This window comes from Branchiostoma belcheri, unplaced genomic scaffold, assembly GCF_001625305.1.
Source record: "Branchiostoma belcheri isolate BF01 breed outbred unplaced genomic scaffold, Haploidv18h27 scaffold8, whole genome shotgun sequence".
NCBI lineage: Eukaryota > Metazoa > Chordata > Leptocardii > Amphioxiformes > Branchiostomatidae > Branchiostoma > Branchiostoma belcheri.
This window is the reverse complement of record NW_017804464.1, coordinates 1,048,916-1,190,957: the sequence shown is the minus strand read 5'-3', so window position 1 is coordinate 1,190,957 and position 142,042 is coordinate 1,048,916. Positions and strand designations below refer to the sequence as shown.

Sequence of the window (142,042 nt, the reverse complement as noted above, 5' to 3'; positions counted from 1 at the left end):
AAACATCAGGTTGCTTTGGTCTTTTCTGCATAGAAAATCTTAAAAATAATAACATGCAAATTAACTGATTCCTGAGAGTTTGTGCAACTTATGAATTTACATTTAAAAGGATTAGGAACTGAAATGAAAGTACATTTTAGGGGACAAAACAGTTAATTTTGGATGATATTTTGGATTTTCAATGCAAAATTTAATGCACTAGATGTGTACATGGCATTGTGTAATGGAATTAGACAAGCCTATTTGCATGTAAAAGAGGTGCAGAAACAATTCCTGTCTATTCCTCCAGCCCTGTGGCCAGACACCGCACGGGAAGCTTCTCAGACCGCGAGGCGGCCAAACTTCTCCGCCTGTTAGAGAACCAGTTCACGTCCTTGGAGTCAGACGACCTTGACCTCCAGGCTGTGAGGAACACGTTTGAGGAGGTGGACAGACAGAGAGCAGGCATGCTGTCACGGAAACAGGTGTGTTGACAAGGATGTTCTTACATCAAAGAATAAATAAGAACACTGCTTGACATTGTTGAGAACACTATGAAACAGGGAAAGTTAAGTCAGGCATCTTCAAAGTAGTTGGAAAAGTGCACAGTTTGTGCATCTTATACTGTGCTTGAAAAATGCCTCCGTGAATAGTTATTGGGATGGTAAGACACTGAGTAAAGAGACAACCAAGTGTTTTATAAAAGACTTGGTTGTGTAAAAAGAGTCTTGTTGTGTAAAAAGAGCTTGGAAATATACTTCAGGACTGCTCTCCTGTAGAAGTTAGATGTAAGATAAGACAAACTATCTTAATATCTCTAAAACCTAACCTTTTTATCTAATGTACTCGGAATTGGTGTTCTATACTGATTGTGTTCTGTGTTTTGCAGCTTGAAGATGTAGTTGTGAAACACAGACTGCCGATCCAGGGTTCCCTCATGGAGAAACTACTGAAGAGGTGTGAGGTGGAGGCTGGGCTATTCAGGTAAGAACCTTATGTCACAAGTTATTGCTAGACGTAACACCATCTTTACAATACAAACTGTAGTCAGTAAAGGGTGAGGAAAGTCTTTCAGCACCAAGGAAAGGGTTGGTTCAGGATAGTACAAAGCGGGGGAAGGTCCTTCAGCACCAAGGAAAGGGACAGTAAAGGATAGTACAAAGTGGGGGAAGGTCCTTCAGCACTAAGGAAAGGGATGATTTTTTTGCCAATGAATTACATGTACTTCGTGTGAAGCTAATTTTTTTCCTTTGGAAGTTGGTACGGCACCTACCATTGCTTGGTCTGACAAACTAGAATGCAACTGTGAACGTATAAAACAACATTGGGGAAAAATACTCAGAACATGGACCAGTGGTGCTGGTGGTACAATGTTTTGTCAGAAAAGATAGTGTCTGGAATGCAGGCAAAATTCCAATGCAAAATTGACCAAATATCCAACAAAATATGTGAAAAATACATCTTTCATGCAGTTGGTAAGTTAAGACCTGACACTCCCCTTGTTCGCTGTAGCTGGAAGACCCTGGTGGAGTTTCTGGAGAGAGTGAGACCTCTGGAGATCCCCTCCAAGCAGAAGCAGGGTGTGAAGAGACCGGGAACATGGCCTCGGAACAAGAACAACACGGCCCCTCCCTCAGTCTCTCCTGAAGTACCCAAACCTCCGCCATGGGAAACCAGGAAACCTCTGGAGGTCAGTTTACATGTAGATTCATAATTTCAATATTGAACTATATGAAATATATAATAACTTGGTTTGTGGACAAGAAAACCCAATAAGTATAAAAGAATTTATTAACAATAATAGTACAAATACAAGTACATAAAACTGATATGCACATAAGTACAAATTAACAAATAAATCTCCTACTAATACTGACTTAAAATCAAGATTGAAAATTAAGTATTGATCTCTTATCAGTATAACAAAATTATCATCATTGGAATAAAACCATTAACTAGCATGGAATTGATCAATCATTTTCTTGAACCACATAAATTTTGACACAGTCTTAAATTTACTTGGTGATACATTCGATATAAATGTTTCCTATAATAACTATGAACTTGATGCCATCTTGTGTTGAGCAGAGGTTGGAGAAGCGTCCTGTCCTGAGCCCAGAGGAGCCACAGATTGAGAGAATTTCCCACACCGGGAACACCAGCACCCCCTCCAGCTCCGGTGGACTCTCCCAGGGCACCAACGAGGACGAGATCTCGCCGCGGACCTCGCTGGAGGATTCTCAGCGGGATCTGGATCGGCTGATCCTGGCTGCGCGGGAGAAGCAGCGTGCGCGGGGGAAGGCGGCGGTGCACCTGGAGGACCAGGAGGACTGGGACCAGCGCTTCCTGCACCTGGCCAAGGCACTGTTTAACTGTGACGAGCTGGGAACAGGTCAGGGTTACTGTAGTCTGGTCATTAGGACTTCATACCGAGGGAGTCAAGTACAGTCAGACCTGTACATTAGGGTCAAGTGACCACATCTGCATAAGGAAAGGTCTGAAAGGTCATTTAATACATTTTCAGACTGAAGCAATTTTTTCTTCAGTAAATCAGGTGAAATATTTGTCCACAAGCAAACAGGTGGCTGGGTCCTTGAAGCAGTCCCAATTTTAGCCAAAATCTTTTTTAAAAAAAGAAAGAAAACAGTATCATCAGAATCATCATTTGCATACTAAGATCAGACGCTTCTACTCTTCAGGAACTCTTTCTTCCGACACAGTTACAATTTACTATAATTATAATACATCTAGGTTATCTGTATTACTTGTATGTCCTTAGAATTTTGTATTGTTATAACATGTGTTGTATATGTATTTTATGGGTTTTTTTTTTACCTGAAATAAAGAATAAAACAAAGTATCCCTAGCTACTGACCCTGTTTTTTTCAGGACTTAAACTAGAAACACAGCATTAATTTTCTTAGGCATTATCAGAAACCTAAAATAAATCTAATTTTCCCCCCTTCATCTGTTGCTCTAGGATACTTGGAGCTTCCTGAAGCCAAGAGGCTGGTGAGAAACTACAACCTCATCTACAACCTGGGCTTTGAAGACGCTCGCATCGAAAACACCCTGACCCAGTGTTCCGCTGACGGAAAGGTCGCGCTAGAACCACTCATACAGTCACTCCGCGTAAAGCTGTGACCGAGAAAACAAACAAACAAATATTATTGGGACTAACAAATAAGACTTAAATATAGTACATATTTTTCCCTAAGCTGAAAATTCTGCAATTTCATAACTTGAAAAACTGCATTTAGCTTTTTAACATTCGTTTTTTGTTGCAAACATTTTAAACCATATTAGAGTCTCATAAGCCTGTTTCTGTTTGAAGATTTTATGACAGGCCGTGATTTTCACATCAATTATAAAATGCTGCTCTTATAAATAATCATGAGTATATTTCAGATCATTTAAAATAAGGACTTCATGATCATTATTAGCAGTTTGGTCAAGGTAAATCTGCACCAGACTTTCTGGTATAGTCTATTGTCTAATCCAAATATTTGTACAATAATTTCAGTATATAATGGCAAGTAACAATGATGTATTATCTATATTTTGCCATTACATGCTGTGTACTGGAAAAGAGTTTTACTTAATTTGTAATGTACTAAGTGATTGATCTCTAAGTGAATGATCTCTGATCTGTGTCTGATCGCTTTGCTTGTATTAGCACTCTTACCACAGTACCCTGTGAAAAAAGGATTTGTGATGTCATTTCTGCTAAAAGTTGCTATTGCATGAGAACAAAATAAGAAAGCCACAAGATGCCACAGAACAAAGTCTTGAGGAGTATAACTTTCTTACACTACCATGTTGCTCTGCCGGTATGTTGTTTTTGTCCTTGTTGCACAGTTAAAGCCAGTATGTTAGTATTTGTAAACTTCTTGTTCTTGTGTATGATTGTATATAGTGGTACAGGCTTGTACTTGTATAGGATTGATGCGTACTTGCATATCAAACACATTGTGTCTGTTCAACAATTGAAGTGAATTAAGAAGAATCATATTGTGTAAAATTTTGAAACAATAATGTATTCAGAACATATAGAAAGGTAAGTATATTGTGTAATTGTAGACGACTGAGGAAGAAAAAGTTTAAATTAAAAAGTATCTTTGACATCTAATCTTGAATAATGTATTACAAAGTTTAACATAGATTTTAATAAAGACACATGATATGATATTAATTACTAGCTCTACATACACCTTGTACACTTTTGAAGTGTTGATAGTATTTTGTATATTGTATATTGTGTCCTAACTACTGTAACTGCCTGTACTGTATATTCTGTCATTTGTGTACATTTGTACAAAAATGCACTGCTATATTTGTGGAGCTCTAAGTACTGAGATTGATATGTTTATGCTGAACACACAGTCTTTACACAAATTGTACTAATGCTAACATTGTCTGACTGTTTCTTTATGAATGAATAAATGAATGACCTCAACTTATTGAATGATTAAATAAATAAACAAATAGATAATTACTGAATGATTGTATAGATTAACAATGTTCAATGAGGTTCATCTTCATATAGCTTCCAAATGCCTGGAAGTTCTGGGGCAAAATCGCCTAATTTCTATCACAAATAACAAATGTCATGACACAAACTTTTCATAACTGTTTTTGAAGAGGAGGAGGCGTAGTTTTGGGAGTGTTTTCGGCGGGCTTGGTAGCAAAAGTTGCCGGGCGGTTGTAAGGAGGGAGCCGGTGTTGCTCCGCGTAAACTTCGGCGCTCAGCGGTACATTTTAAAGTCATTTTACAATCATAGATTACTACCCCCGTTAAACTACACTACACCTCCGGCCCTGCCGCGACATCTCCGGCCGGGCCGCAACATCGGGCTCCTCCTAGGCTTCAAGGCCGCGACCATCCCACGGTCTCAGATACGCCGCACCGCATGGCCGGTCAGATTGCCGCTAGCTGGCCGAGCACGAATCGGCCTAGCCCCCGGGCCTGGCCCTGGTACTGACTGGCACTTCCAGCCAGGGTTCCCTCCCTCTGTTTTTCTCACGGATAGAGCCACACAAACGTCGTTCGGTAACTTGTGGAATAACACCGAGATGTGCCCCTTTCCTCGGCTTCAAGGCCGCGCGACGACAGTCCAACGGTCTCAGACACGCCGCGCCGTATATTCGCTCAAACCGCCGACTGAAGTGTGCCGACTTTGGAGGAATGTACGCTCAAAACCGGAGGAACGTCCGCTCACCTGGAGGAGTGTACGCTCAAACCGCCGACTGAAGTGTGCCGATTTCGGAGGAATGTACGCTCAAAACCGGAGGAACGTCCGCTCACCTGGAGGAGTGTACGCTCAAACCGCCGACTGAAGTGTGCCGATTTCGGAGGAATGTACGCTCAAAACCGGAGGAACGTCCGCTCACCTGGAGGAGTGTACGCTCAAACCGCCGCCGTGAGAAGTGCGCCGATTTCGGAGGAATGTACGCTCAAAACCGGAGGAACGTCCGCTCACCTGGAGGAGTGTACGCCCAAACCGCCGCCTGAAGTGCGCCGATTTCGGAGGAATGTACGCTCAAAACCGGAGGAACGTCCGCTCACCTGGAGGAGTGTACGCTCAAACCGCCGTCTGAAGTGTGCCGATTTCGGAGGAATGTACGCTCAAAACTGGAGGAACCTATTAGTAAACATCCTTTGCTTAAGAATCTATTGGACATGCCTATTGGTCAATCAGCAGCCAACACGTAAAATGTGAACATTAACCATGATTATATATTTTGCGGTTATACTACAGTAGTATATGAGCGGATCAGCAGATAATTCGAAGCACTAATATCATTAGCTGCTAGGGGTCGCTTTTAAATGAACAATGTAAATTCGTATTGGCAATTTTACCATTAAGAAGTACCATTGTAATCCGCCAGGCGGCATTTTTGACACGTGGCGAAAAATATGCGATACAGTCTGATAATCGACTGCACGGATGGCAGCCATTGAGTTGTTTTCTGGACCGTACTGTGATGTTTGTTGGAGAAAAGGGGAGAAAGTACGCAATACAGGTAACTTTTATGAATTGATTTAAGTTCTGAAGACTCTTGTGTTTCTAACTATCCAAGGTATCTTTGTCTGGCGTCAGTTAAACTGCTAAAAATCCAAGGAGACGAGGCTCGGCTCGGTGTTGAGTTGATCTAGCCTTGGTAACCTTTTTTCACGGGCCGAATTAAATGTGTTTCACCGGCAATTGCTGTAAGAATGTCTTTTCCTGGCAGCCTATCTTCCTAGTCGGCCTTTTTGCTCACTGTCGTGCTAAAATTATCGAAACCGACCCCGTAAAAATGCCCTGACCTGCGTTAATGTGCCCGGCGGGAGGGGAGCAGTCCCAGCGCCGTAGAGATGTCGGGGAGCTCCCGTGGCACGATTACCAGGCTAAAACCAAGGCGCCTCCTTTTAATACTTGATAATACAGACACCAGACAACTGAATTAGTCAAGACAAACATATTCTGTGCAATGGGCCGACTTAAGAGGACGAATTCCATGAAATTCACGGCGAAAAAGTCACCGCGTTGGAGGAGCTATGTCCTCGGGATCAGCGGCAGACTTCGCCCGCGAAAAGTCCCGTAGCGTCCCCCGTAGCTGTTGTACGTTGCTCGCATTCTTATTAAGTCACCAAATTAGTAAGGATCGTATGTATTCCGCGAAATGGATCGTATGTATTCCGTAAACTTCGTATGTTTCTAGTAATGGATCGTATGTATTCCGTAAACTTCGTATGTTTCCTATAGTAAGGATCGTATGAATTCCGTAAAATTCTCACTGATGAATTCTTTGGCACCCCTGATGCTGTTAATCTTATTAACTTGTAACTTGATTATTCAAATTTTGCTCATGATTTACAGGTGACACCTAGCTGCGTGTGCACCACGCCGTTCTAACATGGCGAGTGAGCATGGAAGGGAAGAACGAGCGGGTAAAAAATTCGCCCAGGAAGACGCGCCACGTCCGCTTTGGTGGTAAGTTGTACTTTAACTTGTCATAGATACTCTCCGGACTACTGTGGATAAATTTCCTTGAAGTGATATGAGGCAAAATGACAGAACTTCGCAAATAAGTTGTGGCACCGACTCCCCACGTGTTAGTCCAGTGAATGTAAGTTCGAGTGGGGAGGGGGGCGGTAACAGAGTTTATTAAATTGTATGTATCAAAGACCATATCTTGGGTAATGATACACTTCTCATGGTGCTCAGGAAGGTGCATTTGTCGATAGGAAAGTCACCGAGAATCCAACATAGGTTCAAAGGAGTCTGTAAGAGAGGTGGTGTTTTGGTCTGGAACAGGTCAGGACTTAACTTTTCTGCATGTTGAGCGGCAAAAAAATATCCCAAACAGACGCCGAGAGGTTCAAACTCGACTTTGGTAAAATCTGAAATTGGAATTTTGATATTAGTCATGTAAACCGTAGAGAAATTAATGACAGAGCCATTGAGTTGAACAATGCTTGAATATAATCATTTGTATGCCTTGTTCAAGTTGTTGCTTTGTCCCCAGCTCCAGCAGTTCAGTATTTGACCCCACCTTTTATGAAAAATGTTCAAGATGGATGTGACACTGGGTAAAGTCATCATATGAGCTGTTTTATAACTTTAAGATGGATTTCTCACTTGCTGTTATTTAAAATTGCTGTGACAGTCATAAATTTTAACGTTATATTTACCTTTGCAGAATAGTCGTGGGTGTCTTACTTAAATTCTTGAGTACCTTTAGATACTTTAAAAAGTTTTATGCTGTTCACACTATTGCCAAATCACTGTTTTATTTCTGTAACAATTATGAGCTTGATCTGTTTTTCAATTTTCATGAATTGATATTTGAAAATTTCCATGTGTTGTTGCTAATAATTTAATGCGTGTCATCATAAGATGCATATTATGTTGTTAGTTGGATTGTGATATCTTACCCTGACATGTATTTTTATGTGACTTGTTATGTGACTACATGTAATGTTCAGTCTTATTCACTGTTGGCTGTGGTCTTCTTTAGCCTCACTTAATAAACAATGTTCCATGTGCTCTTCCCCCAACCAAAGCAGGTTTTAGAACAAATGGATTGTGATACCCTATGTCATATCTTGTATGAGATGTATTTAAAATTTTATAACAAATGTTGTGAATATTATGATGCATTGCATGTTATGTGAATATTGTAAACATTGTTGTATGTAAACTTGGCATGAGATTTTACTGAATGTTAATTTCTTTTACACCCTAGCTTATGGGAAGCTGAGACTGTACCTGACCATGTTCCTGTGTGTGCTGTGGGACCTGTCTGTATTCCTGTCTATATTTCTGAGGGATCCGTCAGCTATCCTGTGTACCTGTCTATTCAAGGAGGATTTGCCAGTGTGTGTTCCTGAGGGACCTGTCATCTACCTACAAGACAAGAGAACATCGGACCTTGACCGTGAGTTGGCTTTTAATTTTAGAACTCTTTCAAAAATGGGGTCTGCATACCGCAAAGTGTAAGCACTTAATTTGCGTAATGCGAAGTCAGGTCGTTATGAATTAATGTTAAACATGATCTTTGCATTATGCGTAAATCGTTAAGCCTGCACGAATGAAGTGTAATACCGAGTCACTGCTTTTGCGCCTTGCCATCTGAATTTTGCATAATTCGAGTCGACATGTATTGTGTATTACATTATGTGAAAAGCCTCCAGTTGCCTGCACTAATGAACACAAATCGTGGCCTCGCTGCCTTCCGGAATTTCGTGCAAAGCGTGATCAGGACCTCCCATGCAGACCCATAAAAATGACAATGAAACATGTGGGAATAGGGCATCTCTGTGATCCTCTGAATTTTTAGTTCCAAACACCTGATTATCCAAACTGGCCCTCTCTTCTATTCATTGTCATTTTTTATTGAAAGAGTTCACATTTCTTATACTAATATTTAGTCTTAAGGTTGTGACTAATATTTGTTTGCACTTTAATATGGCAGAGAACACAGTACATGTCCCTATTGAGGAAAGCAATATTGTTGTTTCATTCTGTATAGCAATGGGGTGTATTTTCAAAAACATTTGTGATCAAACTGTTTCCCTGATATCCTCATATAAAGAAACTCCTTTAATAATAATGAAATCATTCTTTAGCTGTCAAAAATGGATCCTTTAGAATTTGGAACAAAAACATTGTTTTAGATGATAATGAATGAACAAGGATGAAATATTACAAACATAGATGATCTTTATTGACACAACAAAAAGTACAGGGACTTTTGTATGGTCTTCTATAACTTAAGACCTAACAAAGCTAAATGCATGTAATACTATAGATAATGTCATCCTACATACAGAATATATGTATGCGGCAAATTACGTACAGAATATATGTCAGCAGTAACAACAAAGGTTTAACTATTCTCTAACTTATAGTCTCTAAGATTGAAACAACCTTTAATGTATTTCCCTATTTGAACACTGTATTGGTTATCTCCCCTAAGAATCTATGTATAGGATGTAACGTATTGAAATCGGTTGAACAAGTGGAAAGAAAAGTGAACAGCAATATAAGCCGCTTATCACTGTAGAGTGTACAATCCATTATGTCATTCTTCTTTTCATATGAAAGGAGCATTTTGGGCCATGATAATTCCAAAACTCTGATATGAATGAATCAGAAAATGAAATATGTTTTGGATAAATTTAGCTTTAAAGTTTAAGCCTGAATGTGTTGATCAAATTCTTGAAACCCTAGTGACACTTCAAACAGGTATTAAATGGTTGAGTTTGGGTAAGGATTTCTCGCTAACAAATCAACAAAAAAAGAAACAAATAACAGATCAAGATTTTAGCACTTGTACAGTTACTTTTGTTATATAAAAGGTTAATTACATAAAAGAATGACCCACAAATAACACGAGTAATTGAAACACGTTGGCATGACAGTTCTGAGTGCACACATTTAATCCACCCAACACACTAGTTTTTAACATTACACAAGCATAATTGTACCAGTTGAAGTCTGTTGTTCCTGTTGGTGGAAGGTTTTGTCCACGACATGCATCGTACAACAACTTGATCTGTTTTTATGCTTCAGTGAGGTGTAACTTTATCGAAAATTGGACAAAAGAAACATAGTATCCATGGCCCAGAATGTTCCTTTAAGTTTTAAATCCATGAAAGATAATACCGTCTAATTTTGTCATATTTTTTAAATGCTTATGAATTTGCAAAAATCATAGAAAGTTGACACTGCTTGACCTAAAATCCTCTACATTTGTCTTTCACTACTGAGTATGCCTAAAATATAGGTCAAACACAAACAAGGTTACTTTATGATATCTTATTATGTACATAATTTGAATAAAAAAAACAAGGCATTGATTGACATTCCAAAAACCTTTTTAAACAGTTGCAACATGCGAGAGATACACATGATGTATGAAAAAATAAATCATATGATAGAGATATTCTGAAGTACAATTTCTGTGTTCCCAGTCTGTGGATTTGAGGGAAAATACTTTGGTCACATAATGATTGTTGGAAATATGTCCTATTTCTTTACAGAAGAGGGAAAAGGCAATGTTGTGCTTTCTTTCTGTATAGTGAAATGTACTACAGGTAAGCTGTGTGTGATGTTTCAAAGGGAGGAATCAGCAAAACAATAATGTCTACTAGTCTTTTTGCAAGGATAGTAATTACTCTAAATTTACTCTCTACTTTTAATGCAGTCATTCAATTCACAGATAGTGTAGGTAGAAGGTAAAAAAATCAATCTTGGTTGATAAAAGTCCAATGTTCAGCAGGTATGGCCTTGACAGTGGGGCAGGATCTTTTTCCTGGTCCCGATGGTCTCTGCAAAAGATAGAAAATCAATTGACTTGATCCTCGTATTATTTTAAAATTCGAAGTTGAAAGAGGTGTATCTTTTTAGTGAATGACCACAAATGATCACTCTTGGACCATCCTTGTCACACGAATCTGAATTTTTTTTGCTTTGTCATGTCCAGATTGTGCTCCCATTTATTAATCCTGAGTTTAAAGTGAATTCATTCATCTAAAGTTTTATAAATCAAAGTTGACAGTTTTACTTCCATCTTTTAAGCAAATGACGCCATAATGCCCTGCAAAATATTCTCCCTCGTGCAACTGGCCTAAAAATCCTGACCACCACAAACAAGTACATTAGGTGTCTCCTTAATTCCTGCGAAGTTTCCGTGCTGTACACACTTTTAAAGCACCGTTTCTGCTAAAATATAGTGACGTGTATATTTTGCCAGAAAAAGGTACTTTAAAGGCGTGTACAGCACGGAAACTTACAGGAATTCAGGAGACACCTATTTAGTTGTACTTCATCATTCATGGTGATGGATTTTGGCCCCGATGTGCGAGGGGCAATATTTTGCAGGGCGTAACAAGTGGTCAAAAGACGGGTCCGAAGTGAAACTGTTGACTTTGATTTGTAAAACTTCGGATTGATCAATTCATTTCAAACTGAGGATTAACAAATGGGAGCACAATCTGGTCATTTGTGGTCATTCACTAACAAGAGGCTCCTGTTAAGTCATTTCACAAGTAAGAAAAGACTTTTTAGAGTAATACATTGTGAGCTGAGGTTGAGTTGACATGTTTCTTGAAATGTAGTTTTCAGTGTTAGTGTGAATATTTAGGCAGGTTTTATCTGTTAAATCTAGTCTGAAAGAACTTTTGAGCAGATAATGAGTGACTAGTTTTGTTTTGTTTTGCTGATTCCTTTTTAAGTCAATTTTCACGCCACAAAAAAAACCTGGCACCCACACGTGGTTAATTAATTGGATTAAAATTTTCCCGCCAAAAAACTTAGTATATGGAGCACTCTAACCTTGAACTTGTGCCCCCCTCTTCCTTCCCCCCTCCCCACTTCTTCCACAACTCACACAGTATGTTAGTTACACTGTTCCAACACTTTGGACTTCTTCGAACACGTAGTCACCACACTTTGCTACCCAACACTTAGTTGATCGAGCACAGTTTTCCTGCCACAACAACTTTAGAATAATTCTTCGCTCTCCTGGTCAGTCAATTGCACTGGTATACTGATGTTTCGAAGCATCAATGTCTCCGGAAAGACATCCCACGGGGAGTACACTTAGTGCATTGACCAAGCAGGAGAGCGAGAGATTATTCTAAAGTTGTTGTGGCAGGAAAACTGTGCTCAATCAACTAAGTGTTGGGTAGCAAAGTGTGGTGACTACGTGTTCGAAGAAGTCCAAAGTGTTGGAACAGTGTAACTAACATACTGTGTGAGTTGTGGAAGAAGTGGGGAGGGGGGAAGGAAGAGGGGGGCACAAGTTCAAGGTTAGAGTGCTCCATATACTAAGTTTTTTGGCGGGAAAATTCTAATCCAATTAATTAACCAGGTGAGGGTGCCAATTAGGTGTGTTTTTTTTGTGGGAAAATTGAAAGCATTTTGCCAAAAAGAGCTGTTGATCAATCAACCACAATTGTCCAAAGAAGTGTAAAAACGGTTTAAAAGTGATAAGTTTTGGGGCAATTTGGCATTTTCAACGACACGATACGAAGAATTTTTCAGTGACGCCTAACGTTGGATTTAAGTTAACGTTGCGGGTTAAAAAGTTCAAGGGCTCTTCACGGAAAAATGGCATACAGACTGAACTGGGCAAAAGAGAGAAATGCGAGTGTGTGTGCACCTGAAGGCATGTGGAGTGTTGTCTCGTGTTAATAAAGAAATCATACTCACACCTCCACGTCTTCTTTCACACAGCTCTGCCCATGTAAGTCTGGTTCTTCCTCCTGCTACAGTCTGGGCTCTGGGTCCACATCTTGAAGACAGAAACAAAAGTCAGTGTATTGAAACCAGCAATTGGCCTTGCGAGAAATTATGTCACACAACATACAATTATATATTATATATAACTAAACATACTTATTTATATATTTTTATATATAAAAATTTCAAAGCAGAGGTTAGGGTCTTGGGTTAGCTTTGGCATGTTTTAAGACTTTTTTTATCAGGGTTTCTTTTTTGCACTGGAATTTTTCTTTTTGTTGGGTTGGGTGAAAGAAAAATTCCAGTGCAAAGAAGAAACCCTGATAAAAAAAGCCTAAAAACACGTTAAAAATACCCCAAAACCCAAACCTCTGCTTGGAGAGTAACCCATGACCACAGTTGACACCATATACAAACACTACACCTTAAACAAATAGCCATATGTTGGCTATGTACACTGGACGTTAACTTTCATTAGGTCACATAACATTGAATTGATTATCTGGATGACATCCATGTTTGTGCATTAAGTTTGATTAAAAACAAAGTCCGAGAAATCGTAGATAGAAGCTAGAGTCAGCAATTAAATTCCACAGATTCAACACAATACCTTTAAACGGATGCTTGTGTGGACGAAGGCCTCTTTTGTAACATAATTTTTGGCCATCTGTATCAGTATAACTAACTACATGGAAAACATGTTTTTAAGACCTAAGCAAAGTCTTCACAAGTATGAAAGAAGAAAAATATAGAATGTATTGTTTGGTATGGCATGTTCTTTGTGTTCACTCATTCAGGGGTACCAGAGTATATACAGGGCAAGTTTACTAGTATACAGTGCAATTTTACGGAATACAGTGCAATTTTACTAATGACGTAACCTGGGCCCGGCTTTCCAGGAACGCCGCTGACTGAGCATACTCACATCTTTCTGTGTTTTTCGAGCAAATTTGGACCTTTCTCATAGACCTATAGTCAAATCACTACATATTACACACGGGGCATGCTCCTACACAGGGATCATTTTGAATTCGCTCGAAAAAGGCAGAAATATGTGAGTCAGCGTCCACCATCTTGAAACTGAGAAAGCAGGGAAAGCCTGGTCCAAGTCACGTGATTTAACGTCACTAGTAAAATTGCACTGTATTCCATAAAATTGTACTGTATTCTAATACGATTGCAGTCTGTATTCCGTAAAGTTGCACTGTACTCGTTTAATTGTACTATATACCGTAAAACTGCACTGTATACTCTGGCACTGTCATTTGTACAACCGCCATTACAACTATCATAAGGAAGGCAACTTTTTTTTGCACACGCACAGTTTTGGTGTGCCCAGAGGGTGTCATCCATATAATCAAATCAGTATGTATGTCCTTACTTCAAGAAATATGTTGTGAAATACATCATTCTATACTTACTTTTGGAAAGTCTTCATTTCTCCCATCAGTGTCTTCAAGTCAACTGGTTTGCAGAGACGTCATCACAGGTTTCTCCCAGACCGGACACACAAACCCTCAGGACACACCTAGTAAACAATATGAAAGGGTAATTAGTGTGATGGAAAAGCATCCCCAGGCAACACTGAATGGCCATTAAACTAATGATAACATCAAGAAATTCAACTGTCTCATTGATTAACTAGATTTTGAAAGAATTATAGGCTCTAAGTGATACAAATGTACAAAATATTTATTGTACTTGTAGCATGTTACACTTGTTAGGAAAGAAAGAAGTTATAAAAGTTGTTAATGCAAGTTGCTTGTCATAATGAATAGATGTACAAAAAAGGTAGGCTTTTAAAAGTCTTACTGGTAGCATGTTAATTAATTGCCACATTCTTTAATTCGAGAGCCAACTACAGTCTGGGGGGACAAGTACTGGAACACACTGCACTGTGGAAAAAGACCTGGGGGTACAAGTGGATGGACATCTAAATTTTCATGTCAACTCTCCTGATGCAGCACAAAAAGCCAATTAAGTACTAGGGCTAGTGAAGAGAACATTCTCCAACTTGGATGAGGTAACTGTACCCTTTCTGTACAAGTCCATGGTGAGGCTACATCTGGAATATGCAAACAATGTGTAGGGTCCACACTTCAAGGGCAATCAGAAGTCAGTGGAAAAAGTGTAGAAAAGGGCCACTTCGGACCAAGTTGGTACCACCAATTAGAACGCTCCCGTACAGTACAAGACTCGAGAAGCTGAAACTTCCTTCACTCAACTTTTGAAGGGACAGGGGTGACATGATTTAGGTCTACAAGTTTCTAACAGGGAAGGAAAGGGTAAACCCAGAGTTATTCTTCCATACTGGAAACCAACAAGTAACAAGAGGCCACTGTTACAAGTTGTCTGTGCCCCTGGCCAAAACAACAGTCCGTCGTAACTCCATTAGTGTTAGGACAATCAAAAAGTGGAATTCCCTGCCAGATAGTGTTGTAAAGGCTGAGACTGTGGACGCATTCAAGACAGGGTTGGATGTGTGCTGGGAGTGGAGAAAGTATCGGGAGTGAGATGAGGGTGGCACAACAGGCGACGCCTTTAGCCACTGATGTTTCCTCAAGGTAGTTTTTAATACATCTAAGAGGAAAGGAAAAATTCATTCAAGTTGTCTCACCTGGACAGGTACAAACTCTTCAGTGTGTCTCCAAGTCAACTGGTTTGTTGAACACTCATCTGGCCTGGTTCGCACAGAAGTCAACCATCATCACAGGTTTCTCCCAGTCAGGACAGGAACAACAGGAAACATGTAACTATCTGGATATAAAAGGATAATTAGTATGATGCAAACACATCTTACATAGCCCTGACTAACCATAAAAATATTGAAATGATTTGTCTATTTACTTGAATAGATCTAGAAAGTGTTTTGCTACGGAAAGGTGTTTTGTAAACACATTACTGGTTGCGTGTTGTGCCTCAGGGTTTGCAACAAGTCAAAAAGGGGTAAGTTGTTATTAATAAAAACATTGTCTCACCTGTACAAACTCTTCACTGTGTCTTCAAGCAACTGGTTTGTTGTCAGCCCTCGTCTGGTCTGGTGTGGACAGAAGTCAACCATCATCACAGGTTTCTCCCAGCCAGGACAGGAATGTCACACCTAATATAATGAATAATTAGTGTGATGTCTCCCAAAAAATTTCCAGGCAACATGTAGTGACCATAAAGGATAATAATACTAAAACCCTGCAATTAAACCATCCCTTTGCTTAGATATGTACACAGTATTAAAAGCAGACTCATGTTATTCTTCTCTGTTCTTAACACATACAATAAAGTATTATCTCACCTGTAAAAATGTCTTCACTCTCTTCAACTTCAAGTTAGCTGGTTTGCTGTCCCCTCAGTTGGCCTGGTTTGGACAGGAACATCAGGACTGGAACATCTGGACTGCTGGCCCTAATTATACCTAATTACAATAGAACAATTGATGCCAGGTATGAATGGGCAACTACCTATCAGGTAAAGATGAACGCTTGTATACAACCTTTTACTTTGCCTCTTCCTAGAAATGTTGGCAAGTGCTCAAAGATTATTAAAAGCACATGCTAGTCATTCATTCAAGTAAATAACACAGAATTAATACGAAATGTTATGCTAGTTGTATGTTATGTCTATGAAGTGTAAGACATAAGAGAAGAATGCTAGTGTCAAACAGATCTTCTAAAGCATTTTCTCACCTGTGGATGTTGTCGTCACTTTTCTCTTTGTGTCTCTAAATAGTTCTGGTACAAGCCAGTCTTGCCAGGTTCAGACAGGAGTCCCCACTACTGCATCAGTCAGCAGCCACCTAACTATACAGACATTAGATGTTACGCACTTGTCTCAAATACAATAACAAAGTAAATAGTTGTTTAAATGCAGAATGCACATTTTTCTGACCTGATAGTTATCTGGGGTCTTCAAATCACCTGGTCTGGTCCAATCTTCACTTGTCAGGTTTCCAAAGAATTCACCACTATTGCATCAGTTGGCAGCCACCTAACTTAGACACATAAGAAGTTACACAGTTAAATTTGTTTCAAGTAAAATCAAGTACCTGTATGTAAAATGCAGAATTCAAATCATTCTCACCTGATATTCCTATTGGCTCTTCAAATCATCTGGTTTGGTCCAATTTGTCTTGTCAGGATGAGATTGTAGTCTTCACTACTGCACCAGTCAGCAGCCACCTAACTATACAGACATTAGAAGTTACACACTTGTCTTAAAAAAACACCTTATAGTTGTAGGTAAAAATAATGCAGAAAACAGATTTTTCTTACCTGGCCCAATACTCCTGTATCCAGTCACCTGGTTTCTCTGTCATCTCATCGCACCAGTACTCGGAACACCTTCACAGGTTGCTGACCCTCAGAGCACAGCTGACTACATCATTTTATGAGAAGAAATAGTTATAAAATGTTATCAGATTGTCGTACATTGCAGAAACTTCTATAATACATGTAGCATTGAACAAATCTTATGAACTATAGATTTAGACTTTATCTTACAGACACCCAAAGCAATTTCAGGGGAATGTAGCAAGTTGAAGCAACCTTACCTTACAGAATTCTGATATCTGTGAAGCAACGATGTGATGTCCCTAACGAGTGGAAAATTGTTGATTGTTTCGTATTCTATGCTGTTTCTAGCTGTTTAATGGTCTAATTATTTTAATTAGTTTGAAATGAAAAATACATTGCCAATGATAATGAAGAACGAAAGAATGGTCAACTCAACTGACGTTTCCAAACGTTTGTATCGTATCTATTTTGGCGCCTTGATGCTTTGAGGACCCCATCATGTTTTAGTGAGTTTTGGCGGGAACATCAACAATATTTAAATATGTGTACACCGGCACATTCCAACAGGTGTTCTGAACCACGTGGAGATAAAAGAAACGGTTTTGGTCAATATTTCAACAAATATAACCCCAAAACGCTGAACAATTGACAAAAAAACATACACGTACATTTAGTACTCTACAACCGCACCTCACATTGAAAATGCTGGTGAAAACGCGGCAACTCCATGCTGACCATAGACCTTTTCAAAACCTGGCTAATATTAGGAACGGTCGCTTTCTACAGACCTAGTTAATTTCTTACGGAATATAGCTTGACATGTTCGTACTATATAGTTTCTAGGGAATAATGTCAGCCAAACAGTTTGTTGGTTTACCTGCAACAGTAAGCGAAGTCGTCTCCGGAGCTCCATACCACGTTCCTCTTCTCAACTGTCTCGCCATTTTGTCCTCTTCTCCAAATTCGCCAGGCCAGGAATTCCGCATTTTCTCTTCAAAGCAACAGCAGAACGGCAAAAATTCACAGCGAAAACTCCCAAACATTACTTACTACAAACTTAGTAAAACATTCTACCGACGAAAACTCTAAAAAGTACCGAGAAAGTTTCTAAAAATCAGCCCAGAGTACCCCCGTCGTACGAAATCGCCATTTTGAACGGGCGATACCAAGCTTGTTTTTACACAGGTGTGCACAACAGCCCTATCTAATTAATGTGAAGCTGATAATCTAATTATGAACGACCAATGACGGCCCGTCTCGGTGCTAGGCACTTATATGTGGCGAAGAGAAGAAGGAGAATTAGACAATCTAATTACGAAGACTACTAGTTTCAATTTGGGTCAAAATGACGAAAATGCAGCTACACGGTACTTGTGTATTTCTGCTATAACGTTATACAAATAAAACGTTTTCATCAATAATCTGTTATGTGACCACAGTATGAAACATAAAATTCTTGTCCTGTTTCGCGTGGACACCTTCCACGCACAGGCAAACCCGTCCTTGGTGCTGAATACCTTCTACACACAGGCAAACCCGTCCTTGGTGCTGAATACCTTCTACATACAGGCAAACCCGTCCTTGGTGCTGAACACCTCCCACACACAGGAAACCAACCAATTTACAGTGTTTAGGGTAACATAACTAATCTCTCCAATTTCCTCAATAATCAGAACAGTTACTGTCAGAACGTTTGCTTCTTCCCCGGGTCAAGGTTCTAATAAGCACAGTTAACAAATTTTGGGTAATAGTAAGAAAATCTGTGCAACTATAAAAAGGCCTACAGCAAAAGAGCTTTCTTGAGTAAATACCAAGAGTTGTGGAACGTTGCTAGTTTTCCACCATTTACTACATTAATCAGGTGAACAGTACAACAACTGGCGTTAAGGCGCATGTATATGGATAATATGGCATGATTAGTCTGAAGAAGTAAGGCTTTACCTTTAATTGACCATATTTGGAGGGATTACGTGGCGCTATGCAACTTGTTTTTCTGCAAGTGGCAGACTTATTTTTGCGATAAACAGAATTCGAAGTTACTATCGATGCTGCTGATGTGCATGAATGCGGTTTAACCTGCAATTACATTTCTTTATGTTAGTCGGCGCTTTTGAGCCGTGTATGTAACGAAGAAACCTTAATGCTGATTGGCCTTGTTTTTGTGATGACGAAATGGCTTGTTCAAATAAGGATTAAGTCCAAACGTGCACAAACGTCTACCTCTGTCTTTTGAACACTGAAAGGGGGCGTGTCGACACGAAGGTAAGTTAGTAGTGATTACGACATACATGTATTATGATATATGATTCAGACATTTCCCATAGTCTTGTAGTCTTGAATTTTGCTCATATTAGCAGCTAAAATTGCAACACAATACAAAATGAGTCGCTAAAGTTGTATGCAAACATAGGTAGCAAAACGTTCTTAGGTTTAAAAACTACAGGACGCACTTTGGACTCATCTGGCCATTTTGTACTTGATATAATAGTGAGGACAAATTCATGGCCAACTTTTCAGACATTGAGGTCTAGACATGCTTTAGTTTAAAATTATTTCTAAAGGCCTATCTATGATACGAGTACAAATTAATGTGGTGAAGTGGGACAGATGTGGTATGTAACAAAGGAAAGCGGTTTTTCTATAAAACGCCGAGAATATTAAGTAAGATTTTACCACTACGTTTACAAGATCAGATGTTTGATGACTTCCATATCTTTACTTCCATTTTCAGAGCCACCAAGACCTAGAAACAAGAAGAAAGTTCGATTATCTGTAGTGAAGTGCTATAGTGGCGTTGTCGCCTTGTCGAATAGAAGGTGACGCAACACTCCTACACATCACTACAGACACATACATCGCGGAGTTTTACAGACGATTTGGGAAAAATTGACCTTATTTCAGAACCAACAAGTCCCGGGTTCGAGTCCTGACATGCCATCGATCTTGTGCCATTGGGGAATTGGGTAAGGCACTTGACACGACTTTCCTCACTTAACTCAAGTGAAAATGAGTATTGTCATGTCCTGTATTTGTTCTCTGCGTTGGTGGCGGCATGAAATAAGTTGATAAAACTTGAGTGTGCCGTCACCATGTCTAGTCATGAATTGTTGAAATATAAAAAAAAAAATTGCGCAGAGAAGAACATACATACGGCGAAACACATTCAACACCACCTGATAATTTGATCCTCGAGCGTTTCTTGTATTAGAAATAGCGGTCAAATACACGGTTGATCTCTAATTTATCATTCACCAACGTTGAACGACAGGACCATTTGCGCTTAGTGAATATGAGAGGATGCTATCATTTAATACCACCTTATAATTTGATCCTCAAGTACTAGTATTAGAAATAGCTAGCGGTCTTGAATAAAAGTTTTTCTCTCTAATCTATCATTCACCAACGTTCAATGACCGTTTGTGCTTTGTGGTTGGGAGAGGAGGCTATAAGCTGTGGGCGAATAGTGCTTTTCATCTGTACCACGTACTGACAGGTGTGGATGATGTTTGTACTGTCTGTCTGTTCACAACAGAGTAGCAACAGGCAACAGAACAGACATACTGTCCACACCTGTTGCTGACATCAAGGTACGTAGAAAAAAGATAACAGTTCCGGTTGTCGCGGCTTCGCAACAGAAATGAGAGTTCAGCAAACGGAGAGACCACGAGAGGCCGAAAAAATGAAATAAACTCAGTAATAAACTCCAACGTTCGGCCTTTCTCTTCATTGCCGGATTACTAACAAAACTTTACAACAAAAACGTACAACAAACCGTTGAAAACGTATTGAAAGCACTCAGCATTTTCTGCCTGAAATCTACATTTTGCATACTTCATGTTGTAGAAAACTTTTAATCATTTGAAGTATATGCTATTACACGGCCGGCCCAGAAAAAGAGAAAGGAATTCTGTTATCGCTTTTTAATGGTTGCCTATTAACTCCGCAGTACGAAGGGCATTGCCAAAGTTACACATTACATATTAGCTATTTATAAGTACAAGAGGTTGAATGCTGAATAAAGTTTATACTCTATATCTATTGTAGGTGGTGTCGTCTATTCATTTCATCATAACACAACTAGGTAGACCCTTCAAATTGTTTGCCTAAGTCGCCTTTGTTTGTATCATTTCTTTTTACAGCACCAAATACAGTGTATAAACGTCCCGTGCTACTGCGGGCAAGTCAACCCCTCTCTATGAATTAGACTCTACCATTGACCTCTGACCGTACCTGAATGACCTGCCGGACGAAGTTGATGTTATGACGAATAGGCCAGAATTAAATCTGACCGTCCTTGCCTGAAATCGGCCAAGATAGAGCAGGCTTCAGATCACGATGAGCTTGTCTGCGATGGCGGGCTCCCGGCAGAAGTTGTCGTCAGTTCTGGGCCGTGCTGTGAGCCCGTGGCGGGCGGAGGGAGTCAGCGGCAGGGGCCTGGCACTGGGCGGGTCTGGTGGTCACCTGGTCCGGCCGAGGACAGGTAACTTATAGTTATATCCAACCTAAACAGTGTTATGGTAACGTTACATGTAATCAGTCAGCGCACAGATTTAACTTTATAAAGTCATCAGACGTATCTAATATGTTTTTAAGTTTATAAAACTTACAAGTTTTATAAACTCGCCAGTTTCTAAAACTACAGAATTGAACGCACTATACCTAACCGTTACACTCTTTTAGTATAACACAACAATCTGTCAACACATGCAAGTTTGGGTTACCAGTTGGCCCAGTACATCTGCCGTAGGGCCGTATGCACAAATTGTTTTCTGCACCCTAGCCGCCACACTGCCCTGGTTAATGTATAGAAATACTAGTTATTAAGAACTTAAGAGATCCCTCTTCCTTTCTCTTTCTCTCTCTCCTCCCAGTTTCCCTCTCTCTATCTTTCTCTCCCCTCTCTCTGTGCATGGTGTGTGTGTCAACGCATCAAATATATTGGATCAGATTCTGCATTTCCTTATCTGGTAACTTATAAAAATCGCCATGAAAGGTGCACTAGTTTGGGGGTCTTCAGAGGATATCATCCTTACATGTCCTTTCAGTGGATTTAAGTGGCGTTCTGTTAGGAAGAAACGCCCACATAATCGCAGCCTTTAACTTCCAGTGATTAACTTGTTAGTTGAGGTGAGGTGAGGTGACGAGAGGTGAGGTGAGGTGAGGAGAGACATACATATTGTCAACAAATGTACCGATTTTGTATTCACGTAAAAGCCACAGGAATACCTTGATACCTTGATAGAAAATACAGAAAATTGAATGGAAATTACCTAGTAATACATTTCTATCTTCTAAATAAACTGTAATTTTACATCTTACGCTAGATTTAAAGTTATCGCTGTTAAACCCATTGGATGACCTTTCCTTTGATAGAATTGATGTTCGGATCAGTACTGTAATTTTAGGTTCCACCCAAGAATACGACACCTAATTTAGCCTCCAAAACAGGGTTCTAGGCAATTTTTCTTTGCTAATCATGAGCTATTTTCTGGTTTTGTATCAGTTTGTATTGTGGTGGGTTTCTAAACGTCTTTTATATAGGCTAGATGACTGTTAAAACTCCAGTACAATCAGGACTAGCGTACAATCAGAAAACAGCACAGGATAAGCAAAAGGGCCTGCCAAGAAGCCTGCCTGTGGAGGCTAAAAAGGTCTTGGGCGGTCCCGAAGTCTCGGCTAGTCAGTCTTACTCTGGACATCGACTACCGAAGCTCCACGACTGAAGATCTCAGTACACACGTACAGTGCAGATTCATATTTCGCAAAAAGCCAGCATGTGCCGGCTTGTTGTATATGTCGCTATGTATTGCCACAAATTTACAGTACTAGCTTTGTATTCCTGTGGTTTAGTACCATTTTCATTTTTGGCTGGAATTTTTTTTTATTCGCCCGCGCGCACTAATTTGGGGGTCTTCAGAGGATGTCATCCATAAAATTAAGACAGTGTCTAAAAACAAAAACACATTCAACGTCATCTGTTCATCAACAGGCAGTGTACTTTTCCATTGTACTGTAAATCCTGAAAGGATTTTCCTAAAAAAAGGAAATATCACTAAGTTCACATCTATTAGCAAATATTGTCACTTCTTCATTGCAAATCAATTCAGACCCATGAACAGGTGGCAGCATTTCAATGATGTGTCTAGTATATTATTTTTTTTAACCACACATATTACAGATAGTGTGCATCACCTTGCCATTGATAGTGAGTTTACTAAGTGAATTTACAGTATAGCAATGAGGTTATAACTCCTTGAGTATACATGTAGTAACATCATACCAGTTTTCTCCCCAGGTCCCTCCGTGGTACAGACGTACAGCACTGCCACAGTCAGTTCTACCAGTCCTGCTGAGGACCACAGCCAGGCCAGGCCTTTCTCAGACATACCCAGTCCTCCATCTGTGCCTTTCTTTGGAAATCTCTTTCACCTGTGGCGGGAGGGACTCTTGTCGAAAGACAAGATCAAGAAAAATCACATCTTGATGTTTTCAAACATGTTCAATCAGTACGGTCCAATTTTCAGGTACATTTCTCTGGTTCCATGATTAAAAGCTATGTGTTTAGATGCTTTTACTCTCAATAACTCAAATTTGTTAGGGGTGATAATCATTCTAGTTGGAATCACCACTTGCATATGAAGGTTGGTGCAGGTAAAATTAGAGCTGTGCAGGCATTTCTTATACCTGACTGCATCTAACCTGTAATGGTCTGTGTACAAAGTACTTGAATGTATGATACAAGGTGCAATGGATTTTTGTCTGCTAGACATTATAATGACTCAGTTACCATGATTGCAACTATGAAATGTATCAAATTGCAATTGTTATTTATGTGTTACGTAATGCTTGATACTACTAGATTATGAACATGAATACAGATCTCACTGTCCATTTGATTAACCGAGTATTATATTTTACAGATGGAAGATGCTGAATGTTGAGATGGTGTGTATCAAGGACCCAGTAGCAGTTCAGGAGCTGTTTAAGAAAGAAGGGAAGTACCCAGCACGTATCGACATCAAACCCTGGAGAAGGTACCGAGAAATCTCAGGCAAGGCCACCGGAGTGTTTCTCAGGTAATTTAAGTCATATATTTATTTAGTATAATAAAATAATTTGCAAGCCAAAAACAGACAATTATAGAACAAGTAATGTATAACTATACACTGAGCTACAATGTTGCATTTTTATTTGGGCACTCCTAAAGTTTAACATTGTAAAGCTATCAAGGTGCTAAGACACAAAGTTTCAGGAAATATTCAGCTATGTTATCAGGATTTAACGTGATAAGTTTTTGTTCTCATGAATCTTAAAGCCATGCACTGCAGCTGTATTACCTCTGTAGGTGCACTTGTGTACAAAAGTCCTGTAGACTTGTGTACATGTAGACTTGTGTATATGTAGACTTGTGTACATGTAGACTTGTGTACATGTAGACTTGTGTACATGTAGACTTGGCTCTTGTACTTGGATAGAGGGAACAACTTACAAAGCACATACATTGTACTATGAGGCTGCACTTATGTAACTCATTATAAGCTAAATTTTTATACCTGTGACTAATCCTGTGTTCCTAGTGATGGTAAAGAGTGGCAGAAAACCAGGACGATAATGGCACGACCCATGTTACGTCCGAAACACGTGTCTACGTACGTCAGAAACTTGGACATGGTGTCGTCTGACATGAGCGAGCGGCTTCGGGTACTCCAGGCAAGGGCTGATGGGATAGAAGTGCCGGACATAAGCGATGAGCTGTTCAAATGGGCTCTAGAATGTGAGTAATAATTAAAACTTATCAATCTATGAAAAGGGAGGCTGAGACTAAAAGCAGTACAACACAAGAGAGCTTTGCTATGGCTAAAGCATTGTAATTATCATTTTGAGAAATTATTCTGAAGAGAATGTTTCATTGTCTTGCTTTTTATAAGCTTGAGAAGAACTGTCAACATTTTGTTTTATATGTGCTTGATTGACAATTGCCTACTGGCAATATGTACAATACAAATTGTTTTTAGTTCTTATTATTTGGGTTTTATTATAAACCCTATAGAGAAATCATAGTATACTTTTTCAGTCTTGAATGTACAAATAAAGCAACAAATGATATTTTTTTGTTTCTATGTTTTAGCCATCTGTACTATCCTGTTTAATGAGCGGATGGGATATCTGCAAGACAACATTCCTCAAAATGCACAGGACTTCATCCAGGCCATGCACACTATCTTCCTAACGACGAACGCCCTCTTGGTTCCTGACGCTGATGTCCACCGCTTTCTGAGAACCAAACCCTGGAGACAGTCAATGGAGGCGTGGGACACGGTTTTCCGTGTTGGTAAGATATTTTCCCCCATTTACATGCACATTGTATTATAACCTGGTTGCCAACCCTTGCAGACTAAAGCGTCGGTCACAACCCGCCGTACGTGCTTTTTGTCCATATGTCCGTCTGCTACGTTTTTCTGAAAACGTTACTAGGGTGCGTGACCGGCCGAGGGAGTACGTCACTCGCACGGTTGCGCAAGGTGTAAGAGTGTGGTCTGCACGCCACGCCTGGCCATAAGCGGTTGCGTGTATCGTTCATTGCACAAGTGGTAAGTGAGTTGTACGTGCTTACAACCTCTGTACGATTGCCATGTTACCGCATACAGGCTGTACCTACACTACCGTACCCGCGTACCTAAAGGTATTATTTGAACCCAGAACCTCTTGGTTCAAGGCCGAACACGCTACCGCTACGCCACACGACCCCACTACTACACAATATTTAACAATGCATAAAATTCTAATAAACAAACTTCAACCCCTGCAGGTGAGCAGGTGATGGACCGACAGTTACAGGAAGCTCTGGAGCGGGAGGAGAGGGGAGAGGAGGACGAGGATCAGCCCAACTTCCTGGCCTTCATCAGCAGCACGGGGAGGCTGAGCAAGGACGAGATTTACTCCAACACCATCGAGCTCATGGGAGCCGCCATCGACACGGTTGGTTCTGGGATCATCACACCAAAGCAGCTGTTGTTTTTTTTTATCATCTGAAGATATACAGTCTAACCTGCATGTATACATAGTCACCTTGGATTACACAGTCACAGAAGACAGGTAGCCAAGATATACATTGTCTGAAATTCTCTCTGAATCCCCCCCCCCCAGAAAAAGAACCCAATTTTTAAGGCCTGCATAAAAAAGAAATGACAAAAAAGTGTCCGGGGTGTTTGTCCCCCCTACCTCCATGCTATAAAAAACAATGTTAGGTCATTTGGCTGAAAAATGACAAAGGTGAATCGACTTGACCAAATGAAGAAAAGAAGGAGGAGGACAGGAAACATGAGGAAAAACAATATATTTCATCCATACCATGGTATGGAGTGAAATATAACAATAATGAACACAAGAAATACAAGAGGGTTTCCCATAAGATCTTCTATAACTTGTAGGTACATATTCTCATGTAATTACAAGGTATATGAGTACAGTCTATATTGGGGCATAAGTACCCTGTACACTACACTAAGATCTAAACATTCTCTGAGTTATTTGTCTATTGAATAACATGATGAAATTTGCTACCTTTCTCTCAGACCTCCACCACTCTCCTGTGGACGCTGTATGAACTGTCACGTCGGCCTGAACTCCAGGACAGACTGCACCAGGAGGTCACACAGGTCATAGGTCAGGACAAGGTCATGACCTGGGATGACCTGAAGGACCTGCACCTGCTGAAGGCTGTCATTAAGGAGTCACTCAGGTTGGGAACATTTTTTTTGAGTGTGTAAATTTGTTTTTCTGTTAGAAATATGGGGCAGACTATTCATCAAGGCATGAGCAGCATATTTGACTTGTGAAGATACTGAAGATACCACATTAGTGAAAATGGAACTAACTGAAAGGTCACTGTGCCAAAAGTGTGCCAAACTTGAGAAAATTTGGTGTCCCTAAACAAAAAATTGAACATCAATTCGAATGTGCGAATCCTGGAGTATTCAAAAGCAGCGCACTCTGTGAATCCTTGTTATCTGAGGAACATTTCAAAGCCCACATAAAAGCAGAACCCAGTGTCAATCAGCTAGTTATCACACAGGCCAGAACACATGTATCTTTAACGCTATCGCTGCCCATATATGAAATAAATGTTGGTACATGCAGATTTCAGATGAGTAACATTAGTCAGAGCATCTTTCAGTTGAATTTGTTTGCGCAATGAAACAGATTGTTACTGATTGTATACGCACTACTACTGGTGTTCACATGTCATGTACAATGACAGACATATGAATTTATTACCTTTCTTGTTGGCGTCAGGATGTATCCTGTGGCCCCGGCCATCAGTCGTGTCCTGCAGGAAGACACAGTGATCATGGGATACAAGTTACCTGCAAAGGTATGTCTCATCTTTTTGAAATCCACAATATTGTCATTGTGAAATCTCAGTGCCACAAAAGGCAAAGGTTTCTGTACTTTGTATGCAGACATTTAGAATTGAAAGCAACTTACAGTTTCTGACACGACATTGCACGGGTTGTTTCTAATGTCCATCTATCTATTCCTGGATGGATTTCAAGGTGGACAAATTTCCATCTAAGTTAACAGACCAAAATCTGAACACTATGTGGCAAAATTTTTGAATTGAACGGAAAAATCTGTCCAGTCTGGACTGGTCTAGGGAGCGGAAAAACCTGTCCAGTTTGATAAAAGGGCCTAGGTCGGTGAAGGTTAGACATCCAGGTAATAGGATTATCATATCCAGTTGCTTGAGTAACTGATTTTTGGCACACTTGTAATTGCTTTCCTGGGCCTCTTGAATAACATAGAGTTTGGCTAGACAAAAAAAAAAAGAAAAAAAAAAAGAAACAGATCATTAGTAAAGGCTGTCCCCACCCCCAGACGTGTGTTGCTGCCCAAGTGTACGCCATGGGGCGGGATCCACACCTGTTTCCTGATCCTGACCAGTTCAAACCTGAGCGATGGCTGAGAACAGGAGAGGCTCATGACGACATCAACCCCTACAGCTCACTGCCGTTTGGCTTCGGACCTCGCAGCTGTATTGGTACGTTAGGATCACAGTTGGTATTTTTCTGACAGTCCTAGTACAAATACCTATAGCAGCCAATCTTGGGGATTATTTGGTTTGATGAAAGCAATTTGAATGTCATACTCTGATGCTCAAAATAGACCACCTGTAACCAGGTACAGTTTGCACATAAAAGTCTGACTCTGCAGGAAAACTTGCCATTTGCTTGCCTTGGCATCACTTCTTATTGAAGAAAACAGAAATGCTGGCAAAAGTATCTAAAGCCCTGTATCCCTCTGAAATTTCTATAAAGCAGCCAGATTACTAGTATCTTAGGTATTGAAATTCATCCTCTGTAAGGATAAGATAAAAGCCAAAGATAAAAGTTTTCACATGTCTTTGTCAAGAGTATAGCTTGATACACTAACTGTCTTGCCTTACACTTCTGTATTGTTGTTCAGTTATGAAATGACTCTTTATTTTCTCAGGTCGACGTGTAGCAGAGGTTGAGCTGCAGCTCTTTCTAGCAAAGGTAGGGGGCTCTCTTAATTCACAAGCATGGCTTGATACCCTCATACAAATTCATGGCTCTGATGATCGTTGGAACATGGTAACTGATTGTTAAGATATTCAGCAAACTGTTTTCCTTCCTACAGATGTCCCAGCAGTTTGTAGTAAGTCAGGTGGAGCCAGAAGAGGTTTCATCAGTTGCACAGCCCATACTGATGCCAGAAACACCGCTGCACCTTAGGTTTGTGGACAGGAAGTAAGAGTGGCCTCTACATGTATGCTGGGACCTTTATAAATTGAGAGTGGACTTTCACACTGCAATTATTGCTGGCAAGATAGGTGGCGCTGCACAGTTTCTGTTGAGAACTTTTCTTTGGCCTTTTGGGACAGTTTGTTTAACCATTGGTGTATTTTATTCCATTCACTTTTTATTATCAAATAGATTTATCAAAAATATCCAAGACATTTTACAATTGCACAGATGCACATTAGACAACATCTGTGTGTGACCTGTTTTAACTTTTCAAGAGCTACATGTAATTGTTATACAAGTTCTTGTTTTATTTGGAAGGTACTAAGATGATGATGATATTACAGACGATGGTAATCAAAGATTTTATACACTTATGACTTTCAATGATGATAGAAAGGATACAATGGGCTGGTGACCATATTTTTAAAGGTGATGTATTTTTGTAATCCATACAAGTGACTGAATAGTGTGATATAGTTTGGTACATCAGACTTCGATATCAAAATTCCCAGTAAGGTACACGGTGTAAATGACTTTATGTACATAGCAGTACAGTGCTATATACCTGTCTTACTGAGTGTATTTCTACTCAGTTAGACCCTTTAATTTGTACAGTTTTTGAATCTGAAAAAATGAAACTGAATAAAGTCTTATTCTACGATTAATTGTAACTGGTGTCGTCTATTTATTTTATCTAAACACAACTGGATAGACCCTTCAACCTATATATAAAAGACGATTTCAAAACTTGTCTTCATTTGTATCATAATACTTTTCACCTTTCCGCACCTAATATAAACGCTCCGTGATGAAAGTAGGCACGTTATAACCCCCTGTCTATGATTTAGACTCTACCGCTGACCTTTGACCGTACTTCAAGGTCAATAACCTGTCGAACAACTTCATGACGCAAATAGAAATAGGGTAGAATCAAGGCTTACCGTCCTTTTCCTAAAATGGGACAAGATAGAGCGGATTTCCCATCACGATGAGCTTGTCTGCGATGGCGGGCTCCCGGCAGAAGTTGTCGTCAGTTCTGGGCCGTGCTGTGAGCCCGTGGCGGGCGGAGGGAGTCAGCGGCAGGGGCCTGGCACTGGGCGGGTCTGGTGGTGACCTGGTCCGGCCGAGGACAGGTGCAGTCATACAAGTGTCTTATATCAGACTCATAGCCATCACAGTTGGACTGTCACTATTTCGGCGCCAATTGCAATGGAATGAAGTATTTAGCACTTAAGTTCAGTTGGTGACGCTGAAGAAGAGTGGTTAATGTCACTCGAAAAGTCCGGAAGTAAACCCCGTCATGTATTCATTAGGAGAGTTTTGAATTTTCTTTAAGGAATGTTTACCTGGATGCCCTACCTTCACCAACGTATGTATCAACCGTCTTAACAACCTAAAAGTTCTCACCTTAGCAAAGATCAGTTGTTCATCAAACAACCACATCCATTAACAGGTGGCAGCATTTCCATAATGTGTGTCTAATAGAACTGGTACAACTACGGTATCTATGCAATCGATATTGAGTTACAGTATAGAAACATCTTACCAGTTTTCTCCCCAGGTCCCTCCCTGGTACAGGCATACAGCAAAGCCACAGTTTCTACCAGTCCTGCTGAGGACCACAGCCAGGCCAGGCCTTTCTCAGACATACCTGGTCCTCCGTCTGTGCCCTTCTTCGGCTCTTTCTTTCACCTGTGGTGGGAGGGACTCTTGGCGAAAGAAAAGTTTAAGAAAAATCACATCATGGGCACGGAGTTTTTCCGTCAGTACGGTCCTATTTACAGGTACATGTACATTTCTTTCGTTCTAAGACCCATAGATAACACTATGTGATTGGATGCTGTGGCTCTCAATAACTTGTAATAATAAACCTAGCTCGAAATATTACTTGGATATTCAGGTTAGGCCATGTTGATTTGATTATTTGTATGACATCCTCTGGGAACCCCAAAACCGATGCGAGCGCGCGAATAAAAATAATTGGCAAAAAAAAAAACGAAGTATAGGGGTGATGGGTTTTTATTTGATACAATGACTGATTCCGTGGTTGCAACCTTGAAATGTAAAGTAAATTATGGGAAAATTTTTGTGTGTGTGTGTTTGTGTGTTTCAAAACAAAACTGTAACTAAATTATAAGTCCGACAACCAATGTTGATTTAAATATATCTTCCAGGTTCAAGGTTGTGAATGTTGATCTGGTGTTAATGAAGGACCCAGAAGCAGTTAAGGAACTGTTTAAGAAGGAAGGGAAGTATCCAACACGACTAGACATCAAGCCTTGGAGAAGGTACAGGGAAATCTCAGGCAAGCCAAAGGGAGTGGCTCTGAGGTAATTAACGGTCATGTAGTAGTAACCAAAAATCCTAACACATGTAAAAGGCGCACACAACCCGTAATGCTTTATCATACACACTACAATTATATCATGTTCCATATTCAAAAAGGGATAACCCCACGTTTTAAACATCGTAAGGACTTTCAAAGAGCTAAAATCCAAAGCTTTAAAGGAAATATTTGGCTCCATGCTAAGATTATATTAAACATAATAAGATTTTGTTCCTTTTAAATTTCAAAGCGATACACGATATACAACTTACAGCAACGTTGGCACAACTAGTACATATAGTACTTTATAAAATAGAAAGGACAACTTACAAAGCACTTTCCTATTCCATATGAGGCTTGGCACAAAGTAAAGATGAATAGTTTACCTCATTTTGTGTTCTCAGTGATGGTAAAGAGTGGCACAAAAACAGGACGATAATGGCACGACCCATGTTACGTCCGAAACACGTGTCTACGTACGTCAGAAACCTGGACATGGTGTCGTCTGACATGATCGAGCGGCTTCGGGTACTCCAGGCAAGGGCTGATGGGATAGAAGTACCGGACATAGGAGACGAACTGTTCAAATGGGCTCTAGAATGTGAGTTATATCACTTGATACTTCGGCGAAGTTAAGGCATCTAAGTAATAAGATACGCTCAAAAAACAGTAAAGCAACCAACAAGGATTCAGTTGCTTGGGTAACTGTTTTTTCGTGATTAGTATCACTTGACTTTATAAATTTAATGTTAATACGAAGCAAAGTCAACAATGCAATGCAGATTTGCTATGTTTCTTTGACTTTCTTTTTTCTTAATCAATTATTTTAGTTGTTTTAATTTCTGAAAAACAATCCATTTACAAAATGGAATGGGGGACTTCTAGTTGCTTACCTGTAGCAGATAAATGTGGTAACTATCTCAAAAATGCAAATGATACTATTGTTGTATTACATTTTTTTTGTTTCTATGTTTCAGCCATCTGTTCTGTCCTATTTAATGAGCGGATGGGATATCTGCAAGACAACATTCCCCAAGATGCACAGGACTTCATCCAGGCCATGCACACTATCTTCCTAACGACGAACACTCTCCTATTTCCCGAAACAGACGTACACCGCTTTCTGAGGACAAAACCCTGGAAACAGTCCATGGAGGCGTGGGACACAGTATTCCGTGTTGGTAAGCTTATTTTGGCCAGCCCCAGTCAGTGTCTGGGTCTCAACCCCGTAGGCTGGGTCCGTGCCCGGCCAAAATACACTTCGATATGCAGTTTCCTGGCTGAATAAAACATAGTGACCATATCTTCTCAGTGAAAATGTGTCTATCAAAGTTACAAACATGTTGATTTTCCAATTCAGGATCATTATGTTTTTCAGTCTCCGAAGCAAATTCAGGAGGTATGGCCTTAGCAAAAAATACCTAAAAGTACAAGTTTTTATACTGCAAAGACCTCTTTAGTATAAGGTTTTAACTATCATATATACATGTTTTTGTCACGTAGTGTATTGAATAAGTTGTGGTGTCTGAGGGGGTAGTGTTAATATACCTGCTTTGTCCTCCCTCCACTTATATACTTGTGTACAATTCTAATAAACAAATAAACTTTACCACAGGTGAGCAGGTGATGGACCGACAGTTACAGGAAGCTCTGGAGCGGGAGGAGAGAGGAGAGGATGGCGAGGATCAGCCCAACTTCCTGGCCTTCATCAGCAGCACGGGGAGGCTGAGCAAGGACGAGATTTACTCCAACACCATCGAGCTCATGGGAGCAGCCATCGACACGGTTTGTTCTGGGATCATTATGTTTACCGAAGGAAAACATATTGTTTTTGCTCTGTTTCTTCTTCTTCTTCCTTTCCAAACACTGACCTCTGACCTGGTTAACGACCAGACTGTCTCTCACCATGGTAACTGGTGTTGGGTTACATAATGTTGCAAGTTGTTGCAAGAGGGATTTAGACTCCTGTCACCACATGTGAAATGTGTTTGAGTAAGAATTAACAGAGCAGACCACGTGCGAGGGCAAACATATTATGCATTTGCTTTGCAAATGTTACCTTTCTCATTTTCTATTATCATCTGTTGTTGCTGCTTTGTGTAAGCTACGACAGTCTAACCTGCCTGTTCTCAACAGACGTAAGAAAAGCGACTAAGGGAGCCAGACTATTATCGGGCCGTTTAGTCGGTTTCCTTCGGTAGCCAATAGCACTACGCCCGCCTATCTAAATTACCGCTATGGGGGAGTTGAGCCCAAGCGGAGTTGGCCCTAGCGATAATTTAGGCGGGCGTAGTGCTCTTGGCTACCGAATAGTAATTATGCAAATTAGGTCTTAATTTAATCAATATCTGCCGATGTTCCCCTTGTTATCGATTACAATGTCACAAGTTTGAATAATCCTACTCTAAGATCTAAGCATTCTTTACATAGTTTGGCTCGTGAATAGCATGACGAAACTCTTTCAGACGTCCACCACTCTCCTGTGGACGCTGTACGAACTGTCACGTCGACCTGAACTCCAGGACAGGCTGCACCAGGAGGTCACACAGGTCATAGGTCAGGACAAGGTCATGACCTGGGATGACCTGAAGGACCTGCACCTGCTGAAGGCTATCATTAAAGAGTCACTCAGGTCGGCAAAATCGTAATTTTGTGTGTGTAAATTTGTTTTCAATTAGAAATACGGGGCACATTATTCTGGAAGGTATAAGGGACATCTGTTACAACCATGTCAATCCCTTCAGTATAAGGCAGCCGGAGCAGCATATATGGTCCGTTAATCAAGGGTTAATGACCCGCCTGATCCTCGGTGCATATGATGTCATAAGACCGGGTTATTCTATGTAACTACCGAGTGAGCGCAGTGTGCGGTGTTTAAACACCACGGTGTTTATAGGATTTAATCACCACTGGTATGGTTTATGTTGGCACCATAAACAACATGAAATGGGGACTTCTGACTGGTCGACGTCTTCTATCTGGCCATATGATAATAACTTTTAATATTCTCTTCCTTTTGTCGGCAGGATGTATCCTGTAGCCCTAATCGTCAGTCGTATCCTGCAGGAAGACACAGTTCTCATGGGATACAAGTTACCTGCAAAGGTCGGATTTTCAAAATTCACCACGCAACAGATTTTTTCTTTGATACTTTCCTCATTGCATAATCCTCCCTTTTGTCCCCAGATAGATTTTCTTATGCTCATATTAGATAAATTCCATCTGTCTTAACAGACAAAAATCAGTAGTTAATGGTAAGATTTCCTGATGGAACTGTTAGCTTTGCTGGGCCTCCTAAAATGACATAGACAGCTACAGAGAAGCTGGAAAGAAAGTAACCTCCAAGCAGATTCGTTCTGGGCAGGGAACCATTAAAATGGGCAAAAATAGTAACTCGGGTGGCCAGTTTGATCATTCACTACCCCCGGTGAAATCTGCTTGGAGATTAGGGAAAAAAACCCTGATCATTAGTAAAGCCTGTCCCCACCCACAGACGTGTGTTGCTGCCCAAGTGTACGCCATGGGGCGGGATCCACACCTGTTTCCTGATCCTGACCAGTTCAAACCTGAGCGATGGTTAAGAACAGGAGAGGGTCATGACGACATCAACCCCTACAGCTCTCTGCCGTTCGGCGTCGGACCTCGCAGCTGTATTGGTACGTTAGGATCACAGTCTGTATTCTATTTATGTTTACTAAAGAAAAACATATTGCTCCGTTTCCTCTTCTCCATAAGATCAATGACCAGGACCAGACGTCTGTAACCACAGTAACCGGTGTTAGGTTACATAATGTTACAAGTGCCGTGCAGTACTGAGTTCAAGAGGGGCTGCATGCATGGTCAACATATATGACTGGTTAAGAATAAACAAAGCAGTAGTTTGTTGAGCTGGGCCATGTGAAAGTAAACATGATGCATCTGCTTTGCCTGTCTAGTTTGAAAATTTCGATTCATCCTCAATAAGGATAGCAGGCTGCAAATGGTAAAAACTTTGACAAATTGGTATTTCTCCAGAGTCTAGCTTGATTCACTTATTTCTGTGTTGTTGGTCAGTTATGAAGTGACTCGTGTATTTTCTCAGGTCGCCGTGTTGCAGAGGTTGAGCTGCAGCTTTTTCTTGCAAAGGTAGAGGGCTCTCTTAATTCACAAGCGTGATAGAGATTTATAGTTATGCCTTTTTTTAACAAAAGGGAAGGGTGTAACCACTTGAAGTTGAGCGAACTGTTTGTCTTCCTACAGATGTCCCAGCAGTTTGTAGTAAGTCAGGTGGAGCCAGAAGAGATTTCATCAGTTGCACAGCCCTTACTGATGCCAGAAACACCGCTGCACCTTAGATTTGTGGACAGGAAGTAAGGAACTCTCTAAGGAATAGTATAAAGTGAGGATCGTCTAATCCTCAAGCAACTAGCATCTTTTATCAGGACAAAGATGATAATGACAGATGATAGTAATAGAAGAGTTTATATCTTTATGGTAAAAAAGGATATAATGTTCCTAAGGGTATTGTATCTTAATTTTGTTATCTATGCAAGTGAGTGGACAGTGTGGGATAGTGTGATACAATATGTTAATCAGATTTTGTTATATCATCAGAATTCCTCGTACACTGTGTGCATGATTTTATGTAGAACAAGAATTCGGAGATCTCAGACCTCCGTCAAATATGTAGATCTTGTGTAATGGTGATTGTGTCCTCTTCTCATTCATCATGGTGTTTATTCTTCGTGCAAGGGAAATAACACCAATTACCAGCTAGCTGTTAAGGAGGTCATGTAACTAAAACACCAGCCGTAGATTTGATGTCTTTCTCCCTCTGGGACAGACTAACCATTGTAATATTATAACCAGACCCGAAGACCAAAGATGTGAATGAAAACTTGATACTGTGTTCTGTGTGCTCAATTATCTTACAACCTTTATGATCTCTTAATTAACGTTTTGAGTTTGAAAGAAATGTTGCGTTTGGGACAGCCACAGACGGGTACTATGTAACATACAAAATATCCTCTCAATAGATCAAATTTTCTTATTGAAATGATGTATAAGCTGTATGGATTACCTGACTGTTGCAATATAGCCTGGGGACGCAGGGGGAGCAGTCGCATGGGCTGGAGTCTTGTTTTCATGGAAGGCTGCGTTCCTTCTGAAATTTGAACAGGAAAAATAATAAAAAAGTGCGTCATAATTTTTGAGAGAAGAAAGACGATTAAAAAGGATTAATAGCTTATAATTTTAGTGTTCAGTCATTTTTCTAACGTTCCACACTTTGATTTTAGAAACCATGTGTTTTTGTTTCTCGGCTTCTTCATAATTTTTTATTGAAGTTGATGCTTTTGTATCAAAAACATGGAAGTTTAATCAGACCAGCAGAGCTAGTAGAGCATGAAAGAATAGCCCGATGAAATAATTATGAGCTCTACATTTCTGTCATCAATCTCGGCGAGAATTGCATTATGCCCCTGTCTCTACGTTTACTAAGTTACGATAACGTTATAATGCAGTCATCACACTTCTTCGTGTGGAGCACTTATGATCAAAGGAAGATGTGTCAATCGGAAGTGACAGGCGAAAATGGCCGGAATGGTCCGGATAGTGCTGAGTATCATCTCCCTCCTGGTCACATCGGCCTTCTGCGGACATGTGGCGGTGGGGGACGACTTCACCGCCGAAGAGATTGTTCAAGTTTGCGGTCATCATGACCGGTCACGACCGGTGGAGGAAATCGTTTGTGATCCGAAGAAAGTACTGGGATCCAAAGATCTGGAAGCTGTGAGCAGCACCATCAAAGGTAGGTACTACATGCGCTATTAGGCCATACGTCATTCGGGAGAGACACTTTTAACATATTTCATCAATGTTGACTGGGCTATGTTGTAAAAGAAGTATTCCTGTGGATACACAAAAAAATCTTTGGTATCAGTTGAACTTGAAATCTGTGATTCTATGATTTTTGATTTGCTAGATTGCTTTAGTTGAAATATCAAGCTTTCTTCCATATTACAAGTCTAACCTCCGACAAGTCTAACCGCCGACTAAAAAAGGATATCTTCAGATTATTCTTTTAAAAGTGGGGTTTGAAAGCCATGGATAAAAGACGTACATAGAGAAACTAAAGGAAAACGATATGTTTCAAAAGGAGAAGTTAAGCTACCGTTTTGAAAGATTTTATTCGTAGTTGAACGAATTAATGGAAATGATAAAACATACAGTTGACAAGAATCTTGCACGTTAACAACGTTGCTTATAAAGAAGATAGCAAAAACACGTAGGCACAAATACGTGACCTGAATGTATTGCAACACGTGCCGGATTTATAGATATGGATACATGGATTTTAATTGAGACAAACCAGAGAAGTTCTCCCTATAGACAAAACTTAAGAGTCATTAATGCTGATAATCACCACTGTTTGTCCTTGTAGCAACTCTACATGATATTCTACACCAAGATCACTGCCGTTCAACGCCCTGTAGGACAATGACCTTTGAAAACGACCTGCGAAACGTTCCAACACTGATGCAGCTTTTTTTTTAGCTTTTACATCTCCAGTGTATCAAAAAATAAACCAGGAATCTATACAAGTACAGCGGGTCATCCCTATAGCATTAGAGATAAGTGTGATAGGTTATTTGATAAGTGTGTTGGGCTCTTTAACCTACAGAGGTTCCACAAACGCCAGACAGAAGGACGCTCTGCTACCGTGTACATGTGATACCAATCCAGCTCACTAACAGGCAACTTTACATAACGAAATGTTATCTGCTATAATGTAGAGCAGTATTGATTTCTGCCAGCCCCACACCAGGCTAAGTAACGTTTTAATGCAATACTATGAGATCGTATAAGCGATAAGAGCGGCACTTACACGACTTGTCTATGTCCCATGGGGGTAGGGTAATGGAGAAATTATGATGTAAAACAGACGTCTTGTCAACATCGATATGGTGTAACTCTTCGCTATAGAGAACTACGAAAAACGTCAAACGTTAACGTCACGATTAAACAATCACATACAATTCCTTCTGCTCATATGTCTATTTTTACCCGGCTTGTTTGCTGTGAAAATCCAGACAAGTGCGGATAGTACTTTATCGTTGAAAGGACTTTTATCAAATATACTATATAAAATTCAAACTTCTTCCCCACTACTAAAAGGTTATCTTTTCATACCGTAAGACTTGTCTAGCTAGCTTAGATCCAACTGCCCCTTTCCTTCCTTTCAAACAATGACCACCGATCTAAACGTTAACCCCACCAATTAAGTTAAGTTAAAGCCCTCCCGCAACCATTAACACGGTCGTATATGGCAGCGCCCGTCTCCGTTACGTAGCCCTTGGGCCACACAGTTGTGCAACAGGAGGGGGCTAGTCCACTGGTAGTGGTGTGTGTTTAACTCTCACATGCTTTCTCAAATGCTAAACCCCACCAATACTGAACCATTTATCCGAATCTTCACACACCTATCCTTTCAGACATCAAGTTCTACCTCCGCAGACAAGACGTTGACTGTCGTCATCTTCGAGACTTCAAGGCCATTCTTGTCCTATTACCATGGTTACCAGGCTACAACAGAGCCTCAGAGCGTGCCTGTAACCAGACTACATCTACTGCTGAGGACCAGCGTGTGGTGGCAGAGCGGATAGCTGAGGGAGTGGGAGTCAGGAGATTCAAGAACAAATCTGCATGTGGTGAGGGTTTTTATAGTTTCTACATGTTGTAACTGAACAATTGTAGTATTACGAGCAGTACTGCATTTTTCTTTGTAATTATTGTTTGTCAACAAAACGAATCAAAATTAAGTGCAATCTGTCAGTGTGAAAACTGTAAAACTGCAATTCAGGGACTGCGAAAGCTAGAAAAATACGAGAAACATTGTCTGGCGACCTAGAACAAGTACTTGCAAAGGTTTTTCTGCAGTCGTACTCGTAATTTGACAGACTCATCTTCAGGAACACATAAACACAGTCTGTCTGTCCCTTGCAGGGTTTGTTTCAGTTTTCTCTCTCAGAGAACCTGTGTTCTCACTCTGGGTGAAAAACGACAAGGACAGGAACCAGACCAGAGGCGTGGCCAGGCGGATGAACGATACCTTCACCCGGCTGATGTCTGAGGCCAGGAGGAAGGCCATTATCACAGCAGTGAAGGAACTGACTCTGCCATGCGATCTGCGGTACGGCAATCTATTATAGCTGCACTTCCCTATTAAACCGCAAGATGGCTTCACAATAGTAGTAAAGTTATCTTCCGGAGATCATGGGGTGGAAGATCGTAATATGTTTTTGTCTGGGTGGGTTTTCTGACAGTCCGTATTTAAGGGGTAGTGGCTGTCAGAAAAGCTCAGAATGACGAAAAAAAATATTATTTTCTACCCAACATCTACTTGGAGATGTCTTCCTAGTTTTGACATATTAAAGGCACATCAAAGGTCACGAAATGCAAACTGCATATTTGTCACAAAACCAGTGGTCTTCAGTTCAGTTTTCAGTAGTCTACACCGAGAAAAGTAACACGATCCTAATGTTGTCCTACATACTCATATAATGTACATATACGCCCCATGTGTAGGTGATTAGAAGTGTATTTACTTCTCAGTAAAATGTAGTTTCTTATTTTCAGTCCGCCATTTTTCGCTCGGACCCTCCGGAAACCCAAGAGTGACCTGCAGTTTCAATATGCGCCCCCCTGCGACCAGAACACCACTCTGCAGTACATCGAAATTCTCGGATTTGAACTGACAATCGACGAAATAGTCTACCTAAGTTTTGCTGCAGTCGGAACAGTGACCATAATCATCATGATTTGTTGTATTTGTAAGCTGTGTTCAGAGACGTCAAAGTTTAACAATGTCCGTCAGTTTTATCATGGTTCCCACAATGAAACTCAGGACGAAATTCTAAGTATGTAATCTTTAGTATTCAACAGCTTTTACTCTACGACGTTTAAAGAGGGGGATACAAATCCACATCTTCAAGTTTTTATCTTACGAAATGTTTAAGGGGAACATCCGGAATACATCGCTACTATTCGCTGGTGTGAGAAATGCTAGCTGCCTTGTTATGGTACAAATGAAAATCGAATCAAACTTTATCGTACGAGGTAATGATTGTGAAGAGTACAATGTATGGCAAGGTACTACTAGTATTCTGAACAATAACTACAATATCTGTAAATAGAAAGCAGTAACTACATTACAAACAGTATGATATCTAACGATTATAATAGTCCCCAAAAATTAAATTTTGCAATAATATTGTAGGAATACTACCATTATTAGATAAAACGTACGGCGTCAATTTAGAAAAAAAAAAGGTAGTTTAGGCTCTATGCTTGCCATCAAATAAAGTATATGCTGCTTGTCTAAACTATTATCGACTAATCTTATGTACTGGTAGATCATCTAAGTCAGGCTCCTCATACAAAGTCTATTATCCATACTATTCTAGGTCCGTGTCGCTCCCTTGGAATATTATAGTACGCCAGGGTTGCTGTTGGGGTATGACTATGAGTCGCCAGATGTCGCTTAATCTTCTGTTATTCTGCTGGTCTTTAACCAGAAAAAAAGAAACACTTAGCAATATTTGTCTCCTTACATCGTGTGCATGTTTTATTATGTATTTTCTATTACTACCCTAACGGTCAATTAGATAACAATAAAGATAGGTAGAAGAGACCCAGGGACTCGCTGTTTACATAAACTGCTAAAGTCAATACTTGTATTCCGATATGGGCAGTATATTACGCCAAAAAATAGTTACTCAAGCAACTGGATATGAATCATATCCAGTTGCTTGAGTAACTATTTTTTTGGCGTATCGTATTACCTGGATGTCTAACCTTCATCGACGTGGGCAGTATATTGTTCATGAATTACCAGTCGTTGATTGTGAGTAGTATTTGATTCTCCTAATTACTAGTAATAACTAAAAAAATTACGCTTCATTACCCTTAAAAATACAGCAGCGATTTGTACTCTTTTAGAGATTTTCAACATTGATAGGGTTGTTGTCATTTGACAACAAACGGAACCCTTCGTGCCGAATAGAGAAAATCGATACTAGAGTTGATCCGTGTGTGTGTCCGTGGGGAGGGGGGCAGGTGTGTGTGTGCGGGATCGAATGTTACATACGGGGTATTACGGTCGAGCTGGTGCTCTTCGCGGAATGATACAGACAGGAACAGGGTGACACTATTTCCAGTAAAACTAAATCCGCGTACTGAGGAGTAACTACATTGCACTACTTTTTTGTTTCCAATTCAAGAAACAGTTACTCAAGCAACTGAATAGATTTTGAAAACTGTCAGACTGTCCACTACTTTTCGTCAGTGACTTTACTTTTACACGACTCATCAAGGATATATTGGAATCCGTTGAGATGTTGCCTCTATTTTTCTTAGCCTTTGGGCCAAGAGTTTCTGAAGGAAGCTATCTAGACAACGTTGTCGCGAAAGCAGTGTAGGATAGTTTCAATTTAACGTTGAAAACGCCAGCATGTGTGTTTGTGTGCACCCATGTGTGTGTTCCATTCCCCCCTCCCATGTCACAAAATGGATTAGGCTAGACTTGAATCCGTCGGGGCCCTTTAATTAAATCCCAGCGCCCCCGAACAAGGTGGTCTCTCGGTGACTGTCAGGTGAATGTCAGCTGATTCAGCAGACACGGCGGGGGAAATGTCACTTCCACAGGCGCCATGCGATAACCACGGACAGGATATCAGCTCCGAGTACAGGGGCGGGGCCTGGGAATCGTACTAGTCTAGTAACTTACAGATCAGCACCAAGGACAGGGGCGAGACTGGGAATTGTACTAGTCTAGTTATCTACAGATCAGCACCAAGGACAGGGGTGGGCCTGGGAACCGTACTAGTCTGGTTACTTACAGATCAGCACCAAGGACAGGGGCGGGGCCTGGGAACCGTACTAGGCTAGTAACTTACAGATCAGCACCAAGGACAGGGCGGGGCCTGGGAACCGTACTAGTCTAGTAGCTTACAGATCAGCACCAAGGACAGGGGCGAGACTGGGAACCGTACTAGTCTGGTTACTTACAGATCAGCACCAAGGACAAGACAGGGCCTGGGAACCGTACTAGTCTGGTTATTTATTCATTAGTTTGTCTGTTCAACACGCACAACTAGGACGGCCCAACCACCAGGAGCTTGTGGCTATTACAAAGGGCTCGCCTCGCTGACAAAGACCAGGCATTACAATGAAATTGACATGGGCAGCGTAACAGTATACAAAAACCATTGTGTCTAAATAATCTGAAATGCATGGCATGTACAATGAATGTTCATCATTATGTACATCAGAAATGTTGCATGTTTATGCGAGTTTAAGTGTATATATGTGTAGTTCAAGTACTAGTATTATGTGCTTTTGGAATCATGTATGTGTACTCTCTGTGTTTTCATGAATCCAGGACGAGTAGATTAGATTTTTAAGTCTAATCTAATAACCTTCTAATAAAACATCAAACCTCAAAGTATTGAGTAAGGCAATAAAGTCTCAACGTCATTACTGTTGAGTCCGTTTACACGTGTAATGCCCATTCACTCAAATAAATAGTTCACTCCAAACAATGAATGCATTACAGATTTAGTCCTAAAACGTAAAAGACAAGAAATCTGCGGGCGGTAAGATAATATATCTTTTTAAAAAAGAAAGTTAATTGATGCAGCGATATCTTTAATGATATCAGGAAGTCTATCTATTTACGGTAATGATTTCACATGTATTCTCTCTGACCGGCTCCTCTGTTCCAATAGATCGCTCTCAGGCAATATCGTTTGCGGGAAGTCCAATATAACCTTGACGTTGTCGGCGCGGGGACATGTCGGTCAGTTGAGCGTGAATGATAACCGTGCTGCCGTGAACCCTGACCCGGCGCTATCCATCCTGCTCACGGCCCGGCAGATTGAGCGCGGGCCGCTGACACTGTGACGGCATCGCCTGGGTGCTCCAGCAACCCTGCCCACCCCTATACTTAAATACAACCTTCCGAAACACACTTCACTACAGCGGTACTAGCTACACTGCCAGCCGTCGTGCACTGCAGTCGTTCGCGCTATGCAAACAGGACCGCACGAGGGAGTGCCCACACAACATGTCTACCGTACTAAGAGCACTGTTCGCGACTGTAGTAGCCTGGGCCGTGTACATAGCCGCCGCTAAGAACATCAGTAAAGCCGTGGTTGTGGAGAGATGCGGGGAGTTCCAGATCTCGCCGCTATGTGATCCGTACAAGGCCCTGACTGACAGAGAGGTGTCGCGAGTACTTGACTCGATCGCAGGTAAGGATGTTTTATCACAACGTTACTCTACTACTAGCGCCTGGAGTACAAGCTTACTGGTAGAAAATTCTAATCTCCAAGCACATAGAGCTAGAGGCCGGGTCAGAATCTCGTGTATTTTAGAGGGTTTTTGTACAAAAAGCCTATAAAATTCTATGGGTCCTTGGGAAGAAAAATACGGAACACTAGAAAGACGTTCAAATCTAAAAACGCATAGAACACTGACCCAGACCCTACATCTGCTTGATCATTTATAGTTTTCTAATGCGCTGAATTAGATATCCTGCCATCAAGCAGTGTTTCTCATTGAAGCATTATATTTTCCTAATTATCTAAGCAAATTACACTTACCTTGGCACTCACGAGCATTTAAAAATACTTTATTTTTAAACATAGCTGCGATTTTTAGTCTTTGCAAGGTTTTCTTCATCTTTAGGTTTGTCATTTGACCACAGATGATATGTCAAGCAGCGAATGTCACATGGTATTGTCCACATACACATGTATGAGCGCTTGATCTTTCACTCGGCAGTTCCAAATATCAAAACCAATTCCCGAGTCACGACCCTCTCCAGTCGCACACTGAGGAAAGGGCACTCATTTGGAATCCAAGGGCGGAGGTTTTATTCGGCACATTCGCTGCAGGGGACGGTGCGGTAACGGATGTCATGTCGGAGAGAACCCTGTTCAGCCTTACGGGCTACGGTGGTTATACTCTGTCATGTTCCTGTTCATGTTAGATATATAATAGGAACAGAAAGGCTAACATAAACGAAGAATTGTGGCATTTTTCTCTATACCATATCAAAACAGGTATTTTGGGGCGCCTTATTTGGCCTTACGGGCTACAGTGGTTCTACTCTGTCATGTTCCTGTTCCTGTTAGATATACAATAGGAACAGAAAGGCTAACATAAACGAAGAATTGTAGCATTTCTCCTTATACCCTATTAAAACAGATATTTTGGAGCGCCTTATTTGGCCTTACGGGCTACAGTGGTTCTACTTTGTCATGTTCCTGTTCCTGTTAGATATACAGTAGGAACAGAAAGGCTAACATAAACGAAGAATTGTGGCATTTCTCCTTATACCTTATTAAAACAGGTATTTTGGAGCGCCTTATTTGGCCTTACGGGCTACAGTGCCAGTGGCAGTGGCTTTACTCTGTTATGTTCCCGTTCCTGTTAGATATACAATAGCCATTAGGAACAGAAAGGCTAACATAAACGAAGAATTGTGGCATTTCTCCTTATAGATTATTAAAACAGGTATTTTGGAGCGCCTTATTTGGCCTTACGGGCTGCAGTGGTTCTACTCTGTCATGTTCGTGTTCATGTTAGATATACAATACTATAGGAACGGAAAGGTTAACATGAATGAAGAATTGTGGCATTTCTCCCTGTACCTAATATCAAAACAGTTATTTTTGGAGCGCCGTATTCGGCCTTATGGGCATGCAATAGTGATTATACTGTCATGTTCTTGTTCATGTTAGATCTACAATGGAAAAAGTCGTGCATTTTCTATCACTCTGCATGCCCTGTACTGTATACAATCAGTACGGACTGACCTTGCTCAGAAATTACAGAACCTTGTAGGCTTTGATTTGCACAATTTGTCTGAAGAAGGTTATACTCAACTTATTTATTTTAGGGGTTCGCCCCTCGTGTGTCCGGAAACCCATACACATATATTTTGACTTAAACTGAAACCTATATTGTCAACACAAAACGGTTTAATACTGCTTACAAAAACACTCGATTTCACAGAATGATCCATTTTTACAAGTTCTCTTTGTATTTTGTAACGCCCATTTTCTGTTTTGTTGTCGATTGTAGAAGTATATACGCTATAGAAGGTCAATTATGATATCTGAATGTTTCCAATGCCTACAGACCTAGGAATACAATCAGTAGACCCAATGCCATTTCCAGTTATCCACTTTAATCCTGTTATTTGGCCGTCAAATTATTCCTAAGCAATGGGGTGGTCCTACTGACCATTACGGGACAATGATGCGTACACAATGCGCTTATTCTTCTAGAAATGGCGCATGCTTTGTTGTTAAAATGGAGTACAACATCCATAACGACTAAGTGAGCTTCGGGACAGTCTTTTATTGTCCAATCGCGTGACCATCGGAAAATAAACTAATGACACAATAAATGTGTTCTGACGTTTGCCCTACTTTTATTCCATAGAATGAAATGACGAGGTATGTTTTGTTGAGCGCTTTTACTTGCAGAGTGGCGTTTGGTTGCCGGTCGGTCTAGGCTCATGGAAAGCTTTAAAGGCATCTAATGCATTTCAGGGCGGCAAAACTGGAAATACTTTGAATAGGGCAATTGCTAACCTTTATGATATTTACATATACTGTCCCACATTATCACATTTGAATCAGTATTTCATATTTAAGTCATTTAAAACTGCAGAAACAAGCCCCAAGATGAGTACTTTATTTTCTGGGTGGTACCCTAAAATCAATTCAGGTCCTCACAGTAACCGTTTTTCGTCTGAATTTGGGGCCTTTTTGCTCCATGAATGTAGATATACATTGGGACATTGTTGTTTGAACTTAGTTATGTAGATAAGTGTGGGGTCGTGTGGCGCAATCGGTAGCGCGTTCGGCTCACACCCCAGAGGTCGTGGGTTCGAACCCCACCTTGTCACCGATCTTGTGCCCTTGGGAAAGGCACTTTACACGACTTTCCTCACTTCACTCAGGTGGAAATGAGTACCTAGCTTCGGCTAGGGACGTCCCTCGGATAGGACGTTAAATGGAGGTCCCGTGTTTGGGGAGAGCCACACCCCACGCACGTTAAAGATCCCACCACACCTTTCGAAAAAGAGTAGGGGCATGCCCCGGTGTGCGATGGTACAAACACTACTGTATGGAGTTGGTGATTCACTTCAAATCACCCGAATGGAGGCCTGGCGAACCTCTGTTCCGTATCAGCCACATGGTGATTACATCATCACACATGGTGATTACATCATCACCCGGACGGAGGCGTGGCGAACCCCGTCTTGTATTAAGCTAACGAAAGGGTATGCCACCTCGTAAGGGGCGGTATAACCCCGACCAATACGGTCGACCGATGATGATGATATGTAGATAAGTGACTAGAATATTGACTTTGAAAAATGATCGCTCATCGGCATTGTATAATGTAGGATAGGCTGAGGTCAGTGTTCGGAGAAGAAGAAGAAGAAACGTAGCAAAAACAATATGTTTTCCTTCGGTAAACATAAGAAACATTGAGTATTATAGTATGATATAGTATCTAATAAGCTATCTTCTAATAAACCCCCCGATCTTGCTAATGACGATGATTTGTGCCTCCCAACTCTTTCTATTTACTCCTGTAGAAATCTCCTCCTCTCGGTCTCCGATAAAGCATATATAATCCGATTATTCCAGCCTTACACAGCGGAGACGGGCCTGTACAGGACAGGTCTATTCATTAATGATGACAGGCTGTCGATAGATGAATTATTAAGTATGGGTGGGGAAGCACGTCTCTTGTATAGGTTGAACTATGGCGAGCAGTGCTGACGTCCAATAGGAGATAGTGGTGTATTTTTGTACTAACCACTGAAAAGTATTTTACCCTTATACCTGCATGTTTGCAGAATGATTAAAACATACCTTTTGAGTTTACATGTTGGCACGAGCGTTGATGTATATATACGTGGCGTTCGTTATAATTAGGTCTGTATGGTTGGAGGGAAGGAATGCAAATAGAACAAACAAGATGCTAGGAGACCCAAACGAGCTAAACGTCTTTCCGACCACAAGAGTTATCTACCATCCAAAATTCGTGATCATGTTCAGATCAAGAGATAACAAAACCGGAAGTTGCGGTGAAGTACCATAACAAGCCGCCAGGAGACCCAAAATCTGACCATTTTGAGGTCTCATCAAGACATACCCTCCTACCAAATATCAATACGATCCATTGAAGCCTTCACGAGTTATGACACGCACATGTACACAGACAGACTACACACACACATTTTCTATATGTTTTCTGGTCCGAACACCTGCATAGATATCCTACGTGTACATACCTCTGGGATCAATGGTGTTGTTATGTCTTTTCTAATGGCATGAGGGTCTTACAATGTAAGCTACCTGGCAGAATTATTAGAGTTGACGCTACTTGTCCCGGCAAGGCTGGCAACTTCTAGTAGAACGGCGTAATTTTATTGCCTGAGCTGTGCCCTGTCCAGAGCGAAGGTCGCCCGCACGGTAACCGCCCTGCCGGCAATATCCCGTGTACTGGCGGGCCCTGGCGCAGCCAGATCGATATCTGTGCCGGGTAATAGCTAATGGAACGCCGCGGCTGACACGGTGTCCTCGCGGGTCGTATATGACGGGCTAATGAAGGCAGAGAACGCATCTGACAAAGCGGCGTCATCCCGTACTGAAGTAGTCAGCACTCACTCACGACAGGACAGGACATGACGGCATTTGTTCACTGTGGCGTGCGCAGAGGATGGCATCCTCTTTTTATCTTGTCTGTGACGGAGATGACGGATCGAAATCCCTCTTTCCCCATTACCTATATTATTGTTGAGATGCTCAAATCTACCTCCTTCATGGAGGCAACAAGCATTACAGAATGTATGATACTGCAGACGATACGTTTCTCTATGTTCAGTTATTTTTGTATGGTCGGTAATAAATAGACACATATATTTGATAACGATTCAAAACAATACCTCCTTCACGGAGGTAACAAGCATTAAAACACTTGCGGTATAGACACATATGATACTCCAGACATTACGTTTCTTCGGGTTCAATTATTTTTGTATAGTTGTTAAGAGATGCAGTAGACACATATATTTGATGTTGTCTGACATGTGAGAGGTCCTGACTCAGGTCACGTCACGGTGTGAGAGACAGGATGATAGCGTGAGAGATAGGACAGGACGGGAGGAGGTGTTCTCACGCTAGGGTAGATGTATCAGGGAGAACAGTAACTGTACATGTCGTGTTTACCCCTTTTGTGGTTAGACCCCTAGTACAGCCGTAAAAGAACAGTGGTCTGTATACTACATGTGCCACTACTCAGCCTCCCATCAAATAACAAGGAAAGGTTGGGGGTGTTTTGAGACATCTGGACAACTCCATATTAGAGAGGGACATCTGTCTCTACATCCGCAAAAGTTGAGCAACTCAGGTGGTCTATGTTTGGAAATATCCTTAGAATGTCACAGGACACACCTGCACAAAAAGCCCTGGAATTTTCAATGCTACGCTCCCACAATTACAAGGCACACAGAGGAGGACACTGTGTCCATCTGCTAAGAATTCTGAAGGGAGACCTGAAGCACAGAGTGATATGCCCCCTCTTACAACAGGAAAGACACTCCATAGAGCTATAAGGGTCAACGCACAACACACAGTGGAAGAAGGTGAAGAAAGACTGAATGCAGCTGCAGGACATTTCCAAGACCGAAGACTAGATGCAGGACACGGTAGAAGAGAGAGATGTCTCGAATGCGAGCAACGTCTACAAAAGACTTTATTAGCTGTCTTGGCTTTGAACGAACAAATGGATTTCCGTTTGTTGTCTATTGTCCATGTCTTGTTTATTTGCACCTTAATCATGATGCAAAAAGGTTAATTCAGAAGATGTAACACAAATGAAGAATTTAATTCTGAATATATAACGAAACTAATGAACTTCAATCCTTTTATTCACCCTTCGCCGTGTGATGCAAGAAGACAAAAATCGAAGCGCCCTGCAGAGATATTACCACGGTCTAGTTCTGTGGAATTACTGGCTTAAGTTCAGCCGGGCGGCGCACTGCGTGGGGAGTTAACACGGTATGAATAGACTTATTGTACCGGCCAACTCCTCATGTGCACCTGAAGCAGTTATACTGTATGTGGGAATGTTACAAAGTGAAGTTTCGATGAAGCTATAGCTAGAAGGAGCGTTTTGTTCGAGAAGGGAAAGAATCCACTCGACTGAAATCTTCTTGCTTGTAATCCTAGACCCAAGAAGGTACTCTTGCTTATTTTTGACGTGTTCATGCGTTTTAATCGGGCTGTCTTTTTTGTCAACAGCCATCAACAGATCTGCAAGGAGTAGTAAGAAGGGCAGTCACTTTTTTTGTACAAAACTTTCGAAGAGCGACTCTTGAATCGGTAATATTACAAACTCAATGATGAAAACGTGGGTTCAGCCACAAAAGTTCCAGTCAAACGAAACGTATTTCTACAACGAACTGGGGAAGGTTATCTACAAAAACAGAATTTGATAGTTGTCGGTCTGTGACAAGGCGGAACACACTCACGACACACAACTGACGGCTACGTTTTAACGGAAGACGATACAGATCTCATTTAAAACGCAGATTTTTTTTCAATATATTCCGCCGCCATTTCCCCTGGGCTTTTGCGGGAGACTCCTGGCAGTGGAGTTAATCCCACGCGCGCGGGAGATGGCGAAAGCAGCAATCCTCCTGAAGCCTCGGTACTTGCAGCGACATTTATCTCCAGGCAGGATCGATGCTGCAGTACGCAACAGCATATTCGGGATGCACTTCGGGGACTTGGAAAGGGCGAGGAGTGCGGAGTTGTTGCAGACAGCGAGGCGAAGCCGCGGAACACCTCGCACGCTGGGTTAACTCGGGAAATGCCACCTGCAAATTGTTTTCTTAGCAAAGTAGCGGAAGGTGGGAGTGGGAGGAGGGGGGGGGGGGTGATAGATTGCACAGACGTAAAGCACAGGAAACGAAACTCGTTCAATTTGGGATTTTTTTCTTCGCCTTCCTCAGAAGATGAATGTTTTTGGTAGCTTTTTAGTGTATGTATGTATGTGTGTATGTGTTTCAGCGCGATAACTCAAGAAGCTATGGATGGATTATCATCAAACTTGATAGGTCTTAATGAGACGTCATAATCATTAGATTTTGGGCCACCTGGTGGCTTGTTGTGGTACTGCATCGGAACCTCTGGTTTTGATGAAGATGAAATTTCGTGATCTGGATATGCTAGAGTAACGAATGTTATATGATACATGTAGAAGAAGTGGCATTAGTTTTCAAATTAGTTTTCTTGTTTTCAAATCTAAAACTATCAGTTAATACCTTCCGGATCGAAAATTGAATGATAAGTATTACTCAAATAAGGATAGAACTTCCTCCATGACTTGAACAGAATTTATGGCCAATGTGATCAATATCTACGTACGTTTTATTTTGGTATCAATAACGTTACCGATGTACTGACATGATGAATTGAAGTTGTGTATTTTAGCCACGTGTATCAACTGTGGATTAGGTTGACTGTACCGTCAGCTATGAACGGAAAACAAATGGTGTACTGACAACTCAAGGATACTCACATATAGGAAGTCGTCCATCACAGCAGGGACATTTTTTAACGGAGTGGTTCAGTGCAAGGCCTATACGATCACTTCTCGGCATTGAACTAGAAATATGAGAGAAACATGGCTATGTCAAGAGATGGCGGTGAACGTTTGATTTGAAAGCCTGTAGATTGTAGGTCGGTGGGAAACACTTGTCAGGGAGGGAATTCCAAAACTTGGCCGTACAGGGAAACTGTAATAGTAAAAGATTTCGAACAAGGAATTTGGACGGTGAAGTTGTGTGAGCTAGTGGAGAACCTAGTGGAACGCTATAGAGTCCACGACTGTGGAAATAGATATAAGATTCGTGCAGGGCCAGTTCAGTGGGATCTAAATTATATATCAAGTACAAAAGATTTCACGAGAATCGATGCTTGAGACAGATTTGAATATATCTTTACATGCAAATAATTCCCACAATGCAAAAATAGGTAAATATATAAAAGACTGCTTTGTTATTAGAAAAAATACCAAAACTCATGATTACCCCTACTCGATTGCAACATTATATCAAAGGCAGACCTTATGTGCTAGTCCTTGTTGTTTGAGTAATTATAATTCATTAGGTTTCATTCTATTATGATAGTAGGCCTTATTCTATACTGTTTGTACTATGTTCAATAGTTGTTCCCAGAAAATTGTATTATTATTTGCAAATCTAGTTTCAGTGTCCTGAAATCGCTTTGGGTGCCTTTAAAAGCAACAAATGTTCTCAATCTCTCCTCAACACTAGGCATTTAATGAATGAAAGATGCTACAGGACGCACACATATAAGTTATGGTTAATGCATCCATGCTGGGAGAATGGCCAAGCTATTATACCGCATTGAACCTGCAACAGCGGCAAACCTATAATACACGCACGTGTGTCGAATGGCGAACATCGAGAACTGTAGCCTTACGTGCTCTGATGTTTCCAATACAACATTCATGTACATCTGGACGTTCAAATTCTTCATGTACTCACTTATAACCATCTGAAGTATTTCACAGTTTAGGGGCCTTTTAAAGCCTAGGGGAAAATAATTACACATTTATCACACTAAAGATCGATGCCTGGAGTAGCTTTTCTGAATGGTGCCGACCTGCAAGGCACACATTTCGTCATAAAAACCTCCTCAAGTACGCTTTAAGAGGCTTTCGGGTTAAAAGGACCCCATTAGTCTTTCAAGTAAAAAAGATTAATACAGGGAATAGAATAGAGGAGATGGAAAGCCACTTAGGACTGGGCTCTTTTGTAAGCGGTGCGTTCAAGTAAACTGCCAGCAATTTAAAAGTTCTAGCAGGTCCGGCTCTTGTATGGGGATGAAACTGAATGAAAACCCTGCGATTAGAATTCATCTTGGATAACGCGCTACTGAAAGTTGTTACGTTTCTCTGGTTATGATCAGAAAATGGCACATGAAAGAGGTGTTGTCCGCAGATGAATACAAAATAGTCTGAACGCCTAACTTTCTACACGAATCGAAAGTCAAAATTGACTGGCAACATCGCTACGAACACTGCTGACCAACTCCCGAACACCAGCCAACTACCAGCCAACAATGATCGAACCTCCCGTTCAAACTCAAATGAAACATAATCGGCTGGCACATTACCCGACTTAACTGGCATTAACTGACATTGGCAAATCCAACTTTTCGTGTAGTGGAGAGTAGGGACTTCGGCAGTGTTCAGGAGGCCATATTCTGCTATGTCTGACAGGGGCTGGAGCCCCCCCCCCCGGATATTCACACGTTATAACAGAACCGGTGAGAAACCAATGTCACGGTCGATTTTTTGGAGCGGATTCAATGCATTGTGTCTATGGCGTCATCCGCTACCATTGCGAATGGTTTATGGAAAACTCAGCCGCTGGTTTCTCTGAATGTCAAAGCACTAAGCTCATAAGCTGTCTGGATTCTAGTAGCCTGCGCAAATGTACTTGATTCGATTCGTCCGAGCAATTCAGCGTTATCATGATAGACTTTATACATATATATGTGATAAAGCATTGGTTATGGATTTCTTTCCATTCTGTCGACGATTCATGGCAAGCATTGGTATATATTTCCATTACGGTATAGGATGGCACAAAAGGCCATGCTTAAAGCCTTTACTATAAAAGAGCATAATTGACTTATGCGTTATAGACTGAACTAAGCATTTTGTAGGACCACGTAGAATCTCAAGCTTTTTGGTTATTTTGTCCTTTTTGTTCCATCATTTATCATATTCGTAAAGGGATTGATTCAACATAATTCAATGTACCTTCATGTAAAAAAAAAGTTAGCCAAGATAAATAGGCACAAAACGCCAAAGATACCTACAGTTGGATTTCCTGGCTTTCGTATGCAGTTGATTGTATCGTATTTTATACTTTACAGCTGAAAAAGTTGGACCTTGAGGACTTTACAAAATTGGACGCTTGGGACGGACTTTCCGCAATTTAGGGCACACCAAAGAATTGACTAAATATAAAACATCGATAAGCGTAAAGAAAATCTTCTCATTGTCACTATATTTCTTAGAGTTTATTCTCAGGACCATCTGATTTTATAGCTGATGCTCCCCCAGATAAACGGTTCTGAATAACAAAGACGACTGTGTTATGTCCAAAATCCTCTTTGCCAGAGGGTTGAGAAACGACCCAGAGCAAGACAAAAATTGATTAAAGCGACGAGACGATAAATTTTGTCATAAAAAAAAACCTCGCCGAGTCGCCGAATCAATCAGCCGTTTGACTGTTTTGTCAATGGCCGTAAAACGTTCCGGTAAAGTTTCTGATTTCACGATCAATTTTTATTCGTTTTTACTCGAGTCCCGAGCAACATGAAACGGTTTTATGAGAAGCACTTCAGTCATTTACCGTCCGTATCAAACTTGGTACATGCACGAGGTATCAAAGCTAGCCAGAAATCGATTCACCCTTGGACTATAGCCTAGATACCAGACCCATCACTGCACGAAAAGTTGTATTTTAATACCAATGTCAGTAAACGCCAGTAAAATCGGGTTATGCTTACCCGGTAAATACTACCGGACAGTAAGTATGGTAGTAAATAAAAGTCAAGTCTGGTAATTTTGGATTTAACAATTATGGTGGTAAATGAAATTACCAGATTTGACTTTTATTTATTACCATTGTACAGCCAGGCACTGTTTATAAAGTAAACATTTACCCGACATTACTGGCATTTACTGACATTATTAAATCCCACTTTTCGTGTAGTGCATAGCACGCTAGGCCCAGATTTAGTCCGCGTGGATCAAGGCTTAATTGAGGGGGCTGTGGTATAATTTCCTTGGGGGCATGCTGGCGCTGGAGCCCAGGAGCTGGCCTGTGTAAGCCCTGGAAACAGTCTGGCACCCAGGCTACTGGACATACAAATGGCGGAACATCTACATCCAAATTATGTATGAGATTGTATTTTGCCCATCGATTTCTTTGTGTGAAGCACAACGGAAAAGTAATCAATGAATTGGTGTGAGCTTGTAAAAGGATTGTAGTAACAAAATTGCTTTTTTTGTACAAAAATGACAAACTACCTTAACCTTTACTCTCCCATTTACTTCTCCACATTCACTTTCTCTACCCTGTCACCCTCCATACAAAATTTATTATCTACTCAGCCACAAATTCTATCTATGTTATATCACCTATTCCAGGAATATCTGAAAAACTAGACAAACGATCTTTGACGACAGCCGTAAATTTGCTCGGGGACCGCCGCCTGCAGTGGGTCGGCAGGGGGCGCCCCCGCTGGGACCTGTGTCCGGCCGTTAAGACGCCAGAGTCGTTTGATGTAGCACAGTCAATTCCGTCTGGCTGGAACACCAATTAGGAAGCCGCACAGGAGTGGGGAATCTGTCTTTCACAAAATTCCTCTAGGAAAACTAACGCGTGGGATACAGTGACCGATGACAAGAACATACATTTCCAAAAGTCGACGAGGAAAGATTTGATAACTTTTGATATGATTTTCTGTATTTCACATAAAGTCCTACAGGAAAACTTGTTGATATGGAGGTTATTGCCTTGTACAGATTATACATCAAGTTGCAAAGTCAATATGAAAGATATAATTTTATTCCCACAGTTTTTGATTTGTGTATTATAATGCATATGATACACACTGTACTATTCAATGTTTTGTACAGCTGCTTTCTTTTTTCAGATTCTAATGTCACTTCTTTTGAAATATTGTGTAATTCAGACTTTTGATTGTCGAAATTTCTTTGGACACTTTTGGCTTTGACTTTTTGACAGGGCAAAGTGCTACGGGACTTAAACCAGGTAAAATGGTGGTGTAATATTTACCTGCGAGGGAAAGTTCAGTTTAAATGAAACAGAAACTTGGCTCTTTCGACCGCGTAACAAAACGTAGCGGCTGGTTATATTTCACCTAACGATTTGGTACACCTAACCTTTGTACATCCAGCTCCAGGCATTGTTTCAAGCGCTTCTAATGGGGATGCCCCTACTGTACTTTGTGGCACGAAGTACGCCCGCAAACATTGTTAGAACATGACAGTTATAGCAGGTCACCTCATTATAGCGTTGTATTTTGACACAGGATTTGTCACATTACCCCAATTCTGTCACGCACTGGGATATAAATACACTGTATCAGCGACCACTCTGATGAACTAATTTGTACCTAGTACCTCACGTCAGGAGCTCGAGAGTGAAGTATTTATGGCCTGTCTGCCTGTCCATCTAGCCTCCATCAGGCCTTCCTACGGGGGTGCGGATCGTAGAATTCGGCAAAAAAGGAGACTAATTGGCCAGGATAGTCATTCCGCGGGAAGATTATTTTCCCCCTTTGAAAGGAAATGAACTATACAGTAGCCAAACTCAACGAGCCAGTTTTTCTCCCTATTCAACTAAATTTTACTGTTTTTAAACCCACGTTCTTAGACACTATTGTGTCTTTCTGTCTGTCTTGTGAACGCCTGGTTAATTCTGCTTTGGAAAATCATCGCATCCAAGAAATTTATAACAGTGTAGAATGCTGTCGGACAAATTTTCCCAAAAAATTGAAGTGATCTCTTAAAAACAACACCAAATCCGCCATCTCATATTGTTCGGAAACAATGATGGAAAAATCCTACGAACGTACTTAGTCAACAATCGGTTTCAAAGTCATGAACAAACTATGCGTTATGTCGATTGTCGTTTATCTATTTTTATTCCTGCAGTCATTTGTGTGATTATTTGTATTACATGATTAACTAGGTGCAGAGAGTTGTTTGAAAGGTCAGTAAATGTTATTACAGAAATAGCTGATAGTCACAGACGTCACTCCGAAATGCCACGATATTTATGGGACTGCCAGCTCATTCTGTTCATCAGCAAGCTTGAGAGGGTCTGCGGGTAATGCAATCAGTGATCACACTACAACTGCGACATCAGGAGGCCATTTCAACAGAAACGAGCAATTTTGTCTGGTATCTCTGACGTCGTGCCTAATGAACTCAGAACGCGCTAAAGATTAGGTGCAGATTGATAGTGTTTCTGTTGGGACAAACTTGTGCTCGCGTATCGTGAAGATACACGGTTAAATACACATGGTCGATTTGCCTCTTTCCCCTCTACAAAACCATTTTCAGTAATTTCAGAATTGACTTTACGTCGACATTCAACTAGAATATTGCAAAATACAAAATAAATCGAGCAACAATTATGTAAATTACATTCTATGAATTGCATTTAACATCTATGATTCGTATTCTTAGTCTCTAGAAAAAAATCAGCAATTTCATCATTGATTACGTTATACGTCGATAAAGGTTAGGTATCAAGGTAGAACATAGTAACATGAAAGATAAATCAAGCAACTGCATAAATAATGAAAATTACATTCTGCAAACCACATACTTAACTAATCTATTACAGGGCAATTTTGTATAGGGCAATTTTTCTAGGAAGACCAGATATGCTGTTGCAATATACGGACAGAAAAGCAACTGATTTTATCTATACGGATAGCATTACAGCCTACAGTTTTGTTCACCGCTTGCTTTATGTATGGGCGCCGGGCAAACCGCTATTTCCCCGCGGATGAACTTGAGGCAACCTTTCTCTGCTGACACCCGTGCCACAAGCGGTGATGTATAATGCATGCTGCCGGGCCAGGGAAGCAATGACATATGAAAGGCAAAATACCTACAAGATGACTGGCAATCGCTGCAGCCACAATGGCTGCCATACATCACTCTTTAGCATGCCATATCGTACCAGCTCGTACATACATAGACTTAGAATGGGGTAAACCACTTAGCGGACAGTCCTTTTTAATCACTAGTGTATCAACCTTGTAAATCTAACGAATATGTACATTCAGGTTCCCTGATGTCTGAACGGAGTTTTGTAGAAATATGAACAGCACCGGGGTAACTCGCTTAGCGGGCAGTCTTTTTAATCACTACTGTATCAACCTTGTAAATCTAACCAATATGTACTGTCAAGTTCTCCGATAATTGAATGGAGGGTTGTATGTAGAAATATTAACAGCAGTAAGGCTCATATTACTTACGCGTACTTTATTGCATTCACCCAGGGGACTAGAGTCGTTTACGGCTGAGTGTATTCCAAAAGCCAGTCTCCTCGCTTTATCATTTGTGTCATATCAGTAGAGATAACAGACGACTCCTGAGTGTGGAAGTTCTTACATAAACCAGGCCATATGGCGCCATGACTGTCATAGCGGTTAGAAATAGATTTTAGTGTGTTTACATCTTGAGAATCCATCGTATAGTACATGTTTTATTTACGTTGTAATTCTACCAATTGGCAAAATGCCACTAAAAGAATGCCGTTCATGTTCGATGACAAGCAAGACAAAGTGTAGTCGGAGCCTACACGTATTCAGCGGTATCACAATGATAGGGCTTAAAGATTATGATTCTCAATAACGTTGATAAACGCCCGTCAATGATTCTTTAAAAAGGGAAGCAATTGTCTCTAGATAAAGTTGTTAAACGCCAGCCAACGATTCTTTATTTAAGATGGGAAGCAATTGTCTCTAGTTTATATATGCCATCTTTAGTGGAAGGTATTTTTATTTTTGACGGATGCACTTCTTGCAAACGGGTATGATGCCGTCGCTGGTCGTTACGTTTTCTCGACATGATCAAACTATATTTCAAACTCAAGTTTCACAGTTTGATTGACAAATCAGGACACATCTGTGACCTCCAGCTGCCCCAGCCCTTGTCGTTCTGCAGGGCAGCTTTATCAAGTATCGCTGACACAATTTATCTGGTGACGGGTCAACAGTGACAGATGGAAGGAACACTACAGGCCTGTTTTGAATAATGTTAATCTATGACCAAAGACCCTGCAGACGGAATGTGATTGTTAATGATGACTTAATGGCTTATGTGGTCACCAATGATGATACTGATAGTAGCACCATTCTGCTGATGCCACGCTAAAAGTCAGCCTTAATTTGTTACAGTTGCCGTGATCAATACTTCTACCATTATGGAGGTCTAAAATAGCATTGTGTAGTTTGGTGCTCATCGTTTGGACAATCATTCATCAATTTCATGGGGAGCTTATGACCATGGGACGTATTTCGTCACTTATTGATATTCTTTCCATGTTCGCAAACGTATGTCACTGACATCGAATATAATGAACCAAGGTTATTTTTCATGGATGCCAGAAGGGTTTATCCCCACCCCCAATGTTGACTTCTGTTGGCATCTCCCAACAAGACTAACAAGAATTTGGAGACCTCAGACCTTCCCTGTAAATTTTATTTTGTTGGGTTGATGTTCTCCTTCTATATCGCGCAAAGGCAACAACTGTCTAGAAGATCGTGTAACGACCAACACATGTGAAAGAAACGAGCGCATGGTGTAGAGATGTAGAAATTATCAATGTCTTCCTCACTCTGCGAAAAACCTACCCCAACCATATCCATTACAACATGTGGAAGCACACACACACTGATAGACAGACTGATAAATACACAGAGAGACCAAAAACAATACCTCCATTTTTCACGGACGTAACTAAATGTGGTTTCCACCGGAAAAATCACATTGTCCAGTAATTGCAACATTTCAGTTCCCAAAATAGCAAATCGCCGCCTTATTCATTCTCATATAAGGGCCACCAGCACTTGGAATCCTCAGGAGATTCCTACCTGGCAGTAATTCAATCAGGTCTCCTAGGACGTGATTTACTGGGTCTAATTCCAATACTGTTGGTAAATTGGACATGGTCGCCTGGCGGTGGCCCCTCGTTTCATGCCCAATTGAGTTCCTTCCTCGTCTTTACCGTGCTGATAAATCTGCTCGCCAAGGACAATGGAGCTGGCGACAAGGATACATGTCTTCTTTCCGTGGAGCTACATGAGCGGAAAGATAGATGGAGTAGTGCTTCAAGGACCATTACGTGCTCACAGGCACGGATATACATCAAGTTTGATATCACAACGGCGCTTGGCTGATTTGCCTGTCTCTTATCGTGACACTCGGGGCATCACGTCTGCTAAAACAATTTCTTGTGGTAATTCTTTTTCTTGTTAGCTGGAGGACATTATTCCAACACTATCTTATCAGAAGGTTTATCACGATATTGTTTTATTACTTGATGACAAGATGACTGAAGTGCTGGTTTGGGGTGAGACTGTACTTTATTAGTGTGTCTAACGTGACATGCGCCCCCTTTTATTATTACCTCCATGAAAATTTGAGGTCTTGTTTTTGGTCTCTCTTTCTCTAGATATATAAAATAAATTAATAAATATTGTTACAGCATCGCTCACCAATGAATATTTACTTTGACCCCCCAACGTTACTCAATTGAAGCCCCTATCTTCTTACTGACTATATATTACTCATGTCACTGCATGACTTCAATATAGCTCTGGCCTCTGCCTGCTACATGTACATTTTCCTACAAAAGCATAAAAACCATGTAGGTTCTCAGGCAGATAGTTTGGACAAACTACGACGGACAGCGAGGAATTTGTTAGACTGCTACTACTAAAACCGGTGCAATATCTCAATCGGGTAGAGTGCTCGCTTTGTAACAGGGAGGTCGTGAGTTCAAACCCCGGCTGGGTCAGACCAAAGACTTTAAAAATGGTACATATTGCTTTCTCTGCTTAGCACTAGGCATCTATGAGAAATGTATGAGAGTATGAGAAGGTTAAACACTGACAACACTACCAGCGGCCTAGCCCCCTACTGTAGTGATTGCACAACTGCGTGGCCCAAGGGCTACAGAAATGGAGGTGGGCACCACCCCTATGCTCTGAACAGAGTGGAACGGGAATTTTTTCCACTACTAGTTCTGTATCTACAGTCTCTGGAACGTGCTGGCAGTAACGTTAGATAAAGACCAACTGTTGGGCAGTGGAGCGTACAGTACTATATGGCCCGGACAAGGCACTCCAACTGACATGCCCTTTCCCTCACATAGAACACTGATAAAGTTTGCCCTCAATTGGCCGAAGACAGGCAATCAACAGCTACTTTGTCTTCTGCGCGCCTCCGATAGATGTGGGGAAAATTAAACTTGACCGCTGACGTTGTTCTTATCCGTTCACGTGTGGTGGCAAAGAGCCATTTCAATCAACTGCGCCTTTCAGTAGCTTGTACGTGGTCTGCGTGGTTATTGCGGCTCTTCTTGAAAAGTAGATGTATTATTTCTAGTTGTCCTATTCATTGGTCTAGAGATTCATTGGTCTAGAAATGATATTCGCTACAAAATATGATCATATATCACCAGTGTTGACGTCATACTTCAGAGAAGCCACGTGACAAGCTCACTGGGTCAGTCTATTGAAGAAGACCAGAGTGACTGGTCGAAAGCTCTAGGTGAGCTTTGTGTTGGAACAAAAGTTTTAACTGTAAATATGTAACTAAATATCAAGAAATGAACTTCCATGATACGAATGCAACGTACTTAAAATGAATTTTACATTGGAGCACTCCTAACAGAGAAAGTAACCCTATAGATAAAGTAATCCTAATAAAACTGTAACCGTCAGCAGCCAAGAGGCAATTGACAGGGAGCTTATCTAATGAGCATCTAGTAATCCCTAACCTAGAAAAGCTCTAAAGGCAATAATTGGTCATATAGAGTCGATCCGCAGTTCGTTTGAAATGCCTCAGCGCCTGGAAGCCGGCATTTATTATGTTTGGTTAGGCATAGGATAATGTTGTGTTTTATGTTTTAGTCCCGGAAAAATTAGGGTCACTAGGTAGGGATTATCTTTTTTCTAGACTTTAGCGATCTCTATATAGTGACCCAACTTTTACAATGAAGTTGGACAAAGGAAAACTTGCATAAGGACGTTTATAGTTTCAATGCCGATTGTACAACTTTTCGTCAGATCATGGAGCTAGAAAATGTCGATCAGCTCGAAAAAAGCATGTCCCTTGCAGGGTTCCACACACACACAAAACGCCAGGGTCGGCAGTTTTTTCTGGGGTCGGTCGGGAAGCAGGAGACACAACATTTTTTCCTAGGTCTTATCAGCTGGTGCAATTCATTAACCGAATTAAAGGATCGACATCTCCATGCATCACCACCAATGGTTACAGGCAAATCCAATCTAATTTCCGGGGACCGTTAACGGTTTGATTCGAAACAAATCGATGGTGTCATAACACGCTGGACGTTAAAGAGCGTTCACATCGATTGGGAATTCATCAGTCTGTGTGGGACAAAAGTTGGTAATCTAAGGACGGCGTCTTTTTGACTCAGGCAATATGGGCTGCATTGTGCTGTTTTATTTGTCATTAAACTGATACGTGGTTGATAAATGAATTGATATACAATGGTATGAAATTAGTTTTGGAACCGTCTTCTATAATTAGGTATCTCAAATCAATACTTGACATCGATAGTAAGAGATAAGGGTGATAAGATTGATTATCATAGTAATATAGATATAAAGATAAATAATACAGGTGACTAAAGTCAATATCTGTAGTATAACGTTATTGTCATGAATAAAGTGACTTGAAATGTTTTGCAGCCTGCATATGTATTTGAGAAGCCAAAGTCAATAACTGATATGTATAGTAAGATAAGGGTGTTGCAATTGCTTATCATTATAATGTGTCAATATTAACATGTATAGTAAGATAAGGATGTTATATAAGGGTGTTATGTTTTATATAGCCTGAATATTTTTGAGTGTGCAAAGATTGGTCCAAAGCCACTTGAAGTGTTTTATGGCTTGATTGCTTTGAGGATCATCAAAGATTGGTCCCAGATCACTATTTGGTGGTGATGTTTCTAATAAATGTAAGAAAGAATGAATAATGATTCGAATATGACCTTAAACGAGACGTTCTATGCACAATATATTACGGGTTTTGCGCAGGCACAATACGTTCTGGGCTTGACATCTGTATATTTAGACAGACTCGTGTAAAATCTGGTAACCTAAGAAAGAATGCGAAAGTTGAGACCTAACATGAATAATTGCTTTAAGAACATGCCCCGTCTTTAACGGACTCAATATCATCGATTTCACGTTAAAGATTTCCCAGGTGATTCCTCTAAGTCTCTGTGGAAATGGAGAGTAAAGAAAAAGGTGGAGTAACGAAAAGAAAATCTATAAACCGAAGATGAACCCCAGTCTCTAAAATTGAGTTCAATTCTGTAGCTCCTAGATGGACCACTTATTGTGTAGTTGTAGTCGCATGAAAGGTCATGAACCTCTAGATATTGGTTCTCATAATTCTCCTGGGCGGATAGCTCTCTTATTGTGTTTTATTACTAGATGTCAATGACATGCAGTGGGTGGTTATCCCATAGGGATACGAGTCAGGCAAGCCAACCCAGACGCTAATGTTGTATTAGGGTCTCATATGTCTTTCCTTGTCATGCCGCTTGTTCGACCAATCGTATTATTCGGTACAGATTTTTCTTGGTAAAGTATGAATGGTGGTCGGTGACATATAAAAAGGCGTGTTTAACGCGATTCGTGCCCCCATCCATTGTTACCTCCATGAAAACTGGAGGTATTGTTTTTGGTCTGTGTGTGTGTGTGTGTTTGTGTGTAACCCTGCATATTTGCGGTCAGCGTAACTTAAGAAGGCCTTAATGGAATTGTGATGATATTTGGTATATGGGTAGGTCTTGGAAAGACAAAAAAGTCAAGGTAAAATTTTGGCCTCCTGGCGGCTGACCTTGGTACTGCAGCAGAATTTCTGTTTTATTATCTTTCGTCCTGGACATGCTATGGTCTTCATTTTTTTGTGGCTGATAGCTTTTCATGTTATGAACAAGTGGTGTGGTTTGGTCCCCCTAGCTTGTTGAAGAATAGACATACTTAGCATGATAGTACATATCTGTCTCACTAGACTTAACACAGGTCACAACAGAACAAATGTACAAGTAGAAGATGAAAAGCTGTCCTTGATGCACGACCAACGATGATAAATCATATCATTTAGCAACAATTTGCTCCTTGCTCCATTTGCATGGCCGACGGTTAGGAAGAAAAGACGGTAACGGCTTTACGTGTAGACGGGCCATTGCCCCCTCGCGTGAGAAAAGGGTCTGATTGCTGGGAAGCTTCAAAGTCGTTTCCGCCTCTGTAGCTCACACTGTGCTGGTCTAATGAGCCGTAAAGGGTATCTGGTCATCGGCTGTGCAAATGAGGAGCCGAGGGGATTACTGGTCCTTGGTGTTGGCGAGTTTTGGTTTAGTGTTGTTTCCTTTTGGAATTCTAATCAACTACCCCCCAGTACGTGCGTTTAGTGTAAATTTGTGATTTAAAAAAATACTGAGCAATCTAACCCGGTGCAATGACCAAGTGGGTAGAGTGCTCGCCTTGCATTCGGTAGGTAAATCCCCAAAGAGTTCTATCCCCAAAGAAACTTCTAGGTAACTTTGAGGAATAAATCTATCTTACACACTAAAATGTTACTCATTACTACACTACATATTATGGGTACTACACTACATATTATGGGTACTACACTACATATTATGGGTACTACGCTACATATCATGGGTACTGCACTACGTATTATGGTTACAAAACTACATATTATTGGTACTACACTACATATTATGGGTACTGCACAACATATTATGGGTACTACACAACATATTATGGGTACTACACAACATATTATGGGTACTGCACTACATATTATGGGGGAAACTGCCAACAGGTTCTGTAGCACCTAGTGGTCGGCTGTGCAACGGCGTTACTAAATGTCACATTTAGCCTCTTTGATGAGAATTTTATTCCGTTCCTCTCCTGTATTGTAAATTTCATTACAACTCGCTTATGGAGTGGAGATTTGATAGCCCGCCTTACGGCATGCCTGGGTAACCATTGGAGATGAAATCGTCAGAGTTGGATGTATCTCATCAACCTGATCTTGAGCGATCCATTACGTTGGCGGAAATGGAGTTTTGAGATGGTGAATTTCATCAGGAACGTCGTTTAGGAGACAGAAACCGCCGGGTGACAAACTTTGGGAGAGGATGTTTTCATCAGACTAGAAACGCATTAGGAAGCATCAATTTGTCAGGCAGTTCTCCTGAGGGATGGAGTGCATCATTTTTAGGTGATTGTCCTTAACTGAACGAGAAAGGCGTTCGTATGTTAAGCCCCTGTCACACATAGTCGAATACGGCCTCCCGAACACTAGACGAACTCCCCCTAACAATGGCTGGGAGTAGGTCGGGAGGAAGTTCGGCTGTGGTCGGCTACTGTTCGCCTGCGCCAGGCGAATGTTTAAACTGTTTGAAACATTCGGTTGTGGATGTGAGATTCGGTCATGGCTGGCGGGTGGTCGGGAGTAGTTCGTGGCGTGGTTGGTATAGAAATGTAAGCGTGGTCTAAAACTGGCCAGAGTGCTCCCGAACTTTATCCATTTGTCGGCTGGTGTTCGGGGGAGGTTCTGACTGTGTGACAATGTTGGGGTTGAGAAATGGATGTGTCTTTTTTTATTAGTGACGTAAATATTTCCCACTTCTTGTTACGATTTCCCAACTCAAGCGAACCGTATGGTTCCCATATGATGGATAAAAATGTATTAGTAATGTCTTTCTTACATGTATGCATGATATACGACGACATCGCATTATAAAGCCAAGACGTGGGTAGATAAATCTTACACAGCCCGCCTCAAAACCACCCGCAACGTTCCAAAAAACAGAATATATCACCGCCAGCACTCCCCAGCGCCGCGCAAACCATCAAGAATACATCATTATCAAACATGTCATCCAAGGGTTTGTTATTATTAGCGTCTTGCTCCGATTCGCCTAGAGCACACACCCACTGCAGGACGGGGTCCCCACGCGGTAATAAGGCCATGTTGATTTGATTATATGGATGGCTTCTTCTGGGAAATCAACAATAATGCGAGCGTGCGAATAAAAAATGTTTGGCAAAAAAAGTTGCCTTCATCATAAAATCTACGTGGTCATGAAGGTCGAACAAATGACTAAACACACAGAGTATTGTATTGCAAATAATAGACTCTTCATTTTCATTTCTTCACATTCTATTTCAATTGATTTTGCCATAATACGACATTAGTATAGTTTTACTGGCATTTTTACCATGAAAATGTTATTTTCCAAAGTTGTTTCAGTAACAAATGGATGTTGTTGGCAGTTAACTTGGCAGAATATAGGTATCATTTCTTGTTTAACACGATTTATGATACCAAAATTAAAAAATGTGGGAATCTTGTTTTTTTGGCCCGCCTTGTTTTTTTTTTTTGTTAAATCGCATTAGATTTGGAGTCTGCAGAGGATGTCATCCATGAAATTCCCTTGCTGCGGCCTAAGGGAGAGGCACGGCACCACAGCCGGCTGTTCACCAATTATCGAACCGCTGCCGAACCTGGTGGGAGGCCGGCAGTAGGTTGATGAATAGAGACGGGGGAATTATCTTGCTATGGTAACAGGTGTTGACGTGGATCATTACCCCTGTGCTAAGCACGGGTATATTCACCTTCCTTCATTAAGGTTTGGTATCAAACTACGGGAGACGGGGCTTCCGCTTGTACTTTATCAATATAAAACATGCTTATGTATCTACCGAGCAGAAGTTATTTAAAACAGCATACGAGAGATCGCCATGACGTCACGGTCAGCCGTGAGTGGTAGGCAAAAGCGGGGGACAGTTGGGTAATTTGCATACGTATACCGCTGGGAAATTTGCATATGTATACCAACATTTGCATGTCTATGATGTAATGGTCATGTAGACCCGAAACGCGAGAAAATTGTTTTTTTTTTAGAGAAAGGGTAGACTACAATAATTCTAGATGCAAAATTGTGTAAAATGTAGGCTGAAAATCACAACTTAAAAGCGTACTTACGAAGCTAGTAGTGCCGTCGGGTGACACGCGACATTCTAGGATAATCAGGCAGATGACGTTGACCTTTGCTGACCGTCAACTTGTAGGATAAACCGATGTGTTGTCTTCGTATTCTTGTCCTTCTCTCATCTGTGAGATCGTTTGAAGAATCATCTGTGCGTTCTGGATAGGAATGCTTCAAGTGGAAGTTATCCTCAGAACTATGGCGCCATGCCTAGACGGCTTCTACATCACAGAAGAGGAAGGGGGAGGGGGCTTGATATGACCTCGACAAAGGTCAATATAGGTCAATTTTTTCACCTGATTACACCATAAATTGTGGCTTTACCCAGCTACTGGTATTACGGGCCGTACGTCTTTTAAATCTTCTTGGCTTATTTTCCAACTAGGCCTTTAGCGACACTAACCTACAGTAAACGACTGTATTCTTTCTCATATAAACTAGACAACAGAATATCGTACAAAACGTAATTATGTACCAAAGGCAGTGAATACCTGTAAAGTCGGGTAAAGTTGTTACTAGCAATTACTACCATTGATAAATCCAGTGGTTATCACTGCATTTAGGCAGGCAGTAAGTAAAAAGAGTGACTCTCTCAGTCCCAAGTTGGTTTCAAGCTCCTCGGAGTCCATCGTAGCTATTTTTCTCTGCTAGTTCATCTGACCCGAGCCTCCCGTCTTCACTGCGGTGATAAATGTAATCACGGGAAGCCCTGGTCAAGTGCGATTGCTCAAGGTTTAACCCCAGTCGGACCTGAGAGCGCAACCAGGCCATGAAACACCACCGACTGTTTGCAATCAGATCTTTATTGACAATAGATATTGCCTGGTCTTCAAACGTGATGACAGCTCGAGATCTCACAAACTACCAAGGAAATTACTTCCGTTATACGCTTTCCTGGAAATTGCATCGACGGCCATGAACTTGAAATAGTCTTTTTTTTTACAAATACGTAATAACTGCTATATTCATTGACACACAGGAATACGTGTTTTGAAATCAAAGAGGTTTTAAAACGAAGGGAGCTAAAAATTTTCACCTGGTTTGTAACACACGCTCTTTTTTATTTTCAAATCTTGACAATATAGTTTTTTTAGAAATAGTTTTTATTTCAAATATACAATAACTACTAGATTGATTGATTGACTAACAGGAATACGTGTTTTGAAATAAAAGAGTTTTTTTTTATTCCAACATGTAATCACCAGACGTGGTGACGACACACTCAAGTTTTTTCAACTTATATTAATGCCGCCACCAACACAGGGGACAAATACATGACAGGACAATACTCATTTACACCTGAGCGAAGTGAGGAAAGCCGTGTAAAGTGCCTTTCCCAAGAGGTTAAACTGAAGGGAGCTGAAATTGGCACCTGGTTTGTAACACATGAACTTTTTTGACTGTCTTATTTCAAATCTTCACAATACAGGAGCAAAGTCATAAATGAAAATTGCAATTACTTGATAAATATCTTTACTTCACCATGCATGGCGGAGACATATAATAGCGTTACAAAATATATTGCACAAGAAAACCTGGTTATGGTACGTATGTTGTCATTGCGATATATTTCAGGAAATACCTACACATCGGAAATTACATTTTGTTACGGCCATTCAACAAGTTAGATTGGATATTCGATCAAGTTGTCGTTGTCGCTATGCGTGGGATTTGGTGGTAAGAAAAAAATCACCCTACCGATGAATTTACCCGTAACTGGTTATAACTTATAACCAAACGTGCTTTAATTATGTAGAATATCAGCCGGTTAAAAATAGACATAAGATTGTTAGTATTCTTAACAACAGTACGAGAATAGAATGAGAAAATATCAATTTTCTATTTAATAAAACCTGCAACGAAATGTGAAAAAAAAATGTGCAATCGTAGTATGATGCAAAAGTGCAATCAAGATGAACTTCTATGAAAAATGTGCAATGTTTAGTAGAGTGGTGCATACTGCATTTCCTTGAGCCAGGTCAAATCCTCCAGATTTGAAAGGAGCCCAGAAGCGTCTGTATTCCCTTGATTAAAGGTACCAGACCGATGCATCACTAGTCACGGCAATGTTACACATCGGCAGCTTCATCAGCGTACGGTCTACCCGCCGGCAGACGGACCAGTGACCCGGGAAGGTGTCACCCTGCCAACATGTGTCAAGCGGATGGGAAGGTCACCAGCAGCCGCTAGTCAGCGACCTTTACTGGCAATCGTTCGAAGATATGATGCAATGCAGGATGAGTTCTGGATGGGGCTCATGCATGATAGTACATGGACGACTTACAAATCAGTATGTGAGTCATGTGACTTGCCAAAAAAGTTTGTCGTTTTTGCAATTAGGATGAGATTCACAAAGGCATGAGCCGTTTGGATCAATAACTACAACAAGGACTGCTCTCCAAATCTGTGAATCCTGCCGGCTTAGTTTTCAGCGTGTTCATTATGCAAACTGGTTGGTGGAGGCTTGTCCTGTTTAACCATGGAGGTAAAAGCCTCCCCTCCATGGTTTAACCTGTCTGGCCTTGTACATGTGAAAGCACGAATTTCTCAAAGCTGCCCCTCACTGCAATTCCATCTAAGCTGTCCAATATTAAATCTAAGCCTGAGAAACAATCACACAATCCAAACTTTCAGAATAGCTTAAAGCATTGAGTAAGCGAACCTTTACGCGTGCTTTAAGCTGTGTTTAAAGATCGGATTTCATGCATTGCCAGTAATCTTATCACAGAAATCATCAACATCACGTGTAAGCCGAAGGAGTCTGATCGCATCGTAACATCTCATTCAGATCTCTGCTGTAGGCTTCAGAGGAGAACGGGATAAATACGAGTAATTCAATGCGTGGAAGCGGTCAGTTTTTCCCGGTGATTAAACAGTGGAGAGAAGCTTAAGACCCGCGGCGCCTCTCCCAAGCGCGGCGCTCCACGCACGGCTAGCGGCAATCAGTGGGTGTGATTACGGCGGCATTTCTGCTCGTCAGGCCCTAATCAGCGGCGTGGTAGAGCAAATTGACCTCTCGCCCTTATTGTAATCCTGCGCTCCACTCGCGAGAAAATCATTGAGACACAGATTCCACTTTAACGGAGGGGCCGTGCCGAGAATGGTAAACCCCCGGTCTCTCACAATACACCAAATCCCATCCTTAAACACATCTTAAAGAAAATTTTATCATGCTTAAAGGTACGTGCGAGGGAAGAAAAGGGACTTTTTCGCATGATTTACGGCGTGCTTTAACAATTTACCTAGTAGTGACAACCTTTAGTTTTATCTAGCATCTTTGCGTTATTGTTTTAAATGGTGGTTTGCCGAAAACTTAGATCATTAGCATTCTTGTGTTTCTATTATTGTACCTATTGGTTATTATACTTTTATTATGGGCAGGGGATCAGCAAAATGCTTCCACCTCTAGTTATGCTTTATGTAAAAAAACTAAAATAAATAAATAGATAAATAAAAGAATGAATTTCTTGCAGAGTCACATCCTCCTTAATGATGTCGACTCTCGAGTTTTCAATGTTGGGAAAGGGGATTTTGACCGTGAAGGGTATCTTTCTACTTAAGTGAATATTTGTATGTGCCGTCGCGAACACATCACATCAAATTGCTGCATCGGTCTTCCTTGATTTGGCAGCACCAAAAATTGCTTCAGGTTCATCACTAATGATGCAGATAACCAACAATCATATCAGAGATACTGATTACAAGCTTTCAACTTCACGTTAGGAACTTTTGATGTATGGAAACCGGCGTAAACCGTTTCATTGAAATGATGGTGTAATCATTGTGGGTGGACAGAACTTCATTTTCAGATCTTACACAGTTGAGATATACATCTCATCATCATTACTCATCCACCTTCTGAAGGTGGAGCGTCCAAAAAGTTTCACTGGCTTCTACCAGTCAACTAGTTTCTAATTCTGAGTAACTCGTTCATTACGTTGCTTATAGAGGAATAGGCATCCGTTTTAAGGCCTTAATATCGTTACTGTACCGTCAGAATTACAGGATTTGCAGTTAATGAATAGTTATTGACTCCCAGTGAGTATGTCTAATCACCTGTGAGTGGCAATGTCTGCTTTGAATGCATCTCATGATTTCTCATCATAAAGTTATTATACCGTTTATCAACTATCTAAGCAGCCTTGTAATCTAATTCATTACGCCCACCTGGCTCGTTAACGAGTCCAATATATAATGATAATATAGGGTACGCAAAGATAAGTATGTAATTAATATACAGAGATGCAAGTTGGGACGGTATATGCCACTTTTAAAAGTCAAAAGTCTACAGATTCCCATAATGGTCATTGAACATACTCTCCAAGCATTATGCAAGGCTTATGCTTCGACTTATTCTTTCCGTGATTATAGTCGTAAGGTCCAACAATTCTTTGATATATTTATGGTTTGTACACAGTAATTCCTCTTCTTCTAGAATGTAGTTGATTTTATGTTTAACATGAAATGTAATGAATTTTGTTTAGAAAGTTTTTTGTTCGTTTTTAATCTCATTTGGACAGAATGAAGAAAACCTCTGGTAATGGGGGAATTTATAATACATAAAGTGGCATGTCATATAGTATGTCACATGTACAGCCTATACAGCCTATAACTCGCTTAACACGGTAATTAAACAGGCATCAACAATAAATGCCTTTAAAGTAGCGCTAAGAACATACGACCTCTGACCCTGACCTCACGGACAACCGACTGTCATTATTTGACAATACGACTATGCTTAACGATTTTGACTATTTGTTTTGGTTGTTCCGTTGTGTTTGTATGATTGATTACGTGTACCCTCTGTTTATATCATTTATTGTCATTTGCTACGATTGATCATTTGATTAATCTGTTTTTTTTTTGTTTAATTTTATTGTATTCCATGTTGTCCATTGTGTATGTTCTGTTGGGCTACCTTGGAAATCAGTCTTTCAGAGACTGAAGGTACCACCCAACTGTTTTTAAGAGCAATAAATAAATGTTTGTCGTAATTTGGCTGAATGGCTTTGAATTGGATGATGTTCAACAGAGCAGTCAGCCGTCAAATAACTATAGTTCTGCTTAGATTGGAGCATTGCTACCAGATGCAGCCATTGGTGATTAGACCGAATTTAGGAGCTTTACCACCAACCGTGACACCTTCACGTCAGAAATGTCGTCATTATGTAGTAAATGCCAAAAGGGACAAGCGTGAATATTAGGTCACCTTTCCAAAGTGCTGCTGATCTACTCCCGAACACCAGCCAAACACCAACCAACCGATCCTGCTCCCGACCTACTCCTAATATAGTATCAGCTAATATGTCATTATCATGCAATCGCCCTGGAGAATGCTTACTAATTACTTTCATGACTACAGGCATATTCCAAGTTAATTGTTTGGCATATATAAATACATTTAGTCTAATATATTCACTTAATTGTTACACAGAGAGCGAGAGACAGACAGGCAGACCAAAAAACAATACCCCAATTTTTCATGGACGTAAAAACGCTACCAAAACATAATCTATTTGGCGAAGGTAACAATGCATGCAGTAGTAGCTGACACACAAAAATACAATGAGAAGTACTTTAAAAGGCTGGATAAGTTATGACCTTGCGTGATACAATACACAGCAACATTTTCACAAGTCGTGATAAATCACCTTTGTGACGAGTGACGTGGGTTGATACAGTACAACCAAATAACATGGAAGTGACGAGACCCCAGCAAAACTAACTGGCCCAGAAATGTTATCTAAATCTCATTAACTAGACATGATAGGGGCAGGGGTCACTGTTGGTGTGGAGAACGTAAGCCTTTTGTCACGTCCTTCTCAATACGATTGATGTATCTATAAGTAAAAAAACTAGGGCGTGTGGCGCAACGGCAGAGGGCTCGACTTGGAACCAGGAGGTCCTGGGTTCGAGTCCTGACATGCCACAAATTAATCGTTCATGTTACCTGTACATGTACAAGGGTTACCCGTTTATGTGTCAATCATATGGTTATATTACTATGAATGACGACCTTTATTGCACATTTTTGCCACACTGGGGTAAGTACAGGTCACAAACACATGGTGAACAGATACAGGTGTCGAAACTTTAGAGCTTGTGGAAAGCATGAACCGTGTAAAATGAGATACATAAGGTTCAAATTCATGTACCAGTAAGTCGAAAAGTAGGCCCATTTTGGTATAATATGTGTCGGTACTTACCTGTACTGGATTATCTTTACATGGACCGTTTAAAATGAGATACATAAGGTTCAAATTCATGTACAGATGAGTCGAAAAGTAGGCCCATTTTTGTATATATAGCAATACTTATCCGTACCGGTTTATCTTTTCATCAAAAATATAATTATACTGCAATAGAAGGAATCGAAAAGTGATTGAAAAGCACGGACCGTGTAAAATGAGATACGTTAGATTCAAATTCATGTACCATTATGTCGAAAAGTAGGCCCATTTTGGTATATACATCGGTATTTACCTGTACTGGCATGGATTATCTTTTCATCAGAAATATAATTATACTACAATATGGAAGCCGTCGAAAATGGTGGAAACTGCATGGACCGTTTAAAATGAGATACATAAGGTTCAAATTCATGTACAAATAAGTCGAAAAGTAGGCCCATTTTGGTATATATATCGGTATTTACCTGTACTGGATTATCCTTTCATCAGAAATATAATTATAGAATAGAAGCCAACGAAAATTGGCTGAAAAGCATGAACCGTATAAAATTAGATACATACAGTGTAAGGTTCAAATTCATCGCAAAGAAGGTCCATTTTTGAATATATATATCGATACTTAGCCGTACTGGATTATCTTTTCATCAGAAATATAATTATACCGCAATATAGAATCCGTCGAAAAGTGGTTGAAAAGCACGGACCGTTTAAAATGAGATACATCGAATTGCAATCCTCCGAGACACAGCCCATCCCAACATCACGTCAGCTAAAGCCTAAGGCATCTCGCGGATTCATAACTTTATTAGTTTACGGATGACATATTCCTATCTGGCATCTCATAATATCAAAGTTGAAAACCGTGGCTCACGGGCAAGGCTTACATGCCGATACTGTATCACATCTTAAGCCCATTGTTGTAATTAATAGTCAGTTGTCGTTTTCTTCGCCCCTTTTTTTCAAGCACAGTATTGGAAGTCTAGCTGAAGGATACTTTGTGCTTTTGAGCTTATTTCAATATTTTGCCGTAAGCTTATAAGATACACAAAATGAAAATAAATAGCTCAATAGTACTTGCATGGTCACATACGCGTGGAGGTAAAAACCTAGCAGGGCAGTGATTTGGTTGAATAAAACGGTCTAAAGTTCCTGCCACACATTCACAACCAAGGTTGGCCGAAGTTCGGGAGCAGTCTGGCCAGATTTCAGTCACATTTGACCTTGAACTTATTAAATGCCGCCACCAACGCAGAGGACAAATACAGGGAAGGACAATACGCATTTTTACTCAAGTTAAGTGAGGAAAGTCGTGTTAAGTGCCTTTCCTAAGGGCACAAGATCGGTGGCATCAGCAGGACTCGAACTCAGGACCTCTTGGTTCCCGATACCCCACACGACCCCACTAACAATTTTTGCTTTCTCCTTCCAGTGATAGAAGATGCGCTAACGCAGACGTACTCGGCATGTAAGAACTACGGAGGTGTTCAGATCGCGGCCGTGGTACTGGACAACCAGCCGACAGACTGGGAGAAGGACCTCGGACCACGGCGGAAGGCGAAAAGACTCGCCAAGGAAATCGGCGAGATCAGATACCCCGATAACTTGAACTGTGGTATGTAGCAAAGTATTCCATATTTCTCAATTACCTCTATGATATTGTGGATTGATTGAATCCATTTTTTGCCAAGCCCAAGGGTTTGCTCTGATACCACGTCTCATCATACGTGTAATGACCCTTGCGAGCTGTTTCAACGGTCGCAGCGTTGAAGTATTGGAATAAATCAATCGAAACTATAGAGCAGCATTATAATTAGATAGACAAGAAAACGACGAACAAACCGTTGAATCTGCTGCAAATCAGAGGGCTTCAAACCTTTCAAATCGACTCACTTTGAGATATGAGAGAAAGAGAGAGAGAGAGGGAGAGAGAGAGATCTAAGTTATAATTCTATCCACTCCAGGCTATGCCGTCATCTTCTCGTTCGAGGAGCCTGTGGTTGGCGTGTTCAGCTCCAGTGATCTGGATCAGAGTCCGGAGATCTGCGATCACCTGCCGATCATGAACAAGAAGCTGAAGATCAGCCTGAGGCTGAAGGACGCGGGGCGTGGGGACGCCATCATCCACTCACTCAAGGAGCTGCAGCAGTCCGTCAGCGACGAGTAAGGGTCATATCCATTGTACGACTGTTGTACGACTGTCATACGACCGTTGTACGACTGTCGTGTGACCGTTGTACGACTTTCATACGACCGTTGTACGACCGTCGTACCTAAAACTGAAGGCATTTGGGGGATAGCCCTGAATGTGCCGCACGAAATTCATCTGTCTTGTGAGAGAAAAGCTGTCGGCGTTTGGTTCTGTCATAGTCTGCTTGAAAATTCCACATCAACATCGTACGACTAGTTACGACGAATGTGACCACGTCGTAAGAACAACAACAGTGATGTTTCACACCGGTAATCTTAATCTAATACACAGACCTTGTTCCAACACCAGAGCCAGTGTATCGAAGTTTGGGCACTGCCCATTAGTAGCTAGCTAAAAGCAGCATACAAGACAAGACAAGCCGTCAGTGACATCGCCATTTTCCAGACATCAGTATACTATAGGATTGATTCAATTTAAATACCCAGGAAAAATTATGCTCTTGATTTTTACATTAGACATTTGCTTCATCCCCCCCCCCCGCAGTTTTTCCGCGCACAAAGACGTGGTGAAGGTGTGCGGCGACCCGGCGGGACCAGACGTGTGTGACCCCGTGTCTATCCTGGAGGAGGACAGCACGGAGAGAGTGGAGGACGCCGTCACAGGTCTGTGTACAAATTCAGGAGGCCATGTTGATTTGATTATATGGATGACATCCTCTGGGAACCTCAAAACTCATGCGAGCTGATTTGCACGCTCGCATCAGTTTTGGGGTTCGCAGAGGATGTCATCCATATAATCAAATCAACATGGCCTTACGTAAATACATCACGTTAAAAGGGGTCTGTTGGAGGGGGCATGGAGACATACAGGAGAACCGTATGTTTAATCGAGGCCGCCCGTGTGCTGGGCGTTTTGGATAAATCACAGTGTGGTGTTGTGTTTCACATATTACTCAGCGTTCACAGGTCTCATGGCTTGAATCAGTCATACTGAGTTAGGTACGTGTTGTAACTGGCTAGTAAAGCTATAGGCTTAGCCGTATCACGGGTGATAATCGCCATAGATAGTTATGGTACTAATCCTATCACAACCCAGTGCTGCAGTAATCTGGTATAGCTACTATAGAGATATGGGGCGTACATGTATAAATCGATTGCATTTGTTCAATCGCGGATTGGAAAGCATCGTGAATTTTTCATTTGTCCGAAACCACCACTGCAATAAGTTCTTTTTAAAGCATGCTGAAATGTCCCGTTGCTTCTCTTAAATGTGTGCTTATAGATAAGATCTTATACAGTGCACGAACTAAAGACACTGTGAATGTAAATATACTTCCAGTAATCGACATAAAACACCTCGACTTACAACAATTATGGCGCAGCAAGAAGTTATAGGCATCAGTCATGTTGTGAGTCGACCCTCTTCAAAGAGACCACCTGTCCAAGGCGACCGATATTGTTCGGTCCCCCTGGATGGCCGCTCTGGACAGGTTTTACTGTATATCTCAATTGAGTACTGCGCTCGCTTGCATGATACACGGAGTTGAACAGAGGCCTCAGGATAGATGGCAATGTGAAGAATGGCCCGTATATTACACGATGTAGACTGATACATTTGCCGACGGGCTAGCATAACGTACGAATAGTCGATATCGATAAAGGAAAAACTGCATTGTTTCAACATAGTCGTATATTGGGAAAATTGTGTAGTCCTTTTCAGTTACTGAGACCTTCGTCCATCCTACGCACACTTGGTGGATGGTATCCCATTTTTGCCATTAATTTCTCCATTTTTCTACTGTTCCATGTTACGGCATTTTGTGGAATTCCGCTTCCATCCGTTCTTCGTCGATGAAGGTTAGACATCTAGGTAATGAGATACACAACGAATTGTTACTCAAGCAACTGGATGGATTTTCAATCTCAACAATTCCTTGTGTATCTCATAGATTTTTTCACAATCTATCCAGTTGCTAGAGTAACAATTCCTTGTCAATTCGTTCTTTCATCTGAGTATATTCCAGTCGATGCCAGGGCTGTTTTGTACCTCCCTCACGTCCACTCCACCAGTTTTCATTACTGGAACACGTTCCTGCCAGCAAAGTCCAATTTTTGCACTACAGCGCTACAGTTAACGCCAACTTGTCCGGACTGTCAATGATCAGACAGCCCTGTCAGGTCAGGGCGCTACGGTTAGAAGGTATCAGCGAGAAGTTGGGATATGTATGAGCGCGGCAAACTGACCTGTTGTTAGTCTCTATGGAACGAGACTCGTGGATACTTCTGGCTAAAGCTCCTGTCACACATATAGCTGAATATGGCTTCCTGAACACTAAACTCCTAAACACAAAACTCCAGGTCACAGCGCAACGGTTAGAAAGTATCAGCGCGAAGCTCACCAAGGGCACAAGATCGGTGTCATGTCAGGACTCGAACCCGGGACGTCTTGGTTCCGAGTCGAGCATTCTGCCGTTACGCCACACGACCCCACAGAACCTTGCTTGGTCGGTGGTCTGGGCGAATGTTCTGGATGTGTGACAGGGGTTTAAGCCCATGAAGGCGATAACATACCGCCACGGTTACAGTTCGCACGAGTCGTTACCGCAGTCTCTCGGCTTAACTCGGCACAGAAACGACTTATGGCGGGCTTTTAACCAGAATTGTCGTGCGGGCGATTTGGCCCTGATGAATGGCAGGGTTTTAAAGTCCTTCCCCGGCCCTGTGCTATCAATCGTTCGGCGTTAGCGCACCTTCAGGAGATAATACTATTGATATATCGCGTTCTCCATGGTGGCCTCTGGACTCTGAATCACATATAAGTTTCATGGATAGCCGATTCCCTGAACATCAACAAAGTTAACTTTTCATGTTTTCCATTTCTGCCAAGTATAATCTTGAAAGTGTGCCATACCATAGCGTCTGCACATATTAAATAGAATATGTATAACGTATCAATCCATGGTGTACACAATGTACGAAATCCTATATTTACACACATATTAAAGCTTGCGTAAATGTACACCAAGTGAAGAAATTGAACCTTTACGCATATACTTTATGGGTGCGTTAAGAATGGATCTTGTGCAATGTACATGTATGTGCAGCACTGCTTACCTTGGGTAACTGACAAAATCAGTCGAAGAACGCCAATATATATACTTATTACGGCTGGCACCTAGTTGCAGTCTGCTATAGAATGTAGTTGAGGGCAGTAGATTTATCAACCTAGACAGCCTATCAAACGCTGCAGACTAAGGGTGCGCAAATGAATAGCAGTATTAGATCAATATTATAGAAGACCATCGACAGAATATACAATCAGCAAGGTCAGTATCCTGTTTTTACGTATACCTGCATGCGAAAAATATCTATAATATTGTAATCAGAAAGCTGTTGAGACAAGATTCACTTCCTATCAAACTGCCCATACCGGTTATCTATTTTAATTACCTCTACGAATACATCCAAACTTTCCTTAGTTTAGAGACAAATTTAAAAAAACGCACTTTTCTTCTAACTACCCAAAACCCAGACATCACAGAAAAGGTAGGACGTTATATCTTGCATGGTTTGCACAGAAGTCAAACTCCATAGACATATATAGTTTCAGAAAAATTACCTTCTAGAATGTAGATTGGCCGCTTTCATGATTCTTTTGCACGTTGTTTCATTGCTACCATTTCTATGTTACCTGACATTGGCCACAGGGCATGAACTTGCAATAAACTTAGATGAATTTTAAAGAAATAAATGGAAAATATTACTTTGCCTCAGCAAAATGGCTTTTTAACGACTGCTCTGTGAGCGTTTGGGTAGGAGCGCCGGTCACATCGAACATAAGCTCTCCTGAGCTCTTTACCAGGTAATCAATGACAGGACCGTCTCCTGGCTGAGATTGTATCACCCAAACCTGCAGACGGCAAATCCAGACGGATCTACCCGTCACCTCTCGCCATTCGTACGTTGGGAAGATCCTCAATCAATGTCTTAGTCACGTTCGATCTGGTCATGGCCTTATAGATAGAACTGGCGGTCAGTAGAGGCCGTGGGCAAAAGGGATATTTTGCTAAAGCTGCGATATTGAAAATTAATTTTAGTTGAACTTCACAAGCTCATAGATTTCTCCTACTTCATATTTTGAATGGTCTTGGACAAACATGTGATCCTAAAACATGTCTGTTTTTACCTTTTCACCATCACAGAGAAGCAAAGAGAGTGGCATATACTATAGTGCTAGCACTAGCTTGATCATGCACATATATAGATGGATATACAAACTATTCATTTGTGTTGACTTGTACTTAAACCAGCTGGTATGTATGCACATTAAAGGTGCATTCATTCAATATAAACACTGGGAACCTTACTTCATGTCCATGTAAAGAAATACCTTTGATTTATTTAAACCCCTTTGTGTTGTAAACTTGTGCACAATCTCTGATGGACAAGGCGATTCAGGGTGTCTTTGGCGATGATGCCGTATCAAGAGGCAGAGTGGCTTAGAGTTGAAGGGAAACCATTAAAAGCTCACATAGAAAATCTACGACCACGCAAACTGTCAAGACTTCCACATCAACGTCAATTGCAACAGATCAATCCGCATAACTGACAGAAGACCATGGGGTAAAAAAAATATCTGATGTCTGTCTCTGTATAGCCGGTATAACCGCCCTTCGGCGTAGCAAACCAGCTTCGCAGGCACGCGGCGCAGCGGCAGCTGGTGAGGTTATACTGAGCGACCTGCCGCTCCCAACCTTTGTACATCTAAACGAAACCCTTTTCTGAAGCTATCTATGTTTATTTCAATTATCAGTTTATATCTGAGTGTGTGTATGTGTATGTGTATACCCATGGCCCTTATAGTAATGGATGTGGTTGGCTTCAGTCTGTCCCAGAGCGAAAAAGTTATTACTTCTATATCTGGTAGAGCTCGCTACTTTTGCATGTGTTTTTCATTACATGACCTCCTTGACAGCTGGTGTTAACCTCCTATATCTCATTGGCGGAAACACATCCGCCAATCAGAGCTAGAAGGAGAATTTAGGCCATTAGCACATGTAGTATTTGGACTTCTATATCTAATTGACTGTTAGAAACAGTCAAACAGAGCTAGAAACGCTTGGTATCTCCAATGTAAGTCTGAGTGAGTTGCATCGTTTTAAAGTTATACATAGAGGGTAACAACGTGGAGCACCATGGTTACAAGGAGGTCTGACATCTATGAATTCTTGTTCTGTCCTGCAGCCACCCAGAGGGCGTTGTCTGATGACAGTTGCCGGGGTAACAGCGACAAGGGCGGGTTCGCCGTGGTGGTGGTGGTCGTGCCCAACCTGCCGGACAGCAAGTTTCCCGGCATCCCGCGCGCCAGGGCGAAGAAGCTCGCCATGGACATCGCCAGCAGCAGGTTCAGGGACAACCCGGAATGTGGTTGGTTTCCTAGCAACCGTTGCTAAGTAACACGCTTTTTGCAATAGCTCCTTGAAATGTTCTGCCTACATACTAGGGCTTCATCATGCCAAATTTCGCTCACTGAACATATATTTTTCATCAATCGTATATAATAATGCATGTTTACACGTACAGAGCAATTTTACCAACGCACGTTGCGAATGAAATCTGCCTGCTGCGCTTAATGCTTATGAGCAAGACGTTAAACCTTGTTTGCACTCTGTAATGAGTCCATATTTTTTTCTAAATTACGAATCTATGATATAACGTTATCAGATTGAACACCGTGTTTAATTCAAATGCATCAATTTGTCTGGCAATTTTTGAGATAAATCGAAGGGAAATAATGAACACTGTAAATTCGCAGTCAGAAAACTTAATTTCAAAGATCATGGTCGCTACTTACCGATTTGTTGGCAGTTTGTCAAAGTTGTACGTGGGCGTCAAACCTGAAAAGGTATTGGTATGTGAGGCCTAGGGAAAAATGTTGTGTTTCCTGTTTCCCGACCGACCCTAGAAACCCACCTTTGTGTGGACGCCTGCAAGGGATATTAACTTTTTTAGTTGATCGACCTTTTATAGCTGCATGATCTGACACCTGAGTGATGAAACGTTGTACAATCGGTTTTCCAACATTGACATTGAAAATATTACGTGTCCTCATGCAAGTTACACTTATTAAGTTGTATTGTATAAGCAAGGAGCCTTGGTATGAGTTGGATCACTAGACATCGCCAAAATTAAAAAAAAAAGAAAAAAGATAATCCCTATGTACCGACCCTATTTTTTCAGGGCTGAAACAGGAAACACAACATTTTTTTCCAAAGCCCTATGGAAGAGAACATTTAGTCGCAATATCATTTGCAGTTACTGTTGATGAATTCTTACCGGTGGCTACGGATTGCAACATATACACATCTTTCTCTATAACGGAAAGACAGCTCAATGCGTCATATTGATTTTAATCTAACGCTGACATCCCGCCCATACGTACAATGTACCATACAGGAGTGGTGACGGTGTTTTCCATTAACGAGGCGGCCGCTGCAGTCTCGCTCACCAGCGCCATCCCGGGGAAGACGGTGGAACTGCAGTCTAAGATGAGCCTGTACCTGGCAGACTTCAGCCTGGAGGAGGCTATCGTCACGGCGCTGGATGACGTCAGGACTGCTCTCTCTCCGTAAGGACATCTGTGGATCTATGAATTATGAAAAAATACCTTTGAAATCCTAAATTAAAACTGATACTTTAGCAGGACTGCTAAAGTTTTTGTTCGCTAAAGTGAGAGGTACCGAGTTCGATCCCCATGCTATGGGGAAGAGCACAGTGTGCTCTTGGAAAACATGCCCCAATGTTTTGCCCTTGGATAATGCACTTAATACGTCTTCTCCGACTTCTCTCAGGTGGAAATGAGTACATAGCTTCTGTTTGGGACGTTCCTCTGGTAGGACGTTAACGAACATTAAAGAACCCACCACACCTTTCGAAAGAAGATTAAGGGCATGCCCCGATGTGTGATGGTTCAAACTTTCGGATGATATCCCATATACTTGTCAAGTCTATTTTGAATGTGTTTACCTCCATTCTAGTGCCGTTCTGCAACAAAAACAACAGAAGCCGGTCCCCGCAGCTAAGAAGGAGGCCTCCAACCGGGTTGTCAAGCCGCCCACACACATGAAACGTCATCACTATGTGGCGCCCCCATTGGCCAGTAGGATGGTGCATGCGCAGTACAGGTGTGGCCGAGACTTTCTGCAAGAAAAAGACCAAACAAACGTTTGCCTCTGTTGCTATGAAATTTCAAAATAGTTTTAAATACAATGATTTAAATACATTTGCCAACATAATATAACACATGTAGTGTGTTAAATCTGTTTATCGAAATTGCCCATTATAATTTGTAGCATTATCTATGCACTGAACGAAATCCTTAAAACATGTGTAAAGGTACACATAAAGGAAGAAACGGAACATTATGCATGCTTTAAGGTGAAAGTAAAACGTGCACTTTGCGCAGTATAATATTGTGTGTGCATACAGTACAGTGCTGTATTGTGTATCCATGTTATTTTCTCTGGTCATTTCACGATACAACTGAAAGGAAATAAAATTTCGCCATTTTCTTACCCCTCCGTCTGCAGCAGCTATAGTGGCTTCAACGACGTGGGGTATGTTTCTCACCAGGACCCTCCCATCACGTCCACGGCTATCCTCCTGCTGCTGGTAGGCCTCCTACTGACTGTCATCAGCGCTGCAGGCATCTCCTTCTACTGCCACGTGGTCAGAAGAAGACGCTAAACCCCGCCCAGCTATGTACATAAAACTGTTGCAAGTGACGCATTATCTTAAAGGTATCCAAAGTAATTTCATTGTTTCATACTTGAAACATTTGAAATAGCCCCAAAACAAGCGACATGAGACATCTCTGTATCATTGGGTACCGCCCGTAAATAGCTAGAACCAGCCAACGACAGGAAACAAGTAACTGTTTTTTCATCAGTGATATTGTATTTTTGCCTCACAGATATCAGATAGGACTGAATCGACTAATTACATTAAAAGAAGGAGTAAAAAAATGACTTTGAAACCTTAGTTTTGTCGCCCTGAAATTGCATTGGGTACCTTTAGCAAGCTTAAGCAGAAAACGGAAAACTCACACCACATGTACAAGTGTCATCTAAGTTCTGGAAAGTATTAATGTCTTGCATACTGCTGCTGTTGTAGACATGTTCTCCAAATTGGAGACAATGAAGAGCACCCTATCCTAATCATCTGCACGTTTAAGTTATTAGATTTCCTCGTCCACACAATCTTAATTGGAAAGGGACCAGACAAGGACTTGTCCTCAGTCCTGCATACTCAGAACAGTAAGGTAAGGTAAAGATGTACATGACTTTGTAACTATGGCAGACTAGGCAGGCAGAACTGTATTTTCCTGAAGAATCTTATCTTACCATTGTAAATGGGGTGAAGGCAGAATGAAAAAACATACATATATGAACAGTAGAACTTGAAGATAGGGTGTAGCTATTAATGCATGGTACATGTATTCACAAGAAGAAGATATTAGTTGTACATGCATAGTAAATACGACAATGAGGTATAATCAAGTTGCAAACAAACAACAGATGGCCAGGCTTTAAATTTTTCTAACCACGAGAAACAGGAAAACTAAAATAATTGAAAAAATGCAGATCAGTAATTCTTGGATACATTTCAATAGATCATCTTTACACAAATGCATGTTAATGTCCAATTTCCCAATACACGTGACTGTGTTGTTTGTGGTGTGGGATGAATATGCCAACCAAGACATTTGCAACATTAGAAATATAGCTAGAAACAAGCAGCTGTTGAAAGATGTTAGATCATCATGTAAATACAATCATAGCAGTCAAGTGATATCTAATAACACAACATTTAATGTCAGATACATTTGTATCAAAGAATCACTATTATATAGATAACAATGGTACAATCAAATGTATCTGATACCGGTAATGATTGTTCATTATAATTGTGCAATTGTACAACTGTTCATGTCTTGCATTAGAACATTGTGACAGCAGAAAACTTGTGATTGTGCATGTTTGCAGAAATAAAATTTTAGACTTTGGTTCCTAGGGGTATGTAAGGATCATTTGGTTTGAACAGCTAAATAAAGGGCTTTCAAGGTAATGACTACTAGTCTGTATTTTTGCAACATAAAACGATGACAACTTTTATTCATAATATCAACAAAACTTCAAGATGTATCTCAAAGTCATTTTTATAAATTTGCTGAAAAGTCAATTTGTTAAAACAAGCAATCCAAAGAACTGCAATTCAGTATCACTTTGTACAGGAACTATAATTCTAGAATTCTAAATTGTAATTTTTTTTATAAATCTCATCTAATACTCTTTCTTTTAAACATTATTCAATACCAAGCTTAAACAAAGCCTAGAATAAATATTGAATTGCAATCTTCATAACCAAACCCAGTTACCTTCACCTAAATGGGAAGATGGATCTAAAATGCAGCAAATATTAGACCATAAGGACCTAGAACTAACCCAAGGTTGTGGACAATAAACTCAACTGTTTTATAGTTATTAGCAAACATCCAAATCCTTTCAAATGGCATTTTAGTTTCTTTTCTTCTAATATTGTTAGTCTGAGCGTAATTCAGCACCAAGGACAGGGACACCAGTGTCGTCGGTGTGTAAAGTCTCAATGACAGTAATGATAAGTTTGCAGTACATAAGTGACTGCAAAAACCACGAACATAAAAGTACCGTGAAAAAATCATGAATTCTCGCCGCAAAAGCGACACCTACTTTGGCGTTAAATAGCGGCGAGTTGCAGAACTCCAGTCAGAAGCTCTGAGGAAGGTGTCTGATAGACATCGAAACGTAAGCAGGCGAGAACCTTACTGGTTGTGTATGAAGAAAATTCTATACCCATCATGAATTACAGTATATAAATGTCATCTCTCTTGCTATGATGCATTTCTGAACATCTCAGAAGAAAGTAAGACGTGTCTGACCACCTCGAGCCCCAGGTACCTTCTCGTACGTCAGCTTGCGTCTCTTTGTTGCCGAGGACATTGTGACGTGACTGTAGTCATCTGGGTACATGGCATACTGCTCATTCAGTTCTCTTGCTAGAAAAACAAGAAGTGTTCATTAGTATCTTAAACTCAGCAAACTGCACAATGTTGCTTTTATCAATTGTAGATTTACAGTGCTGTAAAAGTCATGGTTTTAATTCGTAACAGAGAAGAAGACAGAATGAAATCAATCTTCAAAGGTAAAGTGTAAACACTGCCTTACCTCTGTCTTCCATGTCAGCATGGTGAGATGGCACCCTGTGGTCTGACGGGTCCCTGGCTACCATGGGTGTCTGCAACAGATCATTACTATAACATCATCCATGTCATGATCAATGTTGAATATGGTGACTCACACACAGAAACACACACACACAGACAGACAAAAAAAGACATCTGCATACTTCACTGTTATGCAAAACCTGTTCCTCCATTTTTACATACCTTCCCACTGCGATTTCCTCTTTGGTCTCCGTATCCAACCATTGTTGCCTGCAACCCTCTGGAGTTATACTGCCTGTTGGTACCTCTTGTACTGTGTTGATGCTGGTAGGGCTGGGCAACAGCTACATTGGCACCATACTTTGGTGGCGGGTTCTGAATCTCATACTGTGAAAACAACTGTCTGGATGATGATGAGGGTTTGTGAACTGTAAGAGGCTGACATCCTCCGTATCCTGCATGTTGTGAGGTTGGAATTGCGCTGACGTTCTGTCCGTTGTTGTAGAGGTTTGCAAATGTTGTCATGTAGTTTGCTGTGTGTGGGTTTCCCTGTCTTGTAACAGTCGATGACGATACACCGCCAGTGGTGAGGGATGTAGATTCTGTGAGTCCATCATCGAGAGTTGTTGCAGCAAACGGTTTGACAGACACTACAGCATTGCTGTGGGTATGGTTATCAGATACATACTGTCCGAATTGCCTTGGAACTGGAAATGGCTGTGGTCTTGGGAGTGAAGCAGTATGCCATGAGGGAACACCGGACATATTTGTCTGTCCAGTTTGGTACTGCATGTCAGGAAAGGCAAAAGTTTGGCCGGAACCAGTCCAGTCATTGACGTTTCCATTGATGCTTTCAATGCTCTCATTGCTGATGGCATCTTTGTGACGTCCCAGCAAGCTCAGATCACAAGTAGAGGCTATGAACTCTAAAGGAGTCTGTTCGTAGATTGACTTGCTCACCAGGGGTAGCTCTTGCAGTTCAGGTCTTAATGGATAGGTGCCTCTGTTCCGTGTCACTAGCTGAGCCTCAGTGGCCTGGTTTCTATTTGCGTATTGCTGACTTACATCTGATGAACTTGTCTTCAAGTTATTGTAGTTGAAAGGTTTGGATTCTGTCAGAGATGCTGCTGGGTTTTGGAAGTATCCCTCTGAGTTGATAGTCATTGAGGATTCACGAGAATAGCTCTGACCACTGGAGATATTAAATCTACTTTCATACAGTCCTAATTTGGGTGCTGCACTATTACCATGTACACTCATGTCAGAATGATTCTTAGATATTTTGGGGCTTCTTACAGATGAATCAAGACCTTCATCACTTGCATGAGACGGCATCATCTTAGGAAGGGGATCTCTAGTATGAAAGGAAGGATTCTGCATTGAAGGATCATTATTTTTTTCACTGCTTGCTACCCTGTCAACACTACTGCTCTCTAGGTCTTGTAAAGATGTTTGGACATTTTGTTTCCTCACAACCATTTCAGCATTGCTACAACCTGCGCTCATGGTGTTCTCTGACAGGTTGGACCCCAGAGGGGGACAGTCGTTGTGTGGTTGTGGGGAGGAAACGGGTGTGTTTGTCCTGGTGTTAATATCTGGCTCACAGTGGGCAACTTGATAGAAAGCCTGGAAGTAGAAAAAAAATCAATATTATGTGATCAACTGTGGATGGAAATTCATTCCGAAGATACTTTATCTAGCTGGTTGGTTGGTTGGTTGGTTGGTTGGTTGGTTGGTTGGTTGGTTGGTTGGTTGGTTGGCTGGCTGGCTGGCTGGCTGGCTGGCTGGCTGGTTGGTTGGTTGGTTGGTTGGTTGGTTGGTAGAATATAGGATATTGCGATTTTCTTATACACAGCAAGTACTTCTCTCACCTTGCTTGCATTTCAATGTCTATCAGACATTTTCCTCATAGCACAACCTACATTGGCTACATACAGTGGCAAGAAGTAGTACTCCAGTTAAAAGCTCTGAAGAAGATGTCTGATAGACAGAAAAAATCAAGCAAGGTGAGACAAGTACTGGTTGTGTGTAAGCAACCTCAGTATCTTACTTCCAGGCATTTATAAGTAATATACAGCTTAAATACATGTATTGAAGCTAGCCTTATACTATTAGTAATTTCCCCATTGTCAAGAGAGAAGATACCTCTGCAACAGGTGGTGGTATCAGTGGATCCTCACCTGTAGCACCTTCTGAGGTATCCATGGACACAGGGTGACCAGTTCCTGCATGGGACAGGTCAGCAGCTGGTACAGGGGTGCAGCTGTCAGCATCACCTGGGCACTGTGGGAGGGACACATGGCATCTTTGTCTGTTTTATCATCACAACCTGTGTTGATCATGTGCTAACGTCCTTGCATTGGTCTCCCCATTGTTCTACACTACTAGGGATAGCCTGCTATCTAAATAATTGTATAATCTAAGACAATCTACCTTGATTTCTCATTTGTTCAGCTTTAATTTTCATAACAATAATAAGATTGAATGAGTTTCCTCAACTGAACGTAACAACATGAACAATGATACTCCAAATGTCCAGACTTACCTGAATGAGTTAATGCAGGGGAAGGATAGAAGAAACTGCTCATGCTGGATTTGTACATGGAATTCAAAAAGAGAAAGATTGTCAAAGAGTTAAATTTTGACTTAGATCTTGTGGCATGAATTGCACAGGGTGGTACTTAAGTTTTGTAGCTCTTCAAATTTCATCTCCACTGCTATCTCTTTTTAAGACTATCATATAGATAAAACTGTGTGGAAAGCAAACACTAACTGACCATGCTCATGTCTTCAGTAAGCCAGGTTCTCTTGATCCAGTCGTGTTCTGCCCAGACTGTGGTGTTAGCCAGCGCCCTGTCTCCCACTTCCCTTACCAGTCTGGCTGTATCTGTGGTGCTATTGGCATACAGGAGCTAAACAAACAAAAACATGTCTGCCTTATAACAGGAAAGTAAATGAATCTTGATCCAGTTTTAGCTCACTGAAGAGCTAATCTCCCACTGGTCGTGACAGAAAAGACAGACGCTATGTAAAGTACTTACAGGTTCATTGTGCTGGAGAAAATTCCCCTAGCTGTTTTTCGACAATGCTACATGTAATGAACAGTGGACCACAGCTTAAAGTCTCATCCTAAGGACTGCAACCCTTTACAGTAGCGTGCATGTTGGGTGAGCGACAACAGCCAGGATTCAAACTCCCAACCTCTTGGTCCAGAGGCAGGGTTGCTAACACTGCACCCTGCACAATGCCAATTTGAGTTCCTGTTTCTGAGAATTGCCAAATTTCTTTTTCTTTTTTGAAAAAAAGAAAGATTATAAGCACTGGGTGCACATCAACCATAAATGTAAAGTCTTTAATATCTTGAAGGTCCAAACAGTTTTAGAAGCCTTTAGGACGTCTTGCCCTCCTAGATTGTCAAGTTTAAGAATGAAGCCAAGGAGTGAAGGAGATATGAAAACACATAGAAAACACAGACCTCGTGCCAAGTTGCTTGTGACTGCTCCAGAGATTGTACATGGTTTAGAAGTAAAGATGACAAAGTTTATTGAGAAGTAAAGATTACAAAGTTTATTGACTAAGAAAACACTAACCTTAACCTCAAAGCCATGATCCTTTGGTGACAGATGTGTGATGGCTGCCGTGAGTCGTGCCAGGTTACTTGTGACTGCTCCAGAGAAAGGGTAGGTGTTGTTTCTGCCCTGTCCAGGGTACAGGATGGTCCAACACAGCTGGAACCTGGGAGCCAATCCCAGCAACTGGTTTATCAGGGGGTCGACCTCCTTGTCTCCAAGTAAACCTTTGAAATATTGGACCAATCAGGGATAAGGTTGCAAAAGGACATATGGATGCTACATCAAAAAGTTCTTGGTCTCACCTGGGAAAAGGGTATAACTCACAAAGAAATTTCCACAGTGACTTCAGCTTTGTTGGACATAGAACAAAAGATTATAGTTTTATAGTTATTAAAGTTATGAGACATTATATACCTGTGAGGTCCTGCAATACCATACATGTTCTCTCATCCACAATGATGTCTGGATGGGCCTGGTCTGTCCTAGCAGTGGAAGCCTTCAGTTGGGAGTAGTCTCTCTCAACTATCAGCACATCATGTCTGAAAAAAACATAATTACAGTTACAACATTGTGTGTGTATTTTATATGTATGTTGTTTATGGGCGAGTTATGCCTGATGTAAAGAAATAATAATAATAATTGCATTCAGGTACTATGCCAATTTTGTCTTAATATGCTCCCATGTTTGAGGAGAGCAACACATGTTAAAGAACTCACCACACTTGATAACAAAACTTTGTCAACAGCAGGTATACTACTAATTAAAAGCAGATCTTGAATGGATTATCTGGTTTCTTTCTGGAGGTAGATCTTACATACAGTTTACCTAAAAATCATAGGATTTAGAGTAAAGCTTCATTACCTGGCCTCTAGCAGATGAAGTAGTTCACTGTTAGCTGTAAGTCTCCTGGAGCCAATAAATGTGTACTGGGGATGTGCACCGGACTGCTGATTTTTACTGCTTACTGTAGCTGACAAAGCTGTGAACAAACATACAGTGTAAAAAAAATGGTCTGCTATTTCTTATTTTCTTGTCTTTATAATATAGTGTTTTTATATTTTAACACATATCAAAATGTAAAAGTACAAATTCCACATAGACATCAGAAAAAAGCATAACACAGCATTGGTCAAGGCAAAGGAAATGTGTCAACTTTTTTTCTGATATTCTGGATAGGTCATATTACACATTTCTAAAGATTACTGATTTGAACTATGATAACATTACATTAAAAATAGTAACATCTGAAGGAGAATGTAAATTGTACCTGTGAACTCAACAGTCCAATTTTGAAAAAAAAGGACCAACTTTCTCTATAATTATCATATATTGATAGTGATAAAAATTGTATTACTTAAAGCTTACCGAAAGTTACAGACTACAATAATTGTTACCATCACTCCTAGCCTCCCATGGCCCTAGTGTCTTGAGTGCCAGATGTCTGATGTGTTGTCTCTTACACAGCTCCAGCCATGGAGAGGTTTCCTCATACTGGTACTCCACTACCAGGGAGAACTGGGCCCAGGGGAAGTCACTACCAATGATACTACTGCACACCACCAGACAGTCACTCTTGTCAAGTCTGGGCAGAGTTAGACAGGAATTGTTTGAAGGCATCCAATGTAATTTCTGGGTGGCAAAAGAAAATAGAAAAGTGCAGTACCACCCCTTATTATGTGCAAGAAATGAACATATTAACATGTGTTTCTCTTACCTTTTTACTACTTCTTCAGATGTCACCTGTCCCTTGATATCAGCTGAGCTCATTGTGGACACAGAGTTGATTCCTAATGAAAAAAAACAACAACACTTAAAACACAGACAAATCAGTGCAAAAAGAAAGACAAAGTAAGCAATAAGCAATATCCCTAATGCCAAGAGAAAATGGATTATATATTGGGACAGTGTTTGACACAAACCTTCAATAGTTTGGAGCATGTCAACAACATCTGTGACCAGTTGTGGAGGATCTGCCTTTAGTATGATCAGGATCTAGAACACAAATTAGATCTTAAACAGTCATGTACAATCTTATGTAGCTTTGGTTTGCTCCAACCAACAACTGCATGTCTTCTAAAACCAATGGACCAATATCTTCATCAGTTTCTCAAAATGAAAGAAAAGAGTACATCTGAGATCAGATTCTAGCTAGCATGGGACAAAATCTTACAGAGATCAACCAAGATTTTAGATGCTAGGACTACCTTTGGATCCTGGTCACTGCTCTTACACTTCTTCCTGACCCTCCAATCAGCTATCTGTTTTGCCATCTCCAGTAGTTTGGGGTGCAGAACCTTTTTCTGTTGGAACAGGCAGTGGGTCTGACACAGGTGATGGTGAATGAACTCCAGGCTATCTGAAAAAAAAAACATGGGGACAAAATGTCTGTAAGTTCTGTTTGAGCTGAGTATTTTGAAATACACTTAAGCCCCTTTTATGGGCTAATCTTAAACTTCTACGGCTCAAAAAATAACATAGTTGTTTCATGAGGATTGAACAAGTGAATATTAAGAAGACTTACACAACCAAGTGAGGAAGGTGACAGGTGGTCACCGAAATGTGAATTAAATAAAACATGTGGTAGCATGAATAGTCTTCTTATTCAACATAGTAGCACATACAACAGGCAATAAATTTAATGCATACAAACAGGCACAAGTCAAAGATATACACTAAAGTTAAGTATGAAGGTTCTTTATTGCCTATTTGTGTCTACTGTAGCTCACCTCCCAAGGTCTCCTTGTACTTGTCTTGAACTGCTCCAAGGTGAACTATTAAAACAAAAGAAGTGTGAAATAACTGTGTAATTCAATAACAAAAAAAGCTTCATGACAGATATGGAAACCACTGTACATTGAAGAAGCCAACACACTTAGTTTTTGGTTGTTACAAGACAATGAAGTCAGATTATGCAATGGTCCTACCTATGCCAGTCACCAGTCCACTATGCAGTAAGAGATCAGCTGCAGTCACTAGGGTATGAAGGCACAGGGACAGCCGGTAACACTGCTGTAGGTTTGCACCTGTAGGGCACAAGGCAGTAAAAATATCATACCAGTCCTAGTTCTTAATATATTCAAGCAAGCCATACATGTATGTCATTTATGTTACGTGTACTGTACTTTCAGCACCAAGAGTAGAGACAACTTTACAGCATGTAGATTTAGCATGGCATTGGATTAACTAACATTTAGACGAGCATGGCATTGGAATAATAACTAACATTTATACAAGCAAACTTAGTTCTTCATCATTTAAGCCACACAGGGTGTTTTATTTGCTTCATTCAATTACTAATCAAACATATATAGGTAAATTCCTCTGAAATTTGTTAGAAGTTGGTGAGTTTTCCAAATTAGTCCACCCTGAATGTTGGTAGTAATAATTACAGACTTAATATCTAAAACGGTAACTTCCAAACTTGTACCTTCTGCTACAGTTTACTTACATCTATTACTAACAAATTCACCTGGTTCTGATGTGTCCTTTAATGTCTTCTGTTGCTGCTTGAGTAGGAACAGGGTGATGTCAGGTGTGAGGGACTCGAATGTGTGAGATGCTGGGATGACTCCAAACTCACACATGGACGTCATCACGGGCTGGGCACTGTTCTCCAGAAACTCACACAGCTCCTCATACTCAGCTGACAACAGTTTAAACATGAGTATTTAGATTATTGTAACGGTTATGTTCACTATAGCTTTAAAGGACAAATCCAATACTTTCAGTTTTGGGGCCTTTCCACCCAAAATCCTATTTGTAAATGGTGATTTATTGGTTTCTGCCAACCCCGCACATATTTGCGGTTATATCTGACCCGCTCGATGTTCCCCGGCTAGAGCCCGATTGTCCGCTAGGCGGCGCAGCGACTGTAGATTTGACGTCACCGTTTCCATTCTGCTACTAGCGAAAACAATCATGGCGGGCGCATCTGGACTGCATCGGCTGTGAAACCCTTCCGTTTTGAGCCACAGACAGACAGTAGTGGTGACTCTGACCCCGATCCAGGCAATGAGAACGTTTGGGATGGAGGTGACGTGGAGATAGAGCGTTGGAGGTTGGGGAACCGGGACTGGTGCCGCTGTGGAAACTGCCTGGAATTGCCCTCTGTACGGGAGTGTTTGTTGCCACGACCTGCCAGACACTGTTCAAAAAGAACGTCGGTCCAGACCACCCATGCATTAGAAACCACCCTGACTTCGATGTGATTCTCCACCCGGCAAACCTCCGAACTTTGCTGATTTTTCGTTGGGATCTGATCCAGCAGGGCGTGCAGGAGCCGGTCTCTAACAGGTCGGTACCGCGGTTTGTTTACGTTGCAATTCACTCAACCCTTTGACAAATTTATTTACATCGATCGTCCAACCTCCAACGCTCTGTCTCCACGTCACCTCCTTCCCAAACGTTCTCATCGCCTGGATCGGGGTCAGAGTCACCACTACTGTCTGTCTGTGGCTCAAAACGGAAGGGTTTCACAGCCGATGCAGTCCAGATGCGCCCGCCATGATTGTTTTCGCTAGTAGCAGAATGGAAACGGTGACGTCAAATCTACAGTCGCTGCGCCGCCTAGCGGACAATCGGGCTCTAGCCGGGGAACATCGAGCGGGTCAGATATAACCGCAAATATGTGCGGAGTTGGCAGAAACCAATAAATCACCATTTACAAATAGGATTTTGGGTGGAAAGGCCCCAAAACTGAAAGTATTGGATTTGTCCTTTAAACAATGTTTAGGGTTAGATGTTCGAAAGCTGTCACCACTCGCATGCATGCAAAGCTGGTGTGTCACGCCGAAGGGCCGTTATACCAGCTATACAGATACAGATACATGTCTAATGGCCAAGTGGCTAGGTTAGCGGACAAGAGATGGAGCGGTCGTGGGTTCGATCCCTTGTATTCCTTGCTAGATGTTGTGTCCATTGAAAAGACACTTAAACAACTTTTCTGTGGTAAAATGGGTAGTACCTGACTTTGGTTGGGGAGGTAAAAGGCGGTGGAAGGAGAGGGATTGGCTCCGCCTTCCAATGCCATGCCGTAAACACATGTACAGTGGACAAATACCCACTGTCCATACACCCTCAAAATACACTATAGGACTACCTTTATATGACTACAGCATGCCAGCATGCTTTAAAGACAAAGATTTTTACATATTTTGTACATGATGAGGGTGAGCTCTTGGAGCTTAGCAGTTTCAGGCAACAAATACAAATAGAGAAGTTTCCTTAACTTTATTTTACACATTGTCATCCACAACTACAACAAAAGCTCTACTTTAGAATCTGAAAAAAAAAAATTCTGAGCTACTTGACAACTTTATGTAAAATTCAACCTCATAAACATTGAGTGGCTTCCCAAGAAAATTAGACAACATATTACTGGGAGAAATAGTACAAGAATACCTCACCCGACAGCTTGACTTCTACAACTCTGCTCTTGACTTTTTTCTTGCTCTGTTTGCTGGGGATGGCTGACCCTGGTGTACCGGGGGTCCTGGGCTCTCTTGGCTCCAAATCTGCTCGTATCAAGGGAGTCTGCGGAACTTTCATGGCTCGAGCTTGTGCCTCTAGAAAGTAAAAGACATGAAATTGGTGTTAAATTAGTACATAAAACAATTAATAAAAAGTCTTTTTTGGCAGTATTTTCTGCCAAAGGAACACGGTGCCATATGAAGCTTGTGACAGATATGCTGAGCACCAATGCTAGTTTAACTATCACACATTGAAGTTTAGTTTGGACATTAGAATAAACAAAATGTCTACCAAAGTCAATGGCAGGCAGATATAATTACAATATGCTGAAAAAATGAAAGACACAACGTAGGAGTATGATGGAAAAACATTTAGCAGCAAAGCATAAAGCCTCTCACTTGGCATGGTAGTCCTGACACCAGCTGGGCTTTCTTGTGTCTTCCCAGTCCTGATCATCAGGAACTGGTCTATGGGACAATCAGTTCTCCAAGGTCCAGAGACTGACTTCTTCTTGGGTGGAGATACACTTTCATGTAGCTGTTATAACAATAGAAAAGGTTCATCTTTACTACAGAAACTAAAATAAATAGCACGTTTTAGGAAAAAAAGCTGCAATATTTTCTACAGAAATGTAGACAAATATCTTCTCAATCACTTAATATCTTAAATATTTTAAAGGAAGGTAAATGTGCCCCCAAAAATGCAAGGAACATGAAGGTATATACCCAACTTTGGTATCCAAATCCGTAGCTATCCTCTGTCACAATTAACTGCACTGCTTAGAATACACAGTTTAAAGATATTTATTAGTAAGTGATATGTCTATTATCTTTAGTTCTATTTTATTTCTTACATATGATAAATTAATTGAACCTGTTTTACCTTTGTCTGTGGCTTGACTGGTGGAATCCAAGTCTTTCTCACCCACGTTTCTGCATCAAAGCGAAACGAAAGAAACAAAAACATGGTTTTATACAGTACCTGTCCTTGGTGCTGAAAACAGTGTTCATAATGATTGTTCTTTCATTCTGGAATATGCCATTTTGTGAAAATGAGGAAATGAAATCTTGTATCTCTTTTTCTTCACCTGTCTGTGTTCTGATGCTTGGTATGCCGTTTGGGGGCTGTGGACCTTCACTAACTTCTTTCTGTGCTGCATTCTCAATTGTTTGATCAAGGGATGCTACATGTATGAACAAATGCATCAAAGTAGATAAAAATCTTATTCCTTAAAACTACGATGCAAAGCATGCTATATTTTCTCACAATTTAATGTAAACTGTGACTAGGTTTCAATACATGTACAATATAATTTCAAGACAACAAAACTGGATTTTCATTTAATCAATTGTCTGGTCATTGTTTTAATGTAGCACTGAATCAACCCTATCCCGTAGCATACTGATATCTGGCAAAAATATGGTGTTCCTGATAGAAAACAGTTGCTTGTTTTGTATCATAGCTAATTGGGGGTGGTACCCAAAAATAAAGGGACTCCTCATATAGCTTGTATATCGGCTACTTCTAATGCTTTAAATATGAAATAGTGACTACTAAGAAATGGCAGTAAATGTCAATATCAGACAGATATTTCTCATCCATGAAATTTCTAGTTTTGTCGCCCTGAAATTTCATTGGATGTTCTATTTATGGCATATTGGATCACATTACTTTAGAGTAGCACTCTTGTCTACTCACAGTTCAGTTCCTCTGGTGTGTACTTGTCAAACCTTTCCTGTACATTTCCTGTGACAATCTTTGCTGTTGTCTCTTGGCTGGACAGAATCTTCTCATGTAGGACAGTTGTTGCCATGACCCTGGAGGAGTAGACAAGGGGATCCCAGGGCAGAGACAGCTCCAAATCACTGCCACAGTCATCATACTGGAGATTTAATTCTTCTGCTGTGTCTAGGTGCAACTGTCTGGAGCTTGGAGCCTCCTCTAACTCAGGAACTACATGTAAGAGGAAGGAAAGGAATGGATATGAAAATCATGCTTTATCAAATCATCAGAGAGTGGATTCATTCCTCAAGCTAACCAACATCTAGCACACCACAGTCCTCCCACAGTAAGACATCTGAAGCCATATAGTTTCCATTTAGAACTTTTCTTCAGCCTGTCACGAACAGTTTTGCCCTGTGGGCTTCTTAATGCGTAACGTTACAGAGGCTAAATAACACATTCTCGAAGTTCTCACTTTTATACCTTTCCAGTGTATAACACTCTGGGTAGTGTTCAGCACCAAGGACAGATCCTACATTATACTTCCTCAACATTTCTGCTCAATTTGGGTTAGGAAAATTGTTTGTCCAGACTGATTTCAATGACACAAATTTATGTGGTACAGGTAATTTTAAAAGTCATCCTGCACCTGTGTAGGTAATGAATGTGCAGAAAAAAAGGATTTTGAGGCCTGATATTTTAAGACATCAATAAGTACTTACCAGGGAAGGTCAAGGAGATGATATCATCAAACAGCTTCTCTTTATTCCACACCTTGTCCTCTTCCTTCTTCCTTGTGTTTGGTGTCAGTACCGTACTGAAAGTAACATTAGAACATGTTGTCAATGCTTATCATATATATGCAGTCTCAGTGTCGTAGGCAGTCACATTCAAAGACTGGATACTACTAGGCAGTAAATGATGTAGATCCTAGAGGTAAATTGCAATTTAACACATAAAATGTAAAGAGGTACAAAAGTGTCTAGTCTGTTGATTTTTCTGATGTATATTACTGAGGGGTTTTAATAATATGTTCTTAGAATAATTCTGCATGATTGCAAGGAATTTGGTTAACTGTTTTGACTTTAGACAAACTAAATGTGTCTTGAAGACTCACAGAGAAGGGTTTGGAGACATCTCAAAAGGGGTGACTTCAGAAATCATCTCCTTGAGGGTATCTTGCTGGTCCTCAACTTGAGTGGCTTCAGCTGGAGACTCTAACAGGGATTTCTCAACCTGACAAGGAGACTTAGACTCCAGTTCTGAAATAAAAGATAACTAGAAAGGTAACATTTGCAAAGCAAATGCATAATGGTCTGCTCTGTTAATTCTAATACCCAAACACATTCACATATATGGTGACAGGAGTCTAAATCCCTCCTGCTATAAAATGTAACATGATGCATATGTAACCCAATACTCATTACCATGGGGACAGATATCTGGTTCAGGTTAGTGATCTTATTTGCTTGGAGAAGAAGAGGAAGAAGAAACAGAGCAAAACCAATATGTTTTCCTCCTGCAAAGTATTTGACCTACTACAGTACAGGGTAAATGATACTTCAACATTTAACTAATAGTACAAAACAGCAAAATCATGTTACTCAAAAAACTCAAGAAGCAAAGAGAGGAGACCTTGTGAGTTGAGTTTTGAGAAGTCTTGAAGGGTTGCCTCCTCTTTAGTGATATCCTCACTGAACTCCAATTTCTCTTGTTGTTTGATATCTTCTGAACAAGTCTTTCTTGAGCAGGTAACCAGTGCTTCAATGTCTGTCATTTAGAAATGAATTGTTTGGATTATCAATGTTCGAAATGAGCTTAGAAAACTCACTATACTTGAGTGTAAATATAGTATGCATATCTCGAAAAGGACATATGGAGCATGGACATAATCATAGATCACCAAAAAACACAGTTATAGCTAAGTTACGGCCAGAGTGGTATACAGCTGTTACTGAATATCACTGTAGCTTTCTCTTACAGCAATACTTATAGGCATCGCTTCTATCTTCAAAAACAAGTTGCTAAAGTGAATCTGTAACAATCGTCATTATTATGACTGCTTTAAGAAGGAAAATATGTCCCTATATTTAATTTTTGGCTGTTTCCAGAAAAATAATTTTCTTCTACAATATTGAAAATGTCTATGCAAAACTGCAAACTGCGGGTATTTCAGATCTTAGGAGTCCAATCCCATTAAAATGCATGTGGCGCAGACTTAAATATTTGATGTAAACTATTGTAAAACATGAAATGTATATTGTATGCTACAGGACATCCTATCCGGTACATAAACATTGAAGGCTCGGTGCGTGTTGCAGCAAACAAGCGAACAGAAATCTGTGACCACCATGGTACAAAACAAGGCACTGCTGTACTTCCTACTCCTGGTTTCCAATCAGCTACTGCTTGTGTCGGCACCAGCTTTACGGTGCCCTGACAGCTGTCGCTCCATTCCCGTATATATGTTGGAACAAGTCATCTGTCACTGCCCAGATAAAAACTGGGCGGGGTCCCCCTGCAGCTGGATTGGATACGGAGGAACGTACAGCTTCTCTCCATGTCTCGACGCCATACCAACCAACTTCCACAAAGCCACGTCATCAATCTTCATCAAGCATCTCTGTTCTTCTACCATTTTGGAGCGGTCTTTCCCCAACAGCCCAAAAGTTCAGTTCCTTTGGATCATGCAGTCCAACGTGTCCACGGTGCAGCCAGGGGCTTTCCAAGGTCTGCCATTGGTGAGAGACCTTTCCCTCAGAGACAACCGTATCTCCAGTCTTGGTACGTTGACAAAAATGTATATTTTGGGCTCCTGATATTTAAGTTTTTAATATTTCATGTTTTACTTAGAAATAGCAGATTATAACCTACAGTGCGTGTAAAATTACTATGTATTGTTAGGCCCCTACCCCACTAGGATGGATTGAGCCGAGTAGATTAGCTAACTGAATCAATCAGACAATCTGCCACCTAACAGACTCAGCTACAATTCATCTTACTAGGGGCATCATACAAATGTAGCTGAGCTGGATTGAGCTGGAGATACCTGGAATGTTCCCATTTGGGTAAAATTTAAGTTGACCAGATTGATTCAGTCAGCTAATAATCTATTCAGTTCGATCTGGTACAAATTTATGTGGTGTTTGTTGCCGCCATCTTTGAGATTGGTTTATTATTGTTTCAATTCATTATACACTAAAATACAATGCAGCCACTTGTACATAGTACAAGTTGCTATTAGGCAGACACAAAAATGAATAAAACTAGATATAAACAAATTTACAAGTACATGATAGTTGCTTAATAGTTAATTAATCTTGACTTAATCAATAAAAAAAACCCTGCAAATTATTTACTATATTCTGTTTTGTATATCCTCAGAATCCGATACCTTCCTTGGGCTTGAGAAGGTGGAAACCCTGCACCTTCAAAGGAACGCCATTTCCGTCATATCCCAGCGTGCATTCCGAGGCCTACATCTCCTGGTCAGGTTGTGGTTGAACGAGAACTGTCTGTATTCCGTGCCTGTCGACGCACTCCTGCCGCTTACGGCACTGAAGTATGCAAGCCTTCAAACAAACCGCATCACCACGATCGACAGCCAGGTCCTGCGTCTGAGCCACAACCAGGGCCTACAGCTTTACCTAGCAAAAAACCAGCTGAAATGTGATGCGAATCTCACCTGGTTCATCTGTAACCTGCCAGAGTTGGATCACATCTTTGACCATGAGTTCCTGAAGTGTGCATCGCCTGCCAACCTGAGCGGCATTCTGCTTGCCACCGTGAGGAAGGACATCAGGCTGGGGAGATGTGACAAAACGTCCACCACAACTGGTCCACCTACCCACCACACCAGTCTGCAGAATGACACCATTCCCACAGAGATGTCATACACAAACACCACGCCAAGCTCAGAGTTCCAGGCTACAACAAGCCTGGCTACAACCGGGACTGACATTGTCACTCGTCCAAGTTTGGGCCCAATCCTTACCGAGGAAGATGACAGTTACCACGTCAATGCCGTCATCCTGGCTGTTGCTGTGCCCCTCCTCATGGTGTTGGTATGGGTGGTTGTTATCTACTTGTACGAACGCTGTCACGACACAGGTCTGGCCCCTCACAACGCCCCTGCTGAAACAGATGGAAACTCCGCCCCTTCGGACAGAGACTCAGTCACAGGTGGACAACCGGGTCCTGTTGAGGACCAGACATCAGAGGGCAACGATGACATTGAGCCGTATGCTGTGTCATACATGGATGTGTCAGGGAAGGGGAAAAATGGCAAGCTTGCACCGTACGCAACAACATCCTTTGCTAACATCCAGCCAATGGAAGACAACGATGACAGCCAGCCAATTGAAGACAACGATGACATTGAGCCATACGCTGTGTCATACATGGATGTGTCTGGGAAAGGCAAAAATGGCAAGCTTGCGCCATACGCAACAACATCATTTGCTAACATCCAGCCAACGGAACCAGACAACGATGACAACCGGCCAATTGAAGACAACGATGACATTGAGCCGTACGCTGTGTCATACATGGATGTGTCAGGAAAAGGAAAAAACGGCAAGCTTGCGCCGTATGCAACGACCTTCATTAATGAAGACCCAGAGCCACAGCTTCAGCCATATGCAGTGACCCATGAGATGACCCAGGGCCACAGCTTCAGCCGTATGCAGTGACCCACGAAGAAGACCCAGGACCACAGCTTCAGCCGTATGCAGTGACCCATGAGGAAGAAGACCCAGGGCCACAGCTTCAGCCGTATGCAGTGACCCATGAAGAAGACCCAGGGCCACAGCTTCAGCCATATGCAGTGACCCACGATGAAGACCCAGGGCCACAGCTTCAGCCATACGCAGTGACCCACGATGAAGACCCAGCACCACAGCTTCAGCCATACGCAGTGACCCACGATGAAGACCCAGGGCCACAGCTTCAGCCATACGCAGTGACCCAAGATGAAGACCCAGGACCACAGCTTCAGCCACATTCTATGACCAGGGGTCAGTCAATGCCTACGGGGACAGGTTACACGTCACTGACAAATGTCACTAGCAAACAGGCAACAAACATCACGCATAAAGCTACCCAACCAAGGGGCCAGTCACTGCCAAGAGACCATGCACTAGCAGGTTATACGTCACTGACAAATACCACTAACCAACGGACAACAAACGGCACTCAACCAGTCACCCAATCAAGGGGTCAGTCACTGCCAAGGGACCATACACTAGCAGGTTATACATCACTGACAAATGTCACTAACCAACGTTAACGGACAACAAAAGTCACACAATCAGTCAAGGGGACAGTGACACTGCCAAGAGGCGGGTCACGTTATACGTCACTGACATATGTCACTAGTCAAGGAACATCAAACGGCACACAACCAATCATCAAACCAAGGAGGCACGCCAAAAGAGGCCGACATGAAGGCATTTAACTACGACAGAGGCTGTCCGTCAACAAGAGACAACAGGGGTCCTTATGGAATGGACAAGGGGAAGGAGGTCCCAAGTGTCAGTAGGACACTGTACAGCACACTGCACCCAATTTGGTTCTGTGGACCGTGCACCTGTGCACCCAAGTATTTTTGTAGGTTTATGGATGTAAAGATATCAAATGTACAGTACAGTATACAACATTTTCTTAACATCTGAATAATATCAATAAAAATCATTTTATTGTACAAAACAAAATTTGTTTTTGCTGAAAAATATTCTAATCTTATATGGTGTACCCAAGAAACTTTGCACCTATTCTCAAAAATGAATTTCGAGCCTGTGCAAGTTAAAATGATTCATGATTTAGAAGTCTAAACAGACCCCACAAACATACCGCATCCAAACCACATCGTTTTGATCCAAGCTCTCAGCCCTTGATGAAAAGATGCCAAAGGAATTCTTTCTCCATCTTGCCTGTACCTAAAATGAGTCTGATAAAGGCAAGACAGAGAAATTATCCCTTTGGTATTTTTTCATCAGTACATTTCTCAAGCACCGAGAGCTCAGATCAAAGAGAAGCCGTTTGAAAGCGGTATGATTAATTTCTGGACGTTTCTGGATGTTTCACTGGAAGTGTTAAATACTAGACTAGTATAAAAAGCTTACAGGTAACCCAAATGCACTTTCAACAGACAGGTTATGAAGAAGTTGTTTTGAGAGCTGATTTATCAATTTCGTTGCATTTTTTTCCTGTATGAAGTAATATATATTTCGTGGTTCACAACACAAAAAGTATTACTTATTGCAGTTTTAGTGTACAGTAATGTTGAAACAATGTAAGTACGCACCTTGACTTGAGCGCACCTCGGGCTCACCACTACTCTCCAATGGTTCCTCCTGAAGACCCAGCATCCCTTGCAGCTGCTGGCTGCTGGGAAGAAGCTGACCATCAGAACCCGGGGTAGATGTGAGTGGTAGCAACTCATCTTCCAGCATCCCCTATCCAAAGTTGTCAGTACAGAATTTGGTGTGTATCAAACAAAGTTACCCACAACTCATGAAACAGAAATCATGAAAATTTGTTCATTCCTTCTCCAGCAATCCTGCTCAATTTTGATCCCTAGCCCAAAAGCTAGCTGCCATTTAAAATTATCATGACCAAAAGTCAATTACAGTTTTTTATAAATCATCACTCGCCTACCTCTGCATCCAAAAGGGGTTGTTTCTCAAACACTTCCCCTAGCACATGGTTCTCTACTACATCAACTTTGTACTCCGTGGGACTCATATCTTCTCTGTAAAAAATAAATTTGTAAACAAAGAGCTACTTTGTATTTTCTTCATTTTTCGCAGTTAAAGAAGGCAATTCATGCATGCATCAAACACTGAAGTATCAAATATCTTAAGGTCTGAAACAAGCAATCTATTATCAACCTAAAAAACACACTGTTTGTTTGTTTTGTTGGGATCCCCATTAATAAAATCAAAACTGCATTGGATGTAGTTAGTATCAGGTAATGATTTGATCTTCACTAAAAAGGATTTGTATCATATTGATTCTTCAAAGCTTACTTGAATATGTCCTTCTCTGAGTAGTAGCCCTTTCCTTGTGAACTGATGAAAGGATCCTGGACCATCTTGGGTTTGAGTCTGTCACACATGGCCTGTAGAGCAGGCAGCTGGGCCCTGTACCTGCCCATGGTGTCTTCTGATGCAGGCTCTTCAAGTAAGTCAGGTGGGACTGCAACAGACATGAGACACAACTGTGATATGGTGTAACATTCATATGAGAAACTATAATTATCAATGCTCGTGACCTTCTTGAGAATTTTACAGAGTACCCCAACAGCTATTATAGCGCTTCACAATGGGCATTAAAACATTATAGATAAGTCAACATCTGCAGGAGAAAACCCTATAGCTATTATTAGCGCACACCAACAAAAGCCAGTTTGATTAATGACCTGTTCCACAAGTCCTTCAAGATAGGGGTGCTTTCTACTGAAATATTACAGTAAACTCTAACATTACTTATAAAAAAACTCCTACTGTGTAAAAAAAATCAAACTGTGCAATTATTGTGCATCACCTCAAGCATACTACAGGACCAATTCACTACAATACTCTGCCACGGAGGTCACTGACCTCTTCATGGAGTAACAAAAGTTTCCTTTACCATCAGCATATGAATCCAGGTCCTCCTGACAGAAGTCTTCCCATGAGCCCTCAGGCCTGACGACACCCTCCACCAGGTCCTCCCAGTCCTGACTGTTGTCCTGGGACGCTGGGTTAGAGCTCGGGATCAGCTCAAAAACAACCTCGTTATGGTAGTACACAGATACATCCCTGTTCAAAAAAAAGAAAAAGAACGAAAGATTTTCATCCTTGTTTAAGGTGATAGTTGAAACTTTGAACATAAAAAAGTGATAAAACTGGTTTATGCTTGGGCAAGAGTGAAGATTTATAGACTGAAGATAGATGAACATATTGTATATTAAAAGGAAATGTGTCTTCCTCACTTGAGACTTAGAATTAACTTAGTTTGTTTTTCCCATAGTAACCTGAGTATTTGCACCTGCTGTTACTTTCTGTGTGGACTGGAAGATTTAAAAATTAATCATTTAGATTCATAAGAAGACTAAACAACTTCAAATTTACATACTAAAACAATTGTACCTTTCTCCTGTATCAAACTCCTCCAGTCTCAGACTTGTCACTCCGCCACACAGTAAGGCAAGATCCTCTCGGACTTGGTCCACTTGGTGCTCACCTTGTAGGCTCTTACACTGAGCTGAAGTAAAATGGAGTCAAAGGGATTTTCCAGAATTTTCTATTTAAAAAATATCATTTGGTATGGCCTACTCCACAATAGATCCTAACAGCACGTCGGCAGAACGTACTGCACCTGCGCAAAACCCGTAATGTATTGTACATAGCTTTTCGGCAGAATGTCTCATATAAGGTTGTCTTCGCTCATATAAGGTTAGCATTTCGACAGTAGTTTCCAAATGTTATGTCGGAAAGAATATCCTCTGCAACAGGCAAAATTCTGATGCAACGTTGACCAAAAACCCAAAAAAAAATGCGAAAATACGGGGTTCTGCGCAGGCGCAGTACGTTCTGCCGACATGCTGATCCTAACTGACCTCTCTGCCACGGTTTGCGGTAGGTGTCGTCAGGTAGAATGCCTCGGTGAGAGTAGGCCTCCACTTGGTCCATGTGATGGGGGATGGTCAGGAGGGTACGGCTGAGGAAGTCACGCCGCCTGCGTACCGCCTGGAATACGGGAGGGTTTTGGAAGTTTGAATCATTTCCTATCTTTCAAAGTTAAGATTGTGGGGTCGTGTGGCGTAACGGTAGAGTGTTTGCCTCAGACCCAAGAGGTCCCGGGTTCGAATCCTGCCCGATGCCACTGATCCTGTCCCCTTGGGAAAGACTGTCTTAACACGACTTTCCTCACTGCACTCGGTGCACTGACGCATCGGTTAGGGGCGTCCCTAGGATAGGACGTTAAAGAACCCACCGCACTTATCGAAAAGAGTAGAGAGGTCATATTAATTCAAGGATTTCACATTGATTATTGACTTTTTTAATTTGGTGCTATTTTTACTTCCCAATGTCCAAAATCTATGATAGCAGTCAAAATAAAAATATGGTACAAAAAAAATACTAATCAAATGCAAAACACGTTGATATCTGTTATTTCAAATATAACGGTTCAGACGACATCATGCTATAGGGGGGCGTTTTAATACCCAAATTGGAACATGTTTGTTAGCAATACTTACCTCAGCCAAGTAGTCCACAGCTAAGAATTTCGGCATCTCTGTTGTTTATGATTGCTCATAAAAATGGAGATGTTTATTGCTGCAGCAGATCGGTGCAAAAGTTGACTCTTCCTCGGCGCAGGAAAGTCTACCCATTAGCGGAGTGTAGAGTTGCAGACGAAAACCTCAGTGCAAGATCGTCCACATCAATGCCGACTGCCCAGGTCTTTATCGGTACGTGCAGATGCCAACCAAATATTCAATGACTTATTTAACTAATTATGAATAAAATCTGACCTAAAAGCACGTCGACACGAGGTTTTTTAGCGCTAAAAAGGGATCTTTTTTTGTACTCATCGTGGGTAAATTTGTTTCCTCCCGCCATTTTCTCCGGTCGCCATCTTGGATTGTGCCACGTCTAAGGAAGGTAACATCGATGTAGAGTTAGGAAAATAAATCAACCATACATTCAAATCAATGCCGAATGATACGTTTATGATTATAAAACTATCTATTATATGCTTTTGAATACATATTTAACGTTACTTATGAAGTTTGTTTTTGGTAGAGTTAGTGTGCAGAATACAGCATGTTACCTCTTCATTCTTGTGCAGTGGCACAGTCCAAAAATTAAAAATGTCTGCTGAACAACAAAGTAGGAGGGTGTGGAAGTTGCTCCGTTACGGACGATTCGTAGCTTCGGATGATCTAACTGCCTCGCGAAAAGATGAAAAGCCCAAACCTCAAGGAACATGGAAGCTTTTTGGGTCTGACGACGGAGTTCTGTCCCTTTCTCTTACGGAAACAAACCATTTATTGCTGACCAAAGGTTGGTGCTGATTTGCCTTCCACTGAGCGCTTGTAACTTTACAACACAAATAATTTATGAAAATCACAAATGCAACGTTTCTGATCTTCAAAAATACAGTTTTGTACAGATGAACTGCCTGTTCCAACGTCCACATTGCATTATCCTATAGATTATGCGATTAACAATGCGCTTCAACTCGCAACTGTTAAGGTCTCTGACCGTAGTTTCACTTACCATTCCGTAGGCAGTTTAGACTATCAATCCGCAATTAAATGCAAGCTCTAAAATGTCATTATTCTGGTGAAAATCTGTGCCTTTTTGTTCATTTTATGTAGAAACTATAATGTATACTTTTTTGAACCCAGAAAAATATCACATTTCTACATTATTTAAATAAAGTTACAGGAAAAATGTTAATTTTGCTATGCATATGCAGGAGCGGAAGTCTTGGAGGGATTCTCTCTACACAATGCACCACAGTGGTTAAAGGCCGTCCATAAGGGGGACAGTCTACTGTTTGTCTCCAAACTCAACAATCAGAGCCGCATGTTTCGTGTTCAAGTGGCGCCCTCTGGCGAGCAGTCTGGTATTGCATGTTGTGCTGAGTGTGTCAGAGAGCTGTCCAAGTACCTCCCAGTTAACACAAGGTGGGTGGGTGGGAAAGTTATTTTTGTTTGTTTTTGTTTGTTTGTTTGTTTTTGATTGAAAAAAGTGCTGCCTGTTTGAAATTTTCCAGGCCGGCCTGAATGGAATTGTTTTCAAAATTTCTATAATGCTACATATCTAGACATTCTATGTATAAGGATGTTCATTTAATGAGATGAAACAACAATCTTTATTGAAACAACAAAAGTACAGCAACCTTTGTAAGGTCTTTAGCTAAACATACAGGCAAACTGTGGATACAAAAGAGACAATACACAACCACAGGCTGACCAATTGGTCATTTGCACCATTTATATCTCCTGTATGAAAAAAAAAATTATTTCTACTTTTTAATTGAATCTTAATGCATTACCTCAATCACTATTTTAGTAAAATGCTCCCTACTTTTCAGTGTGATCTCAACACCAGTAGAATCCAGAGATAAAGATGATGACAAGCAGAAAGAGGACAAAAAGGAAGACACAGACACAGGGGCTGTTATCACAAAGGAAACACTCCAAATAACTGATGGCCGTGTCACAGTGTCTGATATGGCAAAGGTGAATTAACAACCAAAGACCCAGTAGGAAAATCTTTTTTCATCTTTCCATCATTGGACGTATCATGTCATGACGGACAAAAATTTTGGACAAAAATCAATTTAAAGGGTCAAGATTTCAATTTTTTCCAGAGGAGCATGCCCCTGGGATTGTTGCGCATCGGGTTCTTGACATGATGTTACATCCAACAAACTTGAGATGATTGAAAAAAAATTGAGGCTTGCTAAAACACTGCTTCAGATATAATAGTTTGAGATTGGAAATATTTGGTCATACTAAAATATTACGAGGGTAATATTTGAGCAACTTTCTTTCCCTTACAGATCTTGACAGGCACAGTGACCTGTGACCTTCCACTAGCCTACCAGCAGACCAACCTGTGTACAGACCCAGGTGACATGGACGCCATCCTGCGCCTGTGCCTCACAGACAGTAACTTCCCGGCATTTGTTGGACAAGTAGAAACAAGGATGCAGGAAATAATACAAGGGAAAGATTGATACACAGGTGGTCCACATCATGAAGTGTTGTAATTTTTGTTCTGTTTTTTTGCTTACAGCATTTAAATCAAATCATCAGAGCTAAAAAAGATGGGCTATACATCATAAATAATGTATCCACTGGTTATCACACAACATGACCAGAAAGTGGTATATGAGCTTGGAACAGCATCTTTTTTTTTACTGATGAATACAATCAGAATAAAGAGTTAGAAATCATTTGGGCAGTTTTAAGTAATATTTTCCTTCTGCGAAGGTAAACATAATCACATGAAGGGAGAACAAGGAATGATGTTAGCAAGAGGTGGATTAAAAATGTTGGTAAAAGTCATGGTAAAAGTTTTTATTTTAATACATAGGTATAGTTAGGTGTATTGCTTCTGAGCAGAGGACAACATTTGATAGGTTATTATTTTTTATCAAAAAGCTGTGTATATGGGTAATAACAACTTGTTTTATTTTCATTCTATTTGTTTCAATTATTATTACCTTTCCCTCTAAAGAAAGAAAGCTGGCCCGATATTGTTCTTTGTTTGCTATATCTAGGAGCATACAAGCTTGAAATGTTTACAAAAAAATATTCATAATTGTTACAATGACCAAAACGTCTACTCTTAAGGAAACTTAAAGGGATACCTTAAAGAAGTTGATGGAGAAATGAGCCGTAAAGGGTCACTTCAAACTTTAAAGAAGTTGACTGTCAGAAAGCGTGTAAGAGTTACAAGTCGGTAACTATTTCTTCCTTTAAATTGTGCTCGAAGGGTGCAAAACCTCAATACAATGCAATAGAACGCAATACAACTTCACAACTTGACACAAGGCACATGTTATGTGAAAGATATCTAATGCAATTTCAGGGCAGCAAAACTGGAAATATTGACTTTGAAAACTCTGCTTTTCAAGCCCTAAAACTGCATTGGGCATCTTAATATTTGAGCACCATAGCTGCAACAGCGGCTACTGCTACCATCATTGCCGCCCACACTACAAGCTTCGGGCCGGCCGACTTATAGATCAACCGGGGGAGGTTTCTCACGATCACGTACGGTAGGTTATTGGTGTACATAACCTCAGCTTTGAAGGGGGCAAACTGCTGTGCCTGCAGGTAGTAGGCCTCCAACAGGGGGCGCTTCTGTGTGGACCGGTGGGTCAGCCCCACGAACTTGAGCCGGTGGAGGAGGCAGGATAGCGTGACGTCAGCAGCTGTGAAAGACTCGCCACACAGCCACTGCTGCTGTCCGGAAGCTGTCGGGAAAATAGCAAAAACGTTACATGTAAAGTATAAAAGTTCACCTATGCATAAAACATGATGAAAGAGTTTAAGTGTTTCCAGAACAAAGATACTGTACTCTTCGAATATTCGGCCTCTCCTCTGTTCTTCTTCGTCAGAGACGGGGGCTGATATAGACTTACAACCACCGTTGCTCTCGTAACACTTCCGGAATCCAATCGGGTCCTCAGTGTCAAGTTACATGCCCTTGGCCTTAAAATTAATCATACATAATCATAATCATCATCACTTTGCCTCTTAATGGTTCCCACCTTCCTTGTCCTTCTTCCTTTCTTCCAGCTCCTTCTCCACTTCGTCTAAGACCACCTCAAGCTCGTCTAGGATTCTTTCGATCAGACCTCGGTCTTCCCTTTTCCGTCTCCTCTCCGCTACCCTGTCGGCCTTCCTGATGTACGCCTCCGCTAGGTCAGGGTGCATGGCGGCCAGGTCCCGTAAGCGTTGGGCGGCGGACGGGCCAACTGTAGGTACATATTGTACAGGTTTGTGTGTGAAAAGACTTGACTATTCTTTAATAACAAACATATACAAGATGAATGGTTAAAATAACTACCCGATTTTCTAAGATAGGGAAGCCAGTGGGCGCAATGTAAGTATGTGTGCGTTGGACTTTTCAGGCTATTTTTCATACACTGTTTGCTTGATCAATAGACATTTGAAAGCTACCCCCCAAACTGTGTTTTTTGCAATAAACATAGGCTTTGGTGTGCCCAGAGCTCGAGATGTCATTCACAACATCAAGTCAGTGTATAGCGTTATGATCTGAGGCAATAGTTCAGGATTTGTAAGTAGCAAACTATGTGTACGGGAGAAGATGTCCCATGTCCTATTGTGTTGTCGTCATGGACAAGGGGCAATGAAAAATACTTACGAGCTTTGCGACCTTCCCTACGGATTATTTCGGGAAGCATAGAATCTTTAGTCAGGTCTGGGTGATACAAGGTCCCGTATGTGTACAGCTCCACCGGAAGCACGTCCAACAGGTCCCGGAAGTGACGTACCCTTCGACCGAGGTCCGTGTCCAATGGGGGAGCAAGTCTAGGTCCTAGTCATACGACAATACAAACACACATATTTAATCAAAATTAAAATGTTCTCCAACTCAAAAAAAATTTACCTCACCAGAAATTTTCGACTGAATCGCTCAGTCTTCGTCAGCTTTATGACCCGAGTGCTATGGACACGTGACTTTTACCCACGTGTGACGTCAGCACTGGGTCAAAGTGGGTATGCCCTGATGTAAATGGCTCCTTTAACCCCTCTTAAAGTTGTCTTATTGCTTGGGAAATTTCATTGTAAAAATAATTCAAGAAAAACTTACAGAGAAAAGCAAATACATCACATGCAACAGCCTAACAAACTACTACTCTGTTTATTCTCGCTTGAACACATATTTCTGCTGCATTTGCTACATAATGTAATCCAACACCACAGGGTGCCTACTACAGCACCAGTTAACATGGTGACAGACGCCTGGTTCAGGTCAATGACCTTATATATATATTTTAGAAGAGGAAGAAGCAGAGCAGAAAGAATATCCTTCTACCAAGCTAAGGAACATATAAATACTGCCAGTCCCCCGTGGAATGTATACAATAATAAAACAGCATAAGTGTAAAATGCACACACCCCTGTCGTGAAACACCGTGTCCAGGTAGTCCACAATACGTGTGGAGTCGCTGATGACTTTGCCCTCGTGAACAAGTATGGGGACCATGCCGGTCTTGTCCAGGCGCATGTACCAGGGTTCGAGGTGCTCGTCTAGATGAAACAGAACTGTTTGTTTCTTGTAGGACAGTACAGGGCTAAGCGGACCTACATGTATAGTTCAACACGACAACAGAGATGAAAATTAAATATCACCTCATCATCGGCAAGAATTACCTCCACCAGATTAACAACACTGTTCATGAAAAAAAAGAGAGTAAAACTTAGATAAATAGGGAAAATCTCAGTATATTATTAAGTCGCTAGGTTCAAAGGCAATAAAAGCAATCCACTCATTTTCTGAACAATTGCAGTGACTTACATTGCACTTACATTCATTAAAGCCTTAAATCTTCCGATGGGAATTGTTACCTTTACGTTAGTGTTACTTTCCAATTATTCACCCTACTTTAGCTAGATTCTACTAACCATAACGTACTGGCCATTGGAGGCTAATAAAATGGGATAGTATCATTATTATCATAGTATATATTCAGACCCCAAAAAACAAATTCAGAACCTGGAAGAAGTAGACATCGTCAGTGTAGGTATAATGTCATTCTAGTTAGGAAAGAAGCAAGGCACAATGTAACGTTATATGTAGGCCCACAGGCACCCTGGGGCCATAGAAATGTAGGAAATACTATGTTAAAATTTCACCTTCATGGAAAAGAAGGAGGCGTCGCAATGGTAGAGAAGCAGGTCGTCGCTGGTACGTGAGGTTGACTTGGCAGCCATATTGAATTTAAACTTTACACTAGAGGGGTAAATCGCTAATGACCTAGGCCTATAGCAATGAAGGGTGGCACATAGCCGCGTTTACTTTTGTATGGTGTATTTTGCTTGTGCATGTAGTCTTATCAAAAATGGAGGTATTGTTTTTGGTGTGTGTGTGTGTGTGTGTGTGTGTGTGTGTGTGTGTGTGTGTGTGTGTGTGTGTGTGTGTGTGCGTTTCCGCACATTTGTAGTCGGCATAACTTCAGAACGCCCTTATGGATTGTGATGATATTTGGTATGTTGGTAGGTCATAGGAAGACAAAGGCCAATGTTAAATATGTGCCTCCTGGTGGATGTCCTTGGTACTGCAGTAGAACTTCCCGTTTTTTGTACATTTTGTTCTGAACATGCTATGGTCTTGGATTTTTGGTGCATGACAGATAGCTTTTACTATCAGGAATAATTGGTGGGTTTTTATCCCCCTAACAGATTGTTCTGGAACTGCAGGGAGTTTCTGGCGAAATCTTTCAAAGCGCATAGGTCCAGAAAGGAACAACATATCATTTTTGGTATGTATGTAGCTTATAAAGAGATGTACATAATTAAATGCGAGGCTGTACAATAAGAGAGTGGGAAGATCGGGAGGACCAACGTGCGCGCCGACAACGCAAATTTCCGTCTTGTAAACGGTCGTCGCCTTTCAGAACGGTCGTCGCCTTTCAGAACGGTCGTCGCCTTTAAGAACGGTCGTCGCCTTTCAGAACGGTCGTCGCCTTTCCATGCCATATCGCTGACTGGTCGATGCCATATCCGAGCGTACCATAACTTTTTGGAGGTCCAAAAACGTATAAAACGTAATATATACCATATATACCATATATACTATAAAGGCAACATTCGAATGGCAAATGTGAGGGAGGGATCGTGGAAAATAGTGAAGGTATTAGTGGAAAAAACTTGGATTCTCACCCGGGTCAAAAAGCAATATACAAATTAAAGAATATCAAAGAAACGGGTAGCTACAACGCATTACGTAAAATAAAACGACGAATTATGCTCTACGCAAAATGCGCCAATTACGCTCTACGTTGAATTAGATCGGTCCGTCTACGCTCTTCGTAGAATTAAAACGGCTGATAAGCTCTACTGAAAAGGGCATTCGCCCCCCCCCCCCTTGAGGGTATCAAATATACCCGAGACAGGGGGTAGGACGGATTTAGTCGTGATGTGGGAGACCTAACCCAAATCGCAAGTCTACTATCCTAGCCCTATACAATGATCACAACTCAGGGATATCACCGGGTCACCTGTCAGATGTGTCTACATACGTTACATTTATAAGCTACGTAGTACTCTTCCAATATTCAATTCGGTCGTTGTATGTAGTTTAGAGAAGGCATTTTCAGTATGCCGTATACTTGTATGTGTTTGCCTGTTCATTTTTACTTACTTTAGCCATTCTATTCTTTCCGTTTCCTTTATATATTCGTGCAAATGATTTTTCAGCACTAATTACTAATAACCCCCCTAATATACTGACTTTTTATGGCATGTCTTGCTTGTTACTTAGTCAATCTTTAATATGTGCATAAAAATAAGACTACAAGCAAACGACACAATCCTATGTGCCACCCAGAGAGCAGGGTTCCAGTGTATACAGTGTAATGTCACGGAATACAGTGCAATTATACGGAATATAGTACAATCGTATTAATAGACAGTACAATTTTACGGAATACAGTGCAACAGTATTAGTATACAGTGTAATTTTAAGGAATACAGTGAAATTGTATTAGTATACAGTGCATACGCATAGTGTATTGTACATTCCGTAAAATTGCACTGTATACTAGTAAAATTGCACTGTATACTAATACGATTGCACTGTATTCCGTAAAATTGCACTGTATTCCGTAAACTTGCGCTGTATTCCGTAAACTTGCGCTGTATTACGTAAAATTGCACTGTATACTCCGCGTATCCGGAACCCCTGGAGAGGAGCCCTTCATTGCAATAGGTCATTAGCGGTTTACCCCTCTAATGTAAACATTCAAGATGGCTGCCTCCTCAACCTCACGTACCAGCGACGACCTGCTTCTCTACCATTGCGACGCCTCCTTCTTTTCCATGAAGGTTACATTTTAACATTATATAGTATTTCCTACATTTCTATGGCCCCAGGGAGCCTGTGAGCCTACATGGACATTCTACATTGCTTCTCTCCTCACTAGACGAAGGGTATTATATCTGGACTTATAATAATGACGATGTCTACTGCTTCCGGGTTCTGATTTGTTTTCTGGGGTCTGAATACTATGATGATAATGATACTATCCCATTTTACTAGCCTCCTAAGGCCAGTACGTTAGTAGAATTCGGTTAACCTTGGAAAATGACACTAAGGTATTTAAGGGTAACAAACTCCCATCGGAAGATTTAAGGCTTTAAAGAATGAAAATGCAAACTCAGGTGCTGCGTTTGCTCAGGACATGAATGAATTGCTTTTTTGTTGCCTTTGAACGTACCAAGCGACTTTAATAATATATTGCGTGGGCAAACGAGGCCCTATGAGTTTTTCCCTATTTAGCTAAGTTTGACTCTTTTTCAGTAACAGGCTGTTGTCTGGTGGAGGTAATTCTTGCCGATGATGAGGTGATATTTAATTTTCATCTCTGTTGACGTGTTGAACTATACATATAGGTCCGCTTAGCCCTGGCCGTGAAGGGACTGTCCTACAAGAAACAAACAGTTCTGTTTCCTCTACAAGAGAACTTCGAACCCTGGTACATGCGCCTGGACCCTGCCGGCCTGGTCCCTGTACTTGTTCACGACGGCAAAGTCATCAGCGACTCCACACGTATTGTGGACTACCTGGACACGGTGTTTCACGACAGGGGTGTGTGCATTTTACACATATACTTAGATTTATATTGCACATTACATTGCTTCATACCATCTCATACGTAGACCCCATTGGAGACCTCTGGCAGCATTGTTTTTTTACCTATTAAGTAAGTCTTCCAAACAAGGGTCATTGACCTGGACCAGATGTCTGTCACCCTGGTAACTGGTGCTGTAGCAGACACCCTGTGGTGTTTAATTACATTATGTAGCAAAGGCAGCACAGAGTTGTAGGGTCTGACCATCAGAAATATACGTATACGTAAAAACAGAGTAGTAGTTTGTTAGGCTATACCATATGAGTAACTTTGCGAATTTTACCTTAGGTTTTCTAGTTATAGATTCGTTCGTCTCTGCAATAGTTGTTCCGTGCAATTTACTAAGCGTATGACAACCTTAAAGTACAAGAGTCCGTATGTAAAAACGTTTCACGCAACAACATGTATATATTGTCGTATGAATAGGACCTAGACTCGCTCCTCCATTGGACACGGACCTCGGTCGAAGGGTACGTCACTTCCGGGACCTGTTGGACGTGCTTCCGGTGGAGCTGTACACATACGGGACCATCTACCACCCGGACCTGGCTAAAGACTCTATGCTTCCCGGAGTAATCCGTAGGAAAGGTCGCAAAGCTCGTAAGTATTTTATGGGACTTTTCCTCCTATGCAGCCCTGATAGTTCGACAATTACTAATCCTGAAGTATTGCCTCATACCATAAGGACACTTGATTTTATGGATGACCTCTTTGGGCGCCCCAAAGCCTTTGTTTATTGCGGAAAAAACTCTAGTTCTGCAGGTAGCACTGAATTGTATATTGATCAGGCAAAATGTGCGACAAAATTGCATGTTATGCTGTGTTCTTACAGGTTATTAGGTTATTAACGAGCAGTCACACCTTTTTACACATATCATTAACATGTAAAATATGTACCTACAGTTGGCCCGTCCACGGCCCAACGCTTACGGGACCTGGCCGCCATGCACCCTGACCTAGCGGAGGCGTACACCAGGAAGGCCGACAAGATCGGGCAGAGAACCCGGGAGCGGGAAGACCGAGGTCTGATCGAAAGGCTCCTAGACGAGCTTGAGGTGGTCTTAGACGAAGTGGAAAAGGAGCTGGAAGAAAGGAAAAAGGACAAGGAAGGTGGGAATCACTGAGATAGGAAGCTCTTTGTCCTGGTGTTCACGATGCACTTTTATACTAAACATGCAACGTTTTTGCTGTTTTCCCGACAGCTTCCGGACAGCAGCAGTGGCTGTGTGGCGAGTCTTTCACAGCTGCTGACGTCATGCTGTCCTGTCTCCTCCACCGACTCAAGTTCGTGGGGCTGTCCCACCGGTCCATACAGAAGCGCCCCCTGTTGGAGGCCTACTACCTGCAGGCCCAGCAGTTTGCTCCGTTCAATGCTGAAGTGATGTACACCACTAATCTGCCGTACGTGTTCGTGCGAAACCTCCCCGGAGCGATTTACAAGTCGGCCGGCCCGAAGCTTGTAGTGTGGGTGGCAATGGTGGTAGCAGTAGCCGCTGTGGCAGCTATGGTGCTGAAATACTAAGAAAAGACATGTGCCATATTGAGTTGTATTGCGTTCTCTCAGCACATTTTATTCTTCCAGCACGGTTTGAAGGAGGGAATAGGTACCTCCTTGAGCTCCTTCCTATCGCTGCTTACTTTCTGAAAGCCAACTTCTTTAAGGCAATCCTTGAAGTCTTCTTAAAGAGTACACGTTTTGACCTATTGCTCATTATCACTACATTTGATCACTACATTTGATCATTACTAACATTTGACTTTGAGTGTAAAAATTTCGAGCTTTAGATTTGTTGGAAAGTGTCTTGATGTTACCATTCAGTATGCATGTCACACCTCTCCCTGTATTAAAATATACCCCCAACACAAGCAATACTGTAACTGTTCCACTGTGATGACAACAACACCTGTAGTAAGTGCGTAAAATCTCAAAGTAATAAATAATGAAATTGACATTGACACCAAGAGTACTTTTTACATTAATCACCATAAAGTGCTGAGCAGTGCCGATTGTCGGAAGGTATTTGATACACAACCTGGCAACATGCAAACTCCATTAGGCTGGATTAATTATAACGATGACAAGGCAGAAAAGGTCTGACGTGTCGTTGTGCATATTTGTCTGTATAAATGCGCCACCTTACGATGTTGACGAAAACTGCAACCAATGTGCAAAAAAAAAAAAAAAAATTGGAGATTTCAACTCTGAGAAGTATGCTTTAAACGTTTTGCAAACATTCAGCTGGCGCAGCCAAACATGTACGTACAGTTTCCGACTCCACCGACCACTGCCAACCTACTGACCATGGTTGTGGGGAGTTCGGCAGTGTTCGGGAGGCCATGGTCGGCTCTGCGCACGTGTGTGACGGAGGTTTAAGCCAGTGGACCACTTGAATCTATAATATGCTTGCAAAGCTGTAAATGGAAGATATTATATAGTCCTCAAGATTTGAGGACTGTGTTAAGTGTCTTTAAGTGTTTTTCTGCCAAGAAGTGCGGCATGTTTAGTTCAAGTTAGTCTAACAATCGTTTGTTTTTGAAAGGGGTAAAACCAACATGTCAGTTAAGATCGGGACATTCTTGACTTTGCTAGAAGCCGTGGTATAAGCTGCACATGTCCCCCGGCACCCCGGACACTGGTTGGTATTCCTTCCACACAGTGAGCACGAACAGGCAGGGTTGGACCGCGGCTTCGGTACCGGTTCACGCTGCGTAAGGCTCAGGAAAATTAATGTCGTGTTTCCTGTTACCGTCCTGAAAAAATCAGGATCGGTAGGCAGGGATTCACTTTTAAATATTTTCCAAAGCGATCCAAAAAATACCGTTAATGTAACACTAGAATGCATCAGTACACTGGTACATGGTATACATTTGGTCTGAACCGAAATGTTACGTACGCACCACTTTGTCAGATCGAATATTTTATATGTCTCTCGACGGCGGCCGACTCTGATCTCCAAGCAGATCCTAGGGTGGCAAAAGACAGTATGAAATTGATCTCATGGACACTTCCTGATCAGTTTGATACGATTTTTTACCACCCTAGGATCTGCTTAGAGATTAGGCCGACCCTACATAAAAGGCTAGGGTTATTTTTTTGTTACGGTCGGTCGGATAACACAACATTTTGTTTCCTAGGCCTAAGCACACCCTAGGACCAAACAACATTAACCGCGCGCCACCTGCCAAACTAAGGCAAAGTTTACGTCTGACAATGTTTATCCGTCCGAGCCAAGTGGTACTAGAAAGGCCGTCGATGGAAATATTAAGCTCTGAGCAAACTATTCCATCAAAGCTGGCGGGCAAACCCTGGGGTCGTTTCAAAGGGCGCGCCGGAGTGTATTGATGTGTTGCCATAGTAACGCTATACCTGGGAGCAAATTTACCCTCCCGAGGATTTCACCTGAAAGAGCTGATCTGGGGTAATCCGAAATGAAACGTCACTTACAAAGAAGCGGTGCTTAGCCGGGGTTATTAGCGTAGGATGGTTCTAACGTGTTAGATTTTCCAACGGGAGCGCTAGAGCCAGGCAACCCTGCCGCTTCTCCGAGCTGATATACGGGATAAATTACCAGGGTTACACTAACGTGAAGCAGTCAGGCGTGGTTTAGTTGTGGAATAATATACCAGACTGTGGGCACTGGAATATCGCCGTATGAAGAGCTTACACGGTTGGAAAGGCGTCCTGTAGGTGTATTTTTCAAGAACGCGGTGGTAGCAACAGATCTATTACAAAAGGTAAGCGCAACCGAGGTTTGGTATTGTTACTACATGAAGTGTGCAGGGTTAACTGTTAAATGCACGCTAATGTATGCTTCATAATGATATTTGACACGTTTCACTGTTGATAGATCGGTAATCAATGTATTTAACACTCGCTTTTTGTAAACTAAGGATTACCTTTTGTTATAGGCGGCCAAAACCTACTGAGCTACCAAAGAGGCTTAAGATACAGATATACAAAATGATTGTAACCAGAAATGATTATTCTTCAACGCGAAATGGACCGTTACATATGGTCGCATGGGTGCGTAGATAATTCATGTGTCTAGTTGGCGTTTTTAGTCTAGCTATGTACTGCGTTTTAGTCTACAATAGACTGAGCTGCCGAAGAGACTGTGTTTTTATTCTATGCACTATTGTAACAAAATTGCGCAGTTACAATATACACCAAAGCATGTCTTCTGATTTCTATTTTTTGCATGATATATACGTACGTAGATCTCAATTATGCGACATGGCCTCTTACGTTCCATGTAAAGTGTAATGTCTTCTTATGTTCGCTGTCTCCTCTCTACAATTTACAGACCAGGTTGTTCTTTGAAGGGTGTACCACATCGCAAATCGTGAATCGTAGTGAGGTTTAATCTTGTACCAGAAAAAAATGGCGTCGGAAAACATGCCGCCTTTGGCAGCGCTGCGGAAGAAAACCTACGAGCACATCGCCAATTCCCGGGACCGAAACCCCGAGTACGCCCGGGCACTGACTCTCAACCTGCTGGAGGAACAGAGGCTCCGCAGCACCATGGTTCTACTGGACAGGCAGAAGACAGCCGAAATCAGCAAATTCCGTCAGGAACATCGAGCCTTTCTCAGCAGAGCCAAATCCGCAACAGAACAGGTTAGTGGAAAGTTAACTGTTACACAGTAGCCTCCACCAGGCCTTCCTACGGGGGTACGGATCGTAGAATTCGGCAAAAAAAGGACGGAAGAATAAATTGGCCAAGAGAGTCTGTCCACGGGAAGGTTAATTTCTAATTTCTCCAGTGAACTCACCTGGCTAATTATTCCCCATATTTTGGAATAATGTACTGTTTTTGAACCTGTGGTGTTAGTTTGGTGGAAACTAGGTCTATAGCCAAAAAACAATGACCCGCTTTGCAATTGTAGCATAGTTTTAATACTTGGAGTCCACTTTATAACGATAGGAACAGTCTAGTTCTTTGCTATTTAATTTCGCACCAGTCAGTGTCTAACCATTAATTGGCTAGCTTTCTTGAGAAAATTCCGTGCCGTATGCTTGCATTACTAGATATACACGTATTTTCCATTTTGCTGCTTTCTTGTAATTCAATATGAAGTTGAGGGTTTTAGAGTGTGTGACCTGAATACGGACATTTTCACAGTTTTCATGTGAACCTGATATTTGGCTTGCTATATTTACCGTTACTATGTGTGCCAAATAGAGAATATAGGTTGATTATCGTCAGAGATACTGTACACACATGTTGGCATTTCAACATAAATGGCAAAATCATACACACTGACTTGTTTATATTATTGATTGATTCAGGTTACGCTAACTCATAAAGTACTATAGAGGACATGAGTCTACAACATTAAGTACACTAATAACTGAGTGTGTAGATGGACATTTGGCGTCCCAAGGTTATCACACAGAATGTTGCAGACGACAGGCTCTTAAAACTGGCACAGTGGGCGGAAATTAGTCTACTCCAAACGTACAACAAAATGGCGGGAGATGGTGTGTTTGACATGTACAAGTGTTGCTGTGTCGAATGATAAATTGTCGTGCTTTTTCCTAACATTGAAGCATGATTAATCTCTAAGAAAATGTAGGGTTTTGCTTCTTTACGTGTTTCTAGTGGCCCTGTTGTTTTTTTTCAAGTGGCTACTATGCAGCTCTTCGTCTCTTTCTAGAAAACGTGAACAGTTAGAAAACGCCGCAAAACATCGTTTTAAGTGTATATTAGATAATATCTAGACGTGAAAAATTCCTTCATTGATTGTAAAAGCTCATTCCCATAAAATACGACACACTGTAATGTGCAATGTAATATTTAAGATGTACCAGTAGTTGCCATAATTCGAAACTTCATAATTCGAGTACAATTGTTTTGGAATAAAATTTATTATAGCATCAGTATGTGCTGTTGACTTTGCTTAATTGATGCTTAATTGACGAGAGCTTATTTTTTTTGCACTCAGCTGAGTCGAGAAAGTCTCGGTGAATCTCGCGGGATCCGGAGGCCGTGGTCTGAGTTCGGGACGGCGGCGCGGGTTCAGTTCCAGAGCGCCGAGGCGAGGCTGGTGCACGGCGGCGGCAGCAGGGCCGGCACAGCCCACCACAACACCGCCACGGGCCCGGGGTTCTACACGCACTGCCACCACTGCGCCAGGCGCTACATCAGGAGTACGGTCACGGCTGGGTCGGGTCGGGAGCCTGAGGAGGACGTGTACTCTCGCAGTGTGACACCGGACACATGTGATGACGCGGAGCAACTTGCAGATAAAGGTATCTGTCTGTATCTGTATATCTGTACCTGTATCTGTTTCTGTACCTGTGTCTGTATCTGTACCTGTACCTGTATCTGTTTCTGCATGATGTACCTGTACCTGTATCTGCAGTATAGCCGGTACATCTGTTCTTACCTTTTCACCATTTACTAATAACCAAGGAGAAGCTGAATTCCACGAAGTACACTAATTTCGTCTTTGTTACTAGTATCACATTTAGTCTTTCGTTGCAGCAGAAATGACACTATGATATGGGGCGGATTTCGTTATTATTACTTGGCTTTTTTTTGCAGTTGACAATAACTAGCCTTTTTCTCACTTTTTTTAGATCGCTGGGCCAGGAAGTCGAACCCACGTTTTACAGTAACCCTCAACCTACCGCATAAACTGTCTCGCCCAACAAGCGCCGCTACAGACCGTTCAGCCATCACCTCACAGGCGGCAAAACCTCCCAGGCGCCCCGCAACGGAACACGGTCCAACCGCGGCATGGGCGGGTAGGAGGCGCGCGAGCATCGGCAAGACACTGAAAAGCGTTTCAAAACAGGGCCCATCCCTGTCACAATTCGTTTCAAATGGCGCTACACGCGACAACGTTACGTCACTTGATGATTCTTCAGGGAAGAACCATGACCGAATCTCCACTGGGTTCAGCAACGGTAACGGCAATAGTGCACCAAGCGGACAATACCGGAACGACAGGCAGGTTCTGAACGAACACGAGTCGCTACCGTTAATGTCTCCCAGGGGACGGTGGTTCTGGGCCTACAGAGCGGTCGTCGAGGCTAACAGATCCCGGCAAAGACAGGAGATAACCGGTGGCCAAGGCACGCCGACTTCGAAAAACGTCATCAAACCGACAAAGGGAACTAGGAAGAAGAAACGAAAGGGTCAAACTGACACAAGGCTTAAGGACAGGGACGCCAAGTATGGTGACAAAACGGGTAGAGAAAAAGATGGGGAAAAGTCCAGTGAACCGACGGTACACAACACTGAAAGCCACAAAGTACAGAGCAGCATTTTACCGGTGCCTGTAAAGGCACGGTGGCTGTGGGCGATGCACGCGGTTCTGAGAGCTAAGAATAATGTGCAAATGAAAACAGAGTCACAGAATTCAATTGACATTGCACATAAGACGAACATAGTTCTCAAAAGTACCGAAAATCGGCAACCATGCACACCAAAGGACCGCTGGGTTTGGGCGGTGAAGGTCATTATTAGCCACAGAAAATCTGCAGTGGGCAGCAAAAACCCTAGAGGTACACAGCAGAATCCGTCGACTGCCAAAGGCCGTTGGTTGTGGGCAATGAAAGCAGTACGTAAGAAAGCCGCTAGACGTCGCTACAATGCCACTGGTTCTCCTTCGCAACCTAGTAGTGGTAGAAATGAAAGTGATGGACTACCCTCTCATCCCAAACAACGATGGCACTGGGCTATGCGAGCCGTCTTGAAGCATGGTGAGAAGTTTGGGAAACAAGAACAGCCGTCTACGGACGAAAAGCACGCCAAGAAACCAAATGAAACCACGACTTATTCTAAGACTAAAGCGACTAAGACAGAAACACCAACGCCCCTCCCCGTCACCCAGAAGAGAGGCAAAAGAAACAGCAATGCACTGGTTAACTCCTTTCATGGTAACGCGTCTTACACACACCAAACGGCGTCCGGAAGTTTCGGCAAATCGGGGAGTAAAACTAGGAGCGTGCGCCGCCGGCCGCTCAAATTTGATCCTCGCAGCCTTCTTCAACAAACAAAGGAGCAAGAAAAACAGAAGGAATCCTACGAAGACATGATGGAAAAATTTAAGAAGCTCCGAAACTGTCGGTATCTAAGATGGCGGAACGGACAGGATCCGTACCTGAACGACACGTTTGATATGCCGGAACAGACCAGGATAGTCACCCTGCCACTACCGCTGACTACCGGGGGCAAGCTCGGCAGAAAATCTTCCTTCAGACAAACAAACAGGTCTTTTTTCAGTGCCAGTGTTGTTGCAGTAACGTCTGTGGGGGTGTCGCAAAAGTGAAGTCACATCTATTGAACTGTGTACAACGACAGCGACATATAATTATGGATTGTCCAGAATATGATAAACGCACAACGTTGTTCAACATTTTTTCCGCTTGCTCAACAGAATCTGACATTTCATGATATAGATAAATTCAACTTCATTGTAGAAGGTAATAACCCCTACTTTGTAATGTAACAAAAATGTAAGAATATCAAAGAATGTTTAGACCTCGCTGTACTTTTGTTGTCAATAAATTTCTCTGTAATCACCGATATTTGAGCTTTTAATAACTTGCTCTTAAATATAATTGATGAGGCGTACCGTTCTTGTGATATTCTATTAAATCAACACAATTGTAAAACACACTGGCTGTTTTAAATTTGTTTGGGAATAAAAAAAAGAAACTTTTCGAGAGTAAATGCTTGCAGTTCTTATCACAACTCTAAGGCGGCGTTGCTACTACATCTGACTAATGTTCCAACAATGCAATGACACTCATGAAACTCAGGCAACAAAAAGGCTAGCCTCCTTCGCAAACTTGTGAGGCGGCAGCGTTAATTTTAAGGGGGACTGGGCTTTGTGTTCATCTTATTTTGCCAGTATAGAGTTCAGTTTTGTAAAGGAAGAAAAATAAAGTTACGTACTTACATTTTTAGTTGCGCTGCACGAGATTAGAACATGTTTCCAACAGGTGGTCGTCTCGTCACGGAAAGTTGGAAGAAACCATCACTCCGTGATGAGAAGGAAAATCCCACTGTGTACTCCATATGCGGGAAAACTGTGTAGCCCTCCCACTCTGGTCAATTGGGTCCACAAGATCCAATGAAATTCGTCAAATAAAACAGCAAATTTTGCTATTCTCCAGTCGGTAACATTCCTCGTAGTGTTGGGAACACGTAGAGTTGACGAGTGAAGTTAGATGCTGGGATTCTGTCCAGGAAATCTTGCTTATTGAGATTTCCAAGTATGGAGAAGGGAAAATATGCGTGCTACTGACGCCACCTAGCGAAGTGCAACTTGACATGCATGGAAAATATACTAGTAATTAAAAACAATGTTAATTAAGATTTCATTCATTCGCACTAATTTGAAAGGCCCATCGTGCAAAACAATACTAGTTATATAACAGCCAATAAAAACCTAGCAAAGTGTATATAGTATAATTTACCCAATAAGAGCAAAACACCGATTTCGAAAGTTTTTAAATGATTACAGATTACAGATATAAAATATGATGAGCTTATTTGATGTAATTTCTATCGCTGTAGCTGCAATACTACATAAGGAGGAAGCGTGGCGCTTTTGCACGCCTTGTCAGTTGAATCGGCAGCGCTACTGAATTGAACGATAAAATTTCTCAAGATAGAATAGGCCATAGTTATTACCATGATTAGACCATAACGAAACATGGCAGTATGACGGACATGTATTGCCCCAGATCTTTTCAGCATTGCGATCTCAAACCCGCGACATTACGCTGTATCCAATACCTGTACTAAAAAATTAGCCATTTGCTCAGGAGCAAATGCAGTATATTTCTGCCCATCTCCCTCCTCATTCCAAAATGGACTGTTCCATATCACCTTTTTTCCATGCAATTCTTTTCAGTTTCAAGTGTTTTAATACCCCCATATAGTCCCCAGTACCCATACAGTGCTTTTAGTCAATTAAGAAAGTTTATTGCAAATGCATATCCGAGGGCAAATACAAACAATATGTGCGCAAAAGAAGATACAATAATATGGGAGACTATGTGCAAAGTTATACTACATTCTACAACATACGTGGTACTAGTTTTGTTGGGTTTGACTTCTTCTTTTCTTTAGTATCAATAGTGATGATCTGTTGAGAACGACTGAAAACTGATTTAAAGGGTGATTATGAAGTGCCATAGGCTAGGTACTGATAGTGATCCGTTAGTATATAAATCGTCTTTTCATGACTTGTCAATGTCGACACTTCCCATTGTGATGTGATACAGGTGAGCCCTGAGGGATTGTGAACTGGCTTGGTAATTATGACACTACGCAGGTGACACAAATCTCTTGATCACCTTCTCTCCTCGGTAGTCTGGGTTTACGTTCTGTCAGGGGTTCAGTCCTGGGGGGATTTTTTAATAGAACAAACGTCAACGACCCGAACCACAAGAGTAAAACACTTGTGTCGTTTAGCTTTTGTTTGTACACTTGAAGAAACCACACAGGGCAAAACCGGCCGTGTGACAGGCTGAATAAAAGTTCTAAACGGGAACTATGCGGCTCCAGATGTCTTACTGAATGACGACTGTGGTGTGCTAGAATTAATGAATGAATGAATTTTATGGCTCGACAGGAGTACTCGGTGCTATGTACGGCAACAATGACAATGTGATCAGTACAGTAAGTTTATTCTGAGAAACTATTGCTACAAGAATATGAACGTAAACGGCGCATGACATGATGTGCGTTAAGTGGATGTCGGTTAGCTCTACTATACCGTGGTCAGACAATGCCTTATGCTTCAAATATGAACAATATTCACCAAGAAAGTTATGTTTTCGGTACCATTCGTGGGTTATTTAGTAAGCTACCTACATACCAAAAATCACGATGATCCGTCAGTCACTTCTTGAGTTATCTTCCATCAAAGTATTTTTAACGCCATGCAGTTTTAGAACAAGCTGCTAGGGGACACAGACTTACCGCTCACTTCTTCCAGAGCACAAGACCTATCAATCAAGATCTATCTTTCCGAGCACAATACTCTAATTTGCATGATTTATGTTCAATGATATTCTGTAATTTCTCGCTATGGTATCGTAGCATTTTCGGCTTAATTATGAATGAGGTCTTCATTTGTATAATGGATACTTATGCTGTGCGCATGGCTATAAAATGGCCCCTTGCGTACTCATAAGAATGTATTCATCATTTATATACAGTTGACATGTAGGTATGTTGTAGCCTATACCAGGCTTCGGGAGGCGGTTGAAAAGAGTAGAAATCGGTCAAATACAGAGATAACATGCCAGGGGAGCTGGTGCGCTGGAGTGTACGTACATTTTGTCGCATCCGTGGGTCGCAAAATGTACCCTCTCTGGCCGGCTAACTACCCTGGTTTCCTTATTTTGGCCAATTTCTACTATTTTCCAGCGATCCGCGGTGCCTGGTAGAGTCTAGGTAGGTTGATGGCAGGGTTTATCGGTGTTAGGGCCTCGAACTTTACAGTAAGCAGGACGTTTTCTATAAACCTGACGTGCCGTTTCCTACTCAGCAGCCCCCGTCCTTGGACCGCCCATTCGGCCGGTTAGTTACTCGGGCTAATTTGTTTTAACTCCCGGCACCATACCGGGCTGTCATCCTGTCAAGGCCGCGGTGAGGCCTGACCCTGAACGGTTTCTGTATGGGGAAAAACTTCCGCTGCCAACATTTCCTACTCTCCAAGCAGAGGTTTGGATATTGAGTAATTCTGGGCGTTTTAGGCTTTTTTTTATCGGGGTTTCTTTTTTGCAATGGAATTTTTTCACCCAACGAGTATCAGAAACACACGCGAGCCCAAAACATGTCCTTCTCAGCAAAGGTAACAAACGTCATGGTTTCCAACGTACGATTGGACCAAGAGGTTAAAAATCCTTGATCAGATGGAGTACCAGTCACCTTATGTTGCCTTTCCCGCTAATATCTCCTCCTACACTACTCTGCCGTAACGTTATGAAGTGTATGAAGAGCCCTTCTGCCTCCAGATCAACAAATGGACCCACAAGCACATGGTAGGAGATTTCACCTCCAACAAAGGTAAAAGTAACAGCACTCAAGAAAGCTACGTTTGATACATTTGTTTATTTTACAGGAAATTTTCCCACGTCCAAACAAAGCCTGCCTACGGGTTTTTCTGCGTAGCGGTCCTTAGTTGATTAGCCAGGCTAGGACTCTGGACTGGGCAGTCAAGCACAGTGTTGAAAGAACGTGGTCGGTAAGAGATGACAGGAACAAAAGATTGTTGCATCTACTGAACACCCTCCGGTACTCCTGCCCTCATAGGTAAGATGACGTTTCAGGTATCCAGTGTGTAAGGGGCTACAGCCATTCAGACAACACCTGTTACATTCCCAAACGTTTTGGAATGGACGGCGTTTTGGAATGGACCGCGTTTTGGAATGGACCACGTTTTTGAATGGATCACGTTTTGGAATAAAACAATCCCTCTGTCTACGTGTGTTACATTGTATTAGCCATGATTTCTCCCATCTCTCTGAATCGACTTTGAACCGGTTTAAGATGTATATAAACGTGCGTGCTATGTAAAATATAATGGCGCACAGAGAGAATTATTTGTAAACAGCGTAAGTGAAAAGTTATCCAATGGTAAACGCCATGGATTGCTGGCCTTTATTGGCGACGCCTCAGAGGCGAGCCTGATAGTATAATTTGTAGCCAGGAATGCTTTCCAAAAAAGGCCTGTTATTCTCCACGAACTAATGCCCAGTGGATATTTGTTCCCTGACACAGGCTGTCCTTGTCCCCTATGCAGGCCTCATGTGTGCTACTGTACTTCATACGAGAGGTCTGGGAAAACTATATAAGTTTTTGAACACCTCAATCCTTCGTTGATAAACCTGGTACTTGAAGGCATGGCTATTTCTCACAACGGTTCTTTTCTGATCTGATATTAGGTATCAGGTACTTGTAGTTAGTACATCCACCAGTTTATTAGCCATTTTGTATATCTTGCCAAGGAGGTTTAAAGACAGATTTTAAACCTCCTTGATCATGCATAGTATATACATTCGCGCCTGTCCTCCGGTGACACCCAATGTAGGTTTGTATACTCTCCAAGCAGAGGTTTGGGTTTGGGTTATTTCTAGCATATTTTAAGACTTTTTATCGGGGTTTCTTTTTTGCTCTGGAATTTTTATGTTGGGTTGGGGTTAAAAACAAAAATTCCAGTGCAAAAAAGAAACCCCGATTAAAAAAAGTCTAAAAACATGCTTATATGAAAATAACCCAAAACCCAAACCTCTGCTTGGAGAGTAGGTCTGTATTCATTTCCACGATACTAGCACCCCTTTCATACTTGTTCGCCATCCATATCTGTTGTGTGGTGTCTATCTCTCCCTCCATCAGCATGTTCACTGCTGGCTTTCACTCCCATATCTTTCCTGTCAGCGTTCCGCCATGCCCGTTCCGTCACAACGAGACGGAATGCTGTGGCACGAAATGTCCCGTCGAGCATGGCCACACTGTGTCTCACTAATGACGCGTGGCCGCGACAAACTCCGGCCGGACGGGAAGGCCTCTCCTCCGCCACTTCTCGATGGTCCTAATTGACCTAACAAATATTGGGACTGATAAAATAAAGACCTCCGGTCAATTCAAATGACAGGAGGTGCGAGCAGAATCACTCGAGATGTCCCCGCATCAAGTTGCAAGGATACATGCCGGGAGTGCACGTCTGGTGATACTGTAGCTTTCCAGGTACAAAGTGCTGAGAAATCTACAATAAAGGACAAAGAAACAGTTATTCGAGGAATTTGTTTGGAGCGCGAGGAAGGAAGAGCTAGGTTATTCGCAGGCTCCGATCTTTGTACCTGTATCTATATCTGTATAGCACGCGGCGCGGCGGCAGTCGGGCATATTACACCGAACGACTTGTTACACCTAACCTTTGAACATCTAACTCTAAACATTGTTTTAAAGCTATATAGTGATAATGCCCCTACTGTTCTTAGTGAAAGCTATAGTTCTAGGGAAAAAATATTTTTTGAACACCTCAATCCTTGGTTGATAACTGTGGTACATGAAGACATGACTATTTCTTGTTCGTTTCTGAGCTGGTATTACTTAGAAGTTGGTACATTCACCAGTTTATTTGTCATTACTAGGTTGTGGGAAGATGTAACAAGTTCCCAAAGCTGTAACTATATAATGTGGCCTTTTTGTTTGGCAGAAACTAAACCTGTCCTGTTCTAACACTGTTAGCTTGTTACGCATGTGGGATATGAATTGGAATTCAGCAGCTGCCCTAAATAAAACAAAGTCATTTATTTGTACAGTGGCTTTACAAACAAACATATGCCTATCTGCTAAACCTTAATTTTTTGAAGGAAAGTAAGTATTCGTTATAGATAAAAAGCGAGCAAGAAAATTACACAATGTGTGTTGTTTTAATTTTTACTTTACTTGTACTTAGTTTGAGCGAATAGGCCTATCGAAACAACTTCAGTTTTGGGAGGTGACGATTTTTCATAACATTTATAGATTTAGTCTCTTGTCCACAAATTAATAAAAAATGAAAAAAAAAATGTATTTGGTTCGGTTTCCATATCTATCGTGCCCGACATGGTGCTTTACTACTCTCCAAGCAGAGGTTTGGGTTTTGGGTTATTTTTGGCGTGTTTTTAGGCTTTTTTAACGGAAATTTCTATTTTGTCCTGAATTTTTTTTAAGTGCAAAAAAAGAAACCCCTATAATAAAAGCCTAAAAACACGCCAAAATAACCAAAAACCAAAACTTCTGCTTGGAGAGATAGTGCCTTACCGTGTCTGACAGAAATATGCAGGTCAAGCGATTAAAGAACGAAGCGTACAGTGGATGTCAGGTGAAGATGATCAGGTGATGATGTCTCGTCCAGGACCTATTTCATCCAACTGAAAGACAGAGAGTGTCCTCTTAAAGGCATCCAGTGCAGTTTTTAGGGCTTGGAAACCAGATTTTTCAAAGTCAATATTCCATTCACTTATCTACAAAGTTGAAACAACACTGTCCCAATGTATATCTACATTCATGGAGCAAAAATGTCGAAAATTCTGACGAAAAACGGTTACTGGAAGGACCTGGATTGAAATGAAGCTACTACCTATCTTGAATCCTAAAGCTCGACCTTGGTAGAAGCCAAACACAGCGCCGGTGCCTGAGACAAGTATTTGTCTGAAGTATACACCTGTCCTGGCGCGCCGTGCGCCGCACATCTCAAGCATGTCAACAACAAAAGACGTTTGAGATTTTTTAATGAAAGCTCTCTGGCAAAGTTTGCTCGTCAATCTGTGGGCGGAGCAGAGTGCGACTGTGGTCTGTTCTGTTGTACAGGTGGGGACAAATACACCTGCCGCGGTGTGGGGCGGCAGAACGTGGAACTTGTCGGTTTGTGGCAGTTGTCTTTCCCCTGTTCCAACTCCAGGTGGTCACAGACCGCCATTCACGGTCGCCGGGCGTGTCAAGGGCAATTTTGTTTCAGTAGAGTTCTGTTGTGTGAGGCCCGCTACAGTTTGAAAGTTCATTCACATTACCGTCTACACATTCTTGATTGTGTTTGTCTCTCTCTCTCTCTTCTCTCATTCTTCCTCTCTCCCTCCTGCATACGAATGTGTCTGTACACTTTTGCAATTTGTGGGGGGATTTTATATATGTATATATGTATGTATGTAAGTGGGTGGGTGCGTGGGTGAGTGAGTGAATGAGTGAGTTTTTTTGTCCGTGTGTGTGGTGTGTGTGCGTGTGTGTGCGCCCGCGCGTGTGTGTGTGTGTGTGTGTGTGTGTGTGTGTGTGTGTGTGTGTGTGTGTGTATGTCTGTGCGTGTGTATACGTGTGTGTATGTGTGGTGTCTGTGTGTTTGTACGTGTTAAAGCGTACGTAAGTATGTGTATATGTTTGTACATGTCTGTACGTAGTTTGCAGGCCTGTCTGTCCTACCCCGTGTGTTTTGAGTGACAGGCCGTCAGTCAGCGTGGCTGTTGTCCTGCCTGTGCCTGGCTTACAGCTGATTACTGGGTGATAAGCGGACGTTGTTCCAGTGTACTTGGTGCACTGCCCCGTGTCGTGTGTATACCGGCCAACACAGCCACTCTGTAACAGCCTGACCGCCCACCTTCAGCCCGGCTTGAGTAGCGACACTAATGCTGTTTTGTTATTCACAAAAATACAACAGGTTTTTAGTCGAGTCTTTCATACATTTATTTGCCTTTTGGATCCCCCTAATTGAGGCCGTTGGTTTTGTAAGCCGTTGATAAGTTGGAAGTCATGCAGCACACGTTCCGGCACAGCCCGGCTTGTGTATTGTGTACACAGCCAAGCCTGCCATTCAATACCATAAAAGCTCCTAAATGTTGCAAATTGAGTCACAACGTCTCATTTCAGCTCAAAGCGTACAGTCCGGAACGGTTCTGGTTGCATTCCTGGGCGGATTTAGGCCAGTCCGTTTTTCCACCTTTACAAGTCGTTCATCCCGGCTCTAACCCTGTTTGGGAAATCTGTCCGGGGACTCCAAGTTTTCCAGACGTGAGGTTTTGGGGTGCTGCAAGTATTATCTAGCGAGGGTCGTTGGGTCTGGAATGAAACTCTAGTAGCGAGGCTCTGATCCCGACATGTTCCGCATGACGGCGGAATCTTGTTCCAACAATGTTCCCTCTTCACGGGAGCACGGTCCGGGGTAAAGGAGAGACATGGTGGTGGCTTCCGAGTGACATTTCTGTCGAGCTGCGGGTGGTCGGCAAAGAAATGCACTATTTCACGTGTAAATAACGGACGGGCTGGCGGAGTTACATGTTCCAAATCGGACAGGGGGACTTGTTTTCTGGCAGGCTCGGAACTCGGAAGCAGGGTACAACCGTGTACCAGAAAAGGAAAACAAGGGCCGGAAGAAGGACATGTATGCGGCTGAAGGGGCGTGACAACAACGAGTATCTAGAAGTTGAACTTAAGTTACGTATTCACTTTCCAACGCGCATGGGAGAGGAAGAATACAGAAGAATAAATAATTAAATAAAAATGAAAAAAGACGCTACTGACTGATTACAAGTCATTCAATTCTTAGACCGAACATGGCGACCTGTTCTCACTGGTTGATGCTCTAGTACCATATATTTTCCTTTCATGAATGTTGTCTGAAAATATAATTTTAGTTCTAGTCCAGTGAAAAGGATTAGTACTACAATAGTAGCACCCTGGTGTGTAGAAATGTGTTTATGTAAGACAAGCTGCACCTGTAACGCTGGACACAAATAAGAGTTGGTTCGTTTGTCTGTATGTATCATGCCGACATACCAAAGCACAGTGTCCTGACGCACTCACACACAAACTCAGACACAAGCACAGACAAGCACATACATACGCACACACAAACAAACAAACAAACACACACACTGACTGTCACACTACATACGCGCGCGTACGCAAACATATAGTTAGTAACTGCTAAGAATATCTTTCATATTTCCTTACGCACATGCTGCAAAGACTTGTCCCAACCCTTCGTCCCAATACGTTACAATACATTAGCAGGGCAGTGTGACTTATAACGTTATATTGTATGATTGTCTTTTGATGAGAACGACCTCATACATTTATTGTTACAATATACATATACATGTACTCTGTACGTAAGTTGACGTTATCCACACATGTATTTAGCTTTGTTAGATCTTTAGTTAAGCTGTAGAAGACCATACAAAAGTCTCTGTACTTTTTTATTGTGTCAATAAAGAATCTATATCGTCATCTATGTATAGAAAGATGTTGTATTGTAGACATTGTCAATGTTAGTAAAATCAAGATATTTCAAGCTGTACTTCTTGTATTCCTATACCAGTTGATTGATAAAGGTTGATTGAATAATTGTTTGTTTATTTGTTTTACATCTTGTCTGATCCTGCATCCAGGACTTTGTGGAATGCGCAGTTGAATTGTTTACAAAATTCCATTGGATTTTACCCCACACTGCACTGCCATGACACGTGTACATTCGACAAAACATGTACTTGTAAAACTAGTTCATATGATCTGAACTAGCCACTTGAACATTTAGGGAAGCACGCATCACATAATTCCGCGTATGAAGGAAGTCATGTTGCAAACACGTCCAGTTATGGAGCATTGCCAACAATTCGGCGGTGTGGCGCAGCCAAAACCCCTGTCACACATTCACGAATTTGGCCTCTTGAACAATAGCAGAACGTTAGGAGTAGGTCGGCGCAAAGTCGGCTGGTGTCCGGCGAATTCGGCTACTATTTGGCTGCACCAGTCGGCTGTAAGTCAGTAGAAAGAACACCAGCCAAATTTAACTCAAATTCGTTTCGATTCATACAGAAACTTTAGGCGTGGCCTAAATCTGGTCAGACTAGCTGTTACCGAACCGTCAGCTGAACCTGGTCGGCTGGTGTTCGGGAAAAAATCGGGGGAAGGTCGTGAGACAAGGGCTACAGGTTGCTTCGATAAACAATAGCCGACTTCGCTGCATATCAGTGCCCAGCACAGTTAACTGCAGTATGATAGGAAGACAGGAAGAACGGTTTGAAATAATCTAGTTAGGACTTAACGGTGCGTTTCCCTTCTATTCTTGTGAGATTGACAAGACGTAAAGGTGTGGCTAATCTCCCCGCTGGCGATGATATAATTACCTGGGCCGCAGCGGCCACGCCCAGTGGTGCCTGACCGAGCCCAGGGGCCACAGGAATCCTCTAATCAGCATTCCACAACTTCTGCGAAACAGGTGGCACCAAACAACTACTTCTTTTTCTGTTTGTTCTGCTTGTCAGGCCTCGAAATTAACTTAACCTTTCTTCCTATTGTCCCAGCACTGTCCCAAAAATAAATTTCAATTGTCCCGAAGTGAGGATGAACTGTCCCAACCTGTATTTGCATGGAAGTACTGTAGGACTTTAACTTGAAGTCAACTTTATTTTGCTTATGTTCACTCCCAGGCGCAGTAGACAGGAAATTCGGGGGGATCCAAAAGATCCAAAAGCCGTGACGTGTGCCTGATAAACAAAAGAAGGGCTGACATTCTGATGTTGATTATTTTTCTATTGTCCCAAAAATGTCCCAAAGTGTCTTTTTATTCGTCCCAGCCTAAATTTTAGTGGTCAGTGGCCATTGGACCACCTTTACTTTCAAGCCCTGCGTGTCATTTGCATTTCCCATGCCCTATACATCCCCAGTATCAACTTTATCGACTCTATTCAGGACTGGTTGTCCTGGACCCGTATACTTAGTAAATAAGGGTACACTTACTAAATAAGTCAAGTTTTCAAGGAGACAGTACTTACGTATTCGATGTAGTAGAAAAACATGGGCTTGGTTGGACGGCTGCGACAGAACACACACTGTTAACCCTACATGTACTAATACATGACATTGTACAATCCGATTTTTGAAGATTTGTGATAAAACAGGTGTGTCTACCGGGTTTATGTATGGACGTCTGCTGTCTGCTTGAAAAAAAATCCATGGCATTACATTATATCTGTCAAATAGTGGGGTCGAGTGTCTTACTCAGAACCAGGAGGTCGTGGGTTCGAACCCTGCCATGCCACTGATCTTGTGCCCTTGGGAAAGGCACTTTACACGACTTTCCTCACTTCACTCAGGTGGAAATGAGTACTGTATTGTCCTCTGTGTGGGTGGCGGTATAAAAGTAAGTTGAACAAAAACTTGAGTGCGCCGTCACCACGTCTTGTGACATGTTTGGGATAAATAAAAAAATATCTGTCAAATACTTTCTACAAGTTGTCATGTATGAGAACGTAGTACGATTCTGTCTCAAAACAAATATCAACGCACTTCATACTGTTCTCACTTTGAAACTACCGAAGTACAAAGGTAGAAATATTGCCCAACGACCATATGAATACACGGCGGACAAAGAGGCGAAAGCACTTGCGAACTCCTTTAGCTGTTGCTCTTTCCGTCTATTTGCCACTCGGCTACCACAAAGGTCCCGACAAAAAAATGTTGCCTTTTCTCAAAATGCTTGGACAGTTCGTTTAGACAATCGAATTTTCCTTCACTTGGAAAGGGAATAGTTTACATTTTCCCACCCTGTAATGTTTCTCAAGTGGAAGAATACTCCAAGGGGGACAACTTTCAATGGCTGGAGTAGCTTTGATCCAGGGAAAACCCGCCGCCACAAAGACTGAAGTGGGCACAAGGCGTAGTCAGCTGGAGAAAGTATTTGTGGCGCTCTCGGTTTACCGTCGGCTGAAAGAGTTCCATATCGAGTAGATGTCTGTAGTGGGAAAAAGCCACTGCTGAACGGAACGGTTGCGAACATGGCTCTCTGAGGAAAAAAACACTGACGTTGTAGACCATAGCTATAGCTTCCGTGTATTGAAAACCACAACTCTCAGGACGAGGGAGTTACTTGCCCTATACTCGGTACTGTCGGTAGACAGAACAATTTCTGCTCGGCAGAATGTCAGTCGGGATAGACGCTGGGTCTCTTGGCAAGGTGACAAAATATGCACTTTGTAGAGTCGAGGGGCAAAAAGAAGAAGCTCTTGGCAACAAAAAAACAAAACGAAAACGACAATAGTGACCGATTTGACTGGATTATAAGTCACAAACTTGACGTGATAGTTATGTTAGATCACTATTATACTGTCAGGGCGGGAGGTATTCTGAGCAATATTGTAACAAAATCCACAACATATTGACGTATTGTGTGTGTAGTATCATACTTTACACACGAAATTGTTCAAGAAGACACTCTTATTTCTTTGTACACTGCAATTTAGCTGTGTGTGTCTTGGAATTTTTTTCGAGAAGACGTAATAAGAAAGGATAAGAGGTTACACATTAAAACATGTGAACTGGATGGACCAGTGTACAGGGTAGTGTGATGTCGTATGTCATGTACGGTGATATCTGTGTGGGTAAGCGCTGAGCTCGCTACAGTTTCCGGTGTCAGGAAAGTTTGAACCTGGCTCGTCTGCCTCAATACCTCAGGCACAGGAGGCGTCAGACCGACATCTCGCCAGCCGTCCGCGGGGACACACACTTCCACCCCGAGAACGCACCAGTACTGCAAGGGTTTGTGGGAACGCTTGGAGGCAGTATTTGTGAATGGGAGATTGCGCGTTCTCTCCGGTACTCCCTGTCACAGCCAGCACCGAGACGCCGCGAGAACAGAGCAGGAATGGCCGTAGTCTGCGGCACTGCGTCTGGTTACGGCAGTCATTTGTCTCCCAAAAGACCCGGAATGATTAGCGAAATTGTAAGGGGCAGCACAGAAACTTGACCCTGAACGAAAACATGTGTTACATTGCGCCACCACGGCGACTCACATTACCCGCTAGCATTAGGCCAATTTTTCTCTGTCAAAACATCCCGACCTCGGCCTTGAAGGATGTGTGGGACGGGTGTGGGAGACGTCATCCTGAAATACGGCTGTGGTTAACACTGGTGACGATAGGACGGTGTGGACTGATAGTCGCATCCAAGTGTCTTTGACTTAATTCATCAGTAAAGTATACATGTAATTGTAAATTCAGTGCCATGAATGCATGTGTGATTTCTACCCTAATAGAAAAGCGCGTCAACTCCAATATTATGTCCATTTGTGACTCTGATACAAACTATTGCGTGTATCTGAAAGTTCAAACTTCCTTCCACAAGGTTTCTTAGTACCTACATTAAGTGTACCGAGGTTCGCAGCATATAAAACTTTTAAAATGAGAGAAAATGTTTTGTCATTCTTATTTTCCTTCCTATATGTCTTGGCAAAAAATGATTAATTGCTTAACAGAAATGTGATTGGAACAAAGTTATATATTGCATAAGATATGTTTTTCGTGTAAAGGTGGTGCACGTCTGAATTTGATTCCAACTTCACAGGTCAATAGCAAGCTTTTTCTCAACGGATAAGGCCAACGTAAACAAAAGTGAGGGTTCGATTTATTTTCTGTCATCACTAACAAGGTAAACTAAAAACGCGAAAAAATCCATTAGACTTACGGAGAGGACACGTTCATATCTATACTGTAGTCAGCCGACAATTTGTGAATTTATTTTCTCACCTCACGTTAGGGATAACTGCTTGAAAATGAGCAAGTTTGTAATGTTTGCGAGTCACCATAGTAAATGACAGGGATATATTAGTATGCAGGAGGAGTGTCATTTTGAGTCTGATCTCCTTATTGCCTTGTACCAAACTCGTGTCCATTAGTTGTTTCAGGTCAGCTCTTTCTGTATAAATTTGACTAAGTTCTGTCTGTTAGGTTTTAGTAAAAATTCTGTTTTTGCTCACTTTCGGACACTACGACAGACGTGAACTATAATTCCGCCACTTCATACCACAACATATCCAGAACACGAGATATCAAACCCGGAAGTTCCGCTGCAAACCATGACTATAACAAGCCGGTTGCAGTACGTTAACAAGCCGGTAGGGGACCAAAATATAATAATTTGTAGGTATTATCAAGAACAGTCCACATACTTAATATCATTAGGATCTATCCACGACTTCTAGGGTTACACTGTTCAGACACACAGACACACACACACACAGACACCGACTCACACACACACACGAGCGCGCACCAAAAGAAAATCCCTTTTTGGCCAAGGTAAAAATGGTTGAATCGGCGAGCCTTCTTCTCTTCAACTGCTCTTACAAGTGCCACTAGCTATGGCGCACGGTTTACTGTATGGAAGTTATATATGATGTGGTTGATTAAGCCATCCAAGAGTTGTTAATGCCTGCTATCGGCAGGCGTGGGAAGACAGACCGTAATGAACACCAGACAAGGTTCATTGTTCGTGCCTCTCAGCTAGCCTTCACAAGAGCTCTCTATGAAACTTAGTGGACAGAGCACGAAATGCTACAGGGACAATGGTGGCCTAAATCTGGCTATAGAGCCACGCCAGGGTTCCATTTAACAAAGTTGGACAGATTATAGCCCGTGGCAACCATACGTTGAGAAGGGCCCTCCAGAAAAGCCAAACTCAGCGCAAAGCCGCTTATCTTTCACGCTACACTGGCTGTTTTCATCAGCCAAGTCTGCTACTTTTGCGCTAGAATTGAAGCTAGTCCGGGGTGTTTTGTGTACAGTTGCAAAGCCAAATGAATTCTTTTGTGATAATCTATTTTTCCGTCGCCTCATTGCTATGACCAAACCGCACTTGTAAGTCAGTCCGGGTTGGGCAGATGTTCCCTGATGTCACAATGGCCGCCAGGCTTGCCTCTTCCCACCCATTCACTCCAACACGTCATGGGGAACTTACAGAGACGCTGACAGAATGTTTGCGGTAAACTTTTAAGTATGGAAACACAAGATATACATTTGGACACAATACATTAACAAAGTGCATTCTTCGCAAGAAGGACCTTTACACATGTGGGTGTGAGAGCATAGCTCGTCCGCAAATGTTTCTATACACATACAAGTCTGCCGCATGCTTCCATTCACCTGAATAGAATAGCTGAAATTGCGCCAGTTTTCAGTCCGGCAAAACTTCAGGTGGTTTACATGTTCTGTGAACGGTCTTGGTACGCCTGGTAGCAGAATACAATACCCTGGCGTGTAGGTACACTAACATTTCACAATATACGGAGATATGTTCAGCTTTCTACAACAACAATACAAGGACACCTAGAAAAACTAACTGTCGTTAAGTTACTCCGTAACCGCTGTGCCCTTTTGTACATTGCATCATTGCACATGGTTAGATATTCTGGTTAAATTCTATACTTTAAAAACGTTTGGTCCCTACATGTTTATATATCTCTCAGTGTTCCTCACTTCGATCCCTCTCTCTGTAATAGTGTATACATACAATAGAATGCTGATACAAAATATTAACAATATACATGCAGGTACAGTGTTTACAGTATGAGCTGTTCAGTGGGTTTCTATATCAGTCTGTTGTAGACTTACTTGCGCCGCTGTAGTTACACAGCGTGCAGAGTGCTGGGTCTTTGTGGGAGTGGCAGACACCCCGCATCAACCCCCCGAACGCCGGGAAGCCGAACCCCGGCAGTAGGGTGGGAGAGTAGCCGGCAAAGGTGAGGCCACGCATCGGCGGCGGGTAGGCAAACCTCACGGAGCCGAGTCCGAGCCCGACCGGGGATGTGTCCATGTGTGGGGAGGTGGGGAGGGGGGAGAACGCCGATTTGAGTCCGACATTAGAAGAAGCTGTGGTGGACGACAGGTACGGCCGGTAGCTGACCAGTGTCCGCTTGGACATGTCCGTGGTGGTCGGAGTGGTCTGGTGGTTTGCTGAGGTGTTGTTGAGTGGCTGGTTCTGTCGCGCTAACACCTGTTCTATAGCCTTAACCACGTCTCCGCCGCACCCGTTCAGAACTATCTGCAGTGTCTGTTGGCTCTGGGTGGGGAAGACTCGAGCCAGCATTTCCAGAGCGGACATTTTCACCTTTGAAGCCGCGATGCCGTTGTCGGTCCCCGGTGTGTCTGCTTTAGCCTCTGTGTCGGACGCCTCCGAGTCCTTGTGTGCTAAGCCGGGGTGGGTGTCCGGGGATGGGGAAGGCGGTTCGGACGATGTGGTGGACCGGGTCTCTGTGAGAGAGTGCTGGTCCTCCTGGACTTTTCCCGCCAGGTCGGCAGGGGACTGTGGTTCGCCGGTCTGCCCGCCGTCTGTCGCCGCCCCGCGCTCTTCATACAGCACCCGGCCCGCTGGCATCAACTCCACCTTCTGCCGCTTTTCTGTAGCAACACATGGGGAAAATCAGCTTGGTTTGGACGCAATATCAGGAATCTAAGGCTGACTTTCAAAACACGGACCATACTAAGTCATCATTGATCCCTACATAAAATCAAAGACCGCAACTGCCTTTTTTTTCTATAAAAAAATCACATCACTGAATAAAAGTTCATCAAGTTGGTAAATGAATAGATATAAACAATGTTGGTAGTGTAAAAAAAATCTATACCAAAATTACATCACTGTTTTGATGAATGAAGTTAAACGTGCATGTGCATTTATTCTATTATTCCAAAAATTATACCTGGCATCATATACAACCGCTGTGGGGTGACCGTTTCATCTCAGTCTACGTCACTTCTCACAAAATATTTTTTTAGAGGGAAAATAATTTTTCACGATATATGGACTGTTTTCCTGTATTTAGAACAGACATTTCCATGAAACCACCTTGATGTGGGCTATTGGAATGCCCGTATTGTCAATGAACACTTGCACCAACGGGTATCGGAGTTTATATTGACTTCGAAACACTGTCTAGTAGACTTCAAATTAGATTGTTCGCTGTAATACCAGAATTTGTACATAAATTGCACCAAAAATAACTGTTATTCCGAGCTTGCTGTAGATATGGTCTTGAGCACTACTTTGACGGAATAATTCCGTTGAAAAAACGGCTCTATGGAGACGTGAACACAGCGCGTGCTTTCTCAAGTTTTCCGTCCGCAGAGCTGCTACAGATGTTCCCCGTCACACTGTGCTAACGTGTTTCCCCCCAACCTTTATTACCAAAATCTTAAATAGAGTTTCAATGTCATCAAAGTCACGATCACGCAAACATTTACCCCGAACCAACAGATTGAAAGTATCGCCTGAACACGGAACAACTTGGACTGTTTGAAAACTTCAGTGTGTCTCGGGCAAAGAACAGAACATCAACCCAGCGTAGAATTGAATGTTTATTCAAAATGTCAATGACTACAAACTGAGAATTCGCTTGGGATATTTTTCTACACTTTGCACGATTTGTAACGATGTGCGAGTTTACTGCACAACTCAAGATATGTCCCCACTGGCCGCCCGTAGAGTTGAAGTGTGCACAAGTTGCGAACAGGAAATAGCTCACATAACACCTCGTCTGCGATATCAAATTCTTTCTTTGATACTACATGAAAATAAATGAAATGGTCCAATGGTATTTTTGAATTAATAAATGGCCTGTCGGGAGTGAATAGAAAAGCGGTATAACTGACATTCCTGCCTGTAGCTCTACCCTTTAGCTGAAGGGTTGAAATTGGTTAGATTTATCTTGAAATCAACAAAGCCGTGAAAGCTTTTAAACGTTTCACATATTTCCATCGGTCATTCTATTTCAACCCACGGAAAGATATGAAACTGACGCACAATTTTATAGGTCACATGGGCCCCATGCGTCAGTCTCGAATTATTTTATTGAAACATTTCATGACAAGACATGGTGACGGCAGACTCAAGTTTCTGCCGCCACCAACGCATAAGGCCAATACTCATTTTCACCTGTTTGTGGCACGGAATGGGCTTGTTAAGGGTGCCTAACAACAGTCTAGCTATAGCAAAGCTTAAAACTTTTCTTTAATCAATGCTGAAAATTATTCTATTTCAGATAAGTTACGGGACGAACAAAATGTACGCATGTTTAAATTGGATACAGTAGGCACTCAATTTGTGTGAGCTTTTCCGTACTTTCAACCAAGACCTTTCATCCAAAAACGACATCCGACACATTTTGTTGATAACTATGAATCTAATTACATTTCATATTATATCCAAAGAAACCTTTGCAAAGACGATAACTTTAAAAATAAGACCTCATAATTCTCCATTCTTTATTTGTGGGGAAGATACAACTGAACGATTTTAAAAGAAAAGCAGCGAATGTTTCAGTGGTTACACTGCCTGTAAACACTGTACATTCTAGTCTAATTTCCAGGCTCAGATCCAAGCATATCTACCCTGGAACTGTGTACTATCATTCCTTGTGGCTATCCTTGATTTTCTGCATATTATAAACCCTTTAAGGGGATCGTAAAGAAGATTAGACTGGATTATCGATTGGTGTTCAAAATTCAGTTGGATTTACTTAATATCTAGACCCCGAGTTCACAAGTGGCTACTTGCACAATTAACCGAGAAAAAGAGTTTCTTCTGATTCGATGGTTTCAACGAAGGACCCGTCTTAAAATCGATGTGAATAAAGATATCTTGTTTGTTAATTACACCACAGAACTTGCGGGCCAGTCGGTTGTTGTTTTCTAATTGCCCGTCTGGATCTAGACTTTAACTATCTATTGTCCTGCTGCTATCAACTTCATCTGACTTTACAGACGGGAGTCAAAAAGACACGTCTGAAAAAGGTTGCTACCTGAAGTAGGAGACTGTGTCTACTTCAGGTGTGTAGAACTAACAACAGAACATGGGCGGTACCAGTAATACATTATACTGCTGTCATCGTCATGTCAGAAGTAACCAGACGTCAGAGTGTTGATAAGATCGGTAACAATCCTGGGTGTCAACCCCAACCTTACAGCCTGCTAGACCGGCCCAAACAGTCACTCGGGCCCTTGGATTTAATCTCCCCCACAATGGAATATTTTTGAAGGAAGAAGTAACTATAATTGCACGAGTCTCTCTACAGAGAGGAGAGGTGCACCAAATGAGCCTGGGAATGGTCCGAATGATGAAACACCAACAATACAGCAACACAATAGGGCAGACGTGTCGTCCTTATGACATGTGTCAGTTTGGGCTTGCCTTTCTGAGGACTGTATCTGTGCAGGGTTTATAATAGATTTGTGTTTAGTAGTAGGGTTTGGGTGTAAACGACTCAAATTATAAGATAAGGCTGGCGAAAATCTACAAACATAGTTGTTGTGAAATGTTGCTTGATGACCATCTGAACCCCGTAGTTGTATTTTTGTTTGCAAATAGTTTCAAAAGTGAGAAATTTGACAATGTAGAATATGTATCTAAAGTTACCTTAGTCAGTGTGGACTGAAATGCAATTGGCAACAAAACAAACAGTTCATTTGTCAGTTGTTACAGGGTAGACTGTCTTGTCAGGTTGATGTGTCACCCTACAAAAGTACAATGTCTGAACTGACGGGTAGAAAACAGAAGTGTGAAGATTTTGGTCTCACCTGGAGGACTGCTGCGGTCGGCCAGGTCCATGGGTTTGGCTGCGGGGAAGACTCCGGGGCCGGTGCCGGGGCTGATCAGGGTCATGCCGTCCGGACTGCCGTACAGGAGCCCCAGCTCACGGGCTTCGTTCTCCTCCTGCGCCTGCTGCCGCCTCAGCGCGACCTGTGCGGCCATGACGCGCTGCCGCTCGGCGATCAGGGTGCACTTGGCGCACATACAGTCCCGCCAGCGGCAGTAGCGCTTGTGGCCCTTCAGCGCCGACACCACGCCGTGGTTCCGACACCGGGCACACTTCGGGGTCCGCGGGTACTTGTCCGACCGAAACATCAAGGTTGGAGGCAGGTGTGG

At 41.7% G+C, this 142,042-nt stretch overlaps 13 protein-coding genes and 1 pseudogene across 13 annotated transcripts in view; 8 read left to right on the top strand and 6 right to left on the bottom strand.

Annotated features, from left to right (window-relative positions):
* LOC109486282 (uncharacterized protein C1orf87-like) overlaps window positions 1–5,185 on the top strand; it is an 11,581-nt gene extending 6,396 nt beyond the window's left edge. Inside the window, exons 5-9 of the mRNA XM_019790074.1 lie at window positions 290–464; window positions 869–963; window positions 1,492–1,669; window positions 2,068–2,371; window positions 2,960–5,185. Of these exons, the coding sequence (XP_019645633.1) occupies window positions 290–464; window positions 869–963; window positions 1,492–1,669; window positions 2,068–2,371; window positions 2,960–3,123 (916 nt within the window). The 3' untranslated portion in view covers window positions 3,124–5,185. The remainder of the gene's footprint in view (window positions 1–289; window positions 465–868; window positions 964–1,491; window positions 1,670–2,067; window positions 2,372–2,959) is intronic.
* Window positions 5,186–21,235: 16,050 nt separating this feature from the next.
* Window positions 21,236–29,267, top strand: LOC109486367 (cytochrome P450 27C1-like). The gene is made up of 11 exons (XM_019790197.1): window positions 21,236–21,479; window positions 23,295–23,523; window positions 23,920–24,075; window positions 24,577–24,773; window positions 25,128–25,331; window positions 25,809–25,978; window positions 26,575–26,741; window positions 27,296–27,374; window positions 27,878–28,040; window positions 28,493–28,536; window positions 28,661–29,267. Exons 1-11 carry the CDS (start codon window positions 21,335–21,337, stop codon window positions 28,772–28,774), a joined length of 1,668 nt encoding a protein of 555 aa, XP_019645756.1. The 5' UTR covers window positions 21,236–21,334; the 3' UTR covers window positions 28,775–29,267.
* A 392-nt stretch (window positions 29,268–29,659) lies between these two features.
* LOC109486289 (cytochrome P450 27C1-like) lies at window positions 29,660–35,882 on the top strand. The gene is made up of 11 exons (XM_019790081.1): window positions 29,660–29,900; window positions 30,329–30,551; window positions 30,942–31,097; window positions 31,498–31,694; window positions 32,071–32,274; window positions 32,709–32,878; window positions 33,559–33,725; window positions 34,120–34,198; window positions 34,587–34,749; window positions 35,175–35,218; window positions 35,333–35,882. The coding sequence occupies exons 1-11, from the start codon at window positions 29,756–29,758 to the stop codon at window positions 35,444–35,446; spliced, it is 1,662 nt and encodes a 553-aa protein (XP_019645640.1). The 5' UTR covers window positions 29,660–29,755; the 3' UTR covers window positions 35,447–35,882.
* A 782-nt stretch (window positions 35,883–36,664) lies between these two features.
* Window positions 36,665–40,376, top strand: LOC109486326. Its single transcript, XM_019790144.1, has 4 exons — window positions 36,665–36,881; window positions 38,566–38,781; window positions 39,077–39,263; window positions 39,710–40,376. Exons 1-4 carry the CDS (start codon window positions 36,665–36,667, stop codon window positions 39,996–39,998), a joined length of 909 nt encoding a protein of 302 aa, XP_019645703.1. The 3' UTR covers window positions 39,999–40,376.
* Window positions 40,377–43,098: 2,722 nt separating this feature from the next.
* On the top strand, window positions 43,099–82,333 carry LOC109486019. The gene is made up of 8 exons (XM_019789712.1): window positions 43,099–43,383; window positions 73,707–73,889; window positions 74,239–74,437; window positions 74,970–75,088; window positions 79,670–79,852; window positions 80,882–81,053; window positions 81,463–81,609; window positions 82,015–82,333. The coding sequence occupies exons 1-8, from the start codon at window positions 43,197–43,199 to the stop codon at window positions 82,169–82,171; spliced, it is 1,347 nt and encodes a 448-aa protein (XP_019645271.1). The 5' UTR covers window positions 43,099–43,196; the 3' UTR covers window positions 82,172–82,333.
* Window positions 82,334–84,875: 2,542 nt separating this feature from the next.
* On the bottom strand, window positions 84,876–87,582 carry LOC109486018. The gene is made up of 5 exons (XM_019789711.1): window positions 87,464–87,582; window positions 87,232–87,275; window positions 86,867–86,969; window positions 86,100–86,312; window positions 84,876–85,073 (listed from the first exon to the last, which is right to left on the bottom strand). Exons 1-5 carry the CDS (start codon window positions 87,470–87,472, stop codon window positions 84,876–84,878), a joined length of 567 nt encoding a protein of 188 aa, XP_019645270.1. The 5' UTR covers window positions 87,473–87,582.
* Window positions 87,583–89,116: 1,534 nt separating this feature from the next.
* Window positions 89,117–94,891, bottom strand: LOC109486017 (uncharacterized protein C9orf84-like). The gene is made up of 12 exons (XM_019789710.1): window positions 94,816–94,891; window positions 94,611–94,660; window positions 94,127–94,265; window positions 93,665–93,823; window positions 91,729–91,902; window positions 91,184–91,282; window positions 90,986–91,030; window positions 90,464–90,615; window positions 90,179–90,251; window positions 89,974–90,046; window positions 89,654–89,841; window positions 89,117–89,238 (listed from the first exon to the last, which is right to left on the bottom strand). The coding sequence occupies exons 3-12, from the start codon at window positions 94,182–94,184 to the stop codon at window positions 89,117–89,119; spliced, it is 1,143 nt and encodes a 380-aa protein (XP_019645269.1). The 5' UTR covers window positions 94,185–94,265; window positions 94,611–94,660; window positions 94,816–94,891.
* A 527-nt stretch (window positions 94,892–95,418) lies between these two features.
* On the bottom strand, window positions 95,419–97,227 carry LOC109486015. The gene is made up of 4 exons (XM_019789709.1): window positions 97,086–97,227; window positions 96,568–96,712; window positions 96,173–96,267; window positions 95,419–95,681 (listed from the first exon to the last, which is right to left on the bottom strand). Exons 1-4 carry the CDS (start codon window positions 97,225–97,227, stop codon window positions 95,419–95,421), a joined length of 645 nt encoding a protein of 214 aa, XP_019645268.1.
* Window positions 97,228–97,801: 574 nt separating this feature from the next.
* LOC109486014 lies at window positions 97,802–100,737 on the top strand (annotated as a pseudogene).
* Window positions 100,738–102,095: 1,358 nt separating this feature from the next.
* LOC109486013 lies at window positions 102,096–104,036 on the bottom strand. Its single transcript, XM_019789708.1, has 5 exons — window positions 104,024–104,036; window positions 103,583–103,697; window positions 103,083–103,252; window positions 102,479–102,647; window positions 102,096–102,201 (listed from the first exon to the last, which is right to left on the bottom strand). The coding sequence occupies exons 1-5, from the start codon at window positions 104,034–104,036 to the stop codon at window positions 102,096–102,098; spliced, it is 573 nt and encodes a 190-aa protein (XP_019645267.1).
* Window positions 104,037–105,389: 1,353 nt separating this feature from the next.
* LOC109486356 (meiotic recombination protein REC114-like) lies at window positions 105,390–107,453 on the top strand. Its single transcript, XM_019790185.1, has 4 exons — window positions 105,390–105,502; window positions 105,921–106,131; window positions 106,542–106,689; window positions 107,013–107,453. The coding sequence occupies exons 2-4, from the start codon at window positions 106,031–106,033 to the stop codon at window positions 107,187–107,189; spliced, it is 426 nt and encodes a 141-aa protein (XP_019645744.1). The 5' UTR covers window positions 105,390–105,502; window positions 105,921–106,030; the 3' UTR covers window positions 107,190–107,453.
* Window positions 107,454–107,634: 181 nt separating this feature from the next.
* On the bottom strand, window positions 107,635–110,270 carry LOC109486331 (ganglioside-induced differentiation-associated protein 1-like). Its single transcript, XM_019790151.1, has 4 exons — window positions 110,107–110,270; window positions 109,349–109,522; window positions 108,732–108,938; window positions 107,635–108,434 (listed from the first exon to the last, which is right to left on the bottom strand). The coding sequence occupies exons 1-4, from the start codon at window positions 110,213–110,215 to the stop codon at window positions 108,115–108,117; spliced, it is 810 nt and encodes a 269-aa protein (XP_019645710.1). The 5' UTR covers window positions 110,216–110,270; the 3' UTR covers window positions 107,635–108,114.
* Window positions 110,271–112,932: 2,662 nt separating this feature from the next.
* On the top strand, window positions 112,933–115,798 carry LOC109486318 (ganglioside-induced differentiation-associated protein 1-like). Its single transcript, XM_019790135.1, has 5 exons — window positions 112,933–113,034; window positions 113,602–113,797; window positions 114,267–114,440; window positions 114,744–114,950; window positions 115,043–115,798. Exons 1-5 carry the CDS (start codon window positions 112,957–112,959, stop codon window positions 115,360–115,362), a joined length of 975 nt encoding a protein of 324 aa, XP_019645694.1. The 5' UTR covers window positions 112,933–112,956; the 3' UTR covers window positions 115,363–115,798.
* A 21,283-nt stretch (window positions 115,799–137,081) lies between these two features.
* Window positions 137,082–142,042, bottom strand: part of LOC109486307 (doublesex- and mab-3-related transcription factor A2-like) — a 5,225-nt gene continuing 264 nt past the window's right edge. The window contains exons 1-2 of the mRNA XM_019790113.1: window positions 141,694–142,042; window positions 137,082–138,519 (exon numbers count right to left, since the gene is read on the bottom strand). The exon at window positions 141,694–142,042 is cut by the window's right edge and continues 264 nt beyond it. Of these exons, the coding sequence (XP_019645672.1) occupies window positions 137,714–138,519; window positions 141,694–142,042 (1,155 nt within the window). The 3' untranslated portion in view covers window positions 137,082–137,713. The remainder of the gene's footprint in view (window positions 138,520–141,693) is intronic.

What these genes read in the sequence shown, in the direction of transcription:
- LOC109486367 (XM_019790197.1), top strand. Translation starts at nt 21,335, where the DNA reads ATGAGCTTGTCTGCGATGGCGGGCTCCCGGCAGAAGTTGTCGTCAGTT. An exon ending in GTTCAAATGGGCTCTAGAAT is followed by an intron (nt 24,774 to 25,127) that starts GTGAGTAATAAT and finishes TCTATGTTTTAG; the next exon opens with CCATCTGTACTATCCTGTTT. An exon ending in TGGGAGCCGCCATCGACACG is followed by an intron (nt 25,979 to 26,574) that starts GTTGGTTCTGGG and finishes CCTTTCTCTCAG; the next exon opens with ACCTCCACCACTCTCCTGTG.
- LOC109486289 (XM_019790081.1), top strand. Translation starts at nt 29,756, where the DNA reads ATGAGCTTGTCTGCGATGGCGGGCTCCCGGCAGAAGTTGTCGTCAGTT. An exon ending in CCAAAGGGAGTGGCTCTGAG is followed by an intron (nt 31,098 to 31,497) that starts GTAATTAACGGT and finishes TTGTGTTCTCAG; the next exon opens with TGATGGTAAAGAGTGGCACA. An exon ending in TGCAGCTTTTTCTTGCAAAG is followed by an intron (nt 35,219 to 35,332) that starts GTAGAGGGCTCT and finishes GTCTTCCTACAG; the next exon opens with ATGTCCCAGCAGTTTGTAGT.
- LOC109486326 (XM_019790144.1), top strand. Translation starts at nt 36,665, where the DNA reads ATGGCCGGAATGGTCCGGATAGTGCTGAGTATCATCTCCCTCCTGGTC. An exon ending in TGTGAGCAGCACCATCAAAG is followed by an intron (nt 36,882 to 38,565) that starts GTAGGTACTACA and finishes CTATCCTTTCAG; the next exon opens with ACATCAAGTTCTACCTCCGC. An exon ending in ACTCTGCCATGCGATCTGCG is followed by an intron (nt 39,264 to 39,709) that starts GTACGGCAATCT and finishes TCTTATTTTCAG; the next exon opens with TCCGCCATTTTTCGCTCGGA.
- LOC109486019 (XM_019789712.1), top strand. Translation starts at nt 43,197, where the DNA reads ATGTCTACCGTACTAAGAGCACTGTTCGCGACTGTAGTAGCCTGGGCC. An exon ending in CAGCAGTCCGTCAGCGACGA is followed by an intron (nt 74,438 to 74,969) that starts GTAAGGGTCATA and finishes CCCCCCCCGCAG; the next exon opens with TTTTTCCGCGCACAAAGACG. An exon ending in CAGGGACAACCCGGAATGTG is followed by an intron (nt 79,853 to 80,881) that starts GTTGGTTTCCTA and finishes TGTACCATACAG; the next exon opens with GAGTGGTGACGGTGTTTTCC.
- LOC109486018 (XM_019789711.1), bottom strand. An exon ending in CCCTGCATTAACTCATTCAG is followed by an intron (nt 86,970 to 87,231) that starts GTAAGTCTGGAC and finishes TCCCTCCCACAG; the next exon opens with TGCCCAGGTGATGCTGACAG. An exon ending in AGAGCAGTAGTGTTGACAGG is followed by an intron (nt 85,074 to 86,099) that starts GTAGCAAGCAGT and finishes TTGTTTTCACAG; the next exon opens with TATGAGATTCAGAACCCGCC.
- LOC109486017 (XM_019789710.1), bottom strand. Translation starts at nt 94,184, where the DNA reads ATGATCAGGACTGGGAAGACACAAGAAAGCCCAGCTGGTGTCAGGACT. An exon ending in TGTCAGGACTACCATGCCAA is followed by an intron (nt 93,824 to 94,126) that starts GTGAGAGGCTTT and finishes TTTACTTTCTAG; the next exon opens with AGGCACAAGCTCGAGCCATG. An exon ending in GTACAAGGAGACCTTGGGAG is followed by an intron (nt 90,616 to 90,985) that starts GTGAGCTACAGT and finishes TTTTTTTTTCAG; the next exon opens with ATAGCCTGGAGTTCATTCAC.
- LOC109486015 (XM_019789709.1), bottom strand. Translation starts at nt 97,227, where the DNA reads ATGACAGACATTGAAGCACTGGTTACCTGCTCAAGAAAGACTTGTTCA. An exon ending in CTCAAAACTCAACTCACAAG is followed by an intron (nt 96,713 to 97,085) that starts GTCTCCTCTCTT and finishes CTTTTATTTCAG; the next exon opens with AACTGGAGTCTAAGTCTCCT. An exon ending in CATCTCCTTGACCTTCCCTG is followed by an intron (nt 95,682 to 96,172) that starts GTAAGTACTTAT and finishes TCTTACATGTAG; the next exon opens with TTCCTGAGTTAGAGGAGGCT.
- LOC109486013 (XM_019789708.1), bottom strand. An exon ending in CCTGGATTCATATGCTGATG is followed by an intron (nt 102,648 to 103,082) that starts GTAAAGGAAACT and finishes TGTCTGTTGCAG; the next exon opens with TCCCACCTGACTTACTTGAA. An exon ending in TCAGAGAAGGACATATTCAA is followed by an intron (nt 102,202 to 102,478) that starts GTAAGCTTTGAA and finishes TATTTTTTACAG; the next exon opens with AGAAGATATGAGTCCCACGG.
- LOC109486356 (XM_019790185.1), top strand. Translation starts at nt 106,031, where the DNA reads ATGTTTCGTGTTCAAGTGGCGCCCTCTGGCGAGCAGTCTGGTATTGCA. An exon ending in TACCTCCCAGTTAACACAAG is followed by an intron (nt 106,132 to 106,541) that starts GTGGGTGGGTGG and finishes CCTACTTTTCAG; the next exon opens with TGTGATCTCAACACCAGTAG. An exon ending in CAGTGTCTGATATGGCAAAG is followed by an intron (nt 106,690 to 107,012) that starts GTGAATTAACAA and finishes TTTCCCTTACAG; the next exon opens with ATCTTGACAGGCACAGTGAC.
- LOC109486331 (XM_019790151.1), bottom strand. Translation starts at nt 110,215, where the DNA reads ATGCGCCTGGACAAGACCGGCATGGTCCCCATACTTGTTCACGAGGGC. An exon ending in CACGGTGTTTCACGACAGGG is followed by an intron (nt 109,523 to 110,106) that starts GTGTGTGCATTT and finishes TCGTATGACTAG; the next exon opens with GACCTAGACTTGCTCCCCCA. An exon ending in AAGGAAGAAGGACAAGGAAG is followed by an intron (nt 108,435 to 108,731) that starts GTGGGAACCATT and finishes TTTTCCCGACAG; the next exon opens with CTTCCGGACAGCAGCAGTGG.
- LOC109486318 (XM_019790135.1), top strand. Translation starts at nt 112,957, where the DNA reads ATGGCTGCCTCCTCAACCTCACGTACCAGCGACGACCTGCTTCTCTAC. An exon ending in CACGGTGTTTCACGACAGGG is followed by an intron (nt 113,798 to 114,266) that starts GTGTGTGCATTT and finishes TCGTATGAATAG; the next exon opens with GACCTAGACTCGCTCCTCCA. An exon ending in AAGGAAAAAGGACAAGGAAG is followed by an intron (nt 114,951 to 115,042) that starts GTGGGAATCACT and finishes TTTTCCCGACAG; the next exon opens with CTTCCGGACAGCAGCAGTGG.